General features: G+C 55.3%; 1 protein-coding gene across 8 annotated transcripts; it reads right to left on the minus strand.

Annotated features, from left to right (window-relative positions):
* Positions 1-14,417: 14,417 nt before the first annotated feature.
* On the minus strand, positions 14,418-121,248 carry TNS1 (tensin 1). Of its 8 annotated transcripts, XM_032847446.1 has the most exons (33): positions 121,207-121,248; positions 108,125-108,166; positions 107,061-107,111; positions 101,217-101,266; positions 98,824-98,995; positions 96,659-96,709; positions 95,409-95,531; positions 94,891-94,955; positions 93,828-93,911; positions 90,201-90,313; positions 89,778-89,838; positions 89,468-89,543; positions 88,773-88,902; positions 87,182-87,247; positions 85,712-85,828; positions 54,323-55,906; positions 48,129-48,212; positions 43,561-43,757; positions 42,523-42,598; positions 38,764-38,856; positions 38,123-38,146; positions 37,625-37,663; positions 30,607-30,805; positions 26,640-27,706; positions 23,502-23,588; positions 22,658-22,789; positions 22,198-22,290; positions 21,470-21,547; positions 19,578-19,649; positions 19,168-19,336; positions 17,732-17,800; positions 17,234-17,266; positions 14,418-15,054 (listed from the first exon to the last, which is right to left on the minus strand). In XM_032847446.1, exons 5-33 carry the CDS (start codon positions 98,989-98,991, stop codon positions 14,910-14,912), a joined length of 5,295 nt encoding a protein of 1,764 aa, XP_032703337.1. In that variant the 5' UTR covers positions 98,992-98,995; positions 101,217-101,266; positions 107,061-107,111; positions 108,125-108,166; positions 121,207-121,248; the 3' UTR covers positions 14,418-14,909. The 8 variants fall into 8 exon arrangements, with proteins under 8 accessions (XP_032703337.1, XP_032703341.1, XP_032703338.1 ...); XM_032847450.1 differs by lacking the exon at positions 48,129-48,212; XM_032847447.1 differs by lacking the exon at positions 38,123-38,146.
* Between the last annotated feature and the right edge of the window lie 16,278 nt (positions 121,249-137,526).

Here is a 137,526-nt window from a genome sequence, read left to right on the forward strand (position 1 = left end):
GACATGGCTGCCTGCTGGTCAGCTGGCCTCTCCCTGGGTCCCGCAAGGATGGTAGAGGGCATGGTCCAGGTCCTGCTCATCTCTGGGTCCCCGGTGCCCCGCACAGGGTCTGGCTGCCGCGGAGAGCTCAGTACAGTCCTTCCCACCGCTGCCGCTGTGAGGTGCCTGGAGCCCTTAGAGCCCGACGTTCCTCCAGAGAAAACCACTCACAACAATGAAACCTGAAAGCCGCCACCGTCTCACACGCACCCTGCTCCTGGATATCTCCCACAAAGGGAGCCCCAGGCCCAGGAGGAACTCAAAATGTGTTTCAACTGTGATGACCTGTGGGCTGGCTGGGGGCTGCCCTTACTCGGGTCATCCAGCCTTGTCATTGTAGCACCACGGCATGGCCATAAGGGGGCGACATCCCCTTTCCTAAGCCTCTGCAGCCCCGTTTCCTAAAACTAACATTTTCCCTAGGACTGGGGAGGTTGGAATGAGGCAGCTCGCCCATTTCCCTCTTCTAAAGGAGGAAGGGAATTCTGGGCCAGGTAAATGGCCTCGTGGCCACAGCTGGATGTCCAGTGGACTCGGACTCTAACCATGATGTCCTTGGCCAAGAGCTGCCTCTCTGTGGCTTTTCTTTCCCTCCTCCCCTACATTTCCGAAGGTTCTCTCCCATTAAGCCCTGGAACATCCCAGCCCCACCAGAGGCAGGGGAGGTGACCCCTCTAGTGTGGTCTCGGGGATCTCCCAGCTCTGGCCTCATGTCGACCCTCAGTCTTCTCACCACCACCACCACCACCACCACCAGCACCCTTGTCCACGGTGTCACTGCTGTCCTTTCTGCCACCCATGGTCAGGCCCTGGAGTCTCCCCAGAAGCATCCCACAGACAACATCTGCTTTCCCAGTCTCCTGAGGACAGTCCTAGGTCTTTCAGTCCCTGAACCTTTGGACCAGCCAGGCTCCACGAGGCCAAGTGACCTATGGAAAGTCCCTTCCCCTCTCTGAGCTCAGCTTCCTGCTCACAAAGGACACAGTGATGAGCGGTAACCAAATCTCATGAGCCCCCAGTTCTCCTCTCCCTAAGGCCTGTCCCTGGCTGTCTTCTTCCCTCCCTCCTGTCTGGCTCTTCTCTGGTCTCACAAGGACTTCTGCCTTTTTGGGACCCTGCCCTCAGGAGGCTCCTGCCTCCACTCCACCTGTACTTTCCTAGCTGAGTCTTTGGGAGCAGACAGATGTGAGTTCGAGTCATTAGATGAGCTCTTATGAATTGTTACTTCTCTGAGCCTTGCTTTAGTTCATCTGTGGAATGGGGTGATAATGACCACCTTGTTGAGTTCATGGAACCTGAGATCCTATGTCTCTCACACATCGCAGGCAGTCAGTAGATGTGACGGCCCTCCCAGAATTCCAAGCTGGACACCCTACATGAAGGACTTCCTTTGTCATGACTGCCCTGTGTTACAGACAAGGAAATTGAGGCACAGAGAGGTCAAATGCCTGGCCTGGAATCAGGGACTAGGAAACAGCCGAGCACACTGGAGGGACGGCCCCACCACGCACTTCGTTGCCATGTTCCACATGCAGACCGATGGAAATGGCTCATCTTTGTTTTTCAGCTGGGGCATCAGAACTTCAGTCCTATTTCTACAGAGGTGCCCACTGTCACTCCTTTCAGGGGGGAGAGGGCCTGTTCACTTATTTATTTTCATTTTTTTGTCGCATTCGGCTTCTCTTTCTTAAAGACCTGGGGCCGTCTGGTGAGCTTAGTGGCCTGGGAGTCTTCGAGAGGAACGTGGAAGTTCACGCTCACTCTCACGGGCATCACTGACCTTGAAGAGGAGGGAGGTAAATGACCACATGACCACATCCAGGGAATTCAGATGCTTGCCTTCCTGGTTCCTAGACCCCAGGCCCTGTGAACGGGAAGCTGCTGGAGGGCCGGACCCTGCAGAAATGAGTTCCCATGGGGGCAGAGGCACAGCGGTGAGCAGAACAGAATTTACAGAGCATCTGGTCACCCCAAGGGGCAAGTGGGACCAGCTGCGTTGTGTGCCTTGAGAGACCCTCGCCTGCCCCCCGCGAGGAGGGACAAAAGCAGGCTGGCTGCTGGGGAATGGGCAGATGGGGCTTGTGGAACCGGGGGATTAGAACACGGGGCTGGGTTGTGCAGGGCTGCGAGAAGGCACCCAGACCCATCGACTGGCCCAGAGGCCCAAGTTAGAGACGAGGACACGCAGTTCTGAGAGGGGAATTCTCTTGGCCAGCCCCCGTGTACCCAAATCTCTTGGCTGCTAGTCCAGTGCCCCTCCACGGATCCATCCCCTGGTCAGGGCCTCAGTGGCTCCTGACGCCGCCAGCTGCCTGCAGGGTCTCTGGCCCTGCCCCCAAGCAGGTCATGGAGGGGCTCTGGACCAGCTCCAGTCAGCCAGGAAGGAGGACTGATGATGGAAACAGAGGCCTCCAGGTCTCTGTACCTTCCACTCCCCCAGAGCTTTTAATGACCACCTGCCTCGAAGTGCCCAACGACTGGCTTCCAGCTCTAAGTAAACGGGTCTCTCGGGACCTTGGAAGTTGGCTCTGCCCTGGGTGCACAGACACCTCTTCCAGGAGTGCCTGCAGTTCCCCCTGTTGGCCAGTGGAGGGAGCCTTAGGCCTGGGACGGCACTGGGAAATTGGCCAGCTGTGGTGTGGCCCTAAGGCTGGAGGAGAAAAGCTCAGATATCAGAAGAGCAACCCGGTCTGGATTTCCAAAGTCCTCCCTCAGCACACCCCCAACCCATGCCTAGTTCCCTCCTGTTCCCTGAGGTCCCTGGTCCATCCCATCCTAAAGGACCACAGCCAGGAGCTGCATCTTGTCTACGAGTGACCATAGGGAAGGTGGCCTAGGGGACAGAGATGGAGCAATGAGATGCAAAGTGAGGGGACAGGACCCAGGGAAGAAAACAGGAGAAAAAGCAGCTAGGAAGGGGGAGGGAAGGCGAGAAAGGCAGGAGGGTATGGAGGGCCCCCTCGGGAGGAAACCTTGAGCTGAACGTCTTCCCTGGGCCTCCTCCGTGGGGCTGGCCCTGCAGGGCCCAGACACCCCTCTCTGCGTCTGCCTGGAGCCTGGTCCGCCCTCCTCAACACCAGTCCAGGGCTTGGGTTATCAGCACCCCAGGGAGCAGGACATCCGGGAGGAAGGGCTGGGAGAGGGCTGTAATGTCACACCAGGCGCACACAAAGGCGGCCGGCTGTCACCTGATTTTCACCTCCCTTATCTCCCCCACTTGGGGTAGAGTCTGGCAGTTCCAGTGATCTGAAGGAGCTTCATTCAGAGAAGGCCTCTCCCTCCCAGCTCGCACCTGCTGATACCACAGCAGAGAAGATCGAGGTGAGGCATCAGACGGCTCCTTCAGCAGGGTTAACCCCAGGAGGCTTCCGATTTCCAGGACAAGTCACCCCCTTTCCGGGTCCGGGCCCTGAACGCAGGCTGAGCACCTGAGAGCAGAGAGCAATGCTGGGGAAGAGACGTGAATCGCGGTGGAGAGAGGTCAGGGTTCTTGAAAGAGCTGTCCACACTGGCTGTCTCTCTCCACCTCCTGTTTGCTCACAGAGTCACCGATTCTAGAAATGCCATGAGCCGTTTGAAGCCAGACACTGTGCTAAGTCACCTCCTCAACCCCGAGCCCCACGCTCTGCTGTCTGTCCCCAGAGGAGGAAGCCAGGATGATCTCCTCGTGGTCACTTCAGTGACCTTCTCCCAGGGCTTTTGACGCGATCTTGGGCGGGAGTTGGGGGGCAGCTGGATTGTCTATCAATTGTCCTTTTCTTCCACAAAACTATTACCCCTTGCCTATGGAGACACGAGCTCTTCCTCCCCTTCTAGAGCTCCGGTCTTCTTCACAGGGCCATCTTCCTCTACCTCCTCCCTACACCCTCACGTGCCTTGGTCCTATTCACAACCCTCCCCATCCCTACGATGCCTTTAGATCAGGATGAGTCTCTACCCACAGACGCACAACAATCCTTCCGTGATTCAGCTCATTTTCTCAGTCACCCAGCCAGTTGTGGACAGAAATAGTGAGGAATTTCAGCAGTGGGGGACCTGAGCCTTAGGGAGCATTGCAGCGCCCTCTGGGAGGCGTGGGCCTGGGTAGGCCGCTCTCTGCAGTTTCTGGACCACACCCAAAACACAGGGACCTCTGTCCTGCTGCCCTGGTCCTTGTCCTCTGTACTGAGACCCAGGATCATCCTTCCCCTGTGTCCTGTCACCTCTCAGGAGGTAAAGTTGAGATGCTCCTACAGCCATCCACCACCCCAGAGCCCACCTGGAGTTGGATCCTGGCCCCTGGGCCACCTTGCAGCATCATGGGGAGGAAGAGGTCAAGGTACCCCAATGCACAGACATGGCTGCTGGGGGGAACCCCCAGAGGTCAGGTCCATCCCGTGGAAGAGGGTGACCTCTGACCAGCATGACTATGCCACGTGATATCACTAACTCCAGGATCCTGACCCCTCACTCCTTAGTGCCCAGTGACTGTTTCCACCGGAAGTCCCACGGCGGCTTCCCTCAACACGTACACCTCCAGAGTCTTCAACTTCTGCTCAAACCCATGCCTCCCAACTCAGCGTGCTATCGCCAGGCCCAGTCCTTCTCCACAGGCCTTCTGTCACCTCTGCATTGGGTCAGGGATGAAGCTCTTCCATGTCCGCCTGCTGAGCATGGTCTGAGTGAGGCCACAGAAGGAAGCATGGCGCGGGCACTCCCCTCCTGCCGAGGGAGCCACAGAAGGGCTCTCCCTCCCACAGGTGCAGGTGCATGAGTCAGAAACTAACAGTCACTCCCAACACCCACTCTCCTCCTCTTGCTTTAGTAAGAAGTCCCCAGACGTATGGCCAGGCTCTTGTCTGCACAGCATAAAAATAACATTTCCCAGCAGCTAGTTGAGGCCATGTGGTAGATTGAGCCCTTGCCCTCTGAGAAGAAACAATATATACAATGGAAGCAGTGTATCGTGTCCTTAAAGAGACAGGCATGATCTTTCCTTCCCACCTTTCCTTTCCACCACCTGGAATGCAGTTGCAATGGCTGGAGCGGTATCAGCCTTTCTGGCCACATATTGAGGATGGCCGAGCGACAAAACTGAGTTCCTAAGCAACTTCACAAGCAGAGCTCTGATAGGAGCTACAGCCTTTACTTGAGAGAGAAAGAAACTAGGTACCTATCACATGTACCTCTAGCACTTTCCAACTATGAGATCTCGGGCAAACTACTGAATCTTCCAAGCTTTAGTTTCCCTAGCTGTATTACCTATTTCCTGGGGTCGTTTTATAAATAAATGAGGTAACATCGGACACATCGTCTAACGTATAGCTGGGCTGAGCTGCAAGAGAGGTTGAAACAGAGAGCCCAGGCATCCTGGCCAAATACTAATCTGTCCCCACCACGCCTTTGATTCACACCTTTCAAAAAGTCTTAAGGACTTAATAGTCTGAGGGAAGGGGTCAAATAAGCAGATAATAAACACAGCTCACATTTATCGAGCACTTACTATTTGCCAAGTGCTGCCCAAAATGTTCATACGGGCAGAGACTCTCAATTGCTACAACCTGAGTCAGAGACGACCATTACCATCCTACACTGATAGCAAGGTCGAACAACATGCTCAGGGTCATACAGCTAATAAGAATGGAGCAGCATTTGAACTCAGAGCCCACAGTCTGTGCGTTTAACCACTTTTCTCTCTGGCCCGCAAATGAGTGTGAAATTAACACTATAATACACGCCGCCCAGGGGAGGAACCCAAGGTTCAAGCATGCTATGCCCCTCCTGCCCCTGGACCTCAGCACGTGCTGTTCCCTCCACCTGAAATACCCTTTCTCTCCTTTCTGCCCAATCGACTCCTGTTCCCTCTGTGGACCCTAACATTTGAATAGAGTCACATCCTCGAGGACACCTTCTCTGCTCTCCACAGACCATCAGAATCTGCTTACAAACTCTTTCCACACCGTGCACCTATCCTCCGGGGCACTTATCATACTGTAATTACATACTAGCTGCTTCTTTACGTTGTCCCCATTCCCCCTCCCCGCTATCATGAGACCCAGAATGCTGCAAGAGAAACAAACACACCAGTAGTGCTCAAGGCCCAGTACAATGCCTGCACCTAGTAGGTACTCAGGCCTAGTACAACGTCTGCACCTAGTAGGTACTCAGGCCTAGTACAATGCCTGCACCTAGTAGGTACTTGAGGGCTAGTACAATGCCTGCACCTAGCAAGTACTTAGGCCTAGTATAATGCCTGCACCTAGTAGGTACTCAGGCCTAGTACAATGTCTGCACCTAGTAGGTACTCAGGCCTAGTACAATGCCTGCACCTAGTAGGTACTTGAGGGCTAGTACAATGCCTGCACCTAGCAAGTACTTAGGCCTAGTATAATGCCTGCACCTAGTAGGTACTCAGTACATCTCAGGTGAATTCACGGGCTAATCGATTTATCCCAAGGGAACCCCAAGGTCTCTCCAGCAGCTCTAGGGGGTATCTTTTCTCTGTCTCTCCCTCGGTGGTCTCCTGCCCTCCTCCAGGACCCCTGGCCCACACAGGCTCTGTTCCTGAAGTCCCCAACCAGCCTGAGTCCCATGAGGAAGGGCTGGTGGTTTGGCAGCTCAGGTCCGCTCATGCAGGATAAGAGCCAGGGTAGGGGGACAAAGAGTGTGACCCTGTGTACCATCCTCCACCCCGGTTTCCCAGGACCAACCCAGAAGTCAGGGAATGGGAAGGGGCTGAGAAGAGGGGTCCGGAACCTAGACATCCTGTCTTGATGGCCAGAGATGATCTTTAAACCCCCAGAAAAGCTGGAGCCACAGAGGCGGCAGTACCACCCCCGCCCCGAGCCTGTGGTGGGGAGTCAGGAGCCGGCTAGATCAATATCATTAGGGAGGCGTTCAGCCATGAGTCTGTTCTGCTGCCAAGTCCCCCCAGAGGCCTGAGAGATGGTGGGGAGGAGGCAAGAGGCACAAGAGGAGGAGCGAGGCTGCATATTCCTTAAGGCCCCAGAGCCCAGCAGTAGACGGGGGTCTACCTGCACACCCCGCCTCTGGGGTCGGCATTCTCCCGTTTTACAGATGAGAAAACTAGGGCCCAGAAAGGACAAAGCTCTCCTGAGGCCCTTGCAAAGCCAGAGCCGAATCAGCTGTGCCTGTTTCAGAGGCCAGCTCTCCCAAGGCAGGTCAGAGCGGACGAGGCTCATCTCTGGTCCAAGGGCCTGGCTGCATGTGCACTCCCGGCTCAGGCTGGAAGAGGGGCCTTTCCTAGGCTGTGCCTGCAGCCACACCTGGGATGGACGCAGTCATCACTCCTGCATCTGCAAGGTCAGGGGCTCACTGGTCCCAGGACACACTTTGCAGTAGCTCCCCTCCACTCTGTGCTCTCTGCGGCACTCCCCTAGGAGGTGTGAAGCCCAGAGAGTGTGGGCTCCCTTGTCTGCAAGAGGCCACAGGACGTGGCACAGCCAGCCTCTTGGCCTCCCCACACCTCTGTGTCTTCAAGCTGAGCTGTCCCAGTCCTTAGGCTCCTCATGGCTGCAGCCCACTGGCCCTTTTCCACCGACTCCTGCTTACCCACGTCCTGCGTCCACAGTGCAACAGGCCCCTGGCCTGACCTGCAGAACCCAGGGGCAAGGGGCTGCTGTCTCTCTCCTCTGATTGCGCCGCTCCGCTGATTAGCACAGCCAGAGGTCAGCTCACTGCAGGACTAGCCCTGTCCCATCGCCGGCTTGTAACCCTGGGACTGAGTCTCCACGCCAGACTGCTGGCGGCAAGAAGGTAGCAAAAGAGATGCCTACGTGGGGGCTCAGTACAGCCCAGTGGGCTAGGTCTCGTGTGTGTGTGTGTGTGTGTGTGTGTGTGTGTGTGTGTGTGTCTGCACGCACACAGGTGCATTTGTAGTACTCCTGCTGTCCATTGTTTAGAACCAGCTGTCGCCTTCCCATACTTTGGCTTGCTTAGAAACTGCTGGGACTAATCATTAGTCATCTTCACCAGGGAATGAGGAAAATCCAAGTCTTTGAAAGAGGAAGGCAGAATTTAACCCCCAGGAGGGGGTTAAATCCGGCCCCGCTGGAGCTGGATTTCCCAGACCCTATGCTTCTACTCACATCTCCAGGGCCTGGGCATGGTCCCAGGGGACAAAGACAGCTTCTCCTTCCTCAAAGAGCTCTGGCTCAGGCAGTTTGGGGCTAGGAACCCCTCTAGATGCAGGAGGAGGGACATCGGGCTCAGCCCCTAGAGGGGACAAGGGAGGCACATGGGGAAGGCGGCCATGGGGACACCCGAGCCCATCCAGAGGGGACTTCCTCCCCTGCCCCTCCTCCAGGCTGTGCACCAGCGCGCATGCTTCTGTGTGTGGACACATGCCCCTGCCGTGGAGGATTCCATTTGCACAACGGTCTTCCACACTGGTTCCGGCCACAGAGTCCCCAGCGGAGAGGCAGAAGATTCCAGTGCCCCCGCAGGACTTCAGACTCACTCAGAACCTCAGGGTGTGACCCGCCCAGGCTTCAGCACTTGTCAGCCAAGTTTGAGACCAAGTGAGAGACAACTCGTCTTTGACCCCAACCCCATCCCTCTGCCCCGCCTGCCCTCCTGCTGCTGTCCTGTTCCTCTTCCAAGGGCAGCCTCTCCAAACACTGCCCACACTCCAAACGCCTGCCCACAACCGGAGCGTGCTCCAGCGCCAGGCCCCACCCCCACCTAGCTCCCACCCACCCAGGGCTGCAGACACTCCCGGGTCCCGCCAGCCAGCCTGTAGGGCCTAGGACTCCTGGTGTCCAGTGGAGGCCCAGACAAGAGCCGTCACCGTCCTCATTGATCAGGCGGGGAGGAGACGAGCCCTGAAGGGCATTTGAGTCCCGCCGGGCCGCTCAGGCTTCAGCACACACGCAGGTCTCCTGGGGGTCTCCTGAGGGTCTGGTCTGCAGGCCTCTGCCTTTCCGATAAGCTCTGGGCAATGCCAACGCTGATAGCGCAGGGTCTGCACTCACATAAGAAATGGAGGGTCTTCCGTGTAATAAGGTGTGTCAGACTCAAGTCCCTGCCTCAGAGCCCTCCAGCAGCAGCCCACTCACTCCCTCCTCCTCTTCCCGGCACACTGGGAGCACAAATGCCCCCCCACCGCCGCCTCCCTGTTGGGACACCTCAAAGCCAGGCCTCAGAGGCCAGCCACAGGTCCCAGCCTGCCATCTCCTCAGTCTCTCTCATCCACTGGCCCAGGCTCAGCTCGAGGTAGCCACATCCATCCACACCTGGGTGGCACTGGAGGGTGATCTCCTGCTCACACACCTGGAGTCCCCATCCACTCTGTGGGAAGCTGGCCAGCCTGCCCAGTTCCCAGTTCCCAGGCCCCCCATCTGCCTGCCCCTCACTCATCAGAGTCTGTCCTTCCCTCGTAAACAAAATCCTAAGGGCCAAGGAAGGGGTGTGAGCTAAGAAATGCATGGGCTTTCCTGCTTGGCCAATTACCAGCCTTATGATTTCGAGCAATCTCTCCACATCTTTGAAGCTCTGTTTCTTTCAAAGACAGCCCTCCTCCTCCCAGGAGCGCGTGTGTGACAAAACACAGACACACTCAGCATGGCCTCCAGAACTTAGCGGGATTATTCAATGCCAGCTGTCACCAGTAGTGACAAGTTCCAGTTCCGCCTGTTAGAAGCTAGGTGACTTCTTACAGACTCAGTTTCCTTCTTTGTCACCTCAATGTAATGACACCTGCTTTCGCCGTGGTCTAGAAGGCTCCAGAGGCTGTCCCGAGAACCAGCTCTGCATAGACTGGTTTGTTCCGAGCTGGTCCTACGACCCAAGCAGGGCCCATCAGAGTTAAAGAGCACTTGCCCTAGCATTTAATATATGCTCAAAATACTGGGGAAAAGAGCTCCCTGCGGGTGCTGCCACGCTAGTAGAATACGAACTGGGAGTGCCTCGTGGCCCAGCGTTGGGGCACAGCCTGCCTGAACGTGAACCCATCCCAGAGCTGAGGGATGGAGACCAATTCCAGCTCCGCCGTTGAAGCTGTTGGGTCCCGCTGGGCCTTGAGAGCCAATAAAGTGCTTTTTTTTTTTTTTTTTTTTTTTCACTTAAACCAGTTTGAGTTTCGCTCCTCGCTGGAAGAATCCAGATGAAACTTTCATGGCAATGAGAACCGAGACCTGGACAGTGGGAAAGCCACTGGGAGAATGATGGGGGAGCTGTGTGCAAGAGGCACCCCCTGAAGCCCACTGCACATCCGGAGCCTGGAGGGGGCCCCTTTGTGCTCACCGCAGACCCTGGGCAGACCCCTTCCCAAAGAACACAGCTAGAGAAAGACACAGATTTTTCTTTCGCTTTATCATGAATAAAGCCATACAATGGGCGCAAGGAGACAAAGCAGCTGTACAGGAGCGGGTGGGCAAGGGCTTCGATACATTCATATCCAGGGAAGTAGCGCAGATCGGGGTTTACACAGGTGGCAGAGGCTATAGGCACGATGATACAAAATAGAAAGGATATTTCCATCTATATAAATACACAGCCGGGGGGTGGGGAGGAGGCTGGGTTCTTCCGTCTGTCCTGCAGGGGCCGGGGAGGCCAGGAGGCGGAGGCAAAGAGTCTCTTACATTTGTTCTGGATGGCATGACAGAGGGAGGAGAGAAAATGGGGGAACACGGCGTGTGAACACCGATGTGCTCACTCTCATACACAAACCAAACACGGCCACCCAGGAGAGTCTCAACCTGTTTAACACTGACCAGAAACCAAACTTGGGACATCCGTCGGCAAAGACCCCACTGCCAGGAAGAGGCCAGGTGTGGGACGTACATGGAAGTCCTCCAACGGTCTGGACATCAGAGGACAGAGAAGTCAGGAAGGAGCCCATCTGCCAGAGCCCCACCCAGGGGGGCGAGTTGTCCCCAACAACAACACCGTGCCTCGTCCCATCGAGGGCCCTCCTGATTCCTTTCACGGCTGGGTGATATTGAACTGGATGTCCTATTGCCCACCCACTCCCTTTGACGCTAACCCTACATTTCCTAAAGAGATCAGCAAAATATGCACCGTATACCCCTCACGCACACGCGCACACGCACACGCCTACATCCAGCCTTACATTGGCCAGGAGCCCCAGTCCTGGGGCCTGGACCTGGATGAGGCATGGCTCTTGGACTCTGCCTCCAACTTCTCCAAGGACCCTGAGCATGGGGAGATGTAGGGGCCGGAGGGAGCCCCCGGACAGGGCATGGACCTACTTGACCTTCCCAGGGCCTGAAGTTGAGAAGCTCCAAAGAAGCGCGGTAGACCCGGGAGGGAGGGTTGGTGGACAAATGTCCAGGGCATAGATGTTCTGCTTCTAGACACCTCCACACGCCTTGTGTGGCAGGAGGAACCTGCCCGACCCGGACTGGGGCACATCGGAGTATCCTCCCTCCCCTCCTGAGAGCCCCCTTTATAAGGATCACACTTGTCCAGCTGGCTGTGGCTTCTTCTGGCCACCAGGCCCCACCGTCCCTATCCTGCCACTCTCTGATACACAGAGGGATTTCTCAAAACCCAAGGGAGAAGGGGTCCACCAGTTTTCAGAGCTGCTAGGAGAGACTCCAATGAAGAGGGGGATTAGAAGGCCCATCCCAAACCTCGGACACCGCGTACGTGGCCCTCAAGCCGCTGGCTAGGTAAGGAAGCCAGGACACCAAGACTGCTGGGCAGGGGCATTCCAGGAACCCCTGAGGTGGACCCGACAGCTCCTTTCCTTCCTCTCTCCCCTCTGGGGTCACCTCTCCATTGTTCCCGTGCTCTGCCCTCTCCTCCTGGTCTACCTGCATGGAACCCCCCTGCACCTCGTTGGCCCTCTCTCCCCGAATCAGAAAGATGTCACTTCCCTGCCCTCTTCCCTCCAGACACTACGCAGGCCAGCCCCAGGGAGGCCCCGGGCCAGCCTCAGACGCCTGGCTGGAGCACGGGGGCCATGAGCCTGCCTGGCATTTGCACCCCGCCCTGTAACCTGACCCTGCCTCTCGGGTTCCTCCTTGCCAACCTCCCCCGGACCCTGGCCCTGCCAGCCTGTTTTCAAGACCAGACAGCACTCTCCTGGCTGACAGATTCAACAGTAACAGCAAAAAGGGGTGCGGGGGAGGGAGGAGAGAAAAGGTTAGACATTTACACAATAATAACAATAATGATTAAAAGTGCTTTCTCTTAAAGGAAATCTTTGGCAAGAATATACTGCGGTGCTGTGTGTATGTGTGTGTGTGTGTGTGCCCGCGTGCACGCAGGGGTGCACAGACCTAACCTGTGAGACCTGGGAGGGCCACAGTGTCCTCCCAACCAGTGTCTGACCCAAAGGTGGGGCCACTTGGAGACTGGGGTACCCTTCCCTAGCATTCTTCTGGAAACCCACTCCTTCCAGAGGGATGCGAGGGAGTGAGGAGTGAGCTGCTCAGCTTCCCAGGATGCCCTGGTCCTTCCCAGAGTCACAATGGGCTCAGGCCTGAGTGGGGCAGGCTGGCCATGCCTGGGAGGCGGGGGCTGCCGGTGGACAGGAGGAAAGCGTGTGTGAAGGCCCAGGGCTGGCTGCTGAAGGGTCTGCCGCTGCACCAGGCCCCGAGTGAGGAGAGGCCACCCGGACCAGGAGGGACAAGTGCCCAGGGACACGTCCAGCGGGAGATGGAAGATATTTACACAGGAAGTGGGGAGGAAATATCTCCCATCTGGGGAGAGAGCTGGGGTGGGTGGGAAGGAGGAGGGGAGGATTTCTGGGTATCTGGCTTGAATGCCTCAGAAGGAAGAGCACTTGGGAGGAAACTCGGTCACCAAGTACAAGGTTGCAACCTTTAGGAAGCGGGGGCCTGCTCCCCACCGTCAGACACTCTCCTTTCCAACTCCCTGAAAACAGAACATCCACACAGATACAGCTTCTTGGAGGAGCAAAAATGCAAAAGACACACACGTCCCCCATCCACCACACACACCCTTGTCCCGGCAGTCCCACAGGGAGGAGGGCAGCCCCCCTGCCCTCTCTGGGAGCTGACTGCTGTGCCCCGGGCTTGCCAGAAAATAAGGGGGCCAAGGGAATGGAGCAGGTGCCACCACTGAGCCCCTGCTTCCTCCAAGAATAAAGGGCCCTTACATTTCAGACTTCACTTAGACATGAAAAAGGGATGGGAATAGGTTTATGCCCGGGGAGGCAATAAAGCAATATGGGAAAACAATAAATACTTCTCGTCAATTTACCTATTCTTTTTTTTTAACCTTTTCTTATATTTTATTAGCTTACAGATTCTGTCAGTATGTCTCACATATATATTATATATATTTATATATCAGTACAATGCCTCTCTCTAGGGGACCCCATAGGCTTAAGAAGCCCCCCAAGAATGGAGTCCTGGTGAATTTTCCATTCCAGCTTAGAGTCCTTGGGTGGTGGTCTGAGGGGTCCCCAACTGCCCAGATGGCCTCTTGGCCCTCTGACCTCAATGCATCCCTTGGTCCCTCTGTTCCGTGGGCAGCTTGGCTCTGCCAGGGAAACCAAGGCAGGAGGGGGAACAGCAAGGTTGTGGCATGGTAGGCAGGCCATGTGGGATGCAGAGACAGCAGCAACAAAAAATCTGCTAAGGACATCCCGGGCAGTCCGGTAGAAATCAGACCCCAAAACACTCACAGAGGGAGCCATGAGCCCTTCGGGGGCCTCTCCTGGGGCTTGCTGGGCAGGGCTTCTGAAAGCAGGTTCCCCAGGACAAGCTCCAACGTGGGGACCCTGAAGGACAGGGCAGGGCAGGGCAGGAAGGCTCAATCCCCCACACCCAGAAGGGCAACAAGCAGATAAGCAAGTGAGGAAAGGCTGGTCTGGGGCACAAAACCCAAGAACGGGCTGAGGGCTCGGAGCAGTAGGAGCAACCTGGCCAGGCTGCTGCGGGACCACACACGTCCAATCTGTCCAATCCGCTGAGCTCCCAGGCCAAGGCCACCCCTCCTGGTGGCTCTCTTCCCCAAAACTACGCACATGTGTGTCTGCACCTCCCTCCAAAACCAATACTCTGGCCTCCCCTGCCCCGCCGGGGTCTTTGTTGAGAAGGGGCTGACAAGCCCAGGGCCGCGAGAGCACAGGTGCAGGGACCCACAGTGTGTGACCCAGAATCCTGGGGAATGGGGCTTATGTCCCCTCGGGCTGCCCTGTCACCCCCTGCTGTCACCTTCTCTGGACAGGAGGCATATGTGTGTGCAAACACGCGGGGCACAGACAAGGCTAGGTGATACGACCCTGGCTAAGAGGCACATGGAAGTCAGTGTGTGAGGACAAGGGTGTGGTCCCACGACACACACTCTACACACACCCGCACAGACTGCACGGCAGAGGCACAGTCCTGAGACCCCGGGGTACCCCAGGACTCAGAAATTTTCAAAGGCAAAAGTTCGGCCACTTGATGTCCCATGCTGGCTCTATTTGGTTCACCCATTTACCCCAGAGGCAGCCAGAAAAGGATGCTCTCAATCTGATTTCTCCTTGCCAAGCAGTAGGGTTAGGGAGACAGAGCTTTTCCATATACTCCCAAATGACAGATCCCAAGGAGCTGGTCGGTCTCCTCGGAGGAGCCCCATCCTCTCAGAGGGGTGGGGGGAGTCAGGTGGCCCTGGTGGGCAGTGGAGGCTTTGGGGGCTCCACAGTATTCATCTACCCAGGGGAATCCGAGTTATTCTCCTCCATCTTTTTCTTTCTCTCTCTCTCTCTCTCTTTCTCTCTCTCCCCCTTCCCCTCTGCAATTCACTTCCCCCTCCCCACGTTGCACTTTCTTCTCTCCTTCTCCAAAATTGGCCCAAAGTCCTCCTTCTGGATTCAAGGGTGGTCAGGATTCATGGGTCCCCTCCCCACATGCCCCATCCCCACTGCCCTGGCCCCGGGCGAGGGGTGGCGTTCATCTCTTCTGGCCGGCATTCAGCATGACCTTGGAGACGAAGTTGACGATGGCGGAGGCGGGCTGGTTGGGGTCAAGCTCAGCGAAGAGGTGGCAGGCGTTGTCAGTGGTGCTGCCCTGCTTCCGGGCCACGAAGCCGAAGAGCCTGTGGGGGGTGGCGGGGGCAGGAGAGGGGGTGACAGGCGTGAGGAGAGGGTTGGGGGGTGGGGGACACCTGAGACCTGGGAGAGCTGCTGGTGTGAGCAGGCCCATCCTCAGCTCGAAGCCCCTCCCCGGTCGTCCCACCTCCCCCCCTGCACATGGGACGGGAGAGAATCCTCCCTCTCGTCCAGCTCCAGAAAGCCAGGTCCCAGGGATGAGAGTGTCCCTGGTTTCAGGGTAGGCGGTCATTCCCCTTTGAGGAGCAATGGGGGAGGAGGAGCTGGAAGCAAATGAGGAGACTGGACAGCAAGAGGTGGGGAGACCAAAAATAAAACAGGGACATTCCTAGGCAGGCTTCTCTGGCACTTCCCAGCCCCACCCAGCCCAGCCTGTTCTTGCACACAACACAGAAGCACGTGAAGAAAACACAGACGGCCTGTCAGAGTGCTTGGCCTCCTGAGACACCAGGAGAGGATCAGGGAGACAAAAGGACAAGGGGTTGCCACCCCCCTCACACACACACACACACACACACACGCACACACACTTCTCCTTGGCTCAAGAGAATGGGAGGGGATGGGGGACCCCACACCTGTTCCTCCCCACCCCCACTCCCTGCACCAGAGTGACCTGGCATTCTCTCTGCAAAACAGAGTTAAAAATATGAGCAGAGAACAGAATGTGAGCCCAGGTCCCCTCCCAGTCAGCACATTGCTAATTAGAGCGAGATGGGGAAATCAGACAGCTGGAGATTCCGATGGAAACCCCTCTCCCCAGGACTGGACCACAACAGCTAAAATTAGCAAAGTTGGGTCCTGCTTGCCACCACCCGCATGCATAAACACACACACACACACACACACACACACACACACATGCACACGCACACGGACGTAAGACTTCCTACAGCTTTGCTCTCCCCACCTTTGTTTCAGGAGCCTGAAGCAGCTAGGGCCCGAAGTCCAGGATGATGACCTGCCCAAGTGCAAGGGATGCCTGGGTCCATGGCCCAAGCCCCAGCAGCTCCCTTCCAGGCAGCTCAGGCTCCTCGGTGCCCAGGAGGGCAGTAAGGGCGGAGGGAAGGAGTGGCTCCGAGCCACCGCAGGACCTTGAGCCAAGCCTGGCTGCCTGGTTCTGCCAGGGTGGGGAGCCAGCCAACCTCACCAGCCTATACATGGCCCGCCTGCCCTCCTCCCTGCTGTTTATTTCAGCTCCCCCAGCCAGTTCAGTGACTGCCAGGTCCTTTCTCTGCTGGGGGGAATGGATCCAGGCAGGAAACCTCAGCCCCAGGGCAGGGAGGAGCACTTGCAGGAACCTGAGAACACGCCTCCTTAAATCTGGGGCCTCAGGTGCCTGGCATACCTACCCCCACCCCAACGCTGTCCCCTGATGGAGCCAGGCTCTCCTGGGCCTCTGCCCTGCAGAGCAAGGTCACGTCAGCAGGAAGCTCAGCACAAAACCAGCTCCAGAATGAGGAGAACAACTTCTGGGCTTGGGAGCAGCCCACTTCTGTCCCCCACCCATCATCTCCCCATCACGGGGCCCAGTGGTGACCAAGGATGAACTCCTTCAGACACAGAGCTCGGGCCTGCTTGCTTGGATCAGGGACTCGGAGACCCTAACGGTCCTGGGAACTCAGAGAAGCCTAAAGCAGGTGTGAGGCATGCTCTGAGATGGCTGGACACCTGGGTCCTCCTTTCAGCTGGGCCGCCCATTCTTTACATGACCTCGGGCACGTCGAGGTCCTCTCCATCCCACACAGCCCCTCTGAATGCTCCCAAGGGTGTTCATGGAGCTTTCCACTGCTGAGCAAGATTCCCTCCAGACTACAGGATTCACAGAGGCTCACCCAAAGAGTGAGAATGGAAATCAAGGAAGCCAGAATTTGGGCAGAAAGACCATTCGAACAACCCCCTGCCCCGTGGCCACAGCCTCCAATATGTTTCCAGCTCTCTGTCCACTTCCCCAGCTCCCTGACAGTCTGGTCCTAGGAGAGGCAAGGTGACAAGACTAGCTCCAGCCTCAAGAAAGGAGAAAGCAAAAGTCCTTGCTGCTTGGCCAAGCTTTTCTCCCGAGTGACTGACCCCAGCACAAAGGCCTCTGTCACCCTTCGACTACCCCCGGCCCCAGATTCTAGGCCTCCCCCAGGAGCAGCCCGCTGGGGCAGTGGAGAAGGCACTTACTTAGCGGGGACACCTCCTTCTGTTTTCATCCACCTGTGGAAAGAAACACAGCATCTCATAAAACACTACACCTTTTCACCCCCCAGAACCCGGCCCCTCACATGACGAGGCCTCCCGGGGGAAGGCAAGGGAGACCCCATTCCAGGTGGATGGGGGCCTCCAAAGATCAAGCAGGGGGAGGCACTGAGGGTGAAGAGAACACCGCAGCCTGTCTCCCAAGGAGCTCTCTGGTATGCAGAGGAGAAGCAGATTCAAGGTCAAGGATATGGCAGAGGGCATGGAAGCAATCATCTGAGTCCCTGGGAGGGTCTCCAAATGTGTGGTGGGAAAAACTCAGATAGCTACTCAACACAATTACTCACAGTCTCACAGACACAGGCAGACCTTCAAGCTGAACCAAGAATATTCACCCTCAGCCACACGTGCACACACTTGCACACATGGAGACTCCAGTGTTCTAAAAGTGTGCAGAAGGGAAGGTGTCTGCAGAAGACTTACTTTCTCTCCTGAGGATCCAGGTCACAGAAGGTGACAGTGTTGAGTGGGTAGTGTCGCCTGAAGAAGAGCCTGAGGTACAGATACCAGGTAAACAGAGAATGAGCGTGGAAGTGACCACTCTCTTCCAACCTCCCCCTGCGGGTCAGGCCACCACCTGTGGCTGTCATGGACTGGCCCAGCCTCCACCTTATACGCAAGATGGCCTGGGCCACTCGTAGAAGCGATGCCCAGGGACAAACAGATGCGTCACTGAAACATGTCCCAAACGCTAGTAAGTGGGAAAAGAAGGAAGAAATTGGTATTGAAGAAGGAGAAAATGAGCAGACCCTGGAGGAGGAAGGAAAGAAGTAGGAGGGAGAGTCTGAGAGGAAAGGCTCTGCTCTAGAAAGCAGGCACTTTTGTCAGTTGTATTTATGGCTGTGTGCTCAATCCAGGCACAACTGTAGTAGGAAAGATGGAAGGAAGGAAGGATGGATGGATGGATGGAAGGATGGATGGATGTATGGAAGGGTGGGTGGATGGACGGGTGGATGGAAGGAAGGATGGATGGATGGACGGACAGAAGGAAGAATGGATGGATGGATGGATGGATGGATGGAATGGTGGGTGGGTGGGTGGATGTATGGAAGGGTGGGTGGGTGGATGGGTGGATGGAAGGAAGGATGGATGGATGGATGGATGGATGGACAGAAGGAAGAATGGATGGATGGATGGATGGATGGATGGATGGATGGATGGATGGATGGAATGGTGGGTGGGTGGGTGGGTGGATGGGTGGATAGAAGGAAGGATGGATGGATGGACGGACAGAAGGAAGAATGGATGGATGGATGGATGGATGGATGGATGGATGGATGGATGGAATGGTGGGTGGGTGGGTGGATGGATGGATGGATGGATGGACGGACAGAAGGAAGGATGGATGGATGGATGGATGGATGGATGGATGGAAGGAAGGATGGATGGATGGGTGGGTGGGTGGATGGATGTATGGAAGGGTGGGTGGGTGGATGGGTGGATGGAAGGAAGGATGGATGGATGGATGGATGGATGGATGGATGGATGGAATGGTGGGTGGGTGGGTGGGTGGATGGATGGATGGATGGATGGAAGGAAGGATGGATGCATGGATGGATAGAGATAGAAATGGATGATGGGATCAATGGGTGGGCGAGGATAAATGGAGGATGAATGGATGCAGGAATGAGCGAATCAACTGGTGAGTGGATGAGTAACCGGACAGATGGGTGGGTGGGTGGGTAGAAGAGTGGATAGGTGGCTAGATGAGCTGGCAGGAGGCTGGATGGATGCATGGATGGGCAGGTGGATGGGTGAGCAGCTGAGTACAAGGAACAAATGGTAAGCGTGTGGGTAAGTAGATGGATAGACGGTCACCCGGACAGAGCCCGACATGGAAGCAAGTAGAAGAGGCTTACTTTCTCTGGTTGTCAGTCAATGTGATTCCCTGGGCAGAAACTTTGAAGTGAACGATGGTGGCAGCTGGTGTGGGGTCAGCAGCCAGCGTCTCAGAAGTGGCTTTGGAAATGGCCTGTGGCCCAGTGAGCGACTCCATATCCACGGAGTTGACGAACAGCACGTTGCAGGCTGGAATAAGCCCACCCAGAGAGGAGTTAGTGGGGCCACAATGGGGTGGGGGTGGAGGGATGACACACCACGTCAACTCTTTGGGGAGAAGGAGCGGATGAATTCTAGGCCAGGCCCCCAGCCAGGCATCTGCACAGACATGTGGACTGCCCGGCGATATTCGGGTCTGAGGGAGGGACAGGGCAGGCCAGAGGAGAGGGGAGGAGCCTGCGCGGGGACCCAGGCTGGGGCAGCCACTCACCTGCCCCTTGCTTCAGCAGATCAGTGGTGGAGTTGGCAGGGCCCGAGCTAGCTTTCGACTCATCTGTGGGGTCTGAAACAAAAATTTAATTCAGCCAGTAATTAAAACTCAAGAGCTGGAAAGCAGCACGCGTCTGGTTGAGCCTCAGGCAAGCTCTGCAAATACTTTGTGCAACGGATACCGCTTTTCATAACAGGCCCTGGCAGGTGGCACGTGTGTGTCCAGTCGGAACATTCCAACAGTGATGGCAAGTGTGCCGCATGCAGGGGGAGCGCTCTGGAGTCCAACAGTGTGGGGTTCAGACTCTCGCCCCAGCATCTGCCAAGGAGCTATAACACAGAGATGCGATTATACCCATTTTGCTGGGTTTTTGAGATGTTCCACGCACAGGGGGAGCCTAGTGCTTGGCATAAAGCAGGTCTTTGAGTGGCAATGGATGTTGCTCTTGTCATTGCCCATGGGTATGTCTTTGTGTAGCTCCATGAGGGCCCTAAGCCATCAAGCCCTTACTGCGACACAACTATAATTTCAATATTAATAAGAACTGAGTATTGTCAGTTCTTATTGACACGCCAGACTCTGGTGTGCAGGCTTACGAAAACCCAGATGGCCGAGCCCCACCCCCGAGGAGTTCCTGAGTAGGTGGGGTCTGAGAGTATTTGCATTTTTAACAAGTTCCCAGGACGGCCAACCCCGTGGGTCTGGGTACCATACTTTGCAAAGCGCTGTTTTCTACAATGTAAATATCAAACAGTTTTATAATTGCTCAACTACTTTCATAAATTTCATAGAACTGTAATTTAGTTGGTGTCCAAAATGCAGGGTTAATAATGCTACTTAAGTTGTATTTGAACCTTTAAACCAATAATGTTGGTCAAGTATCATTAATAATTCAATGAATTGAGTTGGAGACATTGAAAATATCAAATAATACTGGGGGTTTTGTGTGTGGGCATAACCGCAGGAACTCTGAGAGAAACTGGAAGAAATTCCCAGAGACACTTCTAAATATCCTAGTTTTGAACAGAGGATGGGGAGAAGGGACTCAGTCTCTAGTTCCTAGACCTCGAGGCCAAGGCCAAGCACAATCCCCCACGCATGGCCCTTGTATGTGGGGCCGGGTGGCAGAACCCCATCCCATGTCTGTCCTGGATGTCTGTCCGCCCTCCTCCAAAGCTGAAACACTTCTCTGACAAGGGCTAAACTCTCCTTTGCTGGGCCCATGGTCCCACTCAGATTCTCACCTATAAATTCCAAGGCTCTCGGGTTCCATTTATACTTCCCACAACCAACAAGCCTTGCTCTTCCCATCAGTTCGGCAACCCCTCAGTCAGAGAACACCCTCACAGCCGAGCAGACTGGAAACTCCAAGGACATCTTGGCCTCGTTTCCTTCGCACGCCAGGCAGAGCCTGGCCACCTCTTCCTCCGACCGCACTCCCTCCTCTTCGCTCATGCCAACCTCCAACCCCCGGGGAACGTCCCCCACCACATAAATCCTCCTTCCCCTCCCCCTCCCCTCAGCCCCGTCCACCAATGCCCATCTCAGCCTCTACACTTTCCTCCCCCTGACTGTTTCCTACTTCTAGTGCCTCCCCTGGGCTTATTCTGAAGATTCGTGAAAGAATTCCTTAAAGCCACCAGAGAATTTTCCAGAACAATCTGGCAAGTCAATTATGTGTGTTCCTGGAGTTAAGTTTTTTAAAGAACTTTTCCTTCTTTTGTATTGGGTGGGGGTGGGGGTAAGGAGAGAAGTTTTGAATTTCCCCAGACTGGCAAAATGACCTATGTCCTCCAACCCTGGCTTGTGTTCTGGAGCAGCTGGCAGAGCGGACACAAGAAGGAGGCCAGCTTGGAGATGTACTTGGAGAGCAAGGAGTCTCACGTTCCTACCTCGGTTTGGAATGACCAGCTTACAGGGCAGAGCCAGTGGGATGATGGAATGCTGGTAGACGAGGGCAGAGAGAGACCCTGTGGGAGGAGATAGCACGTCAGGACCAGTGTCCCTGGGAGCGGGCCAGGGCGCTGGGGAGCCCAGACACCCCACCCCATTATCCACAATCTCTGGCTTCTTTATCACCTCTCCCTCAGTCCAACAATGAAGCTGAAAACCCACCCCCTTCTTGTTAGCAAGATCTAAGGGAGAAGTTTCCAGAGGTTCCCTCTAGCTGCCACAAAGGTCCTTTCCAGAAAATTCCTCCCAACATCTTTCTTCAGTCCTTCCAGCTGCTGGGGCCCCTCTCAGGACAGTGCAGCAGAGGTAGCAGAGAATCATGGGATGAAATCCCGGCTCAGTCACTTATCAGCTCTGTGTTCCTGGCCTCTGTGAACCTCATGTGGGAAATGGGGCCATAACACTTCCCAGGCAGAACTGTGAGGAGACCAGAAGTAATAAAAGGTTCCCAGACGGTGACTTTCACATCGTAGGGGGCCATCTGTGGTTATTCAAATTCCAATGATCAAGCTTTTCAGGCAGTGGGACAAATATGAAAAGGCCTGTGGCTAAGCAAAGCAGCCACGGTACAGAGGACGAGCGCCACTGGTCCCTGCACCCATGACAAGAGGGACCAGGGACCACCTGAGACTCTGCAGGCAGGCTATGGAAGCGGGGGAGAGCTCACCAAAGTTTGGCTCATTGGGGCACCCCTTGAGCTTGACTCCTCTGGGGCCGGTCTCGATCAGGAAATGTCTCACCAGCTCATGGGTCATGTCCCCTGGGATGAAAAGAGAGGAGGATAGAGCACTTTTCGTGGCACCCTCCCTCCACCTGCCAATGGCACTCCATCACTTCTCCCCACTGCGGCTCTGGGAGGGGAGCAAGGCTGGGATGGGTAGTACGGCCGGAACCCCAGAATGGAGAGACCACCACTCAGGCAAATACAACCACAGGGTCCCCATAATCCTGCTCCCCTGTGCTCTGACCCCAGCCATCACCAGACCCAGGATTTGCCCTCCTGAAGAGTCTGACTCAGCAGGGATTGGGCCCCTGCTACTCTTGGGGTCCTCAGGCACCTTAGTCTCCAAGGACACAGGACTGACGACTATGTTGTCCAGAAGCCCTGTTCGAGGAGGGGGAGCTACCTTTTTTATTCTGCTGCATGATGGTCGGAGGGGGAGAAGACACCTTCATGGCCAGCCCGTAGGCCCCTCGGAAGGAGTGGCTGTCGCGGATGATGAAGGCCCCTGGCTCCTGGTCCTTGAGGAGTGCGATGGCTGGGATGGGAAGGAGATGAGGAGAGAAGGGGGAGAGGACAGAGATGGCCGTGATCTTAGTTGTGACTCGAGGCCTATTGAACCTCATTCTTTAGAACTGAAAGTTCAGAAGGGTCCTCCTCTGCTACAGGAGACAAGTGTCTTCTATGAAAAGCCAGGTATAGATATTCCAGGCTTAGCAGGGAGTGCAGCCCCTGCTACAAGCACAGGGCCACCACGGCCACCCGACAGCAGCCACACACAATACGGAAGCCAGCCAACACGGTGCGTTCCCCTAAACTACAGTTAAACGAACAGGCAACAGTCCAGTTCGAACCTGTCGCCAACACCTGCCTGCCTGGGGAGCCTGAAGTGGGCCTAATCCCCAGCCCCACTATCCCAAGTTTGCTCTTTCTGTAAAACATGCACAAATCTTCCACCTTGTGTAGACACGGGGCTGAGATCTGCTATTACGTTAGCTGGCCTTTTACTTTACTTGGAAAACCCAGACTTCGCTGATTTTAAGGACCCTTCATGGGTCTACAAACCCTGCCTCTGCAGTACCCCCACACTTCACCGTGGGGACGTGCCTCTTACTGTCTGGCCTGTGACTGCCACGTGTGACAAAAAGGAGGAAGTCTGCTTGTGTTCCGTGCCCAAGGAAGACACGGTGGGCGGCGGGCAGCAGTGACCTCCAATGGACCACAGGACCCTCGTGCCACCCGGGACTCACCCTGCTCTCTGGAGATCTCAGGCTTGTACCAATACTTGGAAGTGTCCTGAACAAACTTCACTTTAGCCCGTGTCTCAGGGCTGTTGTCTACGAGAGAGGAAGAGAGAGAAACAGCGTTAGGGGTTGAACTGTAGCCCCCAAGAAGGTCTGTTGGAGCTCTAAGTCCGGGTACCTGTGAATATGACCTTATTCGGAAATAGGGTCTCTGCAGATGTCATTCAGGTAAGGTGAGGTCGTGCTGGGTGAAAGGGGCCCCAATGCCGTAAGACTTATGTCCTTATCAGAAGAGGGGAAGACACAGAGACACGTGGGGAGGGTCATGGAGACGGAGGCAAAGACCAAAGGGTGTATCTATAAGCCAAGGGACACCAGGGATTGCCAGCCACCATGAGAAGCTAAGAGGAGTCCTGGAGCAGAATTTCCCTCGAGCCTCCAAAAGGAACCAAACCTTCGAAAACCTTGACTTTGGACTTCTAGCCTCTAGCCTGGGAAGGATTAAATTCTGTCGTCTCAAGTGACCAGGTATCATGGTGGTCACAGAAAACTAGCACAGGAAGGCAGTGTCCTCACTGCTAGAGGGGACCTTGAGCAGCCTGCCCATCCTTCCCCTCTCCTGCCAACTGTCATGCATCATGAAGCTGCTCTCCTGTCCTAGAGCCTGGCACAGCATTCTCCCCGAGCTGAGGAAAGGCCTCCTCCACTCCATCCCATCCTTTCTCCAGAAGATTTGGACTAAACCCTTCCTGCAGCTTCTCTCCCACAGGCTAAGGCATCCCACCTTTTGGCCTCTTTCTCCACAAGATGGACTTCCCAATTGTGTCATAACCACCGCAAAGATGAGAGAAGAAAAAGACATTCCCATCACTTCTTCCCCAGCCTCCCCAACCCCTCATGCCCTATATGGACAGCCCGTGTTCTGCATCACAAACAAATTCAGCCCTGCCCTGGAACAGAGGAGGATCTGCCCTGGAACAGAGGAGGGGGTGGCCTAGAGGTTATCTACTGTGCGTCATATACCTACCCCACTGACCTGGCAAATGGCCCTCACTCAGACCCTCCACAGACTAGAGACGCTTTATGGAGCATTTAGATTCTGAAAGATGCTCAGAGAGCATCGAGTCTGACCACTTAACTTTACAAATGAGGGAAGTGAGGCTCAGAGAGCAAGAGGGACCTGCCCAAATCACACAGCTGGTTCTCAGAAAGGCTCCTGTAAGTCCTTCCCAGGTAAGGAAACACAGCCTCCAATGTGTGGTCCTCACTCTCCAAGCAACTCCTTCATGTTTTGGCACCAAAGAAACAAATGGGGGGCTGGAGGAAGAGGGAGAAAGGAAGATTCCAATTGCATATGTGTTTTTGCTCTCCTTTCTTGGAAGAGAAGCTGGCACAGAGGGAGCCTGTGCTGATGATGCTGGGAAGCTGATGGTGAGGACCGAGCCACGAGTTAGACTGTGTGTCCAACGCTCAGTTCATTTCGACTTGTCAGTTACACTGTGCTCGACCCCTGGGACCGGCCTCCGGAGGACAGCGAGGGGGTAGGCCAGCTCCCTTTCCTGGCAGCTGTGCGTGGAGGGGGGTGCTCGGGGCTAGGCATCTGGGCCACAAGGGCTGCCTGCTGCCTCTCTCTCTCTCTGCTCAGAAGGCCCAGGCCCCCACTGCTGCTGGGGCCTAATGAGCTGTCAGAGGCGGCTGGAGCCCCATGTGCCTTCCTGTGTTGACTCCAATGGCTATTTTAAGCAGGGAAGATGGTGGGAAACAGGAAATGTCCCAACTACTAGAAGTTTTCCATCCTCCAAGAAGAGGGGCTGGGAACCAGATGTCCCTGGTGGGCAGCAGGAAGCAGGGGTGTGCAAGGTCCTTGTAGGTGTCCCGAGTTGGCAGGCTCAGGGCAGGACCCGGGAGAGTCACACTGAGCATCAAGGCAGCTGGGGCCCATCCTGGGCTGCCGGAAACTGTCTAAATCATCCTCGAATGCCCCAGAACCCCGGGGCCACTCTGCAACAGTCATGTTCCAGGACTGGCTGAGAGCTGCAGATCAGCTGAGGCCTACCTTTGTGTTTAATAATGATCCCTCTCTACAGAGGAGAAAAATGCCTAGTTCTGGTGATGAGTGACGAATTCAGTGCGTGAACACACAGGGGCTTCTGCAAAGCCGGGACGGTAGAAACCAGACTCCGGCAAACGTGCCCAACCCCTGGCCTCGGCCCACAGGGCAGCTGGCTGCTTGATCCATTATTAGTAACATGCACACAGGGGGATCAAAAGGTGGGGACAGAGTGCTGTGAGTGACCAAACGTAGGTGGCCCACGTTGGGAAGGCAGATTTTCAAGGGAAGGCTAAACCACAAGTATGGAAACATGATCATTCAACTACAATCACGCTTTAAGGGCACAAACTTTAGGGTATGCGGGCCCAGATCAGAAATCATTTATCAAGTGTGTAACCCTGGATGAATGACTGAGCCTCCCTAAGCCTCGGTTTGCTCCTGCATAAAATGGGGGTTGTAAGGGGGGCACCTGGATGGCTCAGTGGGTTAAGCATCTGCCTTCGGCTCAGGTCATGATCTCAGGGTCATGAGATCGGGACCCACATTGGGATCTGTGATCAGCAGGAAGCCTGCTTCTCCCTCTCCCTCTGTCCCTTCCCCTGCTTGTGTTCTCTCTCTCTTAAACAAATAGTAAAAATCTATAAAATTTAAAAATAAAATAAAATTAAATTAAAAATAAAACAAAACAAAACAAAATAAAATAAGGGCAAGAAATACCTACTGTGCCATGCAGCCGTGAAGACTAAGGAGCCCATGAGTGGCTCAGAGCCTGGCACACAGCACGTGCTCAACAGGTGACAGAAGCCAGGCTGGGGGAGAGGATCATCGTTCACGGTAATGTCACCATTATTACTCTCCTCCTCATCATCATCCTTGTGGGCACCCACGTCCTCATCACACAATCCACACCCAGCACACTTACTCTGAGGACAGCTCAACTCCCATTGTACAGACAAGGAGACTGAGCCCCAGAAGTCAGTGATCTGCTCAAGGTCATGTGCCAAAAAGACGTCAGAACAGAGGCGGAGACAGATACCTGAACCGACAGACAACCCGTCACAGTAGAGGCAGGGGCGGCAGGAGGGGCTCACCTGGCATGGAGTACTTGGAGAAGTCGGGCAGCGTGTGGGAGAAAGAGACAGTGCTGCCCCCGCTGGGACTGGACATGCCGCTGGCCACAGGCGAGGAGGACACCTTCCCGTTGACGGTGGCATAGTTGGGGAGGCTGCCCGCACGGTCTCCCACGGACATCCTCCGCTTTTCCGGCAAGGCTGGTGTGGGGCTCCCTTGACGGAAAGCTGCTGAATCCGGCGACGGGGAGGTGGCAGGGCTGCTCAGGCCCGGGTAGTAGGCAGGGGACACGGGGAAGGAGGGCGTGGAGGGAGCCTGGTAGCCAGAGGCACTGCTCTGCCGGGACAGTGTGGGTCTTGGGTCCTCGGGGGTGGAGTGACCACCGTAGGCCACGTGCCGGTCCAGGCTAGGGCTGCCGGGAACCACAGATCCAGACCCTCCCAGGTGCCGGCCCATGCTGGGGCTTCCCGGGCTGGCTATCGTGTTGCCATGGAGACCAGGAGCCAGGCTGCTTTGGTGGGCCCCGGGGTGCCGGCCCAGACTGGGGCTTCCCGGAGTCGTGGCCATACCACCATGGAGGCCAGGAACCTGGTGGGCCCCGGGATGCCGGCCCAGGCTGGGGCTTCCCGGAGTGGTCGCTGCACTACCCTGGGGGCTGGAGACGGTGCTGCCATGGAAACCAGTTCCTGCTGGACCCATCACCTGGCGGTGGCTCAGACTGGGACTACCAGGGGCTGCCAGGCTGGGGTTGATGGCCCGGCGGCCAAAGCCAGGACTGGGGGGGGTGTTGGTGCCCACTGTCCTGTGGCGTGCCTGAGGGCTCCCAGGCACCGTGTGGACGCCGGCCACAGCGAACTGAGACCGCGCCTGGCCTTCCGGGGAGCCAAACTGCTGAAGGGAGTAGTCGGGGCCGCCGTAGCTGCTGCCCACAGGCGGGAGAGGAGAAGAGCTCTGGTAGTTTCTCTGAGCCGAAGGGCTGGGCTGGCCCAGGCTCCCGGGACGGAAGCCCGAATCCAGCAGAGGCTGGGTGGGTGTCCGGGGGCCCTGGTCACTGCTTTCCCCAGACGGGAAACTCCCCACCGAAGTGCTAGAGAGAGAGGAGGCCAAGTGAGATGTCAAGGTGAAGAACAAGCTCTCCGCAGCCCACCCTCCCACCACCAGCAATGATAAGAGTTCTACTGGCATGTGTGCCAAAACGTCATGACTTTTGCACATCACCCTATGGAAGCAGCAGAAGAAGAGACAGAGGCTCAGAGAGGTGAAGCACTGAGCTCATGACCACACAGTAAAAGACCAGGGTTCCAGCTCAACTGCATCTGATTTCAAAGCCCATGTTTCCCCCACTGCCCCCGTTGACTCCTAAACAGCAAGTCAAAATGAGGGGGTCTCCCTAGGGACACTGAAGATAGCTGTCCTCATGTCAACTCCAATATCACCAAAACTGAACACCAGGGAGGGGTCAACCCACCTTGCTCCTGTTCCTGCTGGGAGCATCCCCACCTGGACTCACTTTTCCCAGAATACTATGATCGTCTTCAGACACAGAGAGTGCTGGAATTGGGCTTTCATTCCTGGTTAGCTCCAGAAGGCAAAGACAACAAGTCTCACAGAAGCAGATTTCAGCCTATTGCAAGGTCTGCTTTCCGGCCATTGGATCTGGCCCCTAATTCAGCAAGCTGCCTTGCATGGTAATGAGACTCCCATGGTTAGCAGTATTTAAGCAGAAGCTGATCGCTTCTTGACCTGAATGTTGCAGGGGTTGGGGGGGGAGATCTTCTCTATTGGGGAGGTTAGATTAGATGAACTCAGAGGTCGCTCCCCATTCGAAGATTCCAATAAAATTCATTTCAGAGGGGGCTGGCCCTGGGGGAATGGCCACAATCATAGATTCTCCTCTGAAGTTTTGTGCAACTATCACTATCTGTACAGCAGGGCAAAGCAACGGCCGCCGGCTGGGAAACCTAGGTTCTGAAAAACCTGGTTAACTTTTCTCACATGGCAAAAAAGGGGGCTGAGTTAGATAACCCTGATTCCTTCCAGACCCAAAGTCCTACCCCTTGATGATATGGTAGGAGAGGCAAAGGTTGACAGGGACCCTGTCTGAGCTATGGGGCTGCAGGGCGGTAGCAGGCGGGGTCTGCAGCAGGAGCCCCTGGACAGGGGCCAGGGGTTGGGGGAGCAGTCCTTACACAAGATGATGGGTCGAAGTCTGGAGCTACAGACTGGAAGGAGTCTCGAGGCCAGGATGGATAAGCTCAGGTCCCCGGGGGGACCTGGGGTGGTGGGTCACGAAAGAGCCAAGGGCAAGAAGCAGGTCACGGGCCAGGCCAAGAAAAAGTCTACCTCGAATCCCAGAAGGAGCTAGAGTGGAATGCCATTCCTGGGACAGAATAACACGGACTCTGAGGAATGGAAGGATGCGTCAAGCTGAGCAGGGCGGGGTGAGGGCCACTGACTAACCCCACAGCAGAACCGCTAGCTTTCTGAGCCCTGAAAAGAGCCAACTCTACAGCAGGAGGAATCTGAGTGAGAATCAGTGAAGACATCCTAATGTCAGGGCACCCTGAACAGGAGCCGTGGTGGCTGGCTAGGTTAGGAAAATCCCCTTTCCTTTAAAGGAAGAATTCACCTTCTGCCCAGAAGCACACTTGCCGAGAAATGGAGCCGTCTGCCCTGTGCAGAGGCTGGAGAGGGGACGAGATGGACCGGGGTGCTTGCTCGGCTTGAGGTTCTCAATTCTCAGAACACAGGAGAACACAGCCTCTGCCCCCCCCGGGCCACCCCACCCTGACCTGGAGGGGCACACTGCACCAGGCCAAGGTAGGGCATAGGGCACACAGCAAACTCAGCACCAGGCCTGGCCTGTGACAACAGGAGAGGGTGGCTGGAGAGCTTCTGGGCCCCATGGAAGGCCAATGCAGGAAAGGGGGTGGACACGCAGAGGGACGCCTAGCAGTCTCCCCTCCTGGAGGAGAGCTCTGGTCGGGGCAGGCGAGCCCAGTCAGCACCCCCAGGCCTGGCACTCTATGGCAGGGCTGATCTTAAGCTCCCTCTCCCATGTCAGATCCCGTTCTCCCTGTCACAAAGCCTACAGCCCACTCCCCCTGCAGTCCACACACGGGGGCCTCCCTCTTCACAGCCCTTCCCAGACTGATTCCAGGCTCTCCTCTCTGTCTGACCCACTGAGAATGCCAGCTGTCCATCCACCTTCCCACCTGCAAGTGCATGCCCTCAGCCCCACGCACCAATACATCCACACCCCAGCCCTCTGCCCTGGCTGTGCTGTTCCTTCTAGAATGCCCGTTCCCTCCTCCTCCTCCACCTTTCCGCAACTGCTCATCCTTCTAGCCTCACCACCGATAACTCCAGCCCCCAGAAACTCTCTCTGCATCCCTAGCCAGAAATAGCGGCCCCTCGCTGGGAGCTCCAAGCCCTTATATGTCTGCTCTGGGCACATCTATCACCCTGGGACAGGCAGGCACAGAGACGCAGGCCCAGGCGAGAAGAGAGACAGGGGCTCTAGAACCAGACGCCTTTGGTCCGAATCCTATTTCTGCTACTGTTTAGCTGCAGGACCTTGAGCAAGCTACGTGGCTTCCCTATGCCTCAGTTTCATCTTCTAAAAAATGGGATCATAAGAGTACTTACTGCTCAGGATTGCTGAGAGGACTAAATAAAATAACCGGATAAAGCATTTTGGCACACCAGAAGTACTCGCTACAGAGTGATTGCTGTTGGCTAAGTTTTGAACTTGGGGGAAGGACTGGTTCCCCACGGTGGCCCTCATTCCTTCCAGCACAGTTCTGGACAGTGGGATCAAATTCAGCCTTGGAATTATAGTTCATCCACGCTCAGGCTCCCCATGGGCTTTGGCACCCAAGGTGTTCTCTCGAGGCACCCCTATTTCCAAGGTACAGCTATCTGGATATGATTTCTGCCCAACCATGCTCTAGGCAGATCCAGGCCTGGGTTCTCTTCCCCGCTTACCTGTCAGCGCTGAGAATGGGGCTGCTGGTGGAGAGGGGGCTGGGGGAGACAAAGGAGCCTCCCAGGGTCCCGTTCCTCAGGGGCGTCTCATGGCCATAGGCCTGGGCAGCTGGGGCGCTAAAGCTCTTGGGCTCGGGGTCCTGAGCTCGGGGTCCAGCCACTGCTGTCCTCACCACCGACTCCACATAGCTCCGGGGCTCTGAAAGGGGCAGAAGAGAGACTGAGATCCACGGGGGCAGAATGCAGACCCCTCCCAACCTGCCAGGGAATTCCCCAGCCTGTGGGGACAGCCCCAAAAAGACAGCCAAGCATGCAAAGGGCACTTCTGGGGTTCCATCAGCCGGCCCATGCCTACCCAACTTCCCAGTATCTTGGAGAAGCTGTGAGAGCCCCCACAGAACCCCACAGAAGCTTCCCAGAAATGGACCCCGGCTTTGCCTCTGAACACAGTTATCATAGAATCTTCCCCCCTATAGTTAAGCACGCCTTTTAGCTGCTTCCTCCCTCCTAGGTGCCCCCTGGCATGGCTAGAGTCTGCTCCGGCCCAGCCTTGCCCATGTTCAGAACAGTGCCAGGCTTCCCGTGGGCTCCACCTACGCCCAGAATCCAGAAACAGGCTTGCTGGCCTAGCAACAGGCCTATGCCCGCGAGACACGCCCAGTCCCTTCCACGCCAAGACACACCCACCCACCGAGCCTGACACACTTAGCATTCCTCTGGAGACTGATATCATTATCCCTCCCTGGTGTTTAGAAGAGCCTAAGAATCTGGGGAGTTGGGGGACAAGGGCCAGAATGGGCATTCTACAGGTGAGGACACTGAGGCCTGGGGCATGTGACATCTGGAAACAGACCGGGAGATCTGATTCCCAGCCAGGATCTGCCTGACCCTTCTCCCAGACCTGTGGGGCCAGGCCTGAAAGACACAGGGAGAAGCAGCAGGACACTCCTGGCTTCTCCTGGGACATGATCAGGGATAGATGATGCTCCCACCACTTCCAAATCCGGCCCCTCCCTGTCTCCCCCAAGTAGGACGTGATCAGAGCACAGCTCATGCACTGAACCCAATGAGGGCATCTGCTGAAACCAGCCTGAGAAAGGGAAGAACCAGAGGGTTTATGCTGCCCTGGGCAGGCCAGGCTCCAGGAACTTTTGCCGGCCAGGGCACGTGGGGGTGGGGTGGGACGTCAGCAAAGGGACAAACAAGCATGGCGTGAGGCAGAGCCAGCCAGCTCCGTGCCGAAGCTGGTGTCCGTATAGGTGGAGCTCAGTGTCGCAAGAGGCCTCCTCCAAAGTCTCCTCAACCAGCCGGGGCCACCCACCCACCTCCCAGAAGCCTCAGGTCCCTTTCCCTCCAAAGGCCTGGATTCTGTGCTGCCCGCATCTGAGGGTTGGAGCCTGGAGACACTGCAGAGACCCTCTGGCCCGGCGCAGGCACACATTTTGTTTTGTAAAAGATTCCACAGTAAATATTTCAGGCCATTTAGGAAATGGTCACTGGTGCAACTAGTCCAGTCTGCTTTTTCAGCAATCACTCATAAACAAAAAAGCAGGGCCGTGTTACAATAAAACTTTCTTTACAAAAACAGGCAGGAAAAAAAAAAAAAAAGGCAGGAGGCCAGAGTTGGCCACAGTTGGCTAACCCCTGACCTCACCCCTCTTCTCGGCCCAGAGAGGTAGAGAGATCTGCCTCAGAACACACAGCCAGTCAGTGGCCACAGTCTCCTGACCCTCAATGCTGGCTCCTGGTGGCCTAGAAAGGGCCCCAGCATCCTGGGGATGCTGAGAACTGGCAGCTACCCAGTCAGCCAGCATGTCGGCCACGACTATTAATAATGATAAAAATAGCAAACAATTACACGAGGAAAGTAGGAGAACGTCAGTAATTGGAGAATGTAAGCAGCTCACCCCATCACACAGCACCAAGGGGCAGAGTTGGCCCAGGAAAGCAGGCAGTCTGGCCTAGAGCCTGCCCCCTCGCCCACGGCACATACGCCAGCCAGCTAAACATCAGGGAGCCAGCTAAACATCAGGGAGCCAGTTTAGTCTTGGGGGACTAGCTGCGTCCTTGCCATGCAACAAGGACCCCATAGAAACATCAGTGGAGACACGATGCCAGGGCTAACTGTCCCCTCCCACCCATCACCATTCTGGGTCACTCCCTGAATACTCCTCCTACCCTTCTAGGCTCTGGGCTTCACCCCCATGCCTGTAACACTCGCCACCCCCCTCCCACAGGGAGACAGTGAGGGCTCCATCTGCTCCCCGGCCACCCCAGGCCATTTGCTGATCTCTATTTGCTGTGCCCCACATACCCCCGGGGCACACAGCGAGGCCCCGACAGGCATCTACCCTACAAGCTAGCAGATGCCTGACTCACCCTCCAGCCCCCCCCCACCCCATGCAGAGATGCATCAGAACTAGGACCTGAGAGGCACACGTTCACTTTTCTCATCCCCTGGAATTCGTGCTGACCCCAGAAGTTCAAGCTACAGCCCCCGTGGGTGATTCCTGAAGTCTGTGGCTTACACCTGTCGATGTCCCCTGTTCCACTGGCCAGCCCGTTCTGCGCCCCTGGAGGCCGTTACCGACCGCATCGCCCAGACCCTCAGGTCCCAGGGCCCCAGAAGGCTTTGGCCTTCAGCCTGTGAAAGAGACTGGCAGGAGATGGGAGAGAGAGTGAGGAGCCAAGGTCAAGGTGCCAACGCCTGCATCCCTCTACTCAAGACCATAGCTCCAGTCAGGGTTCCTCTCCACCAGCTCTCTGCTTTCCCTGAGGTCTGGCGTGGGAATGGCTCCCTCTTCCTGCTCGGGATCACCCAGAGGTGTTCACCATCCATCACTGCTTTACCCAGACCTTTTAAATAGTCCATGAACCTCTCTGTTGTCCCATAGAATAAGCCATCCATTTCCTCCCAGGACCCAGGCCCATACACTGCGTAAATAATACACATTAGCCTACACTCCACCTGTTAAAAAAAAAACAAAAAAACAAAAAAAACTACATGTATCCCTTCCACCAGCAGTAAAACAGATAAAACAGGCCTCACCACCCTGTCCCCTAGTCAGAACAGAGCCACAGCAGGGACCCGTGGACACTGATTCCCAACCCGCCTGCTCGCCGGTACACAAGGCTGTGTCCCCACTCACAGCTCCTGGCCTGAACATGACAGCCTGAGCTCCAGGCCGGGGGCCTGCACATAGTTGGCACAGGGTGGCAGCGGGATGGCAGATCAGAAATTCTGGGCTGTCGGGAAGCCCAGCGTGGTCACATTCGTAAGGCATCAGTGTCATCGGTCCCTTCCCCACGGCCACTGGATTATAAGCCACAGAAGCCAGATGAGAGTTCTGCCTGAACTCAGGGAACAGGACCGCTTCCCCAGGGAGAAGCAGCACCTGCCTTCCTTCCACACGGCAGGAAACAGTCCTCAGGCTCAGAGGCCAACCAGCCTCAGGGCTCTGCTCCCAGGCTTGTAGGATTTCAGTGACCCAGCCCACCCGGCCCTGTCCTCACCTGTTCCCTTCCCTTCCCCAGTCCTGACACACGACCATCCTCGTCTCTGTTCAGCTAGTCCGCTACCATCTGTCTGTCACCCCTTCCTGGCCTGCCAGGCCCACCTGGGGGCAGAGAGGAACAAAGTCCTCTGTTTCTCATGAACCCGGAGCAGGACGGACCTTTGGGAAGTTACTTCCTTTCTGGAGTCCATCTCCAGAACTGTTCAAAACCAATCTTTAGGGCCAAAAACAGTTTCCCCAGTTTCAGACAGTTATATCGAAAACACCTCCTTTTTCTGCTTATTCTTTGGCTTTTTCTCTCTTCCCAACCATAGGACAACATACAACTCGCAGGATCCCCCTTCTTTCAACTCCTGGAGGGGGTGACCTGAGACAGGCTGCTGAAACTTGCTGGGACTCAGCTTCCTCATCTGTACTAGGGGAATGAGAATACTCACCTGCGCAGCCAGGATCCAGTAACAGAGATGGGGAAGCTCCCTCTCATTCTTTCCTGCTCCACCCCACACCAGCATTTCTAAGCAGCCCTCCCGGCGCCTGCCTCTGTCCCGCGGCGCCTGCCTCTGTCCTGGCCACACCCGCTACTGCGTCCCTCAACCCTTCTCTCCCACCCTCTCCTGCTACTTTCCTCCTCTCGTCCAGTCCTGGGGCAGCTGCACCCAAAGGAGTTGGGAAGAGTAGGAGAGGTAGGGCCCGAGGGTGCTTCACATAGAACATTCCAGAACTCAGACTTAACTCTAAGTGGCTGTTGGCTGCTGAGAGTAGAAGGAAGCAGAAGAGTGACTTGGCCCCCCAGACCCAGGGCGCGGTCAGCTCTTCACCCCCACCCTGAGGTGCATTTCCTGCCACTGCACACCCACCCCCAAGGATCTAGTCACCTGGTCATCCGTACAGAATCTAACCTAAAGAAGCTTCCACACCTTCTTTCCCTGTTTCATCTGGGAAGATATTCTTGATGCTGACCTCATGTCTTTACTGCTGCAGGCTTTCTTCCTCTCCTTCCTTCATGGAGGAGAGTGCCCAGTCCCCAGGCCCACTCTTTAGAGGTTGTGCCCAGTGCAGTCACATGGAAAAGGGGGCAGCCTCCACAGATCTGGCATTCGCTCTCAGCCGTGCCCCTGACTGACCATGTTAGGCCTTAGACAAGACATTTAACAGCCCTAAACATCATCTCCTCATTGGTAAAATGGGGTCCCTACCACTTTCTTTTGGATGCATCTGTGATTGCTAAACAAGAAGGTGTGACAATGGTCCTACATAGTCCTACTCCTGCCTGCTGAACCTCATCCGGACCACATTCCCCCTTGCTCCATCCTCTAGCTCCCTCTTACTCTCAGCCTCACTGATTATGCGATTCCTAGGGGGGAAGAAATGCAATCCTCTCCAACCCCAGGGCCTTTGTACATGCTTTTCCTCCAAATGGAATGCTCTTCTCACCTGCCAGTTTCACCAAGTTAATGTCACTCACCCTCACATCTTACTTCTTCAGCCAAAGTCAGGTTCTTGGCTAGAAAGTCTCCTAAACTATATCCCTTCCCTTTGGAGCACTCTCTCAATATGTAATTCCAAGTAATTTAATTCTGGCTTCTGCTCCTACCTATGCTCCATGAGATGAGGAGTCACAGTACTGCTTATCACTACATTCCCAGAGCCTGGCCCAGGGCACAGCACACGGTAGGCACATAAAATACTGAATAAATGAATCAGTGAATAAGACAATGAATGCATGACAAACATTAAGCACAGTGCCTTGACCAGAGCAGGTTCCCTTAAAGTCTGCTCTTCCTCTAGCTGGGTAATCCTGCCTCTGATCATTTTTCCTCACAGGAATCTTTTTCTGAATTTCTCATCAAAGTCTCAGCAGGGAAATCAAGCAACACTTCAGAGGCTCAGCAAAGAATGTGCTTTAGTCTGACCCGGGAGGCGGTACATGAGTCAGGAAAAATGGAACAGGCTGCCCACAGCCTTGCTCCCTGCCACTCTCCTGCCCCACACCCCAGGCCGCAACAGCAATTCCAACCCCACGCTGGAATCCCAGGGCACAGTGCCTAGAGGCAGGAGGAGGGCCTTGAAATAGCCCCTAGATGAGGAGGAGACAGAAGAGTAGGTCCAGTCTGGGTCCTGCTGCCTCCTCACTGTGGCCTTGGGCAGAAGCCCCAGACCCCCAACCCCACAACACAGGCCTCAGCCCCACATCCATGAAAATGATGGGTGTAGCTGAGGAGATCCGCAAGAACCTTCCCCTCCAAACTCTGTGGCTCCAGGACACAGGGAAGAGGGCTGGAGGCCTCGGGGCTGTGAAGGCTGAAAGGCATCTGTGAGGCAAAATGGGCAGGTCTCAGTTCATAACTGCTAATACTCACTTCTCTGAAGCATTGCCCCCAAGCGGGAAACAGAGCATCCAGGGCCTGTCAGCTCCTGGGATAATCTCCCCTCAGACCCTCCCACTAAGAGCATTTGTGGGAAAGAAAGAAAGGAAGGAAGGAAGGAAGGAAGGAAGGAAGGAAGGAAGGAAGGAAGGAAGGAAGGAAGGAAAAAGGAAGGAGGGAGGGAGGGAGGAAGAAAAGCTGATAGAACTTTAAGGAAACCAGGCTGCAGAGAACCAGGACCCAAGTGGGAGGTCAGAACATCTAACACGTCAGAGCTGGAAGGGACCTCAGCCTCCCCCCATCCAAGGCCCCCTGGTGAAGGAGATGGGGACACGGATGCCCAGAGCCACACACAAAAGGCCTAGGCTGGCACCCTCTTCATTTTACCTCATGCTCTGACTTGTCATTTGAATTCTGTCCCTAATAAGTTAAAGGCCTCCAACCCAATCAAGTCCCCTCTCTGCTTTCCTTTCTCTGCTTACATCCCATTCCCTGCTTCACATACAACACAGAGTTCATCTAAATCGAGGGTTAAGCTGAGCCACAAACATGCGAACTCCAGAAAACTATCAAAATTATGTGCATGGGTGTCCCGACTCACTCATGTGGGAGTGGACCCATCACTGTTCTGAGAGCCTCAGAGGAATCCAAGCTCCCAGAAGGACAGACTTCCTACCACCTGTGTTGAGAAGCCCCAAGCACGGGCTTCAAGAAGCCTACTCTTGGCTAAGACTGCTGAGAAGGCCTGCTTTGAGTGACACACATGGAGTGCCCCCAGGCAGCAGAAGAACGTGCGTCCCTTCGCCTGCCGAGGGGGCTGGCAGCACCCCCAGTCAAGCTAGTGGGGGTGCGGCTGTAGGTGGGGGTCGTCACCAGATGGCACCGCCCTGATGCCTGGAGCCGGCTATGCCTGAACCCCAGCCCAGCTTGCCCGTTAGAACTCAGGCAACATCCAGAGTGAGTGACAGCTCATCACGGGGTGGGGGGGGGGGTGGGGAACAGAAGGCTATGTGCCCAGTCATCTGAGACCTGTCAGGAAAGAGAGCTACTCCCGAGCCAGCCCGGGCAAGCTACTCAAGAATGGCCATTCCCAGACCCAGAGAGCAGGAAGCGGCCACACAGCAAAGCCACACTTACCTTTGGGAAGCTCAGTCACCACCTTCCCCTCATCCTCCTCTGAGGGAAGATGAGAGGAGAGGTAGGAGGAAGGAGAGGCAGGAAAGAGAGGCAGGTGAGGAGGAGAGGAAAAGCAGAAAGGAGAGAGAGAGATCGATTAACAGAGATTATTTCCTGAAAGACAATCCGCTGAGAAAAAAGAGGCAAGAAAGCAGGGATGAGACCGGGGCAGAGGAGCCCAGGGTAAGAGGTGAGGTCCACCCTGACACGGCCCTGGGGGCTCGGGACACATAGTCTAAAGAGGGCTTCGGTCTCAGGGACAAGCCCCCCGCCCCCCGCCAGCCCCTACGCCTGGGGTTTGCATCTCAAGCAGAAGTGTGCTGGCTGGTGAGAGGAAGCCCCAGGCCCCTTGTGCTCCCCGGTGACTCAGTGTCCCCGGCCATGCAGACACCTCCAAGGGGGAGGCTGTGCCGGCCGTGTGTCCATGTGGGTCACACATGCGTGTCATTGCCCTCCTACCTGGCTGGATCAGTCTTCTGGCGACTAAGGAAGAAAAGCAAAGTTGGCCCCAAGAGCCCCAGCCCAGCCCTAAAACCAGAGACAACCTTCTGGTCTCAGTCTGCTCAAAATGGCCACTCAGGGACCAGGGCCCTCTACTCTCCCCTTGCCCACAGGGAGGAGGGGAGCTGGGGGATGTGGTGAGGAAGTGGGAGGTGGGAACTGGGGTGTGTGTGTGCACGCACAGGTATATATGTGTGTGTGTGTGTGTGTGTGTGTGTGTGTGTGTGTGTGTGTGTGTACGGGGGGATAGAGCCAGGCTTCTGGCAGGGAGCTAACCAACTCCAAGGAAACTGAGGCCAAGCGTCCAAATCCCCAATTCTGAGCCCCTTTGGAGTGGCACTGACCCTACCTGTCCATGGGCACGAGGTTGCAGAGGGACCCATCCCCCTCAACCCCTGCAGAGAGCCCCCCTCCTCAGGACTGACCGCATTGTGGGCACAAAGCCAGGCTTTCTTGTTTCCAGAGGGTCCTGAGGACCCATCACCTCTGGGCATTTTTTGATGAGATCCCGAGGCTCGGCCCGGGACCACAGGGGTCCTCCAACCCCTACTCCTCCCTCTGGCCTCCCTACCGCCTCCCTTCCAGCTGGAGTCACTCACCACCTGTAGGGTGCAACAGGATGTCCGCTGGATTGTGGGGTTTCAGGCCGAGAGCAGACAGGGGTGTCTTGGCCAGACCTGGAGGGGAGCGCACTGTGCCAAGAAGAAAAGAGGAGACACGGGGAGTGAGCCTGGGGATGAGGGAGGTGTGGGGAGAGGAAAAGGGGGGCAGGAGCGGGGACACCCTTGAGTGAGGACATGTTGGTGAGGGGTGGGCAGCAGGAAGGAGGACAGGGGAGCCGGCCCCAGCCCCAGGGGTTGCTGCCTTGCTCCCACTGCCCTTTCCTGTTTCTGTGTTTCTCCACAGCTCCAAGGGTAGAGTGAAAAAGTCAGCAAATGCCCCTCAAGCCGGCCCTGGCCCTCAACCTAGAGCAAATAACTTCTATCCTGGGGCCCCCAGGGGCATCACTGCAGTCCCCTTACATCGCCATAGCTTACAACATACACACGGCTTTCCTTGGCTATCTCTGACTTCCTCTGGATTATATTCTCTCTTCCCTCATCCTCTTGCTCCCCCAACACACACACAAGTCTTTCTACACCATGCACTTGGGTGGGCTTAGAGAACAAAAGGAAACGGGAAAACAAGAAGGCACATCCTATAAAGGACAGAGGGAATAAGGGATCACAGGGGGAGCCCTGCCAACCCTGAGACCCCTGGGTAGCCCTCAGCTGGAGGTCTTTGACCCCCAGCCAACCATGCCACTTGTAAACCCCAGGAAGAGAGAATTTCTCAGTGTAGGGCTCTCTGTACTCCCAAAATCTCGGTGTTCCTCTGGCAAGAGCACCAACTCCCTGTGCAAACCCCAGGGCCCTTCCAAGCTGCCTGGCTGGGCTAGAGGTGTCATGGAACACGCAAGGTCAGAAAGGGCTGTCCAACCTTGTCCCACCAGCCAAGGACATGGCTGGACTCCGAGCTGAACGGCAGGGTGGTTGGTATGCCCAGTCACACGATTTCTCGGGGGGAACTGCCATGTCTCCTATCACGGCTGCTGGGAGCATGCAGAGGCCACCGGCCCTGAGGACAGGCAGCCACACAGGTCAGCCAGAGCCCAAGCCTGCCTGCCACACACCAAAGGTGCCAACAAATGAGCTGTAGCCCTTGGGTGCCTGGTCCCCACACGGCAGCCCCAGGACCCTCCTGGACTTCTCCTTTCCCCAAAAGACAGAGAGACCCACTGGAAACAAAAACATACAGTCTCTCACTATAAGCAACATACATAGCTTCTCCGTGCACATGTGGGTGTATACACAGTTACACACAGAAATAGTGAGAAATCACAGGGCTCTAGATGGGGCAGACTGCGTCCGAACACCGTCCTCAGATGCCCAGTGGACATAACACAGCAGAGGGGACAAATGTGTACAAATGCACACATCCCAATAACAAGGTAAGGCAAAGCTTGCATGTCTCTATCCCTCCCTCTCCTTACACACACACACACACACACACACACACACCCCACACACAAAGATTCAGTTTCTGCCCCCCTCCCGCACCCCTGCCCATTACTAAAAATGGCGTCTTGCAACAGACCCTTATTGATGTTTGTCAAATGAATGAATCTGAATGTAATTAACCATGGAGGAATGAGCCCAGCCTCAGAGACCACAGTCCCTTGAACACCTGTGGAGCATCTCCAGCCCACAGGCGAGCATGTGTTGGTAAAGGAGGTGCTGCAGAGGCACAGGGCGACCACTGAGACAAGACGAAGAGGACAAGAGGCAGGGGGAGGTTTCTCTCGGTTCCACCTCCAGCTCCTCCAGCTCCCTAGTTGCTCGTGCCCCCGTCCCCCGGCATCAGGCTCTTCTGCTGAAGCAGACGAGTGGGCGGCCCCAAAGCCAGGCAAGGTTTTTGCTTCCCAAGAGAGGAATTCCTTGCATTTCTCCGCCTCTGTCCTCTCTCCCAACCCTGTGCACTGATGAAACCTCTGACTTATTCTCCCTGCTGGGGCAGCAGGGCTGGCCAGGGCAGCGAGTGAAGAACGGGAACAGACACATATGACAAAACCTAAGCCTCACGCCACCCGGATGGCTTCCATCCCACATGGGGTGATGCCCAAGATCCTGGCTGACTGGACCAACAGCGAATAAAAGCATGCAGGAGGGTGGAGGGTTAAGACCACCCTCAGGAAGGAGAGCGATTCTAGGGAGTCACAAAAGGCCACGGAATTGCCTCTTGGGTAGCCTGCCCTGGGCGCGCACTGTCCAGGATGGCAGGCAGGTCGGTGACGGCTGTACAGCCAATCTGAATTGAGATCCGCTCCAGGTGTAACACACACTGGGTCTCAAACACTTGGTAGGAAACACGAATGCGATGTATCTCTTTATATTGATTCCATGTTGAAATTATAATATCATAGATCTTTCGAATTCCTTAAAACCTGTTAAAAGTAATTTCACCAGCCTCTTTTCACATTAAAAGAAAAAAAAAAGATTGAGCACTGGGCGTTAGAGGCGACTGATGAATCATTGAACACGACATCTGAAACTAATGATGAGGTACGATGTGTTGGCTGATTGACTCTCAATAAAAATTTTTTTAACCTGGTGATTCACAGACCTGTACTCCTGGGGATAAAAATATATTATATGTTTATAAAAAATAAAATTTTTAAAAAAAGTCAAAAAAAAATTTTTTTTAAAGTTTGTAAGATACCTCATTAATATTTTTATCTTGATCTATCTATTGAAATGATAATGTTTTAGACAGTTGGGGTTAAACAAAAAAATATTAAAGTTTACTTCTCCAGTTTTCTATGATGTTTTTCAATGCAGACATTAGAAAATGCTCCATCACAAACGTGACTTGGGCTGGATTTCCACTGGGCCACGCTGCCCTAGGGAGGATCATGGCTTCCACTCCCAGCTTTGGCTTCCTGTGTGCCCCAGACAGCAGCCCACACAAGGTCCTCAGCCCAGGGCACACTCTCCCCTCAGGACAGCCAGGCCTCGGGAGAACATACTGCCAGCTCTGGTCTCCGTCCTCAACCTCCAACCCTTCCTGGTCTCTCCTTCCTTGGTTGCCCCAGGCCTGCCACAGGGACCCTGAGTCCTTCTCAGGCATGTTCTATCGCTGTCATTCCACGGCTACCCCACTTCCAGCTCCCCCTGTCTCATCTACCATAAGGTACACGACCCCAGCCCTGCACTCATCCAGATCTTCTCTTTGGATGGAAAGGCCTCTGCCCATCAGGGCTTTGCCTCTCCCGTGAGTGCATCACAGGCTAGAGACTGAATATTCCTGCCCGGACACTGTGGACAGATGAGCTGGGGACTCCTTTCTTCCCCTGATGAAAACTTAGTAGACTGAGTGAAATGGAAGAGGTGCCCGGATATAGATAGAAATGGGGCTCAGGAGCAAGGAGATCAAGGGGTACAGAAGACCAGAGATACACAGCAGGTCACAGAGAGTCACTTTAGGATGGGAGGGTGGAGTTTTGCACACAAGATGCAAAACCTCTCAATGATTAGGAAAATTCTGGACTTTGGGAGGCCAGAGACCCCACAGAAGGTCAGTAGGATCCCGATGTGGAGGGGTGGCTGTTGCACCCCCACATGCGTGCGTGTGGACAATGGAAGGAAGGGGAGTCGGACAGGGATGGTGAAGTGAAACGAGCCATCTGGACCCAGAGTGACAGATCTCAGCCCTGCCCTCTGTCAGCATCTCCCCCCAAACCCGAGGTGCTTACTCAGGCCAGGGCTGAGAGAGAGCCTTGCGGGGACCCAGGGAAGACAGGCTTAGTGAGGAGCTCTTACCCCCACTGGACGGTGGGCTGGTCGGGGAGGTTCCCTCCATCTCCTCAAAGGCCTCCTTGTAGCTGTGCAGATGGGGCTGCGGGAGAAGAAGAGGGGAGGTGGGAGGGGATGCCCACTGGTGGCTGTGACCCTGAAGAGCACAGGTTTCCCAGGTAACAAGCCCACATGTCCCCTTGCCAGCCCTACCACCCACCCGTCCCCGAGGAACCACAAAGTCCAAAGGGAGATCCTGGCCATTCATGGCCCACCCCCCAACCCCAACTCCTTTGTCACTGAGAGAATGAGAAGTTCTATTTGCAAAGCCATGATCCAGCACGGGTGGAAATCAGGAACACTTGCCTTGGAAATATTCCGCAACAGAGACAAAGAGAATGGGGCTGGGGATGGGGGACTCAGGTCCTGCCAGAAGGCAGCAGAGAAAAGATGTCCAAAAACCATTTTTAGCCAGAATGACTCGCTAGCCTGGATTTTCTGGGACATGGGTCACTCATATCAGAATCTTCCAGCATGGATGTTTAAAACGCCTATTCCTAGGCCCTGCCCCAGATCTAATATGCTGGGATCTCTGGAGGTGGACTTGGGAATTAACATTTTTATCAAGCTCCCTGGTGGTTGTTTTGCTCTTTGAAGTGTGAAAGCTACTGCCTCCCATGACAGACAGACATTTTGGCATTGAAATTAGATCTCCCAAGGAAACCCCACACCTAGAAAGAATTCAAAACCACTCTTGTCAGTCTATAGGGTCTGGCTGGGAGCTTAGAGACTGTGGTCATCTGTGTCATACCCTTACCATCCTACTAAACAGCACTCTTTAGGAATCAAGGAGGGAACTTTGATCTCAGTGTTAATCTAAAAAGTGGGAGCATATAAGCTATTTAGGGAGGAAATGCCAGATTCCATGTGCCAGAGAAGAGATACGGGGTGAGGACTGAGTTTCCTGATAGGGCAGGGCCACGCAGGTGACACTGTGACTCCTAGACCATTGAGGCGGGCTCCACTCCTATCTCTCTGGCCACAGGATGCAGCCCAAGGACTCACCTCTTTGGGTCGCCCTCCAGGATTGAGGGCAATGGTGAGAGCCAGCTCAGGGGAGACGCACTGGACAGGGGAACGAACCCCAGGGCTACGGGGGGACGCGGGTTCTGGAGACTGGTTCTCATACTGTCCATCGCTGGCTGCCCGCCTCCGGAGAGGGGCAGGGGGCTCTGCAGGCTGCTTCTCCCGAGCCTGCACCCCTGCAAGGAATGCGGGGCAGAGGGGGGAATGAGGATTGTAGACGAGAAAGGATCGATCAGGCCCAGTTCCCCAGAGAAGGAGGTGTGTCTCAGCCAGGGTCCACGCTGGAGCTGGGCCTGTCTCACCTCCGGACTCCCCACTGCCTCCCTCTGCCCACACCCCAGGCTTCCTCTGCAGGGTGGGGGATCCACTGAGGTGGGGCTGGCCTTCCCCAGGATTCTCCACCCTGCACAGGATTGGGACCCAAAGCACAAAGGGCTGATACAAGAAACAGATGTCAATGCCTTTCAAACCCTGGAGGCCGAGGGCCAGGGTTTCCAGGCAAGTGAGGGAAGGTGGGGAGAGGAGAGACCGTCTCCAAGGTGACTGCATCAACCAACAAGCAACATCAGGCCCGCAGGGAAGAACTTGGGAGAGTGCAAATAATGCATCATCTCGCAGATGGTGCTCCCGAGAAGAAACAAAGAAATGACTAAGCCTTGTCATGAAGTCCCCAGCCCCAGCTGGACCCTAGAATATTGCTGGCCTTCTCTGGGGTTCCCCAGCCTTCCTCCCGTGCACCTCTGAAAAACTTTACCAACCGCCTTTATGTTGGCCTCTCGTCTACCCTCCCCTCGTTGTGCCCCAAAGATGGTCCAGCTTCCCGCCCCGCCGCTCCCCTCCCCTCCCCTCCCCTCCGAGCAGCAGGCCAAGGGCCTGAAGTCATGCGCTCCATCTGCCTTTCTGCATTCCCTTCCATTCCCCAGGCCGTGGCAGGCTGTTAGCCTCACCCGCCTTCCTTCCTACTCTGTCTCCCCGAAGCTGGGCTGAGCCTCACTGAGCCGGCACCAGAATCCTAGAAAACATACTCCCCACGGCCCAGAAGCCAAGACCCAGCCTGAGGACAGGCTTCTTGTCTTCGTGATCTTGCGCGAGGACATCCGCAGCTCTGCCTTCACCACACCCCCCGCAGGGGTAGGTTAAGCGAGGGGAAGTTCTGGGCTGCACCAGAAGACACATGGGACCCTGGCTGCGCCGGCCTTGTGGCCGACACATCGGGGAGCCCTGTCCCGTGGCACTCTGCGCACACACACACACCACTGGTCCCCCCAGGATGTGCCTGTGAGGCCCATTCCAGACTGAATAGCCTGCCCTCCATGGTGGGGTCTGCGTGTCCCCTGCTCCGGCTCCTGGCACAGCCGCTAAGGCTGCCATGAAAATCCCAGGCTGGGAAGCCTTCTGACCTGTCACGAACAGCAGGCTGCCGACGCCAGACGAGGGGTGGACACACACTCGCTCACGCGCACACGCACACACAGTCCCTCGGAGACACGCACTCATCCGATCACATAGCCGGGGGCCCCATCCGGATTGCGGCAGGACTGCTGTAGTATCTACAAGGCAGACGGACCCAGGGGGCTGTGGGAGGAGGTTTCAGGCCTCCTCTCGGGACTCTCTACAACCCAGGGCAGCCTGCCTGCTGTCTCAACCGAGAGAAAAGAGCCCTGAACGGGACAGTGAACCAGTCTCACAAACTGCTTGACTTAAAGCAAATAAGCCCTCCTCTTAGAGTGCCCTGATTTTCCAAATAGGAAAATGGGAGGTCACTGATCCAATAGTTAGGACCAGGATAGGACCATCAAGCCAGATTAAAGACGCAGCAGGCTCTCCCAGGGCTGGCAGCTCCTGGGACCCCAGGCCGCAGCCACCCCAGGCTCCCAGCCATCAGAGAGGGGGCTGCCCTGAGCACCACACCACGTTTGCAGGGGCTTCCTGCCTTCGCCCCACTTTTCCCACCTCCACCGAGTCCCTGCCTCCTGGGCGGCCTGGTCCAGAGCTGCCGTGTGTTTCATTCCTGGCAAAAACATTAGAAAGAAACAGACATAACCATTGATTTTCTAATAATAATTGTGACAAAGGAGGCCCATTTGGGAAAGGCTCTGGGGGTTTGGAGCTAAGTTCAGCTCCAAGGTTAAAAGAAATGCATTAGGGCTGGTTTCAGTTCCGGCTCACCCAGCCCAGCAGCCTCTTTCTGGCAGATCCTTGTGCCTTTGCAAGGGGTGGCCGGGTTCCCTGGTTGGGGATCTGATGTCTGCCCTTGAAAAGTGGGTCTGTTTCCATTCGAGGCCCTAAATCTCCCCGAGGGACAGAGAAAAGGCTCTCTGGTTTGCCCTCCACGGTCAGGAGCTGAGCTGGCTGTAGCCGCCCAGAGAAGGGGCCAGACCACCCGAGAGGGGCTTCTCAACGGCGGAGGAAGTGAGATCCTGGTATAGTCAGCTATCTGAAAATGACCACACCTCCTCAAGTCCCGTGGCAGGGGGAGGGATAGACAGGACGACCCCCAAAAAGCTGGACTCTGCAGAAGGGGAAGACCCCACATTCCACTCCCACGGAGATGGCCCCTCCCCCTGCAGCGTGCCCCATGGCACCAGTGGCCAGTCAGAGCCTCTCACATTCTCTGAACACAGTATCTCACTGTTGTTCCCTTTGGCAGGCCCAGATATGCCCCAGAGTGCTGGAGAGCCATGTCCCCTCTCTCTTGTCCTTCTCTACAGGAGGGGAGACAGGGCATGGCAGAGGGGGGGAAGAGAGCTCTATTGTTCCTCAGCCAAGCTGGGACAGCTGGACACAAGCTAACAGCCAGTGTCACAGAGAGAACACCCCTCCCTCATGTCCCAGAGACTGACCGATGCTAAAAATAGATTTAGTCCCTGCCACACACCTCCACACCACCACCCTCAACCCCAGGACTTTCTCGGTCACTTGGCCTGGTTCCCTGTCTCTGTCGAGGCCTCTGTGTCCACATGCTCCACTCCCTACACGCGTGCACACACACACACACACACACTCTGACCTCTGCAGCCCTAGCACACACCCAAACAACCACTTTGGCAAAGCACAGGTGCCCCGAGTCCTATAGACAAACGCCTGGAGTCAGGTTTCATCACACGCCGCCCCTATCCCCCCCTGGCCCCCGGACTGGCCACGGCCACCCCCGCAGACCCAGCTCTTCTTTCCAGCCTTCCGATTTCCAAAAGCCTGGATTCCTCAGCTCCAGGCGACGGGCCTGGGTGTCCAACAGCATGCCTGGGGCTCCGAAAGCCAGGGTCTCCGGGAGGCCACCTGCTGGGCCAGGGCACCAGAAAGCCACACGGCGATCACACTAGCAGCCCCAGGGCAAGCCATGCCAGCTCCCTTCAGGACGGGCCCACTGTCCCAGATCTGCCCCCAACGCCCAGGTTCAACTCAACACTGCGCTCCCCACCACTAGGCCGAGAAAGGGTGAAGGGAGGGGAGAGGAAGCGGACAGGGGGCATTCTGCTAGAGCCATCTCCCCATTTTCCATGGACTGGGAAGAGGAGGGTCTAGGCAAACACCAGATATTGCCATTAGGAGTCAAAAATCCCCACTACACCTATGCCTTTTCCTGGAAATGCTCAAGGCCATGACCTGGGGGGAACCTGAGCACAGCCTATCTCTCCCCTGGGCCTCCAGGCTTGGAGGGGCAGGGAAAATGATGGGGCAACTCCCTCCCCAGAGCTAACAGCCTATGGGCAGATGCTAGTGGGCATCACCCTCCATGCGGGGTACGCCATATTGGGGCATGTCAAGCCACCATGCAAAATACACATGGTGGGCTATGATGACTCCCTTTTCCCTTTCCCTCTGAGTAACTAAGAGACTTGCCCAGGGTCACAGAGGTAGTCACTGGCAGAGCCCAGACCACGCCCAGGGCTTCTGACTCTTGGACATGGGTCCTGTGGTCAGAGATTCGGGATGAGGGCAGAGGGGGAGCCATGTCCCCAGAGGACCATGCTCAAGAGTAGACAGAACAGCAGGTGCCAGGACGCCACTCTTTGTCGTGAGCCTGGTGACCCATGCAAAGCACAGCCTGGCTCCTGCTGAGACCCTGGCCCAGCAGCCTGGGTGGTCTGGCCAGGGTGGCTGGAGGGCTGGACTGTCCCCACCCTCACTGAGCACGCTTACTGCAAAGGCATGTGTGTCCGTGGGGAGCCTGAAAGCTCATCTAGTCAACCTAGACCCTGTTCCTAGCATGTAAGGCCAAAGCCAAAAGCATCAGGCCTGTGTCCATGCAGAAGTGGGAGCACTCGCTCATGCAGAAAGGAGGGGGAGAGAGTCTTGAGAGAGGCAGGAGGGAGAAGTAGGCTGTGGCCGGGGGGGGTTGTAAGGAAGTGGGGGGGGTGGCAAAGAGTTGGAAAGAAGAGAACAGAAGGAGGAGGAAGAAAGGTAAGGGGGATGGAAAAAAATGAACCAGGATGAGAGCGGGCAAAGGTTAGAAGAAGTAGTCCATGAGAAAGAGGGGAAGAGAAGCTGAGAGCTACAATGAGGGCCAGAGACTGGTAAGGGGGAAGGGGTGGAGGGGAACCAACCGGAGAGGGAGGAAGATCGGAGCCGGTGGAGAGGACGCAGCTGGAAGCCGGTGTGTCCCATGCCCTGCAGCTTGGCGTTGTATGCTGCCCACCCCGACCCCGGGGAGCCGGCAGGGAGGGAGGCAAGCGGGAAGAGAAGGCCGGGGGCAGGGAGGGGATGACACCAGGCAAGGGAGGCACCACGCCCATGGCACAGAGGACAGATGGACACAGGACACACGGAGAACGCAAGGGACAAGGCATTAAACAAGACAAAACAAAACAGAAACAAAGAGAAAATCAAGATTAGTTGGTGTTCTGAGTCTGGGATCTGGCCACACGCTTAGAGGGAGGTGGGAGGGTGTCAGAGAAGAAGAGAGGGTGAATCCAGGGTCTTGCTTCCCCAGTGGGCAGGTGGACCTCCTGCTGTCCCTCAGGATGCCACATCTCTCACTTTTCTAACCCCAGCATGGGGCAAGCAGGTGCTGGCCCAGGACCAGGCGAGCAATCCTATTGCCCCACAACTCACCTGTCCTCACAGTCAGCACGGCCCCATCCCGGGACCTGTGTCCTCTCGTGGTCACCTGCCTCTTCTGGACCCAGCTGTGACCCTACCAGCCTGAGCCCAAGGGCCACAGTCCCTAGCATCCCAGCATCCCCCTGCCCTTCATCCTTCCCTCACCCCCACCTTTGTAACCCTCTTCCCTGGAGTCCCTTCCACTTCTACTCCTGCCCAAGGCTGCTGGGCACCACCAGAAAGTCCTTAAAATGAGCCCATCCTGATGCACTATGAAGACCTGCTACACCCTCCTTTTATCCACATTCACTGACTCCCTGTCCCCACGGGGGCTGCACAGGAAACCCTGCTCCCTCCCCAACGCACTGCCTCACAAGCTAATCCACACCAGCTTCTTGGCCACTTCCCTCTCATGCCTCCAACTGCCAAATGCAGGAGGCTCTGGGACTCAGCCCTGGGACCTCTGCTGCACGTGTGTTCCCTCCAAGTGCACCCACACGTGCCATACTTCACATGACACCATACACTGGCAACCTTACGTCCCGGCATCACGATGCCCACATTTCTAAGTTCCAACCTCTCCCCATGGCAGTTTCAAGGGCATCTCTCAACTATCATAGCCAAAATCACACTGCCAACATTCCCTCCAAGTCTGCTCTTCCCACATCCTTAACCCATCTCAGCAAGGAGCAACTCCATCCTTTAGTTGCTCAGGTCCAAAAACCCTAGACCTGTCCTTGACTTTTCTTGTTCATTTCCCACATCTAGCCTTGATGGCTCCGCCTCCCAGACTGTCTACAGCCTAAGCACTTCTCACCATCTCCACAGCCACCGCTCTGATCAAAGCAGCAGCTGCCTCACTGTCTACCTCCCTTCCATCCTGGCCACACTGATCCTTTTAGAATGAGTCAGATGACATCACTGCTGTGCACACAGCACACAGAGTAAAAACCCAAGTTCTTAGAATCACCTATAAGGCCCCCTGCAAGCTGGCCTCCAGGCCCATTACCTCTTTGACTTCGAGCCCTACTCCACACCTCACATCAGGTACACCCCGACTCAGGGCCTTTGCACTTGCTGTTCCATCTGTACGTCCCCTCACTGCCCAGGGTAGCCTTCCCTGATCCTATGTCAAGTGCAACCACCTACCCACTCTCAACTCCTCACTGACACTTTCCTGCTTCATTTTATCTCTGTGCCACTTACCACCCATCTGACAGATTATATATGTATTCGCTTATGTGTTTATTGTCCATCTCCCCCATGAAGGCAAGGGTTTTTACCTCTTTTGTTTACCACCATTTTTCCAGACCCTAGACTAACACAGATGAGGAATGCATGCTGAATGAATGACTGAATGGACCTGGATGTAATCTCCTCTTTCCATGATGAAATGTAAAAGTTGGGTTCTCAATTTGAGGTCCCAAAGCTTGACACATATATTTCCCTGTATCTGTATTCATCCTTCACTCTTACTCCACAAGGAGGTATCTCACTTCCTCGTTGAGCCTTAATCATCCACCTGGGCTCCTAGGCCTATATCCCCTCGTCCTTCCTTACTGATCTTATTCTGGCAACTTCTTTCTCTTCCATCTTTTTCTTCTTTCTATTCCCTCCATATTCAACTTCTGCTTCTCCTCTAAAATCATTCTCATGGCTTCTATATTTAGAGGGGAAAAAAAAAAAAGGCTCTCCATATCTTCCTGCACTCTTCAGCTACCATTCTCTTTGCTTTTATCATACAACCACTCAAAAGAACAGTGGGCATCCTGGCTGCACTGCCTCTCTGCACTCACCCCTCAATCCTGCCGTCTGCTTTCTGCCACCACTGCTCTACTGAAAATGTCTTTTGAAAATCCCTGGGGCCACCTAACTGGAAAGCTCAGTGAATTTTCCCCAGTCTTCCTCCTCATGATCTCTCCAGTGACATTGTGAACCCCCCACCCCCACTCCTGGAAATCCTTTTCTGTCTTGACTTCTGTGGTGACCCACTGTCCCTGTCTTCTCTCACTGTCCTGAACGTTTCTTCTCAGCCCCCTTCCCCTCCATTCCCCTCATAGCCATTTCATCCTAAGTTCTTTTCTCTCCATGCCCTCTGACATAGAGATCTCATTCATGGCCAGTGCTTTAACCCATGTCTTTGTGAGGATGACTCCAAATTCTATAGTTTTTTCTATTTTTTCAGGCTCCAATTCCAGATGTTTAGCTGCTTACCATACATGTCTATGTACAGGCTCTACCGTCACCTCAAACTCAACATAAGGAACACTGATGTCTTCATCTTATATGAAATCTGCTCCTCCTAACTCCTGGCTTATTAATGGAACTAGCATTCTGTTCCTATTCATGGAGCCTCAGAATCCTCTTTGAGGTCTTCCTCTCCTTCACCCTTACACCCAATCAGTTTGTAAGTACATTGGCTCTACTCTTATAGTATCCTTGGCACCCATCTCTTCTTTTTCATCTCCATGGTCAGCACCCTAATACAATCGCCTGACCCAGTCTACTTAATAAACAATGACATCTCCCAACTCAGAGTCTCTCCTATTTTGCATTCCTCCTGCCCAGATCCACCAGATATGTCTCCCTAAATTACAGCTCTAATCATGGCATACTCCCAACTAAAACATGGCCGCAGCTTCCTACATTGCCACTAGATAAGATTCAAGCTCTTTAGTCTGGTATTTTATGACCACCCAGAGGCAGGTCCCAGGCTACCTTCCTTGACTCTCTCTCACTGCCAATATGCTCTCAATCTACTATATTCGTCAAACACTTATGCTTTCCTGTGTTCTTTAAGAACCCTGTCCCTCCCATGACCCCATCCACTTCCAAACTCCTATTCCTCTCCCAAGGCTCTTATTTAAAACTCACACTCAACATGCTCCTTAATCTCTTCCACTGATACTGATCTTTCCTTTTTCTTTACTCCCACAGAACTTTCTCCATATCTCACTACTGGGAATGACTTCATTTTAAAGTTCAAGTTCTTTCTCCCCTTACTAAACTCTAGACTCCTTAAAGATAAGATGCACATCTGATCGCCAACATGCACAGAAATCTCTACCTCTAGAGACATCTGAGATCAGTCCAGTCACAGACTCAGGATCATAAGATAACATGGACTTAACAACTCTGGCTCCTATTTCTTTTTCTTGTCTTATTGCACTGGGTAAGATAGCAAATACAATGTTAAGTGATAGTGGTGATAACAGGCATACTTATTTTGTCCCTGGTGTACAGGAATGCTTCTAATGTTTCACAAGAAAGTGTGACATATGCTACAGATTCCTGGTACCTACTGTTTATCAAGTTAAGAAAACTACCCCTATATTCCCTGAGATCTAAGCTGAAATAAGAGATAAGGAGTCATTGGATCAAAATGGAATGAACCAGGGATCTAGTATTGAGGTATGGAGGAGGTACTGAGCCAAAGAAGAAAAGGCAGACCTGCAGGAGAAAAGCCAGGAGAAACCAGATCAAGTTCATGGCCATTAAGGGGTTCTCCTTCAGATCTGAGCTTCCTGGGTTACATGCTGAAGCTTATGTTCGAGCTTCTTGCAGAAGAACGTAGAAGCAGCAGGAAGAAGTGGTACTGGCCTGTTGCCTGACTCCCAGGTTGTTGTACACAACGATCCTGCTTTGCACCTCTGCTTACACAAGTACTGCAGACACGCTGCAGGGTTACTGAGGAATTTGTGCAAACAGGATCTGCTGACCTAAGAAATACTTTCATGACAGAGCACGGACCAAAGAGGCCCCTTTATAGTCCTTGGGACCAAATATATCTGTCCCCTCTCTACATCTAATCCTTTCTCCTGACTGATTCACTCACAGTTGGGGGAGAAGATGATAGCAGGGTTGGGGACAGAGACATTGTACCAACATCTCTCCTTCCCTATGGCTCCTTGGCAGCCAAAGCCTAAGCAACTAAGGATATAGAAGCTGATAGTCAAGACTTCAGAAGTTGGTAGGAGAGAAAAGGCTGAGGGGAGATGCACATTAAGATGGGCATCCTTCTGGAGCTATTGAGATATGGCTTCCTTTACAGCCAGCTCCAGGAGAGCAATACAGGAGGATTTTCTGGTAGGGAGAGCAAATTCACTCTGCTTCCCCAGAGAATCTGTCCATCATTAGGTTAGAGTGTTACTATTCCCCAGGCTACCTCAACTCTATAAAGTAGTAAGAGGGCCCCATTCCTCTCCCTTGAATAAAACCTCTGACAAAGAAGCCAAGGGTCCTTCTCTCAGGAGCTCAGAGGTGGGAAAAAGCAGAAAATGGCAGCCCCATGTGGACCACACCACAAAGCCTTTCTCCTCTAGAGTTAGAGAGCTACTCATCCTGGGTTTTGACATTCAGTTAAAAGCAATGATGTGCTTCTGGACCAGCTCTCCAGGCGAGGTGAAACCCTGATGGCCAATTTCCATGCCATAAATACTTTCATCAGAGCCAATCTGAAGTTACTGAGAGTGGAACTAGGGACCGTGCTCTGCTCCGAAGTACAGCAGGACATCCCTGCCCCCACACCAGGTCCTGGACCCAGCCCAACAGCCAGCCAGCCTGCCCTCAGCTGCTTCCCCAAACCCAATGTCCATCCCCAGGGAGGGGTCTCCCTCTCACCCTGCAGCTGGTATAATGACTCAGCTTCCCTACATTTAGGGGGAGGGGTGGAGGGCAGAGTCAGCTGCCCAGGCTCCTCTTCTCCTCCCTGAGCTTCCACCACCCTGTCCACTGAGGGGCTTGGCAAAAAGTCCCCTAGCCCCCATCTCTAGCCCACCTCTGCCTGGCATGACCTCCACAGTTAAACAAACCCACAGGATTTCCCACTGAGTGTGGCTGCCCCCATGGAATGGTCATGGCCTTAGGCCAGCAAGAAAGGAAGAGAGCCCTTCCCGTCCCTCCAAGCATGGCCCTGCAACACTCTGCCATTTCTTATCTAGATCTCCCCAATAAGCTCTCTGGTCGCCCCATCCCCTCTCCTGCCTCCAGAAATGAAGCCCATTCTCCAAAAGGAAATGGAGCTATGTTTCTCAGCACCTGCTGCTCATACACAGCACATCCAAAAGCAAGCACTAACAGGAGATTTGAACAAGAAGGGGAACCTTGGCCTCCCCACCAAAATGAGACATACCTGGAAGGGACCCACCAGGGATGAGCACTCAGAGCCCTGGCCTTAAGGACACTCTCTTTTCTCTGTTATGCCTCTGGGAGGGCCCAAGGGGGAAACTGAGTCTATAGAAGCCTCCCTCCCTCCAGGCTTCTCCATACCTTCCCCCAGGAACTGAAGCCTGAGGACAGCAGGCAGTTGCAGAGAGCTTCTTCTCTTTGCCTAGAAAATCTGCACTCTAGCCCCAAAGTTACCACTTCCAAGAAGCTTTCCCTGATTGCTCCAGGTGGTAAGCCTTGCTTTCCCTCCAGCCCCGGGGGTTTGGTCCCCACCCCTGTCAGAGTACAGCTTACGCTCCTGTGTACCTGTCCCTTTACTGTAAGACACTGATCTTTGAATCTCAATGCCTGCCTTAGAGCCTAATGGACGAGGAACGCAGGCAGGGATGGCGAGCATGTGACAGCCTCTTCCCCAGTCAAAGCAGCACCCGCCATGGGGTGACGGCTACCCTTGTTCCTCCCCCAGCAAGATCATCCAAGACCAAAGAGGGCGGGCATGGATGGAGTAGGAAAGGAGTCCCACGGCTCTTACCTGCTACCCGGTGGGCTACCAGCCCCTCCAGGTTCAGTGGCTCCTCGTCTGGAGTGCGGGATGGGTCTGAAGTTGCCTCCTTTGGTGAGAACTGAGGCTGAGCGGGAAGGCCAGAGAGAGAGACTGGGGGCTGCTGAGGCCCTGGAGGGCTCTGGGTGGTTGGAAGGAAGGCGGACGAGGAGGAGGAGGCTGGGCTTTTTGGACGGAAGCTCTGGCTGGACCCAGCAGGACATGGTTGATAATCATAAGGTGAGTATGGCCTGCCAGAAGGGAAGGACTCCAGGGCCAGGGAGGACCGTGGGGCTGGCTCAGGGGTTCCCAAGGAATGCCCACTGGGGATGTAGCCAGACCTGGACTGGGTCAGGGGATGGGGCTGGCAGGGGGAGCCAGAGAGAGGCTGGGAGGACAGCGGGGAAGCGCCCGGCCAGGCCCCCGGCACGCTCTGGGACTTGTGCAAGGGGGCGGCTGCCGCCGCGGGCTCCAAATCCAGCATCAGCATGTTCAGTGCTTCGATGGACTGCTCGATCTCCTGCTGGGAGGCCGCCCTTGGGAACTCAGGGAGGCCGGGGGTGGGGGTCTCTGCCAGCGGCTGAGGGCTGGGCCTGCTGTGCCCGAGACTCTCCAGGTGGGCTCTCTCCTGCTGGCGAGGAGGGGGACGAGGCTGCTGCTGCTGCTGCTGCTGCTGCTGCCAGGAATTCAGACCCCTCTGCACAGCCTCCCGGCTGCTGCCACTGCGGGCTGGAGCTGGGGGCAGCTGGGGCTCGCTCTCCGGAAAGGACTGGGAGCGGAACATACCACTGGGGTCAAGGCCATAGTGGGAGGTGGGTACTGGCTGTGGCCAGGCTGGGTGGGGCCCCTCCCGCTGGTAGCCGGCTAAACCCTCCTGTGCCGAGTAGGAGGGCCGCACAGGGGCAGGGTGGCCGACATGGGCAGGCGCCGCCCGGCTGGCAGACTCATAGGGGTAGCCCCCGCCATTGACCATCGGTTCTCCTGGGAAAGACTTGTCCAGACCGTTGGTCAGTGAGGACAGGGCCTCTGGGTAGCCCCCCTCACTGGTGTTGGTGACCCCGTCCAGGGAGGAGAGTGTGCCCATGCTGCCCACGCTGTGCCCATCCTGGTTGGGCAACTCATCATCCAGGATGTCTGTCTCCCGCTCGGATGCCAAGGTCCCGCCGTTGACGTGAACCTGGGCTGGGACGACATGGCGGCCAGCGGCGGGTGCAGCTGGGCCCCCTGCGGGGCGGGACCGGAGATGCTGCGTGTGGTACATGGGAGCTGGCTTCTCTCTCTCAACACCGAAGCCACTGAGCAGGCGGTCCAGCTCGCGCTTCTCCTCAGGACTCAGGGCAGCGGGGGCGCTGGAGGGGCCGGGGGCTGGCTCATCGGTCTTGTCTGTCTTGGTGGAGGCTGTGGAGTTGCCTGAGTCGCTGCTCACGGAGAGGGTGTGCTCCACGTGGTTGGGGGTGGCCGACAGGGCAGGGCGCACGGCGTTGACGGCCCCAGTGCTGCCATGCAGGGAGTCCTTCTTCTTCACCTTGGCATACAGGCTCCCATCCAGAGGCCCCTGAGTGTGTCCCACCACTTCTGCAAGACAGCCGGAGGTCAAACGACAGGTGTCAGTGAAAGGCTGGCACACCCTCTCATCTCCCCGAGGGAGGGAGGGAAGAGCTGCCATTCCCCGAGTCCTAAAATCTCCTTGCACCACTCAAGACAGAGCTGAGGTCAGGGATGTGAGGGACAAGGACAAAAGGACCCCTACCCAGGCTGTTGGGCCCTAACACCCAGCTCCAGGGCTGTGAAGCCTAAGTGGGCGGGAAAGGGGAGCCTGGGAGCAAGGGGCCCCAGTCCAAAGCCTGGCCCTGGCATTTCACCAGCCTCCCAAGGACCTGGAAATACTGGGTCAAGATGGGGCTCCGCAAAGCCAGCAGTCCCTGCATCAGAGGTGACATGCCTTCACTCAGAGTGCTGGGCTCCTGGGATTCTGGAAAGAGGATCCAGAGAGCAGGGGGGCAGGGGAAGCATCTTAGGGATCCAGAACACAAAAGGAGATGGTTCTCCTCAAGGAGGGGTGTCCCCTGTGTCATTTTGTCTGGGGACCCCATGAGCAATACTTTCTCTGAAAGGAAATAGTGAGTGCTGGGTGGCTCAGGGCCAGAGGTCTGACTCAGGAACAAAGAACGTCCCCACCCAGAGGGACTCAGTGATTTCACACCCTGTACAGTCAGCAGCCCAGCTTCCAGCCCTGACACACACACACACACACACACACACACACACACACACGCCCCTCCCCTCCCTTTACTCCCAAGGCAGGCCCTCAGTTGGCAAGAAAAGAAAGCACCCCCCCCCAAATACGGCAAAGTCCAGCCAGACACCAAGAGTCACACGCACACACCATCCACACACAGGAAAACCAGACACAAAGACGTCCTGAGACACACACGCCAGCTGGTAATCACCCAAGTCAAACACCCACAATTCACCCAAACTGAACCCTTGGTGCACTCTCGGGGTACGCTAGGTAGGTGCCCCCGAGGCACTTTACACAAACTTCATTTCCAGTCCCACGAGTCAGGGAGTATCATGCCTGTTTCAGGAACAGGAGAAAGTGAGATTCACAGAAGTGAAGCCATTTACCTACAGAAATACGGTATCTGGTAAAGATGAGATTTAAAATCAGAACTAATTTAAGATTTAATTAAAATAAAACTAAATTAAAGGCAAAACTAATTTAAAATCGGAACTTCAAAAACCATCCCATTTTTATTATTTCACACCATCCGTCGTATAACACACACACAGAGTAAATGAAACACGTAAAAGGCAACAATACCCCAAAATAAATACTTAAATCTAAAGCCACAATCATTTCAGAAAATACAAGCGCCTACCATGCCCAAGGATCAGCCCTCAGGCCAGAAGTGGCAGCCTCTAAAAATAAACACTCGTACAGGAGCCCACAGCCAAAAACAAGGGATCAGACAACCACAAAACAGGAACATCGTGATCAACAGACACACACACAAACCACAGGCCGACCAAATGACGTCACCGGCAGCAAGCGCAGCGGTGCCCAACGAGGCACAGCGTCCACACACACCCCCCAGGGGCTGGATGCTCTCTGCCCATTCACCTAACTCTCCAGACCCATCTCTCTGTCCCCTGTTTTCCCCAGGGCTTTGGGACTTGGCCAGCAGCAGGTCCCAAGGGACACTGGGCCAGGGTGTGGCCGCAGCCCCGGACTTCAGGGGCTGGGGCTTGTCGGGATCGGGAATGGGTCTGAATCTGGTCCGTGTGCTGGGGCCCCCAAGGGCTGCTGAGATCAACTGGCCTGTCCTCGCCTCTGAAGGTGTCAAAGCTACTGAAGGAGAGAGGCTGCCTGCATGCCGGGTTCTTCCAAAGAACTGGACTCCTACCACACAAAGAGAGAGACCCCAGCTAACAGCTTCCATGGGGGGAAGCGTCGAAGACAAGAGCTCTGCTCCACTCAGATTTCTGGGCGTGGTTCCCAGGAAGGGGGGCCCCTTAGACCAGTCAGTGGGAGGCCGAAGAGCTGTCCTTCCTTCCCACTGGAAAGTGGCTGGCCCCAGAGAAGGCACGCTCACACTGCAAAGCCAGCAAGCTCCTCCAGCCCCGGCAACCCCTAACCTTCCCAGTTCATGCTCATATGGTCTGGGAAGCGGGGGTAACAACAGCAAAGCAAAGGGTAGAGTGTCCATCTCCCTGTTTACACCTGGGGGCAATGAGAACCACTGGGTACAAACTAGGGTAAACCAAAAACTATTGTTTCCTTCAGGGAGAAAGGAGACCCACTCCCGCATCTCACTTGGGTTCATAAAAGAGCTTTTGGCAAGAGAGCTATGAAAGCATCCCCTGGGGGAGACAGGGAGGAAGAATTCACACTGACTACCAGTACCTGATATCTTGCCCCTTTGGGCCCCTTCACTGATTGCGACAACATCAATATTAAACCTATTCTGCCATGTAATTCACCCCCACACGGACCACTCTTTGCAGCAACATCAGGAACAGTAATTGCCAGGCCACGGAGGCGGAGTTAGAAAATCGAAGAAGTGCAGATTGTTTAACTAAATCTTTTCCGCACGATACAAATGGAAATGTCTACTGCTGTCCTCCAAGAAGGAGCCGGCTGCTCCTGACCACTGAGCGCCTGCCCCACGCTCCAGGCTGTCCTACACCTTCACTGGTCTCCGTCTTCCCATCCAGAGGGGGCTGTGAGGACAGCCAGGCCCGTCCTGGGTCTGTCTAGCCCCCGGGAGGGCTCCGCTGAAAGCCCAGTGTATTGGCATGACCCCAGCATGGCAGGTTGCCCTGTTCCTCCCGTCGAGATGAGCGCCGCGCCCCCCCCCGCCACCCCCCATACCGGTACACACATGCTCGTCCTTCCCTTCTGCCTGCCACTGCGGCCACATTAAGTGCTACTTAGCAGGACCACAAGAAGCCGGAACACATTGTCGGTTTCACTCTGTTAAGGCAGGAAGAGCAAGAGAGAGAGGCAGGCAGAACAAGGAAAGAAAGAGCCAGAGGAGAGGGTGGGGGAAGATGGCTTTGGGGCTCTCAAGCTGGGGGGTCACGAGATCCGACTCAGTCCCAGCAGCCTCCGGGGGCACGGCCAGCTCAGGCAAATCCTCTCGGGTGAGAGGGCACTGGACACCCAATGTGGCAGGGAGCAGGGGACAGAGGAGGAACCTGCCAGACCAGGGCCATCGGTAGCGGCACAGGTCACCATGGAGGAGAAGGACAGACAGCAGGGGTAACACAGGTTGCAGGCAGCCCAGAGTGGGGAGCTCCCAGGCCTGCAGGTCAGCCAGCCGGAACGTCCTGTCTTGTGGGCCATCTCCCTGGCTGCTCCTCTAGGGAAGCCGAGACGCCCACAGTCCCTTCAAGGCCCCATTGGCTTTGTCTGAATATGTCTCCTGGCTCCCCCAGCAGCTGCCCAAGCCCCAGCCCCACCCTCGACATCGAGCTTGATTGCACCAAGAGGCCCTTCTTCCACGGCGGCCATAATCCAGATGTGCGAGTCATACTTTTGGAAAGCTCTGAGGAAAATCCCCAGCTGACTTGGACATGGACCTACTCCTAGGCTCCCTCCAGCAAGCCACAGAGGTGTGTGTGGTGCTAGAAGCCCAGTCCAGGCCAGGAGGCAGGGAAGGAGAGACATGTACTACCTGCACACTGCAAAGAGAACGGAAGGACTATGGGAGGCAAAGGTGACCCGGGTTTAGGACAGTTGTTTTCCAACTTCGAGGTTCATAAGAATCTGCTCCAGAGATTACTAAAAATGGAGATGCTGGGGTCCCGCCCCCAAAGACTCACTTATAGGCCTGGGGCAAGGCCAAAAAGTAGTATTTTAACTCTCCCAAGGCTCTGGGGCTCACACAGGTGGACGATATCTTGCGAAACGTTGACCCCAAAAGTCAGCCCTTTGGACTCTGAAAAGAAGGATCCCCACTTCTCTTACTAACGTCTAGCAGAGAAAGTCTACTTATTTAGTGATCAGGAGAGATGATGGCCCAACCATGGAAAATAAAAGGCTCGAACCTGGTCAGCTCTAAGAAAGAAGTTTCCTCTGGTAGTCAGCAAGCTGCGACCCCACCTCGTCCAACCGGTAGGCTGGTTTTGAACAGTGAGTGACTTACTAAGGTTTTCAGGCTGGGGCCCTTCAGGATAAAAATTCCTTTGGGTCCATGTCCAGCTGAATAGCAATACATTAAAATATACTACCCAGAGCAGAGTGACCAACCAATGAGGAGGAAAATCAAAGCATGCCAGTAGGAAGAGGCAACATGCCCACCCTGGATAGCAGTAGTTTGGAGGTAGACCAGGGCCCGGCACACCCAAAGGGAATCTCAGATCCTTCAACAGGGAGTGGGGCATCAAAGGCCGTGAGCGAGCATCTAGGAAGTAGGTGACCTTTGACAAGGGCTGAGGCTTGGCCAAGAAGCAAGCTCTGGACATGTGAACCGGAAATTTCATCACAGACTCTCCCTCGGCCATGGAGGGAGCCAGGTGGGGCTACTGAGGGACAGCATGTGGGAGCCAGAGGATGGGGCTGGGTACCAGGGAGGCCCCAGGGATGTGGTTCTGGAGAAAAGACAGAGGAGAAGCGCCCCTTCAACTCCACCGTTGTGCCAGATACAACCGTTACTCAGAAGGACGGTCCCCATCTTAATGTCAAGTCACTTGCCTCTGCCACTTAACCACACAGAGCCTGGCTTCCAAGCCTGGGGGTTGAAGATTCAGATGCTTACCTGCAGGTTTGCTGAGTGACAGGACTCAGGGGCTAAGTACCTGAAGCTAGGCATGGCACATCCTGGCATGCTATGTTCTCCTCTTTCCCTCCTGTTTCACATGTTTTAACAGCTCCCAACACCCACCCATTAAAGCCCAAACCCCCCTCCAGTGATGGACAAGCCATACCTTTTATCATCCAGCCCCCATTTGTCTTTTGAAGCCTCACCTTCACTGTCCCCAATACCCCCAACACCCTTCACTCCTCTTACTATGCTTTTCCTACTCTGGGCTTCCCATCTGCTATTCCCTCTCCTGAAAGATCCTTCTTCATGTTTTTTTTCCCCCCACAACTCTCAAGCTCCCTGGAAAACCCCTTTCTCCTCCTTCAGGTTCAGCCTGAACTTCTTTGGGAAGCATCCCTCAACCTAACCCTTTCCACAGCTCTCCAGACTGAGCTTAACCTCTTCTGAGTTTCTGTCGCCCTGGGCAGACAACTCCTGGAAACATACATCACCCGGAGGCTGGTCATGACTGCTATCCGTATTTGTCCTCCCACTAAGTGGGGGCTCCTTGAGAAAGAGCCTTTGTCCCCCCCCCCCCCCCCCCCGCCGGCCAGTGCCTGGTTCCCAGACGGTACCCTTCACAATATGGTCTATGCGAACAGTGCCTCTTGGAGCTTAATGCCTAACCCGCAGGGCTTACAGCACCGCTCTGCAGAACGCAGGGCCTGGCACACATCGCATGTTTCATAAATGCTTCTTGCATCACATTAAATAGTCCAAGAAGTTATATATAGTCCTGTCAGCCCCTGAGGCACTCTTCTTCCACTACCATCCAGAGACGTGACAGATCAGAGGTTCAAGGTGGACCCAAGCTTCTCCCGAAGGAAAGAGAAAAGACAAGCCCCGCAGCCAAAACATCATGAGAGAGAGGCACACACACCATCATGAGAGAGAGGCACACACACCACACAGCTGGTGGCCCAGGTGAGGCACAGCAGAGGTCCTGAGCCAGAGCCCACCCCAGGGAGTCCCTCAGACGACTTCGAGCCATACTCCAGGCCGGCAGACATTAACTTTCATGGCTAAGGACGCTTTGGGATATCTGATGCAAGTCCCAACTAATTGCCCTCGAAATGCATGAACACAAATTGCACACATAATTGCAGGGGTCCTCAAAGACCACCTATGGATCTTCAATGTCGACGTATGAATCTAACAGGTGCTCCCTCTCGGGCTCCCTCTCTGCTGCCTGGGATTCCACGCAGAATGCCAGGCTGCCTCCAAGAGAAAAAGGAGAACACACAAAAAAGGTTGATCTTCCAGCTGGAGGAGCGCAGGTGGGGCCCAGCCCAGAGAAGCCCACTGAGTCGCAGCCCGCCCTAGGGAGGAGAGTGTGAGGCGGGGATGAGGATGGACAGCTCAGACATGACCTGGGTCCTCTTGACACACCATGGCAACAGTGGCGGGGATCTCCTGTGACCCCGCCTGTGACAGTCTTGGCCCCAACCCATGCCAACCTCCCATCCCACAGGCAGCCGGAGACCAAGGCAGCCCTTTGTTCCTCCCAGCTGCAGAGAGATCTGGAACATCTCCAAGTGGGAATGGGCTTCATTGGGGATTCTGAAGGTCAGCAGAATTCGAGGTGAAGGGAAGTCCCCAAGTCTCTGAAGGGAAAGCACACAGAGGGGACACAGCCTCTGGGACGGACAGTAGGCAACAGGTGCAGCCCAGGAGACCTAATAAGGTTCACACTGGGAGGTGCCCACTCATGGGCATGGGGCCTCAGGCCCTGTGGGCAGAGACGGATGAGGCCAGGCATAGCCAACAGACACCTGTCTATCTTCCTGCTTGAGAGCACTCAGAGGGAACCCCCTGCCTTCTCAGAGACTGGATAAAAGAGAAATAAGATTCTTCTCAAGGCTGATGTCAACCTATTCACAGGTGGCTCTGTGCCCATACAAGTGACCACACTAGAGTCCCCCACAAACCTGCCTCTGTCGACTTGGGGGTGGGGCAGGGGGCACAGGAAAGAGAGAAGTGCCAATGGCCAAATGGGGCCCTGGTCTAAATGTCAGCCGGAGGGCCCCAGGATGGAGAAACCCAGCGTGCAAACAGAAATGGGAACTAGAGCCCCTCCCACGGGCTGCTCCTGTCTCCCGCTGCTCCAGGAAGTCAGCCAAGCCAAGACGGCTTTCTAAATCCATGGAGATTTTAGCTGAAGGGTCTCAGGGGATCAGTTAATCCACTGCCCACCCCTCATTTTACAGGAGGACAGTGACACTCAGCAGGCCCAGGGGATCCCCGCACCAAGGTCACCCAGCACGGACAAGTTCAGTGCTTTCTCCTAATGGCCTTCAAGGTGAAGATGGCTGGAGTCTGGGGAGGGCGGGGAGGGAGGGAAGGCCTCCAACCATGGCCATAGAGCAAGAACGGCCCAATATAATCCATGGGGCTTCATCGAGGGCTGATGACGGATGTGTCCCCAGGCCTTCCTCAGGAAGGACCCACAGTGCTTTCACAGATACCATCTGATTTGAATTCCTCCAGAGAGAGGGAGCAGGGACAGAAAACTCGATTCTGACCTTTATTTCAGACCCAAGGGACCAGGGCCTGGAGTGACCTGCCCAGGTCACAGGACAACCCACGCCTGTGGGGCAAATGTGAACTTGCAAGACCAGCCTCCTGACTCCAGCCTGGCCTTCAGCTCCCACGCCAGACACTATAAGCAGGGCCTGGCACTCCCACTCCATGCCCGCAGCCTATCCGGGCACCAGATATCACAGGCGCTCGGGACAGTAAAAATAGCGCCGGAGTCCACAACAACCAAAGTCCTTCTCTGCCAGGCCAGGGTGCCCGCCCGGACACTCAGGGATCCCTGGCCAGGAGGATGGTCGAGCCACTCCAAGCCCTGCCAAAGTTGGGGCAAAGCCAGAAATGGGAGCCCACGGGTGGCCCGCAGAGGAATGGTTAGCACTGGGGGGACCACAAAGCTCAGAACACAGAACGGGAGGGGGGTGTCCTGAACACACATCCCACTAGGGGTGTCTCAGGGGCTCGCCAGGCTGCCACCACATTTCCTTCACCCACCACCCCATCTTCATCCTCTATGAGCCATTACTCCCAAAGACTGGGCCAGCTCAGACACACTGCCTCCCACAGACTCAGCCACCCCCCAAGACCTGAGGTAGCGGCTCTTCCCTGTCCCAGGGCAGTGGGGCCAGGAGGGAGGTGGCCAGGTCCACCCCCACCCACCTCCAAAGGCGCTGGCATGGGCCACGACCCCATGCAACCCCCACACACTTCCCGGGTCCAGGTCCACCGCAGATCCCGGTGCACGAACCCAGCTGCCTTACAGCCCCAGGTCTAGTGGAGAGCCACCCAAGGACCCACACAAATGCCTAGCAGACACTCACCCTCTGGACGGAGAGGCAGAAAGGGGAGAAGGAACTGCTGCTCTGATTTGATCTCTGCTCCTTGTGCCTCAAGTTTCAAATAATTCCTCCATGGCTGCAGCCCCAAGGCTGGCTGTGTCCTGCTCAGGCTCCTGCAGACTGTCAGGGGTGGGAGGAGCCCGTGCCGCCTGCCTGCCTGCCCGCCCGCCCGGTCTGCCTGCACGCACCACCCCTCCCTCTGCTCACTCCCTCGCTCGCTCTCCCCCTCTTGGCCAGCTCAGCCGGCCTCGCTCTGGCTTGTAGGAAGCCAGTGGGATAAAACTCTGTCTGTAATTTCAGCCAGCTGGGTCCCCAGGGTTTCACTTATCATCCTGTAGCTATGCAGCTCTTGAATGACATCACAGTGGCTTCCCAAGCCCTCCACACAGAGTGAGGAGCCCCGGCCAGCCCAGCAACCGCCCCGGCACAGCCTGGCCCAGCCCGCCCCCGTCCCAAACCCATCACAGCCCCGGGTGCCCAGTGCGGTGGGAAGAGAGAAGAAAGGGCCCTGGAGTGGAGCAGTCGGGATGCTCGCAGGAGAGAGGGAAGGGCCAGGGTTCCTACGAGGGTACTGAGATTTATTTCCTCAAATTTTTCCACATTTTTTTTCCATTCTCAGCAAATGAAAGGCAGAACAGATGACAACAATTTTCCAGCTGCTGAACAATAAGGTGGAAATCTTTTTTCCCCTCCCTCTCCCCCTCCTTCCCCCACACCCCCACCACGGGGCAGAGTCTCAGAGCCATGATACTTCCTTGGCTCAAAGAAAGGCAAGAAAAAAGAAAACCCACAAGCCCCTGTACTTCCCAGAGGTGACAAGAGGCCTGAGGAAAGGCCCCGAGCTGTCACCCAGGCAGTTCTGGGGGGGAAGCAGGAGCCTCAAAGTTACATTCTCAGGGCAAAACTTTGGATTCTGGCCCAGCAACCTTGACAATTCTTGAGGCCTGACTCTGGAAAGGCCAAATGGGACTCTGGCCCAGGACATCGATCCACCAGGCCCCCTAAGATGCCTCCAACTGACTAGCTATCGGTACTCAATTTGTTCCAATCTATAAAGACCAGGAATGGCAGAGAGGATAACGTCTCAGAGTATCAGTGACCTCCACCTTCACCCCCAAGCACCCAGAACTGAAGGAGGCGCGTCTGCCAAAGCCATGAGAGCTGCCCCAAGTCCCCACCATGATCGGGCATGCCCTAAGAAGTGCCAGAAGTCTCCGGGAGCAGGACACCAGACTGTAACTCTTATGCGCACGATGTTAGTGCCTTATTTTTACATTGCGTGAATGTCCCACGCCAACTCCCAGAGTGGGTAAGACATGGCCTGGCGTCTGCAGGGCCTGCTGTCTCAGTTAGTTTGCAACCCCAAAGTGCTTCTGCAGCACCCCAACCCCAGTACCCAGCCCTCCACAGCCAGGTCTGGGCACTGCAGGCTCAGCAAGGAGAAGCATGCCAGGTCCAGACCCTCGGTTCCTCCTTCTCCTGAGCTGACACCTCAACCCCGGCCCCCTCCCTGGCACGCACTCTCTCACTGCTCTTTTCTGAGAGTAAAGGAGGAATGTAAGAGGAAGAACAAGTATGGCACTGAATGTCCTGTCTTAACCACATCTTTAGGGACGAGATGGGCGAGCACCCCCCACCCCCACCCAGTATCACAGACTTCACAGGAGCCATTAAGAATGGGGAGGGGAGGGGTGCCTGGATGGCTCAGTGGGTTAAAGCCTCTACCTTCGGCTCAGGTCATGATCCAGGGGTCCTGGGATCGAGTCCCGCATCAGGCTCTCTGCTCAGCAAGGAGCCTGTTTCCCTCTCTCTCTCTGCCTGCCTTTCTGCCTACTTATGATGTCTGTCAAATAAATAAATAAAATCTTAAAAAAAAAAAAAATAGGGAGGGGAGAAGTGGATTTCCAGAACTGGGGACAGGAGGACTTCCAATCTTCCCAGCGCCAGGATGTTGGGAGACCATAATCTAGACAAACTCCTACGGTCCTCCTCCTACCTCTTCAGAGCCTCCTGGAACGAACCCACAAACCCCAAGATCCTGAGGGGTTGAGGTCACACAGTCCACCCAGTTCCCACCGAACCTCTTGTTTATCTGTACCTGTGAATCCCAACAACACTGTTTTTATAAAATTTTGTCATTTAAAAGAAAATTAAAAATACAATAAAATTCCGTGATTTTTAAAATAAACTTCAGTTCAAGTCGTTCTAAGCATCCGTATATCCATATACACAACCAGGGTAAAGTCTATACTTTTTTTTCCTACTATGCATTAAAATAAATGCACCTAAAATCCTTTTACACGTAACTGTCAACGTGACCAACATACTTTGGAAACACCACCACACCGCAGTCCTTGGAAGCAAGGACCCTGTCCTAAGGTGCTCTGGGATTGGCTGCACCAGAAGCCAATTGAGAGACTCTTACAAAACCCCTGACCCCCTGGCCCCACCCAAGACCTTTGGAAGCAGAACTGTGAGAGGTGGAGCCTGGGAAATCTGAATCATAAAACACTCCCCAGCTGAGAACGCAAGGCACCCAGGTTTGGGGGAAACTGACGCTAGATGTGCTTAACTATTTTCAGTTATGGGGAATCTTACTATTGCCCCAAAACACCCACTTCATCTTTCGATGCTGTAACAGGTAGATTTCAGCACCCTATTTTTTTTTTCCACTAACTGGCTGTATGGTGCCCCATGGGATGGCTCAGACAAGCCAAATTTCTGCCACACGAGAGCTCTTTAGATACTAAATGTGGTGTGCACGTCCTCCCAAGTCTCTCCTGGATCCAGCCCAGAGTCCTTGAGCCCACTACACCATACCCTCCCTTTGCTTCTCTTCCTTACCTGAGCCCTTACTTCTAGCAGATTTTATCCCTCTGAAGCAAGGGACCCACAAACAACAAATTTGGCTCTCGGACTGGTAAGAAGCCCCATAAGCCTATCACCTCCCACTTTCTGGACACCATACCTTTAATAATGAGGCCTAATGTTTATACCCATCCCTTCCTGCTCACGTCACTTTAGCACCTGCCAGGGACACAGTGGCTAAGAACACAGGCTTGGGCTGTCAAGCAGACACCGCTTTGAATCCAGATACTACCACTTACTAGCTTAGTGCAACCCTGGGCCAATTCCTTAATTTTTCTGAGCTTTAGTTTCTTTATCTTCAAAATGGGTACATTCATATTTTTATCTCAGACGGTACTGCAAAGACTGATAAAACGCAGACAAAGCATGGAAAGATGCTCTAAATGAGGCGGCCACATATATACAACTATGACCACGACCTCTGCTTCCCCTTCCTTGTTCCCTAGCCCAGCTCCACCCTGAGCTGCACGCTGGCGACCCTGTCACCCCGGGATACAGATGCGCACACCCAATGCTTCAACTTCTGGGCATATCATTCGCCTCGCCCTTTCCCTTTTCGAAAATCACAGCATCAGGTGAAACAGCCCGGACTCTGAGAACATGAAGCTCCTCAGCTAATAAATACCAAGAATGTCCAGCTTAGTCACTGCCAACAGCAGGCCAGATAAATGCCACCGCCTCTCCCACCTCCAGGGATGACTTCCGCCTAGGACCATGGCGGGGGTGAGGGCACGGGGGTCCTGTACACAAGTAGGAAAGTACTGGGCATGGGGTGTGGTAGGTCTGGTTTGAAAAAGGATATATGCAATTTAACCACTTTCTATTTGAGAAGAAGAAAAAAATTTTTTTCTCAAATACCTAAGGCGAAAATCTTTCTGCATGGGAGATGCGTGAGGCTAAGCTTGAGAGGTGAAAATACTGTTCACTCTTCCCAGGTGGCTGGATGGGCCCTGTCCCCTGGGACAGCCCTGGGCAGGACAGTTTCATGAAATGTAAGATCTAGAGCAGGGATATGACCCGGTGACCTTCTGGAGCCCCTCAGAGGTTCAGTAGTACTGGAGACCCAGATTTGCCACACAAGGCCCAGCTGTGGACCGCTGGCCCAGGCTGATCCCTATAGTCTCAGCATGGTCAACCCAGAGGACATCCGGAGTTCATCAAGCCCCCACCACACCCCAATGTGGCCAAGACTCAGGGTGGAGAAGTTTCCAAGCCCTGGATATTGGGTCAGGACTGGAACAGAGACTAACCACCCAGGAGCAAAATGGCGGAGTGTTCTGATTTTCAAGCAGCGGACCCTGGAACAGAAACAGGAAGCGGGATAAGAAAAAAGGGCTTTCTCACCCTACACATGGGAGAGCTAAGAACCCAGAGGCAAAGGGCTGAAGGAACAGGGAGGCCAGCGGTCCTCTCCCAAGGTGATGTGTCCCCCCAGAGAATGTGGAACGATGTCTGGAAATATTTGGGGCTGTCTCATCTAGAAGAAATGCTATTGGCATCTGGTGGATGGAGATGTGGCTAAACATCATACAGCACAAAGGACGGGGCCTGGCAACAAGCAACGACCCAGTCTGAGTTCAAGTGTTCCACCGCTGAGGTGCGGTGAGCCAGCCCGAGGGCAGAGGGAGTCTGGGGTGGGAGAGACAGAGCTCGGCACTGTGACTCAGGAGTCCTGGTTTCCGGTCTCCGCTGCGCCACTAACGAACCACTTGACCTTGGGTAAGTCATTTCTTTTTCCTGGTCCTCGGTCTCCAAAGTGGTAGGGATGGCGAGAGAAGAGCAAGACGAGCTCTGAACTCTAAAACGCCGGAAGAGAAAAGCAGGGGTGTGCCGGGCGTTAAGGTGTTGAGTGAATGTCACGTGGGCGAAGGGGAGCACCTGGAGAGGCCGCTCCCCGGCGGGGTGGGACGCTGTGTGTGGGACCTCCTTGGGACCTCCTCCCGCCTTCCAGCCCACGGAGAGGGGAGGTGGGGCTCACCGGAAGCTTGGGGAGATGAAGAAAGGGCAGGTTCTGGGCACCCCTCCCACGGCCTGGGCCTTCCAGGGTCTCCAATTGTCCCCCGACCCAGGGCCAGGCTCAGAAGAGCATCCTCCAAGACAGGGGCAAGGGCCAGTGTGCCCGAGGATCACTCAGGAAAGGAACTGTCAACTCCCAGGCAAACGTCCGGGTGGGACAAAGGTCGGGGGCATACCCACACACCTCCTCCTGTCTTTCCCCACTCACCACCTCCCAAGGTTCGGCCGCCAACTGGAAAAGGATGGAGGGAAATGGAGGGCGGGCTGCGGAGCTTGACCCAGGAAGGGCCCAGGAAGAATGGGAGTCTGTCCAAGAATGGGGACAGCAGGTTATATACTGTGGGTCTGCCCTTCGATGGATGCTCTCACGTTCGCTTCCACAAGTGCCTTTCAAGGGCAATACCATCGGGCCCATCTTCCTGATAAAGAGACTAAGTCTTGGAAGTTGCAGCTTGCTTCAGATCACATGGCCAGTCTCCCTCTGACATTCAGGATCTTTCTGCTTCCCAGAGAGGAAGAAGGAAGGAGCACGAGGGGCAAAGGGTGGGAGCCGGGGCTGGTGGAATCCACCAGGAAGAAGGAAGTGAAGTGTGGCAACCAACCACAACGCTGGTTCAGAACCTGCCCAAAACAGGTGGTCCCCTGGGGCCACTGTTCCCATCTAGGTGGTCCCCTAGGGCCTTTATGTACAAATCCTAATGATGCTTCCAGGGCTCCAAGCACTTCTGGCAACTTGCAGGGAGCTGCTATAGGGCTGGTTCAAAACTCATGCAAAGGAACCCATCTCTGCACTTAGGGGTCGATCCCATTCCTGACCCCAAACAGGCCCATTAGGTACTACACATAACTACCAGTTATTGGACTGGCCATGCAGTTTTATAATTGGAGCCCCCATCAAACACTGCACACTGTGCGGTGTGCAGGGGGGCAGAGGTCTGTGTGGGTCTATGAATGAGTGGTGGATGTCTGTCGAGTGGGGGATCTTTGGGGTTCTCTGCACAGGTGGTGAGTATAGGCAGAGGGGTCCATGTGGTTCTACACCTGAATGGGTATGGGTATGGGTGGCAAATCTGATTGAGTCTCTGCTTCCTTTCCCAAATGGGTCCATCCATGCGCGTCAGTATACGGAGGCTCACATGGGCATCTCCATGGGAGTCTGCTAGGCAATGCACATGAGCTCACGCACCCGACCCAGCATGGGCCAGAAGCTGGCCATCCCCGCTGCAGAGGGACCAGCTGGAAGTGACCCTCCTGACCCACAGAAGCTACAAAACCAGGGGGTACAGGCCCAGACAGGACCCAGAAGCCAAGGCACTGCCCCCAGGCTTCTTTCTCTCCTTGTGTCACATGAAGAGCGCCTGCCTGGTTCTGGAAGGTTTGCAAGCAATGTTCAGACAGAGGGAGCGGGGGCAGGGAGGCAGGAAGGGAGAAGAAAAGATCTGAGCAGCTTTGAGCTTTCATATCAAAATCTGATCTCACTGCCCCTAGAGAAGGAGGAGGACAAACATCAAAGAACACTTTGCTGCTCGACAATTTTTAAAGCTATCAGAGCAGCCCAAGGCAAAGTCTCTGACAAGCATCAGGGCATTGACAAGCCATAAGGATGTGAAGGCTTGGTTGGTCCAGGATAAGCAAGGAAGTCGGAGCTCCTGGCACCCACCCACTACAGCTCCTGAGCTGCTTCCCAGAAGAGGGAGTCCCACTGTGGCCTGTATAAAGCCCCCCAAGGTCAGACAGGCCCTGGCCCTGGAGGGTAGGGGAGAGACCCCAGCAGGTCTGCCACTGGAGGCAGGAGGACCCACATCCCTGCCAGAGAGTCCTGTGCTTGCAAATAAGGCTTGAGCACAGAAAGGGAGGGGCAGGAGAAAAGGGCGCTTGGGGCAAGACTCCAGAGTCCCCTTTGCACACAGAACCTTGCTGCAGCTTTGTCGGAACGCTCTAGAATTTGCCTTGTACCCCCGCGTTCATGCACCGTGGTCACTCATCCCATTTAGACCGATGTGTGGGGTGGAAGGAGCCTCAAAAATAAAATCCAGTCCTGCCACCAGTTCTTGTTTCTCATGACCCTCCAAAGCAAGACAGTTCTCCCAGATGTCAGATCTCCCTATCCGGCCCGTTGCAGCTAAATCCCACTCTCTCCCACTCAGTCCTCATATCCCTCACTGGCCACCGCACAATGAACAGACCTAGAAAAAGGCTGTCCGGTAGCAACAGCAGTTGCCTGGGAGTCAGGGGGCAGAGTACTAAGGAGTGCTCTTAGATGGGCCTCAGTGTACTCCTCTGTGCAATGGGAGAGCACAACCAGGTGACCCCTGAACTCCTGGTCAACTCCAGATGCTCAAAGATCCACCTCCGAGAAGATGCTCAGCCAGGCACGGAGCCTGGTTCTCCTCTCCTGCTTGCTCCTGCCTGGGGAGCTCCAGGCTCCAGGCTCATCTGAGGCTCTTCCTGTGACAGCCCCAGGGCCCCCCGGGGGCTAGAACAGAAATAGTGCCTTACAGGAAATCTGGAAGTACACGCCAGGCTGCAGAGCTTGTGAGGACCATGCCGGGCAGTAAAGAGGTTGATTTATTTTCATCAGTGAAATGCCGAAACCCAATCCCCGAAGCAAGCTGACCCAGCAGACAGCAGCAGCGGGGAGCGCCCCACCAGGGAGCAGATTTAGCCGGATTGCAGCCTGCCAGGTCTCACCGCAGGGGCTGATGAGGGGAGGGACAGCGGTGGGGGGCGGCCAGCTTAGACCTGTGGCTCCAGGTCCCTCAGGAGGGCCTCCTCTCAGCCTGCTGCTGGCCGGTGGGGGTCTCCGGGATGCAGGTGCAGCAGCCGGCAGAGTTGGGCAGGCAGACTTTCCATTTTAACTCTTGTTTTCAGGAGTCTCAAACCCCAGGCTGCTAGGTCCACATGCCTACTTGTGGGGGGCAGGGGGCAGGGGCCAGAGCTCCTCAGACCCCTGCCCCTGTGAAGCCATGGTGAGAAATGAATGGTGGGCATCAGAATCCCAGCTCTACACCTAACTGGCTGTGCAAACACTTGCAGGTTACTTAACCTCTCTGTGCCTGTTTCCTCGCCTGTGAAATAGGGATAAGACTACTCAGCTCACAGGAGGGTCCTGAGGAGTAAAGGGAATAACGGGCACCTCACAGTGTCCCACATACGGAGGGTACATGTAGAAGACAGAGGTGGCTTTTCCTCCTAGTCCTTAACCAAGTCGCTGGTGGGGAGTGTCAATCACTAGAACCCTTACAAAGGCCACTTTGACACTATCAGAATGATACACACATATATTCTTCACCCCACAATCCCATTTCTACAAATTCCACTTCCACAGATAGAGTTGCACAAACAAAAATGGTGACATACAAGGTTATTCTCTGCAGCATTTTTGAAAACTATGAAAGACTAGAAATAAATGTCCACATTACTTAAATACAGTGAAATAAAATACCAGTTAAATAAAACATAGAACACCTGTGCACTGATGCATCTGAAGGGGGTAAAACGGCTCTTTACAAGCTATCATGGAAGGATACCTATGACGCACCATTAGATGAAAAAGTTCAAGATATGAGCCAAATCCTTGCAATGGCTACCAGACTCCGCAGTGACCTGGTCCCCATTACCTCTGACCTCACTGCTTATAGCCTTCACTGCAGTGACACTGACCCCTCTCGTGCTTTCCAAGCCTATGTTTTGGGAAAGCTGCTGCCTTAGGACCTTTGCACTTGCTGCTCTTCTGCTGGTAATGCTCTTCCTCAGATATTTTCTTGGCTGACTCTCTCACCTCCTTCAAGTCTTTGTTCAGATATCTCCTCCTCAGTGAGGGCTGGGTTGATCAGCTTTTTAAAAAATTTCAACTCACCCTCAACTCCCCCCAATCACATTCCACTCTCTTTTCTCCCAGAATATTCATCATCTTCTGGCAAGCTCTGTCATTTACTCATAATGTCTTTAAAAAAACTTTTTCATTGCCTCTCTTCTCCCACTAGAATAGAATCAGACATGGGATGCCTGGGTGGCTCAGTTGGTTAAGCAGCTGCCTTCGGCTCAGGTCATGATCCCAGCGTCCTGGGATCGAGTCCCCCATCGGGCTCCTTGCTTGGCAGGGAGCCTGCTTCTCCCTCTGCCTCTGCCTGCCATTCTGTCTGCCTCTGCTTGCTCACTTTCTCTCTCTCTCTCTCTCTCTGACAAATAAATAAAATCTTTAAAAAAAAAAAAAAAAGAATAGAATCAGAAGAGGGCAAGATCTTTGTTTGCTCATTGCTGTATCCTCAGTACCTAGAATAGTGACTGACACATTGTAGGCCCTTGATGACTATTTGTTGACCAAGTGAATGTTACTAAGGCTAGTCCACGTACCAAAGAACAAATGTGATTTGGTTTTTTTCTTTTTTCTTTCTTTGTCAGTGGAGTGGATTCAAGGTTACCCTTACTATCATGTTATTCTCACTCTCCTATACTCTGTTTTCTCCAAAAGGAAGAGAAAGAAGAAACATTAGGGCTGTGCCAGCAGTCAGCATAACCCATAGCCTGGACATCGTGGAGGACTGGTGCCAGGGTGGGGGGCAGGACCCATGGAGAGGAAGACCCTGAAAAGACCCTGGGAGCTAGGGCCGGCTCCACCCCCAGCTATCAGTGTGGCCTCCACAAGTCCCCCAACCCCAGAGCAGAGGGAGGAGCTCCCCCATGGGAATGCGGCCGGTGTTTGGAGGGAAAAGTTTCGGACACCTGCTCCATGTGGTAGGAAGAACCCTGGACATGCAGTCAGAGGCCCAGGTTCAAAGTCCAGTTCCATAACCGCGATCATCCAAAAATGAACTGACTTGCACTCTGGGAAGCATTTTATAAAGTAGCCCCCAAGGTCAGGTCACGGTATGAGTAACAACAAACATGAACCGCTGACTTCGTGTGCGTAGACACAGACACAGGCACCCGTAGGTGACCTCATGTAATTCTCAGCCTCCGAACGACAGGTGCCATCCTTGTCCCTACTTACAGGTGAGAACACTGAGGCTCAGAAAGTTCAACAAAAGGCAAGAGGGACTCACCCGCTGCAGGATTCTGTGTTTTTTGTGTGGGTGATTTTGTCCTGTCTTTTCTCTGACTCTCCTGGTTCGCCTTCCCCTCCTGGGCCCCAGTATGAGGCCCCCCCGGGCGCTCCCCTCACCCTCACCTCTACCCCCTCCAGCACTCCCACCTGCACCAGCTCCAGCATCCCACCCACCTACCCCAGGACGACAGAAGTGGTGAGAGTGAGGTCAGTCTGAATCCATTGCTCCTCTTTCCCTCCGCTAGCTAGGCTTGGAGCAAGGTCGTTTTTCCATTTCTAGATTGGAAAACAATTCTGCTCTCCATGCCACACCCCCTCCCAGACTTGGTACAAACGCAGCCCCTCTGCAGAGCCATCCCCTCTGAGTGCCACCATCCCCAGAAGATGCTTCTCTCCTGAGAAGCCGTGACCCCTGGCCGAGATTCCTCTCCACGCAGCCACGGGGCACAGTAGACAGTGCCACAACCCCTCCTGCCCTTATCTGCAGGCACGACTTTCTACAGTGTCTCCAGCACTAGGAGCCAGCGCAGGGCCCACCACCTAGGAGGCGATCGGTAAGGATTTGGGGGAAGAAAGGACACAGCAAAGGAAGGGAGAGAAGGAAGAAGGGAAGGAGGCCAAAAGGGATGATGGGTGAAAAGCAGCCGCCTTTGGGGAGAAAACAAGATCTGATTAGTGGAAGCATCGGTGTCTTTCCTTGCACGTGGTTAGAGTCGGTATCTTGGGGTCTTGTGGGCTCTAGCTACTTTACACTTGTCTACAGGTCCAGAGGGGATGGGGGGGAGTGCCCTCCTCCTGCCCTGCCTAGAGCTCGATATTCGAGCCCAGCAGGAGGGCCGACGTGCAGTCCAGGCCACTGGCCAGGAGCGCTGGTCTGCTCCGAGTGCAGCTCCAGCCTTCCAACCTCCACCTGATGGCAGAGATTACAGAGGACCAAAGGTACATTCACTCCAGAGGGTATTGGTTTACTGAATGTTCCATGGGCAGACGCTACTCTCCCGGCCTGCCAGCTGCCTTGCAGAGAGCCAGCACGGGGTCTGAGGGCATCGGGACAAGCCCCGCCTCACCCCGCTAAGCAGGTGGCTGGCAGATGCTGGGTCAGTGGTGTCATCTTCTCTGCCCACAAGGTCAGGCCGACCTTGCATATGGACTCCCCCCACTTGGGGTATGAGAAGGCACCAGATCCTCCTTAGGAAGCCATTTTCTCCCTGCCTCTGTCACTATGTCTGTGCAGGCCATCCCACACAGAGACCCACCTCCCTTGCTTCTTGGCATCTCTGCCCAAGGATGCCAAGAGGACAAGGACCCAACCTCCCCACCACAGCTGATCCACTATCTCAAAGCCAGGAAGTTCTACCAGGTGGCTAACTCAAACCCTTCCTGCCGCAGACTAAACCCTGGGTCCAAAGGACAAAGCAGAACAGGGACAGATTTCTGCAGCAGCTGTGAATTTCTCCCTCTCTGCCCATCCCTGTCCCCCCAGCCCCTGAAGTCACATGCCAGAAGGGCTGCCCTCTCCAGCTACCAGGTTAGAATTTCCCAACAAGAATCATTCTGGCACCGAACACCAGCTTCTCAGTCAGACGATCACCCCTTAAAGCCCTTTGCTCAGAGGTAGGGGCAGAGGCATCACTCTGGGCCCCCGGGAACCTCCTCGTGAGTTACTTGGGACCACCTGCGATCTTGCATGCCTCTCTTCCTGCTTCCACTCACATCTTACCCGAAAGGTCAGAAGGCAGGAAGGCCAAACCCTATGTAAGTATGTCAGGGGCAAATATGCACCACAGGCCACAAGTGTCCTTCCAGAGTGGACACAGGGAGTGTGTTCCCCCGCTGCCCAGCTGCCTCACTCCCAACACAAAGGGGCCACTTTCTGGAGGAGGCACTACCCTCCCTCCTCCTGCCTGGCCTGAGGGAGATGAAGGCACACGGGGACATGTGGGGGGCTGAGCCCCTGCCATCCAGGGATCCGAGATGTGGCCTCCCTCTCCGTGTCATGGGCAGCTTCTCTAGGCCAGCTGAAGCACCGGCTCTAGGGCTGGAAGGAGATCAGACCCAGCAGCTGAAAGCATTTCGGGCTGTAGATGAATTATCTTTCCGTCTAGATCATTAAACGATAGGAAGCCGAATCAATCCCTGACTCTGGGCCCAGGGCCCCCATGCTGGAATCCTGCCTCCAACATCTACACGGGACACTATCTTGGATAGAGCCCCTCGACCTCTCTCAGCCTCTCTCCTGGCTCAGGCCCGAAGTCTGGAGGATGAGAGGCAGGTGAGGGGACAGACAAAGGGGCTGCCTTGGCCAACTGCATCCCAGGCTTGGCTGCGGCCAAGAGTACGCAGGCTGGCCGGGGGCCCTCTCAGATGCTGTCCGAGAGGGCCACCTGTTGGGCTGAACCGACTTCTCTGTTACTACCTGTTTCATCATCTATAAGGTGGGACCCCGCGTTGCTACCCGATGTTAACCTGGAAGTATCGGGATCTCAGCTGTGACAGAGGCCCCAGGAAGATGAACGCCCCACGACCGGATGGAAGGCAGGCAATCGGCATACCAGCAATGCAGACAAACATCGCCGGCATCACGAGCGGGAAGAGATGACACCCCACCGAACGGGAGGAAACACCCGCAAATCACTTATCTGATGAGGGACCTGTTTTCAGAATAAAGAACTTACAACTCAATAGCAAACAGACAAAAAAAAAGAAAAAAGATTTTTTTTAAGTGTGCAAAGGTTGTGAATAGACATTTCTCTAAAAACGGATCTCTAGTGCTTAGTTACCACATGAAAAGATGCTCAACATCACGAATCCTGAGGGAAATGCAAACCCAGACCACAGTGAGATCCTCACTGCGCCTCATGCCCTCCAGGACGGCTAGGGTCCCGAAGGCAGGAGGCAGGGAGGACATGGAGATACAGGAATCCTCAAGGGATGGGACACGGTGCAGCCGCCTCAGGAAACAGTCCGGCAGGTCCTCAAATGAGTAAACATATCGCGACCCTATGGCCCAGTAATTCCACCCTTAGATTATCTATCCAAGAGAAACCAAAACCCAGAGTCCACGTGAACACCGGTCCACAAACGTCCACCGCAGTTTTCTTTAAAATATCTAAAAAGTTGACACACAAAAAACGTTCGTTGACTGAGGTACATATGCCCAAAATGTGGTGTGGCCGTCAATGTAGTATTATTCAGCAATCTCAAAGCCCAGCACTGACCCATGCTCCAGCAGGGAGGCGCCCTGAAAGGAACATGCCTAGTGACAGAAGCCGCGTGTGGGATAATTCCATTAACAGGAAATCTGCAGGACATTCAAATCTGTCAGGACGGAAGGGAGACGAGGCTGGGGGTGGGGGCAAGAAATGAGCGGGGAGATGGCTGCTGATGGGGAGGGGGAGGGGATGCCAATGGCAGGGGTGGGGGGGCCGGGGGGAGGGGATGCCGATGGCAGGGGGCGGCTGCCGATGGTGCAGGAGCGAAAAGGTTCCACAGTTATAGGTTATGGTGATGGTTGTACAACCCCAAATATAGTAAAACCCACTGAATCGTGCACTTTAAAACAGGTATAGTGCCAGTATTAAGATATATCAATGAATACAATTTTATTATGTGATATTGGGAATATATGGTATCAGCTGTTCTTTTTTTTTTAAGAGAGAGGCCGAAAACTGTTCTGCGGCTCTAAACTACGTCACACACATCCATGTCAAGGAGGAAAAGGATCAGGAGGGGGAGAGGCCAAGAGGAATTTTACAGAGTCTTGTTTTGCCGCTGGAGGCTTTTCCCGTGATCCCAGTGAGTCTTGCGGAGCAGCGGGGAGGCAGAGCCTGGCTCAGGCCCAAAGTCTGGAGGGTGAGAGGCAGGTGAGGGGACAGACAAAAGGGTTGCCTTGGCTAACTGCGTCCCAGGCTTGGCTGAGGCCAAGAGCACGCAGGCCAGCTGGGGGCCCTCTCAGATGCTGTCCGAGAGGGCCACCTGTTGGGCTGAACCGACTTCAGCAGGAGGTGGCTGCAGGGAGCAAGGGACGCGTGGGTCCAGAAGGGTTGTGACAGTCTGCCTGAGTGGCAGTCCCCTGGCAAAGAGCTCAGGAGTGGTCATCCGCATCTGTGTCCACACAGAGTGTGCCCAGTGGGCAGGAATCCCCTCCTGATTCCCACCCTCATTCCCTCAAGTCAGGAAAACCTAGTGAGCTGCCTCCCACACACACATATACACACACCACCAGTGCCCAGCAGGAACTGAAAAAGGGGGAAAAGAATGGGCTGACATGCCAAAGTCCACTGGCACTGGGCGCACCGTCAGTGGACCAGAGGGTGGCCCCAACAGGCACGGGACTTGCCCTGGTAGCAGGCAGGCGCAGGGACAGCAGAGGACAGATCTAAGGTCAGTGGTAGACAGAGAAAGGGTCTAGATAACACCACCCTACAAGTTCCGCCTAGCAGTCACGAGACAGTAGGGCCTCCTGGTGAGGAGTAACCAGGGGAACGTGGAGTTGAGGGTGCTGGGCTCCAGGCAGGGACGAAGGCTCGCGATCATCTAGTCACTGGCACTGGCCTCATTATCATCTTTAGGGCTTTAGCTGAATCCCCCCTTTGGAATCCATCCTCCTCAGTCCGCTGATAGGGAACTGAGAACCAGAGAGGAGAAGTAACTTTTCCAAGGTCACCCAGCAAGGTCATGTCAGAGGCAAGTCTCCTGACTCCCAAGAGTGGTTTCCCGGAAAAGGGGCAGCTATAGATGGTTCCCAGAGAGCAGAGGAGCCAGAGGGATGTGGAATCCTTCTGAAAAAGAAAGGGCTCGTATACATTCAAACCTCTCTCCTTCTCTCCTCCAGCACTTCAGTAATAATGATGATGATGACAATGACAATGACGATGACGGACACAAATTACCATGAACATAGTACATACCGGCACTCTGGATTTCACCTTCCACATGCATTACCTCTTTGAATCTTAACATCAATCCCATGAGGAAAGTACTGCTATTTGTACCCATTTTATAGATAGCACAGTTGGGTCTCAGAGAGGCAAAGTGTCTTGACCAAGGAACATGGTTATCAACAACAGGGCTCGGCACCAGATCTTCTGACTCTGGATCCCACAGACTTCATCCCTGCCATAGATCTTAATCTGTTCCACATTACTTCTGCTTTCTGTCTTCCAGGCACCATCTCTCTGCTCCCCTTTGAAGCGTGACTTGCTTTGGCCAGTGAAATGTCACCAGAAGGAATGTGTGTCACATCCAAGCAGAAACAGTGTGCACATCACAGCGTCTGCTCCCCACAGTGGCGCAGTGGTGGAAACAGCTATGGGTCGAAGCCACCACCAGCCCGTCAGAGTAAATACGATGACTGTAGACCCCTTGCCGACCCCACTGGACAGACAGCATGGGCAAGAAATAAATATATATTTTTGTTTGTTTTTGTTTTTGTTTTTGTTTTTTTGCAGTAAGAATTTGGGGCTGTTTGTTACCCAGCAAACCAAGCCTCTCCTGACGCCTACAACCACCACTGAGCACACTGCACCCCACCGCCGCCCACCGCCGCTCCAAGCTCACAAGATGGGAAGGTCTGAGAGGGAAAATCAGTCGGTCCATCTTAACGCCTCCCAACTCACAGAAAGAAACAATGATTAAGCTCAAAGAAACAGAAAGAACCACTCCCCCAGTCTCCTCATTTTATAGGAAATAAGAGCACTCTAAAGAAAAGGAGTTACCAAGGGCACCCAGAACACAAATCTCCAGGCCAATTTCTGTCTGGGCCTATCTGTCTCTCTCTGCACGTCTCTTGGCTGTTTCTCCTTCTCACTCTCTGACTGTTTTCTGTGTCTCTCCCATTCCCTCTTTCTTCTCTCTCAAAAAAAAATAAAATAAAATAAAAATCAGAGAATTCTTGGACAAGCCCAGCTCATGAGCAGTCACCGCAGACCAGGGGCTCCTGGCTGCCATCACGAAGGCCTTTCCCCCAGCTCAGACAACAGACCTTGAGGAGTCACTGGGTGTCTCACAGAACTAGAAGCTCGCCCCTGAGGAAGGGAAAGCCTCTCCTCACAGATCCTCCAAGGGCTGAGAAGCTTGGGCACAAAACCACACCCCCTTGTCACCAGCCCCTGGCTCTTGGGGGCCTTCCCACAGAGAAACAAAAGAGGGCCTGATGGGCACCACACTTAAGAAACCCAGAAAGGGATGGTTCCTGGCCACCCTTGCCATCCATAGCCAGGCCCTGAGGCTTGTCATGGTCTCCATTCTTTCTTTTTGGCCCTGAGCTGTCCGCTGCTGTGCCCAGCACACACCCCTCTTCCCCAATACCCATTTAAGTTAAGAGAGACTTTGAATAACTCAGTGTCTGAGGAGGTGAGGGGACAGGAGAAGTGAATGGGGACAGTGAGGCAACTCAGGCCTGGCCCAGCCTCTGGGCTGCTCGGAGGTGGAAGGCAGCCCACAGCTCTTGGTATGGAACTCGCTTCCGAGAAGGCTCACCCTGGAACACTCTGGAGGAATTTGGAGGCTGCTCTGTGCAGCATAGGCAAAAAACACAGCCCCGCTCCCACCCACAGGGAGCTGGGATCTGGGCACGGGGCTTCAGAACTCAAGCCAAACAGCTAATGGTGTTCCTGGAGGCTGTGAAATGTGGTGTCAGCCAGAGCGCTGAGCTGGCAGGCTCAGACCAAACCAGAGAAAGACAGAGACAGCCTGCAAGGAGGAGGCTGGTGGGGGGCCAGACTGCTTCCCCCCGCATCCGCCCTGGACCTTCTCTCCCCCCCCAACCCCCCCACTCAGGACCAAGGCTCCAGGCATCCGGCAACCCAGAAAACTCCTTCCTCAGTGTCATGGGCTGACGTGTTCCCCCCCAACCCAAGTTCCCCCCACCAAGAACTCAGAATGGGACTGTATTTAGAAATAGGGCCTCTAAAGAGGTAATTAAGTTAAAACACAGTCACATGAGTGGGCGCTGTCCTTATAAAGAAGGGATCAGGACACAGACACACACACAGGGAGGACCAAGTGAAGACACGGGGAGAAGACCACCATTTACAAGCACCAAAGGGACCACTGCTGCTGACACTTTGCTCCCAGACTTCTGGCCTCCAGAACTGGGGGAAAATACATGCCTGCTGTTGAAGCCCACAGCAGATTTTGTCACAATGGCTCAAGCAGCTCAGACACCAGCCTGCAGGGTTCCCCAGATGGCACTCCTCCCGAAGTAAGGAGTCCTGGAGAGGGCAGGTGCTCCCCTGCTCCCCAGCCACAGGTCCCAAGGATCGGACCCTTCTCTAGTCAGAAGGTTCTTGTTATTGAGTTTCCATCTTTTATCACTTTCCCTTCCTTCTGGCTTGAGTATAGGGAGCTGTACAGGTCCCCGAGCATCCATGGTCCCAGCAGCCTTGGTCCACCACACAGGCAACACTCCCTTTTCCCTCTATTTCTGGTTCAGTTTCTGGACTCGTCCAACATGAAACAGCCTGCCCCATGTGGCGGTGAGCTCTATGCCATCCAAAGGTGTGAGATCTCAGATAAGCATCCACAAGGACCCCCCGAATTAGGGGGTCTGGGGCACTGAATAGCTGAGCTCCAAGAGAGGTGGGGAGAGGCCAGAGTCAGCGCCCTGGATGCAAGAGCAACCCCATGCCCTCTGTCATGACCTCCTCCCCCCAGCACCACCACCCTCTCCACACATTGGTGTGGCCATTGGAACAATGGGTCAGTATAACAAGGAAGGAGCTGAGGTCATGCATAGTGGGGCTCCATGCAGGAGGGTTTCCTCTCCCTCTGGCAGGTCCCTGGACTCTCACTGTGACAGTAGGGCATCAGACAGGCTCTGTGACCAGCCCAGGCCACCCCAGAGAACAGAAGTCCCGTGGACTTTCTTCTTCCCTCACTTCGCTGCTGAGATTGATCAGGGATGTCCTGGGGGAGTGGGAACTTGACCTGGGAATGGGGGCCTGGGGGAGACGGGTGCAGTCATCAAGGAAGGGGTTAAACACACAGTAGCAGAGAGAGTGAAGTCAGGGGTCTCCTGCAGGAGCAGGAGGAACAGGGGGTAGAGGGCTGATGGCGCTCACTGCAAGGAGGGGGCGAGGAGCAGCCCAGGCCAGAGATCATCTCTCTCTGTTCCCCAGTGCCTGGCTCAGTGCCCCCGGCCTTCCCCCTCCGAATCACCAGGCGGCCTCCAGAGGGACTGGCCTGGCCTTTCCCATCCCTTCCCTCACCGGGCCTGAAATAGAGGCGTGCCATTTCCAGAAATGGCCTCACCTCACCTCAGACACCCGCCCTATTTTGAGGCCATCCCCTCACCAGGGCATCGCGGTGTGAGCACCCCCACACCCTCCTGGGGCGGGGGGCCAGGGTGGGGCATGTAAGGACATCAAGGGACGCGCCTCAGCTGTTCCCCGCCCTGAAGCCCAGCTACGCACCTGCCACAGGGCCAGCCTGGTGGTCTCCGGGCTGCTGCGCCCCAGGTACCACGGCGTCCAACCCCTCCCCCACTCTGAGACTTAAGACAGGGCTCCTCCGGTCAGCCCCGTGGTGAGAGGTGGGGACGGAAGGGGCAGATTCATCCAAGATCAGTGGCACCCAGGTGTGTCATGGGAGCTGGTGCCCCGAATATAGGCATCTGCGGTTACCGAAATCGTGTGGGGGTTAGCGCTGGTGTTCCACACCCAGATCTGCTCTTTCCTGGCGAGGCAACCCTGCACAGGTTACTGAACCCCACTGTGCCTCAGTTTCCCTACCCAGGCATGGTAACGGTCCCACCTCACAGGGGAAACAGTGACTCGCAAGGGCTTGGCACTGTGGCTGGCGCGGAGCAAAGCCAGAGCGGCCTCCCAAGGCCAATGGGCCTCCCCCTTAGCTTTCTCTGCAAAGGTCTGAGATGCTGGCCACGGTCACTACCGACGGGTCAGAGACTCCTGAGGAGCCACGACAGCTGCCGCCAGAGCTCCTACCCCCCAGACGGTGTCCAAAATGATCTGTCAACTGAATCCCCCATTCACAGTGGAGCAAACCAAGGCCCTGAGAGGATGGTATCTTGTCAGAGGATCTGAACCCGGGCAGTTTGACTCCAGAGGCCACATTCTGGACCCTGACACTAAACCGCCTTTCATGAAAATTGCTGCATTAAGCCAAGGACACCCCAAGTCTGCAGAAGAGGAAATGAAGACCACAGGAAGGCTAAGTCATGCCTTCAGAGGGCGGGATCCGGGACCTGGATCAGATCCAGGCCAGCACGCCCGCTCTACCACTCCACTACAGCATCTCAGGCTTTGCCTACCTCTGCCCATCTGTGACGTCCTCAGGGAGCAGGACGTCCATCCCCCAGCCCTAGGGCCACTCCAGGGAGCTCCCTGGCACCTTGAGGCTCCAGCTGGAGCCATCTCTCAGGCACCCCAGAGTCTTGGAGGTTAGGTGCCCTTACCCCAACTAGTACCTGGAGAAACAGAGGTACAGGACTTGCCCACAACTAAAGAGACAAGCCCAGACCTCCTATTTCCCTCTCCAGACCAAGAAAATTCGCCAGAAGAAAGCGCTTCTCTCTCTCAGCCCTAGAACCTAGAACCTTCCAGAAGTGCCTCCCCCCAGGACGAAAAGCAGGACTGGAATAATGATCACTGCTCCTGCCCCACAGCTGGCTTTCCCGTCCCTGTGGGGGAATGCAGCCCAACAGCGGACAGACGGGCTCAGTCCTGGGGACCACCCCAACCACGGAGGTCCCAGCCCAGACCAACCACAATCGGGCCAGGCCAGGCCACGGGAAGAGGACAGCAGAACCTCCGTCTGCTTCCCCTGCCTGCCCTTCCCACCCTTCAGGCATGGGGCCAGCTTCTCAGCCTCCAGACAGCAGCCCCTCTGTCCCTGCAGGATGAGCTGACCTTTCACTGGCCAGAAAGTCCCATGGGTTCCATCCCCCTGCCTGAGGGAACGGATGAGGAGAGAGGAGGGAGGCAAGGGGCAGAGAAGAGCCCAGGGCTCACTCAGCCTCTCCTTCCTCCCCCATCCTGCCTGTCATGGCTGAGGTCTCCCTCTGCCCTGCCGTCTGCCCCTTGCCTTCACTCATGGCAATGGGCCTTCCCCAGCCTCTCTTTTCCCCTTAACTATCTTACCTTTTGTTTGCCTGGCACTTCATAGTTTACAGATTGTTTTGACATTTACCATTGCATGGAATCCACCACAGGGAGAGACGATGGGGACACACCGAAAATACCTTGAAATTGCCAAGTGTTCTTGTTAAAAATGCAAACATCCCCAGGATGAAGACCGATTAGGCTGGCAGCCACTGGTGGCTCAGAGCTTATTCATTTCATCCTCTGCCCTCTCCCCAGGCACTCAGCACAGCAGAGGGAGGGCAGGGGTAGCAGGGAGGAGTGCTTGGGGAGGTGCCTCCGCAGAGTGGGGTATCTGAGTCCCTGGGGGAGGAGAGGGAGGAGGATGGGGAGGGCGGGGACTAAGGTAGACTTGAGGACAAGCCATTCACTTTGCAGTGCTGCCTGCCTGTAAACAGCATGCTCTCATCTAGGCCTAAATTCTAGCCCAACCACCGCCCACGTCCCACTCACTCGGAAATCCATCACTCATTCTGGTAGCTTGAAGGTCAGAGAGAGAATCTTTTTTCAAGAAAAGGCCTAGAAGACTTGCAGAGTAGAGTCAACAAACCCAAAACCCTGGAGAAGAAGGTGGAAGGAGGCGGGGGGGTGGTGCAGAAGATCAGGAGCAGGGGGCAGCCAGCAGGCCTGGCTGTCCCTAACCCGGCTCTGCCCCAGGGCCCAGAGTCCCCAGGACGGCACACCCCCACCCACCCTAGGACCAGCTGCAGCCCAGAGCCTGGGAGCTGGAGTCCTTGAAAGGACATATCCTGGGCCGTGGGGTTAAATCAGAAGACCCTTCCTTCAAGGGGGCGTCTCAGTTATCCCCAGCTGAAAACCAGGGGATGGGCCGAGAGTCCCGAGGTTCCTTCCAGCTCCCGCATGCTGCAGTCCCAGGACCAAATCAGAAAAGTGAGTCTACGCCAAACCTCAGCCAGGCGTCTCCAGGGCTCCTGGGCCCCAGGCATGCTCACTTTTGGAGCCCCGCCCCGCCACCCACATTCAAATGAACCACACAAACGTATACAATCCACAGCTAGCCGTCAAAGATTGAACTGAGTCGCTGCTGCCCACTTGACATAATGCTAGGTTTTGTAGCTAAATTAAACACGCATTAATTTTGACTGCGGCTTACTTTTCAGATTTTGGAGCCTATCGGTTTCCAGCTCTCAAACATTTTTGTTGGCTATTGATGAAAGTTTGCAGGCCCTACATGCTGGGTCTAATTCCTAGTGCTCTGACCCAGGGGGAGTCAGGCCGCAAGCCTGGAGACATCTAAGAGCAGGTTACAAAGACATCTAACAAAACGCTGCGTTTGCTGCACGAGAATTCTGTCGAGCTCCACTCAAGGCCACCTCCTCCAAGGAGTCCTCCCAGGCCACTCCAGGGCGACGCCAGCTCTTGAGAATCCCTCCCCTGCCAGTCTCAGAGGCCAGGCCATTTGTTCCTTAGTGGTTGTTCGCCTGCATTCTTTAGCTCTGTCTTCATTGTTTCACACATTCCTGTTTTGTCTTATCTGTTTTGTCGTATTGTCCCCCACCGAACTGGGAGCTCTCGGAGATGCCCTGGACCTCGCCTCTGCCTCCCCTCTGAACCCGGTACAGGGCCACGGCCCACCAGCAGCACCGAGACCGCAGGAGCAGGACAGCGCCGCGGGGAGGGGAGCTGCTGGAAGTCTGGGTGCCACCTACCCTCCATGCCATCCTCTCGATGCCCATCGAAGTTGTCATAGGAATCCCAGCGGATGAGGGGGTCAGAGGTGTTATAGTCCACAGACACACTTGGCCCGTTCTCCAGGTGTTCCATGCCTGAAGGAATGGGGCGGGAGTGCAGTGAAGAGAAAAGAAAAAAAAAAAAAAAAAAGGATCAGCAGCTGGAAAAACAGAGGCAGCCAGCAGCTCCCCCAGGGCTGCTCCCTGAGGGGCTTCCCCTATTCCTGACCACGGTGGGGTGCGGCCAGTGGCACAAAGTGGGCAGAGAACCCAGGAGTCTGGCTCCTTGCATTCTTCTTTTGTTTTATCTTGTTTTAGGATAGAGGGCAGAGCAGAGGGAGAAGGAGAGAGAGACCCCCAAGCAGGCTCCACGCCCAGCGCAGAGCCCAACACGAGGCTCGATCCCACGACCCTGAGATCATAACCTGAGCTAAAATCAAGAGTCAGACACTCAGCTGACTGAGCCACCTAAGCGCCCCTGGTTCCTTGCATTCCTGAAAAGGCTCATACCCGGTTATAGGGGTAAATCAAGACAGGACACTGAGGAATGAAGACCCCACCCCCCAGGAGAAAGCTGGGGGGCCCTCTGGCTAGGTGTCTGCCTCTTCCTTTTCCGTGTCCCAGAGGCCCTTGCGGCAGTGCCAGGAGACCAGAAAGGCTACCCCTGGAGTCAGGGGGAGTATAGAAGAGGTTGGTGATGAGCAGCATGGGGTCAGGACAGCAGGGAAGTCATGGCCATGACACTGAGAGGATACAAGGTCATTTGAGCCATCCCCCTGCCTCCTACTTAAGGTGTTCCCAGCTCCAGGAAGAAATCTGAGGGGAAAAGCAGTCTCTCCTATGCACCCATAGAAAGATGAAGACCACATGAGCCACAAGCCCCACCTCCTGGGGCAAGTCCCTTTCCTGACCTGGCAGGCCTTCCTTGAATCTTCCCAGAGTCCCTCCGCCTGTAGCCTAACTTCATCTCGTCTCATTCTGTTCTCAAATAGGATAGAGAACAACTGGTCTCCACATATAACAAGTTTAAAGGCTTCACGACTATTATTAAACTGGCCTTCTCATCTTCAGGTTGAACCTCCTCAGTTTTCATAAATACTTCTCGTGCAGCTAGTACCCCTGAATGTGCCTTCAGCCCCTCCTTCCATCTGCCACAGCCCTCAGTCTCGGAATATAATGGGATGGTGACCTAATGGGACCAGAACAGTATACCCAGCCCAGCACCTCTTGGTCGGCTCTTTTATTTTTATTATCCATAGATTAAGTCACTGGTTCATGTTTAGCTGGGGGTCCACTGTGATACCCAGATCCCTTACTGCTGGACTGCCTCCCATTCACAGGCAACTTGATAATTGTAGAGTACATGAGTGGGAGAACTGTGGAAGTAGGGAGAGGACAGGTTAGGATGGAGGCAACGGGGTAGAAAAATGAACTCTAACAAGCTTATACCTTGAATTTTCTCTGGTCCATAAGAAAATACAAATTCTACTTTGCCATATTCTGGAAATCGATCATCTGAAAAGGGAGAATGAGCAATTAATTCCCAAAAAGGACTCCAACTTTAATCTTTCTAGAGAAGATTAAAATAATATGCACATATATGGTTGATAATACTATAATACTATATACATATATACATGGATATATCTATATCTATATATATATAATGAAATAGGCCTCTTGCCCACTTTTGGCCCCAGTCCTACTTGCCTGAGATAACCATTCCCATTTCTATTTCTTATTCTACAAGCTGTTACCTTAAGACTCTAAATAGCCACTATTTTTATGCCACCATTTCCTGATACACCAATTTCAAGTAATCTCCCTTGATTTACCACTAGGAAGATAACGAATTTGGCCCACTAATATCACTCCCATCTCCCTTATTAATTCTAATAGTAGTAGGAGTAGTATTTATTCTGATTGCCTTTGAAACTTTAAATACTACAGCTAAGCCTCTATTTCTTGAGCTATTGTCGATGGTGTCCGCTGGCTCCCTCGTGTAAGAGGAGAAAGTTTGTGACCCCACTTTCCCTGCCTCTACGGACTCCACCTTGATGTTGTCTGCTGTCCCTTTATGTTTCCCTGTTAAGACTGATAACGCTAACATTCCGCTCTGTAATTATGATGGCATCTTCTGTTTCTGCCCTCCCGGCTCCTGTACAGAGGAAACTCATCACAGAAACATTCTTCTACTGCAAGAACCAGACTACATTGTGTGTGTGTGCGGGGGCGGGGCGGGGGGTCAGGCTCCTCTCAGCTCCCTTCCCCCACCCTCCAAGCCCCAGCTCTATTCTATGCTCTTGGCCTAAGTGCAGTCTGGACAAAGATTATACCATCCACCACTTGTGGGAAGAGAAATTACAGTAGGGATGGTGACTGCCTGTCATCCCTGTGCATGTCTCTATCACTGTATGCGCCACTTCATAGTACCCCACTTGTGTGTCTCTTTCTCCCATGGAACTGCGAGCTCCCTGAGGGTAGGGTCTGACTTCTTTCTCTTTGTAACCCCAGGGTCTAGCACATGCCTGGCACATATAGACCCCCCAAGTATTTCTTGGAGGATGGATGGATGGATTTGGATGGATAGGTGGATTGATGAGTGGGTGGGCCAATGGACAGATTTAGATGGGTAGGTGGATAGATGGATAGATGAATGGATGAACGGATGGATTTAGAAGAGTGGATGGATGGATTTGGAGTGGATGGGTGGATGGATTCGGATGAGTGGATGGATGGATGGGTGAGTGGATGGATGGTTGGATGGATGGATGTGGATGAGCAAGTAGGTGGATGGAAGGATGGGTGTGTGGATGAGTTAATGGGTGAATGGATGTGGATATTGTCCCAAGTTTCAATGTGATACAGACAAAACCTTAAATAGATAAAGAAACAAAGGAAGACACCTCCCTAACCACTTCTCCCTCCCTCCCTCAGAAAATGGTTCCCCCTTCACTGCTGCCATAGTTCCTCCATTATCACTCTTCTACCTTATGGTATTATTCCCTGCAGGGTCTATGTCTCTATTCAGTGAGCTCACCTTTGAAGGCATCATCAAGGTCTTCCTTCCCAAAGACAACCCCCAGGTCATGGATGGCACAGGTGTGGAACTGCACACGGAAGATGACATCTCGGGCTGGGCTCCGGAACTTCTTGTGGTAGCACTTCAGCTGGTGGGAAGGAGAGCAGAGCCCATCAGGGGCCCAAGGAGGGGAAATCAGATCTCAGGGAGCTCCTTATTAGCTCCATGACTAAGACCCCAGGGCTCCCCCAAGCCTAATGAGAGAGAGGTCACCAATACCATATAGAATCTTAAAGCTATCTGGGGAAACTTCCAGAAAACAGAATGTTGGAGGCCAATCTTGTCCTTTGGGGACAACACTTTCCTTCCAAAAAGTTCCTGCACACAGAATGGAAAAAGAAGGAGTGAATTTAAATTACAGAAGGAAAGACTAAAGTTAGAGTTGAGGAAGTCCTGTCACCACAGGAAGCAAGAAGGTAACAGCTCACACGGAGAGATATTTCCCTGGAGATATTCTGAACAAGAAATAAGCACAGGAGAAGGGATGTCCAGCTCTGAGGCAGGGGAAGGCCTTGCAGGAGCCCTGAGGGCCTATGGCCCCACTGCTGGTGTGACAAGAGTGACAATCCTGTTAGGAGGGGAGCAGGAAGAGGGAAGAAAGGAGAAACAATAAACAGGGAGGAGGGCGCTCGAGACAGAGGGGCAGCACTCACCAAGATGTCTCCCTTCAAGAGCAGCCCAGGCTCGATGGTGATGCAGATGCTGGTCTGGCTGTCTCCTTGGACATTACTGGGGGAGAGGGGAGCGGAGAGAAAGAGAGATGCTGAGGGGGGCAGGCCTTGCACGTACTCCCTGCTCCCCCTGCCAGAGGGCTCCTGGGAAGGCTTGCTGCCTCTGTCTCTCAGCCCTCTGCCAGATGAGATCCTCCCAGAAGTCCTGGCCCCATCCCCCTACACTCTTGTCCCTGGGCCTGGGCCTCAGGCCTCGGGCATCCCCGGCCTCTCATTCCGGAGGAATACCTACTAGATGCCAGATGTGTAGACAGGCTGCATGGCCTGGTAGATCCGGAGAAAGGGCCGACACCCTGTAAGGGAGGGTGGTGTTAGCGGGCATGGTGTGGGGGCAGGGGGAATGGGGGAAGGAAGGAAAGGCTGGGGAGAGCAGAAGTAGGAAGGAAAAATGAAAAGAGAAAGGAGGAAGAAATACTAGCTTTTCATCTGGGAGGCATTTCTGAGTTTAGAAAAACCATGGCCGCATCCAACTTCCCGCGCCAGCAGGCACCGCCAGAGTCAGTCCCATGAAGCGACCCGGAACTCGGAGAAGGCTCAGGAGGTGGTGCGGTCCAGACTCCCACCCAAGCCCACGTTTTTATGCCCTAAGGCTGCCTCTTGAGAAAAGAAGGTGGGAGCCAGGAGGGGAGGAAAGCCAGAGGGCTCGGGCAGGTACCTCCTTTAGACTCAAAGTTGGGGATGCCGTGCATGATCACGTGGTGCAGAAACAAGGGCTTGTTGTTCATTTTGATGGAGCCAGAGAGCAGGCCACTGAAGTAGTGCACGTACCTGGGGGCAGGGAGAAAGAGGCAGCGTCTGCCTGGAGACTTGTCCTAGAGCAGGGCCATCCCCGTCTCTCTTCTGGCCCCACCCAGCCCACCCACCCCCCAACTCTCCTAGGTCTCCTGGAAGCTGGAGTCTGTGCCCCAGCACAGTCCTTCCTAGCTGCCTGGAGTCCTAGGTAGGGAGGACAGGCAGGAACTGCTCAACTAGTAGCTGTGTCAAACCCTTAGGACTGGTGGGGCAGCGGGGTGGGGGTGGGGGGTTCTCTGGCGCCCCCTCGTGGTCACCATGAGCATCTCGTTCCAGCTTCACTCCCAGCCCAAAAACCTCCTGCTGGACCAAAATTCCTCCCACGCATCCCTGACATCCCTCACATCATTAAGCTGCGCGCTACTGCACACGGTGGGCTGATCAACCATCAGACATCTCTAATACTTTCACACAAAGCTTAAACCAAGCTTACATTTACACCCAATGCCCCAGTTATGCCCTGACAGACCCACCAGCCACATGACAGTCCAGCAAACAGTAAGAGCTTAATAATTATGGTCCTTATTTTACATCACACTGAAGTGTATGAAATCTCCCTCTATATATGGTATTGAAAGACATTTAACTTCCACTAAGCATTCCTATCCCTAGGGTCAAGACTCCCCAATACTTTCTGGATCTTATTGGAAGAATGCAAGAATTAATGCATCTCTATTCCTTCTAGAAGAGAGGGCATATGGGGTCCAGAAAGAGTTGCTGACCCATAGCAAGAACACACAAAACTGGAGTGGGCAGGGAGAGAGGAAAAACTGTCTGAATTTCAGTGCACCTGCCAGAAAGAGAGGTCCGTCCTTCTGCTGGGGATTGGTTGAGGCGTCCTCCTTGTCTGAATGGCCAGAGGACATGAGCTGGGTCAGCCGGACCAATCAGAACTAATCCTAAGACTCCTTGAGGGGCAAGGGGGCTCTCTGAGGCTGGCAGACACAATCCACATGACCATGACAACGGTCCCCTCCTGTCTCTTGGCTCCTTGACCCACCAGGCCTGCAGGCCTCTGTCCCTGGGCCTGGGCGGGGCCGCCTCGCACTCCCCAAGCCAGATAATCTGATGGGCACCACCAGTTCCTATTCAGCCCCTGCCCAGCCCCCAGCCCCGTTACTCAAACCGGAAATCTGGAATGGCAGTTGCTATCAGATCTCTGGCCGGTGCCAACAGGATGTGTCTGTGTGCTGGGGACAATGAGTCTGGGGGTGGGGTGACAATGAATGGAGGAGTTGCAGGCAAAGCCCCTACCCCCCCACCCTCCTCTCCTCCAACTGATCCATTCCCTACAAATGACACTGCCCAGAAGGCGGAAAAGTGGCAACAAATACGCACTGAAGCCAACAGCCGCACTTTCACACGGGCCCGGACAGAACTGCCCGCCCGTAAGCAGATACACTTGCAGATACAAGCTGCCAGGCAGACAGATACTGTAAATGCCCCTGCCCCCGGCCACAGACGGTGTGAGCGAACACGGCACACCGTAGACTCGCCAGACACTCCTACTGCTGAGAGGGGACACGGAGCCCGATCCCCAGGCTTTCAGCTACAGGGACGTGGCTGCTCCACCCACTTCCTCCAAGCCACATGGTGCCGTCGCTCCTTCACAGCAAGACTCGTGACCAAGGCCACCAGTCTTATGTGGCAAGTGGGTACTTGAACGACAGCATCTTTCCTCCCTGGGAAAGACTCTCTTCGATCTACAGCTGCTACATCTGGCAGCCCAGCCAGAATTTTTTGCATGTGGACATCCGGTTTCTGATGGCTGATCTGGAGACCAGGTCCCAGCTGTCCTGCGGCCACCGGGGGTTCTGGGGACTCACTTCTGCTTGGACTCCCCGCTACAATGGCAGACACAGTCACTGGCAGAGCCAGCAGCCTTCTAACAAGGCAAGCAAGGTGGGATGATGGGGGATAAGATGGGGAACCCCAGCAGGGAGAGGCCAGGAGCTCCTGCTGGCCCTGTCAGCGTTCAGAGGGGCTAGAAAAGCCAGGGGGATGCTTTGGCCCCAGGCCAGCCTGCTTGCTCTTCCCTCTTGCATGGTTACCGTAGACCTGCCTCCGGATGCTTCCTTCCTCCCCTCAGAACTTGCGGGCCCCACGCCTCACCTTCTCCCCAAGTTCACCCCCCCCCCCCCCCCCCACATCCCTCTCAAAGCCATCATGTTCTGTTTGGGTTTTCCCCCCCTTCCAAGTACTTCTCATGACCTGAAAGTATATTGATGGCTCATGTCCTGCTGAAACGGCCAGCACAGCCACAGTGCATGGAGCAGTGTGGCCCATCATGGACACGGACATGTCAGTGGCGGACCCCCTCTCTGGCTACACGGTAGCTGGACCCCATTCCCCATCTCCAGTTCTCCCCTCTGGGCCTGGGATTCTGCCTTGCCCTCACCGGCGGCCTCCCCACAGCCCACCAGCCCTGACTCTACCTGTGCTCACCTGTGGACCAACCACCATCATTACACAGCGCGTTATCCACAGAGCAGAATCCAGCCCTCAGGACTGGGGGTGGCATGAGCCCGGGGGAACCTGGCCTGGCCTGACTGACAGGCCCCTGAGTACCTTCTTGCTCTGCTCCTACTCGCTACGGATCCTGGCCATGTTGAGTCCCCCCCCTAGGCTCAGGCTTCTCATCTATAAAATAGGGATATGCCTTGGATGGTCATACGGTAGCTCATCATTATTACTCAGGTTTGGCCTCAAAGCCACCAGCTCTGACAGGTGTTCCTTGATCCCCTTCACTAAATAGCCCAACCTCCTCCATCAGGTCTAACCCACTCCATCCTCTTCCTCTCCTAGCACCAGCCATTACTGAAATGGTCCTGTCGGTCTACCTTCAGTGCGAGGTCCATCCTTCCCAATGGGATATCAGTTCACTGATGGCAAAGCACTGTGTCCTGTTCAACTGGGTGTCTCCAGCACTTGGAAGGAAGCAGAGCACCTGAACCTTGTCCAGTGGATGAATGAACCATCTCTGCCTTACTTTCTGCCTAGGCTGCCACGGACTCCAAAGAGACCACGTGCTTGAGAGCCCTTGGGTAAATTTTTAAAGCTCTTCCAGCAGAAGATGACCCTTATGGTAAGAATCTTGACCTCTCCAGGGCAGGTGGCTAGGACGTCTGCCTCCTGTAGGCTCATCCAAGCACGGAAGCAAGAGTAGCACCGCCTTCTTATACAAGCTGCCTTCTGGCACCCAGACCAATGTGTCCCCCACCAATGGCCCCATTGCTCTCCAGCGCTGGCCTCAGGAGCCAATGGCCATGCCTACCTGTGGGTGCACACAGCTGCCCCTGGGCTCACCGTGTCCCTGAGCTCACACCACTCTAGGATAGCACCTGAATATGCACGTTCGGTACACAACCCCCCGAGGCATGGCTGTTCCAACCCCAGCCTGGATAGCAAGCTCTCTCTCTCTCTCTCTCACACACACACACACACACACACACACACACGTAGGCACTGGCTGTGAGCCCTGGAGACCCACCTTCTCTGGGATGGCTGGCCAATGGGCACAATCTTATCCTCATAGAACCGCTTCATGGCAAACCGGTCCAGGGCCTGATCAGCGCTGCGGGGAGAGACAGGTGCTCAGAGGAGCCAACTCCTATGGCCGACAGCCCCTTGCCTCCCCAACCCTGCTCTCCCAGACCTATAGAGCCCTCCAGCCACCCTATGCTGAGCAGCTTTCAGGAAAAGGGTGCCCCAGCATCTCTCCATCCTGTATGCTGCAGGCCTCAGCATGGGGGCTTTGGAGCCAGACAGACTGGGTTCCCATAGCAAGTCTGCCACTTACTCCTCAGCCCTGTGTCCTGAATCAGGTTATTTAATCTTTCTGAACCTGACTGCCCTTCCTGTCAAATGGGAGTGACCAGTGTCTTCTTGAAGCTTGTTATGGCAATTAAGTGAAATAACATCTACAAAGAACTCGATACACAGGGGCCCACAGTGGGTACATAGGAAACGTTCACCATGAAGGGAACATTAGGCTGGGTTGAGTTTCTTAAAGTCACAAAACTACCATCTAAGCCTCCATAGAACATTTTATCTTATCTATCTGCAAAGAGATCATTAAAAAAAAAAAAAAAAAGACAGATGATGTAGCCCCTCTGTTCTTAACTCTCCAATGACATCCCATCCTAAACCCCAAAGTCCTTATTGAGGCCCACAAGGATAAGATCACTTCCAGATGGTTCTGCCAGACCCAGATCTGAGCCAGCATTTCTTTCTGACTCCCTCACCAGCTCACTTGGGAAAACAGAAGGCCTTTTGCCAAGGAAAAGTGGCCCCGAGATGGTGGTGGGTTGGGGTGTCCATAGATGGGCCTGCCTCCCAAGGCTGCTCCCACCAGTGCTCCCAGTAGAGGGAGGGACTTTCCTTTCTCCCGCCCCCCACCACACACAGCCACCTGCCTCAGAGCTGTAGACTCCTTTCTGTGGGCTCCTCCACCCTATCCCCAGCACCTGTGAACCCCAAGGAAGGGAGAGGCCGAGGAGGGATGGGCAGAGGGGGGTCCCACTGACAATATGCAAAGAACGGGGGGCTCTTACCTGGCAGAAATGTTGCTGTAGTGCATGTAAGCCGCAATGACAACGCCTATCCTGCCTCGGTTTCCCTAAAAGAACCCCAAACACAAAGTCTTTATTTGTAAGGCCAGCCCTACTGCCCCAGAGCCCATCCGGAAGCCTGGAGAAAAAGAGGGCAGTGGCTGGAGAGAGGGGTGTGGTTCTAAGGGAGAACTGGATGGAGGAGGGAAATGCAAGGGAGGGAAGCAGGTCAAGCTGAGTCTCAAAGAGAAGAAATACAGCCAATCATCTACTACCCTTGAGGGCCCCACAAGCTCATTTCTTGGAGGTGCCCCCTGGGACAGAAGCTACTATCTCCTAGAAAGGAGAAAACACACAGACTTGCACGCTCACACGGTCCGATGACACAGTCAGGCACACACACTCATCCAAGGCCACATCCATGCCTGTGTGCATGTATGACCACATAGGCACGTGTGTACACATGCACACACATGCACACACACAGGTGCACACGCACACCCACGTACCCCCCCTCTGACCTTATTGTGTAGAACGACGACGTTGTGAGGGTCTGCGTTGAGCCAAGTGTCCATGGCCTTGCAGACACTGCAGATCTTCTCCAGGGCGGGGGTGTGAAGGTCAGGCCAGCCAAATTCCAGTACCTACAGTCCAAGCCGTGAGTGAGAAGGGACGGAAGCCCCAGAGAGTGGACCAGAGCTACGGGGAGGGGGCACAAACCCCACACCCAGGTGCCACAACAGCAGCCACCCACCCACCCACCTTGCTTCCTGCCCTGCCCATCAGCCCAGAGGGGAGGTGAAGGTGTAGATGCAGAGGACACCCACCCAGCACCAGAGACCCAGGGCCCGAGTCTCAGCTCTCACATTGCCTCACACTAGGGCCTCTGGCAAATCATCGCCTCTGTCCTGGCCTCAGTTTCCCCATATGTGTGTAAAGCCGATGACTGCAAGATCCCTTCCACATGATTCTGACTCCAAAATGTGCTGGGGCCCCCCCAGTACTTCCCCCAAGCTCTCCTCCCACAGACAACCCCAAGGCCTGGCTCAGGGACAAAGAGGGGAAGTCAAGGGCCCCCAGCCATTGACACCTCTTTTCCAGGCCTGGACACACAAACCATGGGCTTTCCAGGCCAGCCAAGAGAAACCTGAAGGGGACAGAGGGCAGAACTGAACAGCAGCCTTCAGGCTCCTCGAAACTTTTAACTCACAGATCATTAAACGGAGAAAGAATTCTTGCTCAGAAGAGCCAAGCGAGCACATCTCATCTAGCCCATCCACTATCAGAGGTGCAAACTGAGGCCCAGAGAACTGTCACCTGCCCAGGGTCACAAAGTAAATGGGCCCCAGAATCCGGGAGCCCAAGCAGACATCCGTGCAAAGTCCTGCACTCAGCCCGCTGAGCCCGTAAGTGAAAAGGGGCCGTAGGCAATTCCCAGCCAGTTTAAATGCAAAATGCATTTCAATATGGCTAGAAATCTCATAGCTCCAGCCTCACCCCAGAAATACTCTGTGCACCCCAGGGGAGCAGAGCTGGGTAGGAAATTGCTGCATCCAGCCTGGCTCTCAGCAGTTTGTATTACAAACACAACAAACACAGTCTTTTCCTTGTTCCAAAGAGAAGATGACACAGACTAGGAGTAGGGTTGGCAGCAGGGTCTCAGCACTTCCCCCCAGATTCTAAAGCGGGAACCAAAGGGAGACAGAGCCCGTCTACTCTCCTTCTCTTCCAGGCAACGGGAAGCCCCCACCCCGGATCGGTATCGGCTCACCTTGGCGTGGAGCTTTGTGATGTCCGGCCTCCGCTCAGAAAGGTTGAAAAGCTGGGAGGAAGAGGAAGAGATTGTGAGATAGTGTCTGCCGTCTTCTGTCTCTCTGTCTCTTTCTCTCCTCCCCCTGCTCGCCACCCTCGGTGAAAATCCTACCCATGCAAGAGCTTGCAATGGCGTCCCATCAGACACACACACACACGCTGATCGACAAGAGCTCAACAGGTTCTCAAGGTAAAGAGGGGGAGAGGGAAGTACATAGGCACAGCCACTCCCCTCAGGGAGTGGACAGACACCCAGAACTGAAGACAAGAAGGGGAGAGACGCAGCCTATCTCAGGTCCCACGTGCCCCCTGCAAGGTGAGCGTCTTCATACCCTGAATGGGAGTCCGGGAGTGTTAACTGACAAGTATTTGGCCATCTCTGGTTTCCACTTCCCACATCGATGTCAGAACCTCATCACCCGAAAATGCAACAGCTGTGCAGCGGGACACCCTCCCTCAGAGGGGGAAAATCGCCCCGAGTGGGCCCTCTCAGACCCTCGACACCCCTCTCCCCACAGATGCCCTCTGACACCTCACCGTGTCCCACAGGATTCCCCCCGGTCCCTGGAATTCCCTTCTCCACCTCCAAAGGAGGGGCACAGAATTGCCGTCTTCCTGGGGAGAAAAGAGGGCCCACAGCCTGCTGTGGGTAAGACAGAGGGAGGGCAGCACAGCACAGAGACCCATAGGATCCTGGACTCCTGACTGGGAACCATCTCAGAGGGCTACCAGGCCATTCTTGGACCCCACAAGGGCTCACGCTTTAGCACATCAACAACAGGTCCCATGCGAGTATCCCCAGTCTGCCAGCCCACACTGAGGCCTTTACATCTAGCAGAGGGCTTAATCCTCTCAACCACCACAAGAGGTAGGTGGTGTAATTAGACCAATTTCACAGATGCACAAACTAAGGTTTTGTGAGGTAAAGTGGGTTAGAGCAGAGCCTACATTCAAGCCCAGGACTCTTCCAATGTCTGAATCAAAGTCCTCAACAATGGCCACCACGGCTGATAGACAGACCTCTGCGGTGGGTTCAGCCGCATCCCACAAAGATTCATATCCACCTGGAACTTCACAATGTGACCTTATTAGGAAACAGAGACTTTGCTGATGTAAGTACTTAAGGATCTCAAGATGAGGTCATCCTGGATTTAGGGCAGGCCCGGGATCCGATGCCTGGTGTCCTTATAAGATGAGATGAGGAGGCACAGAGAGACCCAGGAAAGAAGGCAGGCCATGTGGGGACAGAGGCAGAGTGATGGGAGTGATAGAGCCACCAGCCAAGGTCACCGAGGATTGCTGGGAAGCACCAGACCCCAGGAAGGGGTATGGCCCTGCCAACATATTGGTCTAGACTTCTAGCTTCCAGAACTGTGAAAAAATTAATTATATCATTTATAGACCAGCCAGCTGTGGTCATGTGTTATGTGTCAGCCCTAGGAACCAAATATGGCCTCCCACTGCCTGCCTCGGCTCACATCGCATTGAGCCTGCCCCATCCCGTCTGTGGGTCCAGCCCAACCCCACAGGTGCTTCCCTCTAAAGTGGAACCGAGCCCTCCTCTGGGCCCGATCCCGCAAGCCAGCCCTCTGACATCAGAGAAAACCACTGGCCCCCTCATCCACGTCCGTGACGTGCTCCTCCTGGGCCAGGCCCTGCCCCAGTGCCAGCCACACAAGGTCCCACAAGATGCCCGTGCCACAACTCTGTCCTCAGACCTCAGCTCTGCCACTTCCCAATGCTGTCACCTGAGGCAGACCCCCCCACCCCCACTGCGCTCCAGCAAAACCTGATTTCTAGAGCTAGCTCGAGGCTAAATATGTGGATAGCAGTTAGAACGGGGCCCGCCTCAGAGGGAGCGCTCAATAACGTGAACTCAGTGCATACACACACGCACACAGACACACACACAGGCATGCGTGCATGCACACAGGACTCGGGTCCAGGTGCCGCATTCCAGCTGTGACACACTCCTCCCAGCAAAGTGGGGCCGGAGAGTGAGTGGGGATTCGGTACACGAGCAAGGCACCTAAATCACGGGAAGGAGGGGGAGTTGGCCCTGGGGGACACCTGAAGCAAGGGGATGGCGAGCAGAAAGGACGGGGGCACCGGGCCCCTCCTCACCAGGTAGCTGCCGCCATGCTTGGACTTGAGCATCTGGGCCACCTCTCGGAGGTTGCTCCGGAAGTTTTCCTCGTTGGCCGTGCTGGGGAAGGAGACGGCGATGATCCTCTCAGTGACGTACACTAGGTCCAGCTCACAGCTGTCCTCCATGGCCCGGCTCACACTCATGTTTCTGGAGAGAGGGGGCAGAAGGGGGTCCAGGTCGGGACCCAGCTCCTCAGGGCAAGGTTCAGGTAGCTGTAGCCCCGCATACCACATGGGGTCCCCAATTCCATCCCAGGAGACTTTGATCTCCCCTGACCCAGAGCCAAGCCTGGGGCCTCCCCTGGCCAGGTCCATGCAGTCAGCAAGGCGAGCCTGGGCGCACCCGGCCAGGGGCTGGCAGGATCTCGGGCCATTTCTGTCATGACAATAGTCCTAAGTGCCCATCCACCCTGTCGGCGCTGCCTTCAACCTGTGAACCCAGAGGTCAGGGCCAGGACAGGAGGTAGCCAAGAGTCCAGCTCAGCCTCCCGACACACCGTGGCCACCTGGTCTGGCAGCCATCTCTAGAAGGGTCCCGGGACAGATTTTGAAGAGGAAGGAGAGCCTGAGCTAGGTGCTCTCTAGCATCCCAGGGCTGAGCAGCAGGCTGCCCTCCCCCTCGCTCCTGAGCTGTACAGAGGGTGGGGGAGTCTTCTCGGGGGAAAGAGCAGCTCAGGTGACATTCTCACCTGGGCTCCAAGTAAGCCAGACCACAGTGCCCATTCCAGCCCTCCCCAGAGGCAGGCCAGCTACCGCCCTTTGTTCCTTGGCTGTCCCTCATGTCTGGCAGCTCCTACCACCTTGCCTAGGCTATTTCTTGGCAGTGGCCTCTGTGATCTTGAAGGGCCCAGGGAGCAGAGGGCACTGAGTCTTTGCTGCTGCCATGGCAGGTGGTCCCCAGAGACCCCAGCACCATCTGAGCTCTTCAAAGAAGTGGGAAGCCCCGCGCTGGGCTCTGGGTGAGGGGAGGTAGGGCTTCATGCCTTCACAGCTCACGGAGCTTCCTTTCCAGTACGAGGGCCCAGGAAGGGGCAATGGGTCTCGGGACACTGAAATTCCATCCCGAGGCATACCTGAGGCTTTTAGGGGCACCTCGCACCTTCCTACCCCCACACCTTCTTACCCTATCACCAACCCCCTACTGTCTCACTTGCCCTCTCTATCCAATGTGGGCCACACTCATATTTCCTTTTAGCAATCTTCCACTATGGTAGTGCAAAGGAAAGACTGGGGGAGCATCGAAGAAATGCCAGCAGGATATTTCAAGGGACAGGACAGCACTGGCAGAATCCAGATGTCCATCAGGATCAACTCTGAGTCCAAGCGTGTGTATAGGGCTTGGAGCTAGGGGAACCAAGGGTGATGTATGACTTCTCCATGGTAGCAAGGAGAGGAGCCAAGTGGCAGAGGTGCCAGTGGGATGTGGCAAGGAGCCCAGTTTGAATTTGACCTCTGAGCCCCCACCATCCCTTGTCCCTAAGATAAGGTTCTCACTGCAGCCTTGGTGGGAGGGAGGGGAGAGTCCAAGGCAGAACAGCACCACCGCCTGGACAACTCCAGCATCGCACCCTGCACCCACTCACCCCAAGGTGGTTCTTGGCGCAAGGGAAGAAGGGGATCCTCTAAAAGGCCCCCCTGTCTGTGGGCCGCCGGGCCACAACCCGCTGAGGGCTTTAGCTACACATCAGCCCTCTCTGGCTGGGGCTCCATTTCTCCAGGGCCAGATTCTCACTCATCTCGGGAGCCTCAGGAGCAGAGGGGAGGCAGAGAGGGAAGAGCCCAAGCCAGAAAACCACAGAACCCGGACACAGGGAAAAGAGATTCTGGATCAGCAAGACCCCGAGTCTTCACGTATCCCCTCCCCCAGGCCCTGCCAGCCAGCCAGCCAGCCAGAGAACTTTCCTTTTAGAAATAGCCCTCCAACACCAAAAACCGCTGCCCACAAAAAGGACCTGGACCTAGCACAGGCCTTGACGCCTGCCAGTCCCAAAGGCACACCCAGGTCTTGCCTCTTGGTGGCTGCGTGACCTTTAATAAGTCACCTCACCTCCCTGAGACTCAGTTTCTTCATCTGCCGAACGGAAACAAAACACTTACCTTGCAAGATTGTTGCAAGGACTAGATGAGATCGTGCAGGGACCATAAAGAATCCAGCTCAAGGCCTGGCTTCAAGCTAAAACTCAAAACATGAGCATTTCCAAACGGGCAGCTACTGGCATCCTCTCCCTGTGGCTGGCATGTCTCTCACACCCCCTACCTGTGGCTTTATGACTTCGGTCTCAGAAACCCAAAGGCATGACTTGCTGGAAACACCCACAGTGACCTCACTGCGGCACCCCCGCCCCTGGCCCCCCACAGGCCAGGCATACCTGATAGGCTGAGGATGGGGCTGGACGCTCAGGGTGACTCTGGCAGAGCCCTGGGACAGAGAAAAGAGAAGCGGCATTACAGAGGGGCCCGGCAGAGGGCTGGCCACGGGAGCAGTCAGTGCTGTGGACAAACACAGATTCCCTTCTCCTCTCTCTGCCAACATTCCAGCCCAGGCACCCTAACACCCAGGCAACACGGCGACCTAGAGCCAAAAGCCATCAGCGCCGTTTCCTCGGGGGTGTGCACGCAAGCCCTCTGAGGGCTCAGCTTCCCCCTCCCTGGGGAAGGAAGAAATCCCAAACACTGAGCACGGTCTGGGCTGGTGCCGTCCACACGGAGTCCACACTCACAATGAAAGAGTCACTAAGCAGATGGAAACACGGTTCGTCTTGAGTCCCTGGACAGCGTCACAGCAAGTCCGGGGGGAAAAGATGGACCACAAACCTCAAAGAAGGAACGTCTGGTCCAGCAGCCCTCCACCTGGCTCTGAGCCTTTGTCGGCCGACCGCCATCCCCCCACATTCCTCCCCTCGAGGCACCGCTGGCTGAGCCATTCAACTAAGAGGTGTGGGTCCAGAGCAGCTGGAGGAGTTGTGTATCAGCCGAGGCCAGTGTGAGGCAGCAAATCGCACTTTTAGGACCCGCTGCCCATAGTCTGTCACCTCCTCAGGTGCTCCCATCCCCAAGGTGGTTCGCTGGCACAAAATTAGGCAAACAGACCCACACTGGGGTCCCAAACAACCCAGGACAACCCAATGGTGCAGGGAGGAAAGCTCAGGGCTGGGGCTCCTCAGCACCCCGCCAGGCCATCTTGTGCTGCTTGACGCTCTAAGCTTCCATAATGTCTCACAGAAAATGAGGCAGTCCTTACCAAGTGGCTTGACGATGAAAAGGAAGTAGGAATATGGGTCACTTATACAGTGTTACTGTTCTTACATCTCACCCGATTAAAAGGGTAGAGATACAACCATTATCCACCTCTACAGAAAATCAAGGCCTGCGTCGCCTCTGCCACAAACTGCCGCCCACCCCATCAACTACCTCACCTGATACCCAAAGGCCCAGATTCTAGTTCCCAGGCCCTGCCAGAGCCCTCAGAGCCCACTGGCATCTTCCAAACCTCCCCGTGCCTCCCAGCCTCTCCCAACCTCCAAGCTGCAACCACCTCTTGAAGGACACAGGACCACAGTCTGCCGGGAAGAGGAGAAACTGAGGCAGCGACTCACCGCCCCCCCCCCAAGTCCCGGGGAAGTCGACAACTGGCAGGATTCGCCCTCAGTCTCTGGGTTTGACCGCGGGGGCCCGGAGCAGAGGAGCGCCTTCCAGCCTCTGCCAGGGCCCTGCGGCACCTACTAGGCAGGGGTGCATGGTAGGCTCGAAGGCCTGGCCCCCGGCTGGGCCCGAAGTCAGGGCAGCTCCACAAACGGGAGGGCTCTCCATCCAGTCCCTAGAGAAGGCTGCAGCCAGAGCCCCCTCTGTGTGGGCTACAGCTGGCCCACCACCGCTCAGCCTCTGTGACAGCAGCGGGAGGAACAGAGAGCCAAGTGGGACTGTCGGTGTGGGAAGTTTCTGTCTCCACCACCCCCTGGCCCTGACGACTTGGGTTTACATAAGTCAGGCGTGGGGGTGCGAGTAGAGGGTGGTAAGGAGGGATCGTGTTTGGTTTTCAAGCCCTAAGCCAGGCTGTTCCAAGACGACCCACCCAGAGGAACACAAGAGACCCAACACTCCATCTGTTTTTATCTCACTGGTCCCTGATGAGGAGTCGCTGAACCTCCCCAGGCCCCAGGCCCTGCTCCAGGCCCCAGGGATCCTTGCTATAAATAGCCCCTCACTTCTCATCTGTTGCCGACCCACAGCCACGTTTGGGGGACTCAAACACCGGAAGCCACAGCAGCAGCTGAGGCTCAAGGCGTGGCTCGGGCCACAGGTCCCAACCCACGGAGCTGTGGGGAGACAATGCGATATTGAGATTGGCTTGGCGAGGGGACTGGGGAGCCAAGGGGTGTCAGGAGCCTCCCGGGGCCCAGGGGTGAAAAGGAAGAATGGGGCAGGAGAGCTGGATCCCGTTTCTCCACCCCCCCTTCCCAACGTTACAACACTGCACATTCCTCAGCCTCCCCACCCCAAAAGTCAGGAAAGATAAATAAAAACTTGGCCCCAACAGAGTCTGGCCATGCCGCCTCCAGAGGTGATAAGACAAAGTCCAAGCCGCTGTGCTCCCCCAGGCTGGCCAGGGCAGGGGAGGCAAGGGGAGGGATCTGCTGTGGGCCATGACCCCACCAGATGACAGGGATGGGAACAGCTGGATGGTCATCCCCTGTTGAATCACTGGGCTGTCCTCTCGCTGACGGGGCTTCCTGTTTTCCGCAGAGTTTGGGGACATGTGACGCTTGCTGGCAGAAAGCAGAGACGGGTGACAAGTCTGAGTCCAGTGGACGTGGAGACTCACACGCCGTTGCAGGGCTAGGGGGTGCGAGCCAGCATGGCCTAATGCTCCAAAATGCACAGGTGACCTCACACAGGTAGCCAGAGACGGGCCCCCCACTGCTGCACGCCTCCCCATGCAGGCTCTTTCTGAGAGGCTGGGAGTGAGTGGACACACGGGTCATCTCTGCTGCCCATCATAGTGCTTGAGCCCTCCTCCTGAAAGCCCTCACTGGGTGCCACCCGCTGTGTGCCTGGCAACATAAAAGGCACATACGGGGACCAGGTGAAGTCCCTGACCTCAGAGAACTTATATTCCATGAAGGAAGACACTCTTAGGAACCAACCCATCTGTAAAATGGGTACAGCCCAGCGCTCATGGGATTTCATGAGATCTACCTATTCCACCTAAAGCTTCCAAGGAAAACTACCAGAGGGCTTTACAAAGAGTCCTACAAAGATTTTATTTTAAAAAGAAAACTAAATTCTCTGTCCTCGGATAATCTCATTCTTCTCCTCTCTGGGGCTGTCCGAACCCTTTGGCCCCCAGGCGTCCACTTCCTCCCGGCCCCTCCCAAGACTGAGATCAGTAAGACAACTTCAATTCAACTCCCTAGGCACCAAGAACTCTCTCCCTGTAAAGACCCAGATCATGGTCTCTGTCTCACGGAGAGAACAGCATGAAAGGAAACTCCACCCCCCACTCCCGCACCGCTCCACCCCTGCCAAAATAGTGGTCAAGCTTGCTTCTCTTACTCTCGGAAAGTTCCTCCTGGTGTCTCACCCCCACTCCTCCTCCTGCAGATCCAACCAACTCTTTTTGCCTTGGTCCTCCCTGCCGACCACCACTCAGACACTCCTGAGTGGCTCAAGGTCTACGGCCCTAGGCTCTAATCTTGCCTTCTCCACCGTACAGCAAGGAGCGAGAACCTCAGGACTTGGGTGGGGTCGGTTTAGAGCAAAATCGACTGTGTGGGAAGAGTCCTGCCTGCCTTTGAGGTCCACAGACCAAACACAACAGCTTGGGACCAAAAGAAAAGGCGTTTCCTGAGCCCCAGTCCCTAGGGGGCCCAGTTGGGAGGAGGGTCTTTATGAAACACCAGGGGCCATGTCAGGCAGCCAGAAACTGGTGCCCAATCTATGTCAGGGGCCCATCCCCATTCCTACCTTTCCTCTGGGGGCTGTGGCCACCCCCTCCACCCCCCCGCCAGCCCCTCCAGCCACACCCCTTCCTCTCTCCTTCCTGCCCACCAGCCTGGATTTTTCCAAAACAAAGTGCGACACAGCACACTGTCCACAAACCTCTCTAACACACCAGCCCTGCTAGAGGAAAACAGCCATTCCCGCCTGTGAGTCCTGGGCCATGGGCCAGAGCCAGGAAAACAGCTCAACAAACAGGCACACAAGCATGCCAGGAGGCCCAGGGTTGCAACGGCTCAGCCTCTGAAACTGGTCTCCTCACACGGGCCAGACTGCAGGGGGGCCCCAGGCTAGGCAGGTGTGGACTAATGACCCCAGGAGCACCCAACCTGGGACAGGTGTCTGGGAACTTCAAAAGTGATGTCTTGCCTCCTTTGCAGTACACAGGCCATTCTAGAATCTGCTCCCTTCACTAGACTGACTAAACCAAGATTCATGTTGTCCCCCGCCCCACATCCAGACAGGACACAATCCTTACCCAGCGTGGCACGCCCAGACACACACACATCCTCATCCCAAATCAACAAAATTTTCTTCTAAAATAACCTCCTGTCTCAAATAAAGGGCCACTTCTTTCTTCCCCAGGACCAAGGTCATACCCACCACGGCGTCAAAAAGTCCTTCATGATGTCTAACTTCCCTCTCTCTTGCTGTAGCTTTCCCTGACCAGCTACATCTAGCCCAGGCTGGAGTGGGAAACAGCAGCATCAGGACTTGGCTTTTAAAATGTGCTCAGACCACTGTAAAAGGTTTGGTTCACACAGCATCCCCTGGTCAAGGGTTGGGAGAGCCGGTAACACCAGATCCAAGCAGCAGACCCAGAAAGGGAAGCAGAAGGCCCTCACCAAGTCACTGAGCCCTTTCAAGTCTCTGTTTTCCCATCTAACAAATAAGACCAGAACATGTGCCATTGTGGGGGAGGGGGCGGGAGGGATAAATAAATATATAAATAAAAACCCAGTCCACTTCCTGGCCCTTAGTCAAAAGAATAGTAATAAGAATGGCTGATATTTATTGAGCACATATTATATGTTCTGTGTGCATTAAGTTCGTTCATCCTCAGTAGCAGGTACACACAAAAATTAATTTCTGACCCACACCCCGGCCCCAGAAATATCACAGACTTGGACCAGAGTCCCTCCTGACACTTGCACTCTGAGCCCAGGGGACCCATGCATACCTTGAACAGGGCCTTCCCCACTAATTTAGGAGGCATGCTCCGGCTCCGGACAGGCTGGGGAACGCCTTGGCCTCCCAGAGTGGGCCCCAGGGCAATGCGACAGTGGCAGGATCCCCACAGAAGTGTGGTTGCCTACGGGAGCTGTCTCCTGCGGCCCCAGCACCTCCCTCTGGGGCCCTCCCCACCATGGGTCAGGCAGCTGTCAGATGATAGGGCCTCATGCCATCAACAGCTCCCCCCGTGCCAACCGCCAAAACCACTCCCTGTTCCTCTGCAGAGCAGGGCGGGCAAGGATGGAAAGGCCAACAGAGGGGCAAACTGTCAGAGGAGGGTGGGGAAGAAAGAGGAAGGCCCAGCACTGGGGGGTGTCTCCCCCAGGGATGTGAGGACAAGCCCAGACACAAGCATTGCTCAAAGCAGGGTCCTGGGAGAGCCCCTTCTGCCCTTCCCTGGGGTCTTTACATTGCAGGAATTTGCCCCTTGACCTCCACCAAAAATGCATGGCAAGAGGAGCCCAGAGGGCTCAGCTGGCTTGGCCCACCTTCCAGGCTGCTCCTGAATCAATGGCATTGAAATCACACAGAAGACTCTGACATTTTCAAAGGCTCCGTTCTCCCAAGAAGCCAAGCCTGCAATTCCCCAAGGTCTGACGACCCTGAGAGCCCACAAGTCCTTCTGCACCTCGGCCCTTAGTCCTTTTGCCCATTTCCCTTGGTCTTACCTTGGTGACTGCTCACCACCACGCCAGGCCTCCAAGAGCCCTCCCTTTCTGCCTTCCCCGCCACCCACCCTGCAGCACAGAGGTCTGGCAAAGCGGTGGGCAAATGAGCTCCGGAGCCAGCAGAGCTGGAGGCCAAAGCCAGACGGAGGCCCAGTGCAGAAGTGCACGGGGCCTGTTCATCACCCCAGCCCCTCCTCCCCTGCTTGGCCACAGAGCTGAGTGACTCCCGCCCGCCCTTCTGGAAAGGAGGCAAAGGATGTTCCACCAAATGGGACAGGTACGGGACATTCTCCCCTTCCCCATCCCCACACTTACGTCTTCCTCAAGGCTTTTCCGTGTGTTTCCACCCCGGAAAGCTCCTTCTCCCTGGAGACAGAGAAAAGGCGATCAGAGCAAGGAGTCAAGGAAAGTATTCAAAAGGCACCCTGGTTTCTCACCTCCTGGGTATGGCAGGGGTGGGAAGGTGAGGGGGCTGGCAGAAGGACCTCGGAGGAACTTAGCTGTTTCTTTAGCATTTTTTAAAAAGATTTTATTTATTTGACAGAGAGAGACACAGCAAGAGAGGGAACTCAAGCAGGGGGAGTGGGAGAGGGAGAAGCAGGCTTCCTACTGAGCAGGGAGCCTGATGTGGGGCTCGATCCCAGGACCCTGGGATCATGACCTAAGCGGAAAGCAGACACTTAAGGACTGAGTCACCCAGGTGCCCCTGTTTAGCATTTCTTTGTCCACTAAAAGCCCCTCAGAGCTAACCAATCCTCTCGCCTGGGTCTCCCGACCACTTTTCCAGGAGATCTTCCTGTTCCCATTCTGCACGTGAGAACACTGAGGCACACACAAGCCCATGACTTGCCAACAGTCACACGATTAGAAGCTTGGCAGAGGCAGGATCTGAATGCAAGCCCTCTGACCGGAAGCCCACTACTGGGCACAGGCCACGGCCAGGAGATGTCCCTTGGCTGCCAACCTCAGCTTCTCCACTGCAGGACCCGCCCACTCTCTTCCCTTCCTCCTCCACGCAGCCTCCAGGAAACGGGGAAACTGCCTGTCTTTCTGCTAAGTCAGAAAGATCTGTTTGGAAACATCTGCCCGGCTTTCTCGCACTCTGCATATTTAATAAAGAAACCCACATTAAACCACGGGCCTCTCCCACCTGCCTACTTCCCTAGCAATCCATTTCTGAACACACAAGTGAGGTCACGTGCCTGGCTCACAACGTGACCCACATCCCCATCACTCTCCCCAAGTTCCTCAAATCGACTCCAAAAGGATATCCCCAGACATCTGTGTTCACTTTCCCCCCATATCGCCCTTCTGCCTTTGGGCCTCCCCACGTTGGCCCAGGGTGTTCCCCACCACCCACCCCACCGGCTGTCACTCACCGTGTCGGCTACATTCTTCAGGGCGCTCTCAGTGTTGATGGGCTGTGAACACAGGGAGAAACCAGCGTGAGGCCTCAGGGCAAAGAGCCACGGATTGGCTCTCTCCCCAGGGCTGGTAGCCGCATGGGCGGAATGACTCCTGAAGCCGGCCCCATGGCATCAGCCCAAGGCTCAGACTTAACCTGGCTAACCCCAAGCTTGGGAGGCAGTTGGGAAAATGAAAAACAATCTTACTGGTACTAGAACCACCCAGCTCGGCAAACCTCACCAAGGCCTCTGACTCAGTGCTGACCCCTCAAAAAGGAACCCAGAGCAGGTAAAAGTCACACTTGTACCTCTGGGCCAGACACCTCCACCCACCCCGGCTCATTTATTCACGACAAGAACCCAGGGGGGTAGGTCCCATGAGCTCCCCTGAGTCCCACTTCACAGAAGAGGTTAAAGGAGTAGTAAAGTCATCGACTACTCCCTGTGACAATAGGATTTATACCCCATCCTGGGACTCCAGGCTCTTGGTGTGAAATCACCACAGCCCAGGACAGGGCCTGCCAGAGTCTTAACTTCTGTGGGCTTCCAAGGCCCTCCACCATAAGCCCTGCCCACTCGTAGACCCCAGTGCCCCAGAGCTTGGCCCCATCCAGACCTGTCCCCTAGCTCCCCATACTTATTCGCCATCTGGCCCTTGGCTTGTGGGAAGGCTCCCCTGCCCACGCTCTTTTCCGACAAGCTGTCCTCTCCCTGACAAGGCCATTCCTGGACACCCAGCAAGAAAGACTTCCTCTCATCTTGGGACTCCAGTAAGCCTGCCCTCTGGGCTACGTATCTGGTCCTTAGGGTACAAATAATCTCATCACGGCAATATGTCTCATTCCCCAATACAGTTTGGTGAGTCTTATCCCACCTGACTGAACAGATTCAAAGCAGCACTGTAGGAAGTTCCACAGTCATGTCCCTCATGCCAGGGACTGGGATGGATATGTAGAGGGCCACGAATAACCCCTGTGGACTGAGCCTGTCCCACGCGCCAGTGCCACCCCTTCCCAGCCAGGACCAACAGACGTGCTTTCTACTAATGGCATCCTGAGAAGCAGGCTCCTTGGACTCTCCCGTAACGGGAGAGAAACTTCCCACTCCAGGTCCACTTCATGCCTCCAGTCTCTGGAGCTCCATTACCAACCCAGTGAAGTGGTTCCAGGGTCCCCTGAGTCACACAGAAGGACAAGAGCTTGACCGTGAAGGTGAGGAAGCAAAGCCTTTGCCAAGATGAGCAGGGACCATCTCAGGGGCCGGTGACTCAGAATAGGAAATGCCCACCCTAACCCCATTCCTGGTGAGACCCTCAGCCCTGAAGAAGACAGGGGAATGGACAGAAGGGCCTCTGAAAGGCTTTGCCATCAGGGAGGACGGCAGGGCCAAGATGGGCATGGAGGAAAAGAGCCAATGGAGGTCAAGGTAGCAGTACTCTTTCAGGAAGTAGCCTGGACTCCTTTCCCCCTAAAGCCTGGCGGATGGAGAGCTGAGGTCAAAACTTCTTTCCAAGGCAGCTTAGATAGTGGAGGGAAGACAAGACCCGAGAACAGAGCAGGAGGTGGGAAGGCAAGTCAGTGGGGCCCTCCCAACCCCCAGGTCAGCCCACCTGAAGCCTGAGGATGGCTCTGGAGAGGGAAAGATGCCACGTTCCACCCCCTTCCAGCCCAACCCTGGTCCTCCCCCAAACCCTCCTAGCCCCCACTCCCGAGCCACAGGCCACCAGGCAGAGACCTCTGACCCAGGCTCGGCTCTAGGAGCTGCCTGCTAATGGGGCCAGTTTCTCCCCTCAGCCTCCAAAAACCACCAGCGCCAACCAGGGGCGTCCACAGCAGGGCCGCTAGCCCCCCCGTCCCAGAACCCCCACCTCTCCCTTCTGGTTCAAGGCTCTACAGCGCTCCAGCAAAGACCTCGACGAGGCAGGAAGGCCCAAATGCATCTTCTCTGGGCAGCTCTGGCCTCCAGGTGAGGAGGAGAACCAGGAGAGCAGATCCCAGGGGCCTTCTACATGCAGATTCTACACCAGAGGACTGCGATTTGAATCCAGATCTCTCAACCCCAAACCCCTCACTCTTCACCAGCCTGCCTAGATGGGGGCAGTCAGAAAGGACAGAAATGGGGTGGGAGGGAAAAGGCGGAGACAAAGCACTGCCCCAGGCCCACAACAGGCCCTGAAGAGCCCCTCATCCTGCTCTGGGTGAAGCCTCCCAAGAGGCCCGGACTCTGGGCAGAACAGAATGTGAGCCAGCAGCCCCGAAGAGCCCTCAGAATCACCTGGAGGGCTGTGGACACACAGGGGATGGGCCCTGCCAGGAGGGTCTAACCTAGTGGGACCCAAGAATATGCCTTTCTCAAAGGTTTCCAGACCTGGGAATGACACTTAGAAAACCACGGGTCTAAGCGAACAGCGTTAGCCATAACGGCCAGGGCCGAGTCCTGACTCGCTCTGATTCCTGTCCCGTGTGACCTCAGGCAGGTCACTTTGTCCTCGGGGCCCTTCACCAGGCCTGCAGAGTGCTGTTTTGTGAGGACCAAATGGGACAGAACACATGAAGCGCTTAGAGTGGGGCCTGTCCTTAGGAAGCTCTCATTAAAGTCAGCTGTCATTTCTCACCCTCACCCTGCTGCACGCTCCGGAGGCCCAGGCCACCCCACCTTGACCCTCCTGCTCTGTCCACCCCTCCCCAGTCTGGCACGATGCAATCTGGGGAGACGGGAGCCAATATTAGAAACCACAGGCCTCAGCCTCGCTGGAGAAACTTCCCTCCCGGCCAGCAGCCTTTGAGCAGCAGCCCCCCTGCCCTTACCCCTTCCCCAGGCCAGCCCACAGATGCTGCAACTTACTGGTCAAGGTGCTCCCTGGGAAGGCAAACATTTCCAAAAGCCCCTCCAGAGTGACACGACCCATGTTTTCCCCACAGCGTTTGTAGACATGGCCCAGCGTGCAGGCCAAGCTCCCCACCCCTCTCCTCCAGCCCAGTCCTCTCAGGATGGAAGCCCTCCCTGCTTCCCTGCTTCCTAGGCGCCGCCAACTCTGGGGCTACTGGGAGTGAAAAGGGCAAGAGGCAGGTTGCACGAGGGCAGGCTCTCCCTCAACGCTGCCCCCACCCTGCCCCAGGCCCCCAGCGATGCTGTAGGGAAGCTTCCAGAACACCCGAGCTGTGGGTCCAAAGCCAGAGCCAACGGTGAGAGAGCCCCACTCGGCGTGGGCTGTTACCCACCTTGGACACACCCACGCAAACACGTCCTTTGTCCCCGTGGCGTGGTTTATTTTTCTCCTTAGAACTCCCTACTCTCCGGCACACGATGTATTTTGCTTCCTGATCTCACTTAGGGTCTTCCTTCCCTGCTAGCACGTAAGTGCCCACAGCCCCCAGAGCCTAGGACTCGGCCTGGCACACTGTAGGCCCTCAGCAAATACCAGCTGAGTGAGCCGACCAGGAGAGCCCCTCACTCTCTTCCCCGACCCCCTGACCGTGCTCACCACTGACGACGCAGCACCCCCGGCCCTTCTGGAGCCGAGGTCTCTAAGTTCCATCTTTGCTTGGATCTGGGCCAGGACACAGCCCATCCTTGCATACCACCCCTCAGAACACCGGCTCTGGGAAGAGCCATCTCCTCCCTCCCTGTTTCACAGATGTGGAAACTGAGGTACAAAGAGTCACGACGCCCCACCTCTCATAGTGGGGTCTGTGGCCAGACTGGGGTTGGCACCCAGGTAAAGGAGAGCCCCCTGCTGAGCTCACCTTCCTGCCCCTCACCTCCGTGCCTAGTTTGCTGGCCCAGTTAGCAGAATGCCTCCCTGCGGGCTCTCCTCTTCCTTCCCCCTTAGGCTTGGCTACAGAGGATATGGTGCATGGAGCCCAGATAGAGACAGCACCCCCACATCTAGCCACACCCCCACCTAAGCCCAGGACAAAGCCTTTGGCTTTTTTTTTTTTTTAAGATTTTATGTATTTATTTGTGAGGCAGCAAGAGGGAGAGAGCCAAGGAGAAGGCAGAGAGAGAGGGAGAAGCAGACTCCCTACAGAGCAGGGAGCCGGATACGAGGCTCTATCCCAGGACCCTGAGACCATGACCTGAGCTGAAGGCAGACTCTTACTCAACTGAGCCACCCAGGTATCCCGACAAAACCTCATTCTTCAGGACCCCAGGCCTTCCAAAACTGAGGGCAGCCAACGCACAGCCCCACCAGGGGTCTTCCAGAATACTCCTTGGCCCCAGGCAGGACAACTCCAAGCAGGAGGCAGGGTTGGGACCTGGTGTCCCTTGATGGCCACACCTTGTGCTTCCCAGTTCACTCTGCTCTAGGGTCTCAAAACCAGGGACTGGGGTTAGGAGCTTCAGGCAGGAAAGTTCAGGAGGCATTCACTCTCAGCTTGCTGGACATGCACCCACACAACGCTGACAGCCAGGCCGCCTCAAGTGTCCCACCCTGCATGCCTCCCCTGCCTGGCCTCTTCCTGCCCAGCTTTGGGGGTGAGGGGGGATACCTTTTCATAACAGCAGTGTGCTAACAATCACTATTCCCAAAGTGCTAATGATCTGGGTACAATACCAAGTTCTTTACTTCGACGATCATAGGTCCTCGGAACTGCCCCAGGGAGGTAAGCACGACCCCACTTTGCAGTTGAGATGGAAGGCCCAAGAGGTTCAGTAACTTGCCCAACATTGCACAGCTGGTCTTTGACCTGGCCTCCCTCCATCCTGGGTTCGTTCTCCTCTCCCTGACGAAGACCCTCACTCACTAAAAGTTCATCTCGGTCAACGGCCCTCCCATCGGGAGCAAGCTCTCTGTGACTTAGAGTGGAACCTTCTCGGGTCCTCGGGAGGAAGAGACTCCTTCAGTCCACTGCCATAGGAAGAAGAGGAAATGGACGGCAGTAGGAGACACTGAGATCAGACATCAGCGAGAACTTCCTGAATGTGGGGGTTGTGAACCACAGGGCGGATAAGGGAAACTGCACATCCTTTGCTTAAGTTTTTTGGTTTTTTTTTTTTTTTTCCAAAAAAAGACATGCACGCCCCCTCCTTGCATGCATACCCACCCCTAACCGTGTGGGCTCGAGGGGCTGGGTGGCTGGGAGGATGCCCAGAGGTTCGTGCATATGACACGTTGGTGGCCTTCAGGGAGGGTGGGCTGGGAAAAAATGTATCTGTGGGCTGCTGCTGTGGAGGACGGAAAAGGCAAGGGCCATGGCGGGGGGGAGGGGTAGATGCCCAAGCCCAGGCTGGGGGGAGGGGTCTGGCGCAGAATGCGGACTCAGCCTCCGGAGGAACATTCTGTCCAGAAATTCCTCACACCCTCCTCCCTTCCACCCCTCCAGCCCTCCCCAATCTTGCCCCCTGGGAGGCCTGGAATCCAGGCAGTTTTTCAGGCCAAAAAAGACCCCATGACATCACATCTCCTGCCAAGGCAACCCACTGTGAGCTCACAGGTGGCGCTGCCCGTCAGGATGGGAAGGGAGCCAGTGGGAGCCAGCAGGTAGGGCTGCGGGGGGCTGGAGCGTCCTCAGCCTGGGGACCCACAGCAGGTTATCCAGGGCTCACCTGCTCCACAAATAGAACCCTAAGCAGATGAAGGGAGGGGCTGGAAGCAAAAGGGAAGAGCAGGGACGCACCATTTACTGGGCATTTAGAGGGGGCATGGCCAGGCTGGCACCTGACAGACCCCCCCAGTCCGCCCAGCGGGAGTGGGACCACAAGGATAAAACATCCCAACATCCCACAGCAGCTGGGGCCTCTCAGGGAGCTCTTTGAACCCCTTTGAGCAGATGCAGAAACCAAGTGTCCAGGTCTGCACCTCTAAGTCTGTGTCTGCCCCCTGCTTACCACCCACCCCCTGCCCCGTATTAATTACTACCATCCTGGGAAAGGCGGGAACCCCTGGGGGTGGGCATCGGCACTGAGGGCAGGGGGCTGGAGAGAGGGTGTGGAACTGGTAGGGCTAGGCCCTGCCAAGCTGGGAAGGAGACCGGTGGCCTTGTTCCCCATGAAGTCCCTTCAGGGGCTCCATCGTCTCCTGGGCAGGCCTATGCCACCAGAGAAAAAGAACAGATGGGGTGTGATGGAATGAAATGTGATGCCTGATTTTCCCTGGCCCCCTCTCAGGGAGGGGCCTGGGCAAGCCCACTCCTGTCCTCAGGCCGGCCCCAGCTCACCCCGAGGGACCCAGCCCAGGGTTCCTGGCGGAGAGAGGGCAACGGCAGGGGTGGCATGCACTCACTCAGCCAGGTCACGGTGGAGTACTCCTCGACCCCTCCTTCCCCGCATCGGATGCTGTTTTCCCCTCAGCCAGGGCACTGGGGGTCCAGGCGTCCCCAGGCCCTTCCTCTGTGCCCCTCTGGCCACCGTTGGCCATGTTCTCTCTCTACTCCAGCTGAGCACCCGTGCCCAGCACACCTCCCACAGCCCCTCACCACCGAGCCACACCCCACAGCTGGCAGCAGACTCTCAGATCCCGCTCTGGGTCGCTTCCCCACTCAAGGACCCATCCTGGCTCTACTGCTTGGCTCATCAAGTTCAAGTTCCCCTGCCTGGCTTGCGGACTCCTCCCTTATCTGGCCCTCCCCACACATGCCATGTTTGCTGTTTCCATTCCTGCACTCATCATTCCACCAGCACACCCAGCCAGGGCCACCAACCAAAGTGACACAGAACTCCCTGGCCCCCACTAGCCCCCCAGCAAGGGCAGACTGGCCAAAAATATTTACCCTGGATTTGCCCCGGCTCCCAACAGCCTCGGTAACTCATACCAGGGCCCTGCCCCCTCTCTGTTTCAGCTCTCCCTCCTCCTCCCCTCCTCTCTTCCATTTGCTCAAATCTTAAACTAGACCTGGAACAAGAGACAGACTTCCTCAACTACCACAGCACAGACTGATTGCTTCCTTCCCGGGCCCCCAAGGCTACCTCTGGTCAGAAGCCCCCAGACGGGCACTAATTGTTTCCCATCTCACACTCCTCTCTTTCTCCCCCACTGAACAAGGCTCTCAAAGGCTTCCTTCACCTGACTTGGGTCTCTCCTAATGGAGGTCCCTGGGATGGTGGTCAGCACATTCATGGATGCCTTGACCTCCAGGAACCATGTCCCTTCCCAGCCCAGTCTACGGGCGGGACTTCCACCAGTCCCCCCACAGAGAAGGAACTCGCCAGGAACACTCACCTTACACCGAGTACATGTTGGTGAGTATGGGTTCCAGCAACAGACAGTGACTCCCCGCCCCAAGACAGGAGAAAGCTCTTCTTTACACCTAAGTCTCTTCTTCTTTGTAAGAACCTCCACCTACCAGGTTCTACTCCAGGGAGCAACAGCAAACCTCCCCTTGCCCACTTTCTCACTTCCATTCTGCATCTGCTCCCTATTTCCCCTCTCCAAACCGCACAGCCCTGTTGCACAAATGCAGATCTTCAGCTTCCCTCGCCACTCTGAGAATCTTCTTTGGAACGTAATGCCCAGTTTTCTCTCTCCTTTGAAAACCAAGACACTATCGGGCTCATCTCTCTTAACATTGCTCCGCTTTCTAGAATCCTCCAAGATGGCCACTCATGACATTTGTGGCGAGAAGATGAAATTTCATCAGAGCCTAGAGTTCAAACTGAAGCGACTGCTAGTCATTCTCCTTAATGGAGGGCAAGATGGCATCGTCGGGGCTGAGGGCTCTGCCCACTTGTCCAGAACATCACATCCTCCTCCTCATCCGTGAGGCACTGTGGTGCCTTCTTGCCTCACATCTGGCACTTGGGCACCTTGGGAAAGTCATCTCAAAATCTTGAGGACCACCACCTTATGCCCAGGAGGATGGCTGCTCGCAAGGAAACAGCATTATTCACAACACCTAAAACCCAGAAGTAGCTCAAATGTCCACTCACAGATGAACGGGTAAGTAAATTGTGACACAGACAGACAACGGAATATTATTCAGCCTTGGAAAGGAAGGACATTCTGATCCCATCACAACACAGGGAGGCTTGAGGACATACATCAGTGCTAAGTGAAATAAGCCCGTCACAAAAGGACACATATGAGTTCACTCACTTGAGGTACTTAAGTGGCCAAATTCAGAGAAATACAGAGAGAAAGGTGGTAAGCAGGGACTGGGGAAGGGGAGGGCAGAGTTCTTGCTAAATGGGTAGACTTTTGTTGAACAGGATGACAAGAGTTCTGGAGATGAATGGGTGACATTTGCACAAGGGCAGGAACGAACTTAATACCGTGACTGTACACTTGAAAACAGTTAAGGTAATTAATCCTATGTTCTAGTATTTACCACAATAAAAAAAAATTGAAGTCAAAAGAATTTTTCAGCGCCTCCTTTTCACCTGAAACAGAGCAGGACTAGAGCAAATGGTGTGTAAAGTCCTCTCATTCCTATGGCTCTATGCCAACCCCAACCCCACCCACCTTCTAGAAGCTGCACTGTGGCAGAAAGGAACTTTGTAGCCCCAGCATTGAAACAGCAGTGGCCACAAGGCAGCTGCTCAGGAAATGTTTGTGGGCAGGACAGACAGACAGAAAGATGAAGAGACAGATGTTCCTCTAAATCCCAGGCCCTGAGCTAGCTAGGTGCACTTGTGGTTGGCGCTGTTACAAAATCCCAATCCGTGAAACTGATATGACATTGTGTGTCAACTCTACTTTAAATAAATGGAGGGAGAGAGGGAGGGAGAAAGGAAAGGAAAGGAAAAGAAATCCCAGAAAAGTCCACCTGGCTGTCATCAGTATTTACATCAGCAGCAAGCATCTAGGAGGTTCTGGGGAGAAAGCAGAACCAGGAATCTAAAAGCCTCTTCCTGACCCAGCACCCCACTACCCACCCCTCCCAACTCCCGTGGGACCATGAACAGGTCACCTCGCCTTTCTGAGCCCCACATTGTTCCTTGGCCTACCCAGGTGGCTCTGACAACACACCCTGACTTCCACAAAATCCACTGTGGGGTCCCCATGGCCTGATGTCCCAGGAAGGGCTTTGAGAACCACAGGTGTCGTGCAAGTGAATGATGTCTGCCATGATTGATGGTCAAGCGGGTGGACGGCAGTGCTGGACTACTGAGTCAAAATCCCACACCCCCTTCGAATAGCTCTGTGGCCCCCTCAGTTCCTCATCTGTAACACTGGGATAATCCCACAGCATCTCTCTTGCTGTGTTGTCATGAAGAATAAATGAGTTTATTTTTGCAAAGCTTTCAGAACAATGTCCGGCAGAAAGTTCCATACAGGGTGACCATCTCCCCATTGCTCTGATGGCCATTACGGGGGAATCCGGCCTGGCATTCCCACTGTCCCATTCATCTCTTCCCTCCTGTCCCAACAGACTCCCCACCCAACCTTCAGTTCATTCTGAGCACCTGCTAAGGGGCTGCTCTGGGTGAGGAGAGGCATTGCACTCCCGTCTGTCCCCAGCGCACGTGTCCTGGGTGCCAGGTTGTGTGTGCAGGAGGGCCCACCATCCGGCTGACCTTGGCGGCCACTCCACTTGGCTATCACCCTCGGGAAATTCCTTTTGACTCTTTATTTTTCAGAAGTGGAGAAAAGCTGCTTCAGCAATTTCTAAGGATCAGGAGTGTGGCAAACAAGCCCTCTCCCCTCTCCATCCTGCCCCCACGAGGGGACCCCACAGGAGGGAGGTGACCCTAGGACCCTCTACCCAAGGCCTTGGGCAACATCTGTTGAGTAAGATGAAAACACGGGTTGAAGATTAAGCCACTTTGCCCTGGCTGGTCTGGCACAGGCTGGAGAATGTATCCAGCAGGCCCACAGTGGGCAGAAATCCTGTGCCCAGGACAGGGGCTCCCGATCCCAGGGGGGTAAGATCGAAGCGAGACAGGTGAGATGGCCAGAGGGAGAGCTGTGCCCTCTCTGAGAACTGGAGAAACCACAGCAGACACACATGCTGCGAGGCACGAGGGAAGGGGGCAGGGAGACCAGAGACCAGCTATGCCAGGGCTGAAGGGGAGGCAGCAAATGGAAAAGGAAGGAAAAATACAACCCGCCCTTTCCTCCCTCTTGTGAACCTGCTCAAAGCACTTGCCTAGCCTGCCTTGAGGAAACAGGTGCTGAGTGCTCTCTGGGAGAAGCCAAACTTTCTCCTGGTTGCCCCGGGGCCACTTTCCCACTCCCTGGGATGACAGCAGAGCGTCCTTCTGGAGCCCAGCACCCTCCCCCAGGAACAGAGAGACCCCTGCCCACAGGCAAGCCAGGGAACAGCAGCCCTACTTGCTGAGCCCCTAACCCGCACAGGGAGTCCGGCTAAAGCCTTTCCTCCAGCCACTCGGTGAATGTGCGCTGAGTCAGTGAACACCTACTGCGTTGCGGGTGGTGGGGATACAGCAGTGAACACGATAGATACAAATCCCTTGTCCACACAGGCTGCTGTGCTGGGAGGAGGGGAGCCCTGGAAGAGACGCACCATGTCCCCAGTGGTGAGACCGTGGAGGGACGAGGAAAGCAGAGATGGGAGACGGAGTTGCTGGGGGAAGGGAAATCTCCCACGTGCGTGAACACCTGAGGGAGGGAAAGAGCCTCAGGGGGAACCCGGGGGTAGAGTCTCCCGGCCAGAAGGCACAGGAGGGACAACAGTCCAGGAGCAGGATCGTGCCTGCTGTGTTCAGGAGCAAGAAAACCAGGTATCTAATGCAGAGTGAATGAAGGAGAGAGTTTCTGGAAGGAGATGTCAGAGAGGAAAGCTGTCCTGCAGGGTTGTACATGCCAATGCAAGATGCTGGACTTTTATCCCAAATCAGGTGGGCAGCCCCTCGAGGGCCCTGAATACAGATTAATCAAATACACTCACGGGGCTCCTGGGCAGCTCAGTAGGGTAAGCGTCTGCCTTCGGCTCAGATCATGATCCCGGAGTCCTGGGATTGAGTCCCACGTTAGGCTCCCTGCCCGGCGGGAGCCCTTTTTCTCCCTCTCCAGAGCCGCCTCCTCCCTACTTGTTGTGTGCTTTCCTGTGCACACCCTCTCTCTCAAATAAATAAAATCCTAAAAAAAAATTCACTCATTTGCTCCTTTTATTCTCCCTAAAAACCTTACAGGGCAGCGGCTATTATCAAGTCCCAATCTGTAGAGGGGAAACTGAGGTCCAGAGAGGTTAAGTATTGTGTCCAAGGTCACAGAGCAGAGACTGAGAAGCCAGGATCCAAAGGGAAGGAGTCTAACCCCCTCACTCTTGACCATGCCGGGGCGGGGCGGGGGGGGGGTGGTTGGATTAGATGGGGAGCCTCAGGGAGCACAGTCTGGTACGTCAACCACTCCATCACCACATGGCCGACCCATCCTCCTGGAAGGTCAGAGCCCCCCTCCTCACAGCTGGGACAGGACACAGGGACAGGAAGATCTCTCTGGTATCTATCTGCAATCCTTCTGGCCCGAATGCCAACCTCTTCCCTTTTGTTCCAACCCCTGACCCTTCCTCACATAAACAAGCTCCCCAGACTCTGAGTGGCCAGGAATCTGGCTTCTGCCTACAGATCCCTAAGCCCCAGACCCCCCAGCTACCCTTGGACAAGCCAAGGACATTCTGTTCTCAGGGGCGAGGTGGCAGTTGAGTTGAAATGATGAGACTTATGCTCCCTGCTTCCTCCACCCCCTCCGCATCCACCCGCTGCAGTGACCCTCTGCAACCCCAGAGCAACTTCTTGCTGGTGGTTGCAAACCAGGCCTTGCACCGGCCTCCCCCTACCCCCCCTACCCCCTACTGTTGTCAGATGACCTGTAACCAGGCTCTGTGAGAAGAACACTCCACATCTGGAGAGGCATTGCTGGGCAGAGCTGAGGCCCAGAAGGGTCTGAGCCCCATGAGACCAGGGAGGCGGGGCCTCCAAGAGGAAGGGAAATAGCTTGGCGCGGGCCAGCCAGCTGCAGAGGACAGGCACCCAGCCATGGGCCCAAGGCGGCCAGGGCTGCAGAGGACACGGACGCGGCCGTGGGCCCAAAGTGTCTGAGCGTCTGAGCCCCGAGCGTAGAGTCCCCTACAAACCTTATTTCATCCCATCCATGACCCTCCATGGAGGGGACACTTCCAGCACCGAGAAGGCGTTGGGAGCATCGGGAGCAAGCACTCCCCTTGACAGGAAGGGAAGCTGGGGTCCAGAAAGAGGATGGGCTTGACCACTGTCACTGAGTAAGTGGGTGTCCGAGGGAAAGGAGAGACCAGGTGGCCTGACAGTATCCAGGCTGAGTGGATGCACAGACACCTGAAAGTGCCAGGACACCCTGGCCCCCTCCCCAACTCCCACCCACACTGGTGTCACCAGAGGCTCCTCTGTATCAATAAACAGGATTGTGTCCATAGGGGCCCTCCATCCTGTGTGCCCCACACACACATGCAAACACACATACATGCACCTGGAGTCACGCAGAGCCCTCTGCTCCAGGCTTCAGGGCCCTGCCCACCTCCAGCACTGGGCTGGGGAGAAGGGGCGCCTGAAAGCTCTGGGAGGAGAAGCTCTCAGTGTTCCAGATCAGCCTAGCTGGGATCTGTCTGGAAGGGGCCCCTCGCCCCACAGCCCACAACTCATAGGAGACCTGCCCCCGGCCACACTCTTCTGGAAGACTGACAGGGGAGGCTGGGCTGGGAGACACGGAGACAGAACAGAAAAGCAGAGTCAGCCAAGGAGCTTGGAGGTGGATCGGGCCACCTGAATGCGAGCCACTGCCCAGGCGGGGGAACTCTGTGGGTCAGGCCATCCACTCCCCTCCCTCCAGCTGAAGGGCACCTGACCCAAGACCCGGCAGGTAGAAGAAGGTGCCGTCCCCTGGTCCCAGAAACTCCAGAACAACAGGCACCTGGCTGGGCCCAGAGGCATGCGAGATGCCCTTTTATGGGTTTTTCCAAGGACTTTGGTCTCAAATTGAACTAGGAGGGCCTGCATCTCGTCAGAAGGGACCTCATGACTCATTTCCTCCCAGTCCAGCTTCGGTCTCGGGAAGTGTCCCCCTCCTCCTCCTTACCTAATGGCCCAGAACCCTGTAGCTGTTACCCTTCAGCTGTAACAGAGGAGCTGAAGAAAGAGGGGAGAGAGCCCAGCAGGGTAGGGAAGGGACTGTCACTCACCACCAGTTCATGGCTGGATGGAGGGATGCAGGGGGCAGCCACCTGTGGGAGGAACACAGAAAGGGCAAGGTTAGCATCTTTCATCCACACAGCAAACCAGGGCCTCCTGAGGCCATTCCATGGCCCTACCTCCATGCCAGACACCCCTTCCCTCAGCTCAACACACTGACCATCTCCAGCTTGAGAGGTCACTAGGAGATGCTGCAGCCACGTGGTAGATCCCTCAGGCAATCACACTGGGGAGAGAGGGAGTGGCAGAAGGCAAAAATGAAATGTACATCGTGATTTTTTTTTCCAAGATTTTATTTATTTATTTCAGCGAGAGCGAGCGTGCATACGCACGCTCATGGTGGGGAAGGGCAGGAGAGGGAGAGATTCTCAAGCAGACTCCACGCTAAGTGCAGAGCCCGATGCGGGACTCGATCTCACGACCTGAGATCATGACCTGTGCTGAAACCAAAAGTCGGAAGCTTAAAATGACAGAGCCATCCAGACGCCCCGGATATCACACAATTTTTAAATTCTGTAGAAAAATAGGCAGAACACTGGAGGTCAGTGCACCAGGATTTTTAGTAGCAGTGGGTTCAGGTCATAAGAAGAAGGTTTTTTTTTTCTTTGCTCTATGTTCTAAATGTTCTACAATATGCTAAGGTTTGTTTTACATTTTTTTAAAAACATGTTTAAGAGCTCTAAGAAAGGAGGTTCTCCCCAATGCCAAGGCATCTCACCCAAAGCTGCAGAGTCCGGGGTCCCCACAGCTTGAGGGAAGCAGGTTGGTGAAAGGCCCTGCCAGTTCTTCCAAAGAAAGCCTTGAGGGGTGAGAGCACCCTTTATGAGCGAGATTTTATTCTTAATACCACCCTCATCTTCCTCTCGGATGGAGGGTGGGGACCGGCACGTGGGCCTCCAGACAGAGGGAGGGGAGAGGGAGGGCTGCATTGCTGCCCCCTCCCCTGAGATAACACCCCCCATCCAGGCCAGGCAGCCAAACCACTACCCTGACAATTAGCAGGGCCCTTTATCAGAAACTCAGTGTGTTCTTTTTTTCTAGCTGGGACACGTTTTTCTTGGAGCTCATACCTTAATCTTGGCTCCAATTCCCAACCCAAGGGGCCCACAGAGGGGACTGGGGGGAGGCTCTCCCGCAAGCATAACTGGGTCTGGGCACAAGCCCCTGATCGCCGAAGACGGGGCTGCTGCCTCTTCAAACAGTGGGCAACCCCAGCTCCGGCCACCAGCCCAGCGGAGCGGCGATGGTGACAGCCTTCAGACTCGGCTAGAGCTGGCTCCCCACAAGAAGGCACCCCCAGCCGGGCCCCCCTCCGCCTGACCCCCGTCCTCCATCCAGCCCGAGGGGTCCCCAGGCTTGACACACCAGCCTAGAAGGGGCAAGGCTCACGTGATGGTGTGCCCTGAGCTCTGGAAGAGGTGGAGAAGCTGGGAGTTCAGCATCCCTGGGTTCTCGACCCAGTCCAGCTACAGGCTTCCTGCCCAACTCATTCTCCAACAAAGAAGCCTGAGCTGAGTCTCCGTGTCTATCGCCCTGTGCTCACCGTTACCCCGAGACTGAGAGACTCACATGTGGGGCCAAAGGAAAGGAACAATAGCTAATGCTCATTAGATACAGACTGTAGGAGCGACAGGCATTATTACCAATGCTTGACCCATATTAACTCATTTGATCTTTTCAAACATCCAATAAGGTAGGTACTAGTCCATCTTTGGCTAAGGTGCAGGGGATCACAGAGAGGTTACACAACTCACCCAAGGTCACAGAGCTGATAAGCGATGAAGATTTATTCTGAGTCCCAAAATGAAATATGAAGGGAAACTCTTCCCCTGTGTTCAAGAGAAAGAGGAAACAGGGGGCCAAGTGCTCTCCCAAGTTCAGGGTTCTTGATACACACAAGCATGGAGCCATCAGTGAGTGTTTTAGAAGTTTCTGGGGGAGACAGAGTCCAGGGCGGGGTGGAGGATCCCAGGAGAACAGAGGAGGGTCTTCTGTGTCTCAACCCCAGGTCCCTTTCCTGGGAAGGAAGGAAAGGTCCCAGAGGTGGCTATGGCTGGCAGGCCAGACAAGGTCTCAGCCATGGGGGACACAACTGCCCCCCCAGGCACCTGAGGGGCAGGAGTTCTGCATCCAACAGTGGCCTCTTCCCGTGCCCTACTGCCCCTAACCCCATTCACAGGTTGTAGGTTTCAACCTCATGGGGCCAGGTTCCCAATGTCCCCTCTCCCACCACTCTATCATGTAGGGGTCCCTTGGGCCCTGGGTGGGAGCCAGTGCAGAGTGCTCTGCTCTGCTCCTTCCTTCGGAGCTGGAGCTGGCGCTGGCGCTGGGACTCGGGAGGGGCTGGGAACCTGCAGGAGGAGGGACGCTGCGGGCTCCGGCCTCAGCCTCCAGACCTGGGCAAGTCCAGTCCATAGCCACTGTCTCCCATGCCGTTACATGAGGGGTTTCTAGTCTCCCTTCTGGGTCTGGGGACTTAGGGAGTCGGGGGGAGGTTACAGATCCATTTAAAGTGGGGGCGGAACGGACAGTGTCCTCTGAAACAGGGGGAGGGCCTCTCTCCCAGAACCACCTTTAGGCAGTGGTGGAAAGGAGGGTCCAGGTGTCTCAACCCCAGGTCCCTTTCCTGTTTCCCCTGAGGCAGCACCACCCCTAAGGACTGAGCTCTGCAGCAGAGCGGTGGATCCCCAGCTGGAGGGCCTGACGTCCCGGTGCCCCTCGTGGTCTGCTGCCCCCCAGCATCTCCTCCACCCGCCACCCACAGCTGTGCATTCCAGGCCAGCCGGCCAGCCAGCCCACTAACTTTGTTGTGTGTTTCAGTGTTTCTTGTCTCTTTCTCTCTCTCTCTCTCTTTTTTTTTTTTTTTAGTTTTGTAAGCAGAGAAATGTTTCCTTAAAAGGCTCTCTCCTTCCCTCCGGCACCCTGGCCCCTGGCCACCCTCTCAGGAGCCTGGAATGTGCCAGGGAGAGCCAGGGCCCCCTGCCACTCTGTGGCCTGTGCCCTCTGGCCCCACACTCCTGGTGTCAGCGGTAACCACACCCTCTGCCCTTTAGGGACCTGAGCAAGGAACCCTCTCTCTGCAGAGGGGGCAGACTCTGGGACATCCACAGGGGCTCGGGGTTCCAGCCATGTCATAGTCTCGCTTCCCAGCCACTGGCAGGGACTCCAGGGCTTTGGCCCAGGAGGTCAGCCTTAGGTAAGCCTCCTCCCCCAGTATAGCTCCAAAAACCCGGCTACACACTAGAAGCTAAGCGGGCCTGATGCTCAGTCTGTCCACTCAGAAAAACGTACTAATAAAACTAGCAACAGCCGTAGATACGCACGTCACACTTACTATAGGCCCGTCTGCATGAACTACCTCATTTTGCTCCTACAACAACCTTCAACATCCCATTTTACGGACCAGAAGGCTGAGGCGTGGGCAGGTCAAGAAGCTAGCCCGATAGGGAAGACGGGCTGTGAACCCAGCAGGGGGGCTCCAGGCAGAGATGCGCTCCTGCACTCTGGGGCATGTGGTGCTTCCGTACACACTAATGTCCGGACAGCTGTGTCCAACAACAGCAACAGCCCCTGGAACGCGGCTTTCTGTCCACTCCTAGCCTAAGCTCTCAAAATGTTTGGGGTAGAGACTCCTTCTCCCCGTTTCACAGATGAAGAAAGTAAGGCACAGAAAAGGTAACGATTCGTCCGTCCAAGGCCACCGCAGAGGCGCAGTCTGGCTTGGAGCCTGCAAGGTAGAGAGCCGGGGGCACTGCCAGGTGTGACTTGCCAGGCCCAGACCAGGGCCAATGCCTGGCATTCTTCAGTCCCCTACCCACTAATACCTTCTGAATTCTGAAGGTCCCTGGATGTGATTCCAACAACAGGACACACCCTTGGAGACTCCCCCCGGGTCAAATGCACCAGACAGCAGCCCTCCAGGCCAGGGCTCCCTGCGTGATCTGGGCTCTGCCCTCCTCTCCACCAGCACTCCGTGTCCATCCCCCTTGCCGAGGACCTAAAGCCACACATCGGAGTGACTCTTTTCAGTCCCGAGCACACCTAGCTGTGGGCCTCCTCAGGACCTCTGCATATGCTGTTGCCTCCACCTGGAACACTCTCAGCCCAGCTGTCTGCATTAGCTGTGTCCTTCCCAGACTTCTGGCTTTGGGTTCAATGCCGCCACTGCCAAGAGGTCCTCCCTGATTCCCTTAAGTCACACGCATGCACGCACCCACGCACAGACACTGTTTCTCCAGCCCTCTTATCTCTATCTTCACAGACCTAATTGCAATTTGCAATTAAACAGGTGTCAGTTTCCTTGTCTGTAACCTGGTTCCCCTGTGAGAGAACAAGTGTCCTGAGGGCAGAGAATACATCTCGTTCATTGCACTGGACCCAACACATAGTAGCTGCACACAAAGCACTTGCAGAAGGATGTAGGACACTCAGGCCCCAGGAAGTAAGACACTTTGGCCACCAGTGGCCAAAGTCACCACCATCACTGAGCACGTCCTCTGCGCCAAGTGCTGGGGCCAGTCCTGCCACATGCTTGTCCCTCTGCGCCCTTCCAATACTGCAGAGTCAGCAACATTGTTCCCATTCTACAGATGAGAAAAATAGAGGCTTGACGAGATCATGCCACTCGTCCCAGGTCAGTCAGCTGGGAAAGGGCTCACTGCAGGTGAAATCTTGGTCTGGGGGCTCCAGGACTGTTCTTGGCAGAGCAAGAGAAAACCCAGGCATACACCTGGCACAGCCCTCCTGTCACCTCACCAGCGCGCAACCGGCAGGACCTGGTCCCCAACTAGGTGACACTGCATCCCTGGGGACTCAAGCTTTCGGCCCTGGTTACATAAAACCCCGGGCTTCTAAACTCGCCTAGCCCTCCTGAGAAGCTCCCCACGTCCGCCTGGCCCTGGGGCCGGACAGGATCGCCTTGCCCCAGACAAAACTGAGAACCACTCAAGCCTCTGACTCTAGCTTCATACGATCGGAGCAGAAGGTTCTTTTTTTTTTTTCCTATCTCTAGCTAGTCCTCTCTATTCTCATTGTAGTAAAATTCACACAACATAAAATTTACCATTTTACCTATTTCTAAGAGAACGTTTCAACAGCAGGTAAGTGCATATTCACGCTGCTGTACAAGCATCACTCCTCCCCACTTCCAGAACCTCATCACCTTCCCAAACAAGAAATCCCACATCCTTTAAATAAGAGCCCCATCCCCCTTCCTTCCCAGGGGATCTCTTAGCTCCTGTGTCCCTGAATTTATGTGTTCTAGGCGCCTCACATAAGAGGAATCACACAGCAGTTTGAATCTGGCTGATCTCACTTCATGTCCTGGGCTGAGTTCCATCCCCCCAAATTCACACGTTGCAGTCCTAATTCCCAGGACCTCGGTATGTGACTGTGTTGAGCGAAAGAGGTGATGAAGCTACAATGAGGCCATCAGCGGGACCTAATCCAACCTGACCCAGTGTCATTATCGGAAGAGATTAGGTCCCACAGAGAGTCACCAGGGGAACGTGCAAAAGGCAAGGACCATGAGTGGACCCAAGGATAGGCCTCAGAGGGAATCAAAAGTGCCCACACCTGGACCTCAGAGCTCCCGCCTCCAGAACTGGCTGAGGAGGAGTTCGCTGTGCAAGCCACCTAGTGTCCAACGTGTTGTTAAAGCAGCCCCAGCAATTGTCACACCCAGCGTCCCGTCCTCATGATTCATTCAGGTCACTGCAGGCATCAGAGGTGCCCTCCTTTTCAGGGCTGCATACTAGTCCACTGGGCAAGCCCCGCACACTGTATTTACACACCTGTCCTCGACGGACATGCAGGCTGTTCCCGCAGACACCGCCTCCATGCCCTTGCCCCCAAAACTCCAGGCCCCCATCTCAGCTGATACACAAAGGTACACAGGAGGGAAGGAAAGTAGGGTTTGCAGAGCACCTATGTGCGTCACTGACCTGGGTGCTTTACATACATTTTATTTAGTCTTCATGACAGGTCTTTGTGGTACGTGGGTTCAGAGAAGTCAAGTAATGGTCCAAAGTCAAACAGCTCATAGTAGGAGGAATGGCAGATGCAGAAGAAGGCAGAAAAAGATGCTCACTCTGTACCAGGCACTCTGTGTTATCCCTTCTACTGCCTGGGACCTTTTGGAGGAGAGACGAGTGCCCTCATCTCACAGGATCTCAAGCCGTCTTCTCAGCAATCCAGTGAGATCCAAGATAGCATGGCCACTAATTGACACACACCAGGGTCTGCCTGGTTCCAATGCCACCTGGCCCCATGCGCCACGCTCTCTCCACAGCCAGATGGGGGTGCCCGGGGCTGTGAGAGCAGAGGGCACTCGGGGGTCCCGGGTGGGGACCACAGAGGAGGGGACACTTGCGCCAGGCCTCCAGGACATATTGCTTTTGTCTACTGGGCGTCTCACCTAGGACCATTCCAAGAGCCCCGAGGGTGGTAAGGCCTGATCCGGAGCCCAGGGCTCACCTGGCATGTGGATGGGGTTTTAAAAGGTAAAGATGAGGAAAGGGCATTTTGGGTGGAAATGGTCACATGAACAAGGCAGGGAGGAAAAACCACTACAAGTCCCCTTTGGTGGGACATGGGATGGGGGAAGGGGAAGAGGAAGGACACTAAAGGACACACTGAAGAAGACAAAGGGAAGGAGGACTGGCTGCAAACTCTCTTTCCAGGCTGGACCACAGGCAACTCGGAGGGCCCAGCCAAGAAGTTGACTTTCAGATGCTGGTACTGGGGAGCCACCGAAGGTGTCTGAGGAGGATAGGGAGCAGAGAGAAGTAAAGAGTGAAGCTTAAGGCAGGCAGAAGATGTGTAATAATGATACTAATAATAATGGGGAGGGGGAGAAAAGAAGGAGAGCCCAAAGCCCACAGATAAGGGGCCGCTGGGCACCCTAAAACCCAGAGGTCATCATCTCCACCCTAACAAAACACACATTTGGACAGACCCCGACCTCCAGCCTTGCCCTCTCTTCCCCCAGCCACAGCACAGGAGGACAGCACTGCCCCGACTTCTTCCCTCCCTGCCCTGTGAGGAGGAGTAAGTGGACCTGCCCCACGGGGCTTCTGCTTACCCTCTGGGCCCCACCTGGGAAACCCGTGACCAGCATGTTGCCACCTCTGAGCCCTCATCGCTGAGGCGATACCACAGGGGTCAAGAAAAATAGAGATCACAATCCCCAGAGGATCTAGACTCCATGCCACATCACTGAGGAAAGAACCAGAAGACCCCATGGCCAGTGGACAGCCCGACATCTCAGGCTTCATGGGACGAGTCTGCCAGGCTCCAGCAGGAAGACCATAGCTGGGCCCCGTGAGCCGGGCCAGGCAGGCGGGCAGGCCCACCAAGTGGACGGAAGGATGGCTTGGAAGCCCGGTGGGATACCAGTGTGCCCTGAGTGTCCACAGCAGGCAGGCAGCTACAGAATGCCTCAGCCGGGGTCAGGGGAGCAAGGACAAGGCCAGGGCTGAGAAAGGCAGAGTCCCAACCTGGTTCAGGGCCTCAAGACACCGGCCTCCCTTTCCAAGGCCCAGGCCCTGGGCCGGGGGCTACTAAGGAGAAGATGGCTACCACCCTGGTTCCATTTTCTCCCAGGCCTATGCCCCCCCTCAAGGACGCCTGTCCTCACCAGAGCGTGCTCCCAGCCTGCCCGGCTCTTTCCTTCCCTTATATAGAGTTCTGCTCACGATCAGGAAAGGAAGCGCATCCAGTTCCTGGAGGCAAGAAGGGGCCTGTTCCTAGGGACACCTCGAGCTGAGGGGGGCAGGGCATGTTCCAGCCGAGAGTCCCCTCCAGAGCCAGGGGCCAGGCCTTTCCCCAAACCCAGCACAGGCTCCAACTCCAACAAGAAACAGAGGAGAGTCCCAGAGAGGCAACTCTGGGCAATGCCCCCGGGACTCCTGCCCACACTGTCTGCATAAACCCTCCTGGGCCACAGGCCTCTTGAACCGATGGCCCAGTCAACCTGTTCTCCAAGCTCCAGCAGCAGCCCCTTCTCCCTGATCCTCCCTCTCGTCTCAGGACCTTCTCCTCAGGCCCCACGCACCGGCCACCCAGCCCGCTGCCAGCCTCTAGGTCTGGTAACACGTTCAAGAAAGGGACCTCCAGAGAGAGACGTTTCTCTGCAGCCAAACTCCAGCCACACTCGCACGCAGCAGCCAAACCTGCACGGCCCAACCCTCCACAAGGCGGGGAGCCGGGGGGTGCCCCTCCTGTGCCTGGCCAAGAGGAGCACCCCCACGAAAGGGGGATGCAGTGGACCTAGTGGGACACAGGCTCTGGTCCCCCCCTCTCAAAGGATGGCATGAGTTGGCCCAGGCTGGAGGCCCAGCTGGTGGCAGGGCATTTTCTCTGTTAAGGGGAAGCTGTGCCTCCCCTTAAACCCAAGCCGGGACACCAGCTCAGGGACCACACTTCCCCACACTCACAGGAGTGACTGTGGGAGGCCTGACTGTAGTGACTCCAGGAGGCCTGAGCTTGCAACCAGGCCAGCCTTCTTCTGATGAAACCCCCACAATCAGGAGAAACAGAGAAATTGAGGTCAGGCAAACCTCTACTGTTTGCCAGGCCCTGGGAGCACAAGAGAGGAAGCCAGGGGTCCCATAGGGGCTGGTCAATGGCCCACAGGTGAGGTGGGTCACGTGGGGCCGCAGGAAAGCACCAGCAGGGGTAAGAAGGCACAGCTGGGCCCTGGGCTTAACACTGGTCAGCATCCTGGGCTCACAGCCCTACTGCCCCACCAACCACCAAATGCCTCCGCCTCACTCCCCCACCGCTGGCCACCCAAGGTTCTGAAGCCAGAAACCTGATCGCCTGCCTTGACTCCTCCTTCAACTCCCTCCCAGGTGGGAGGACAATTCTTCTGCCCAAATACCTCTCCTGCTGCCCCGCCTCTCCACAGTGAGATGACTATAAGAACCTACAAGAACCTCCTAACTCAGGTCTCTGCCTCAGGTCCTACCCCTCTAACCTATCCTCCACTCAGCAGCCAGGGAACTATTTCTAAAATGCACATCTAGTCCTGTCATTCCCCTGCCGAAAGTCCTTCCCAGCTCCACGGGATGGAATCCAAATGCCCTAATATGGTCCTTGCGGCCCTGCGGGACCTGGCCGGGTCTCCCTGTTTCAGGCCCCATTCCCCACCTCTCCGCCTCAAAGCCCTTGCTCCAGCCAGAGACACCTCCTTTCAGGTCCAATTCCATTCCATGTACTGCACTCTGAGCCCATTTCCCAGATGAGGCTCAGAGAGATCACACACTTGGCCCAAGGTCGCAAGCCTCAGCCGTGCTCAGCTCCATGCCACCCAGACCTTTCAGAGGCCCAGCAAGGCTTTCCCGGAGGGCATGGCTTCTGAGGCGGGTGGGGCAGGAGAACAGAGAGGAGACCTGCCAGCGAGGCCCAAGGCCCACAGGGCAAGATGGAGGAAGAGGGTCAAAGGGGGCGCTTTGTGCAAGGCCTGGAAGGCTGAACTGACACCCATGGCCAGCAGCTCGGGACTAGCCCAACGCCTGCAGAGCCAGTAAGAGAGGGCACAGGCGAGGCACGGGGTTGGAAGCCAAACATCCAGCCCAAAACAGTCAGCGGCTGCCGAAGTGAGACCAGCATGGAGCCAGGACCGGGTGCAGAAAAGAGAGGCTAGTGGGAGATCTAAGAAGCTGGGGAAGCCGGACACCACCAAGGGGCCAGCCTGGAGGCCTCGGAGCAAGCAGGGCCCGTGCTATACAAGTGAAAGTGTCCACATGCAGTTGGAAATGGAGATTTCAGAACTGCCTTCTCCTGAGACCCAAACCCCGGGGAAAACCCCAGCCCTTCTTCCCCGCCTGGAGAGGGGCCATTTGTTCCAAAGCAGGGGGTGGTGTGACAGGGCCTGCAGCACAGAAAACACAGCTTCTAGGAAGTTCCTCGAAGAATCTGGTCAAGGAAAGGGCTGTGGTCTGTGGTCAAGGTTTCAGTGGAACTGGGGGACTTGGGGGGGGGACAGTGGGGGAGAGGCATGGGAAGCAAGACCCTGCATTCACCCAACAGCACTAAATTAGTCCCCTCCCTCTGTGCCAGGTTCCCAGCAAGGGAGACAGAGATGAATAAGAATGGCCTGGCCTGGGAGGGGAACTTGGGGCCCACATGTAAACAGGGAATTATAAAAGAACCCAGTAACTGCTATAATGAAGGTATGAAGAGGGCTATTATCTCACTGGGATTCAAATCCATCTGTTTTTCCAGAAATTACGCCCAGAGGGAGACTGCCTACCCAACCCCCCTCTCTCCCCACTGAGGGTTTCTGTCCCTAGAGGAGAACTTGAAGGGACAAAGTCTTTGACCCAAAACTGTGCCATTAGAGTAAGGCAGGAAGGACGCATGGGAAAAAGAGCTAAGAGCAAAGGGGAAGCCCAAGGAGTCAAGAGGTCTCAGAATTGCGGCAAGGCGCACCAGCAGCCCTGCAACGTGGCAAAGGAGGTTGAGGGAAGGGCTGGGGTGGGGAGACGCTGGGGCTCAGCCAGGCCACCAAATGGAGAATTCTGAGGCTGGGGGCCACCCTCAAACCCACGCCAACACAAGAGGGTCCCCCTGCCTTCTTAAACCAGACCACAGTCGGCTCACGGGCTAGGTCCAGGGCCTTCCGGCCTCTCTCCCTTCCACCTCTTCAAACAGCAGGGCTTTCCACCCTGTTTCCTAACCTTAAAGGTACTACAGGTTGCTAAGGGCACCACCCACTGGGTAACAGCTTTTGAGTGGGAAAAATGATACCAAAACAGGCATTTCAATTGCAAGATGCATGCTAATTTCAGCAATACTAAAATGTAAAAAAAAAAAAAAAAAAAAAGCGTCCTTCAGGCTCCCCAAACTGCCCTATGCTGCTGACAATCAGGAAGTCTCTCCCAGCATCTACCTACTTCCTTTTTTAAAAATTGAAGGACGCCCAAAGAAAGAACAAAGTGAAAGGGAAACCCAAGCCCATGCTACCAGGAGAAAATTCTGTATATTCTCAAAGGCCATCTGTGGACCCCTGGACCCCTGCAGGTCATTCTGTCCCATCGCCTGACAGCAGACAGCTTTGACTCTAAGCCAAAACCAGGAGCTGGGAGCAGTTCTTTTCTGAAAAATCACACCTAACTCCTTCTCTCTGTGGATCCCTCCGTCCAAATTCCTCAACACATCAAGAGGCTGTGAATTTCCAACCAAAGGGCAAGAGCTGGGACCGAAGCAGCAATGGGCTGGGAGCCAGGTGTGGCTTCCAAGTTCACGTTGCCACAGACCGCCACTTTCCGCTACTCCCCGAGACAGTCTCCTTGTCTGGAAAATGGAGAGAAGGAGACCTATGTTGTAGGGTGCAACTAAATAAAGTTGACTGAATTGACACAATTAAAAACTCTCAGAACCCAGCCCATGCTTAGTACACGGGAGGCCCCTCCATTTGGCGGCCGCCAACATGGCACCCCCCATGTCTTCATGTCCAGGGTCATAAGCTGCACAGCGTGGGCCATGCGAGGGGGCCCGTTCTAAAGGCTGCATGTATCTCAGCTCATCAAATCATCATATCTGGGGCACCTGGGTGGCTCAGTCATTTGGGCATCCGACTCTTGGTTTGGGCTCAGGTCATGATCCTGGGATCGAGCCCTGTGTTGGGCTCTGCACTCAAAGTCTGCTGGAGAATCTCTCCCTCTGCTTTTCCCCCTGCTCGTGTTTGCTCTTTCTCTCTCAAATAAAAATCCTTAAAAAAGAAAATGTTAAAAGAAAAAAGTCATCACTTCAGCCCTGGGAGGTAGGCTCTGTTCTTAAGCCCACTTGACGGAAGAAGAACGGAGGAACTATAACAGGTGAGAAGAGATAGTTGATTGACAAGGTCCCATCCACTGAGACGTCAGAACTTGGGACCCTATAATACAATGGAAAAGATTCCCATTAAAAAAAAAAAAAAAAAAAAAAAAAAAAATCCTCCTCTTTTCCCTGAGCCCTTGACTCTGGCCTCAGCTTCAGTGATCTGAAAAGGCACTCACGCAGGAAAGTCCTGGGCCCCAGACGGCAGCGCCAGGAGGAGTTAGCAGGTCGGTTCTGCACAATTAGCCCAGAGCAGGGGTTGGTGTTCTGGAACCCCATCTGCTCTGATGGGCCGCACCAGGAGCCCCGGAAGCCGGAGTCCCAAGGGCAGGGCGGCCCAGCCCCATATTGCTCCTTTAAATCCATCTGCGGTGAGGCACAGGAAGCCCCCCTCTCTCTCCCAATTAGCCGGCAGCAGAGACTTGAAGCGAAGCCAGCACTGAAGGCCAGGGGAGGCCTGGCTGTCACCGGCATTGTTTGGCTCCATCTGACGCATATCCACCTCCCCGCAATGTTTCCTTGTTCTCCGGGGAAACCTCGGAGATGCACGCCTCTGAAACCAGGTCTGCAGGGAAGGGGTTGCTGAGGGGAGGGGCAGTGGAAGACCTAGCTCTAGCTAGCTCAGAAAGCATAGGCAGATTTTAAACAGATGGGGGAAAGGGCTCACATGGGCCACAGACCCGGGGACCCAGAGACACCGCTGAGGTGCAGACGCACAGTTCACACACCCCAAGGCACACACACAGCGCAGACACAGCCCACAGAACCCCTGCCAGCTCCAGATGCAAAGTCACTCCCCAGGGCTGCCAGCCCCACCCTGAGCAGAGCCCGCACTGACTGCTGCCCAGAAGCCTTGCCAGCACACCCAGGGGAGGGGGGACGTGGGGGACATGGTCCCGGAGCACAGCTGATCTCAGGAAGCTACAGCAGGGAATGATCCATGGGTGCAGACTGGAGGAGGGGAGAGCGGGAACCAGCAGAGGCAGGGGGGGCGGGGGGGGCGGGGGGTCAAGTGTGAATGCTCACCCAGATCTCAAGGTGTAGCCAGGAGCCAGCCTATATCCATCTAACAGGGCCAGCAGCAAATTCCCCTTGCTCTCTGCCCCCTCCTCGCATCCCGCCCATCCTTCTGGAAAAGCAGGTGAGGGCCAAGGCACACTGATGGAAGCTGGGGAAGAGGTGTCAGAAAGAGGAGGGCTAGTGTACCAGCCGTGAGGCAGAGCTGATAGGAGAACAACTATCCTGGAAAACGTGGAATTCAGGCTTGGGAGCAGAAGTTTTAGGGGTGGAGGTGGGGAGGAGTAGCAAAACAGAGTTTAGGGCTTGATGTACCACCGAATTCTCAGAAGCCCTTGAATGTACTGGGTACAAGAGACTGAGTCCTTTCTACGGCATGTACAACAGCCAAATCTCCCTCCTCCATGTGGGTCAAGAAGCTCGGGGAGAGGAAGTTAAGTTGCCCAAGGTCACACAGCAATGAGCAACAGAGACAGGACTCAAACCCGGGACAGCCAGATCGCAAAATCTATACCCCTGCAGGCAAACCAAGTCACCAGCGAGCTTCGCCGACAAGATGGGGCAGCTGCGTGGCCTAGAGGGCGTGGCGGGATGGCAGGGAGGAGGGGCTAAGGCAGAGGGGCACGGAGAGGCGAAGGGGGCAGGTGGGTGAGCATGCTGGCCTGGACCCCCAGCTCCTACGGCACTCAGGCTGTCGTGACTCAGTGGCTGGGCCTCCAGGGAGCATTTCCGGAGCCCCAGACAGCTGGGCAGCCTCGGAGCCCCTGCCCAGCGCAGACACTGGGCCGTTACTCACAAGTGCTGGTTACTCACTCTTCTCGGCACCCTGCCCCCCAGCACATCACTCACTCCCACTCTGCTCCCTGAGAGTGGCCAAGAGGAGCCAGCAGATCAGGCTGATTCCCACCCTCACTCCGCTAGCCTCGATCCTGCCAGCACAGCCCCACCTGAGTCACTGGGACCGAACCCCGCAGACTCTGGCCCACTCACCCCGGACAGCTGTTTCCCTCTGCTCTGTTCCAGGAAACGGAGCTGCCCAGAGGACTGGTCACTGGGCAAAGAACCTTCCAATCCCAGGGTTGGAAGGGACCTTCCCAGCATCTCAGCTGGCTTCCCAGCCGATGCCTCAAGACCTTCCAGGACCCCCACATCCATGCTACATGGCTCCTCCATCAGCCCCAAGAACAAGAGCCTCTCTGTTCAGAAAGAGCCGCAGCCTTGCAGAATTTCAGCACTGGTTAGAGAAACGGAGGGCCCTCCTAAGGCCAACCTCTCATCTTACAAATGAAGAAACCGAATCCCAGAGAGGGGACGTGATTTGCCCAAGGTCGCACAGTGCCAAAGAGGGACTGGAAGCTGGCCGTTTGGCCCCCCTGCCACCAGTCCCTCCACTCACAGCAAGTCCTTTCAGCCCACAGGGAATCGGTTGGGCCGGCCCCTGCAGCCTACCCCTGCAGCCCACCCTCACACCCTCCTGTTGCAAAGCAGCTGCACCTAGGGGAGCTGAATTTGGACTGGGGAGAGCTGGACCACTGGACTCAGGAGAGCTGAAGCCCAGATGAGAGAAGGAAGGAGCTGCCATAAAACTGTGCTTCATGGGGAGCAATCACTTTCAAACAGTGACGGAGCATCAGGAACAGTCTACCCAGCAGACGGGAGATGGACCACAGGCCTTAGGGAGGCCATGGAGCTAGAAGGCCAGGCGCTCTGGCAGGACATGATGGGAGGAATTCCTGGGGTCCCAGCTGGGGACTTGGGAGAGTCCTGGCCTCCTCTCTGCTCACCTCTCCTCCCCCTGCCCCTTGCCTCGGCTCACCCCTGCTCTCCCAGAGCTCCGGCCTGGAATCCAAGCTGGCCGAGGCCTCGGCTCCCACGCCCGGCTCAGCCCAGCTGGCCACATCAGACACAACCCCATGTGTGGGGTTGGAGGCAGCTCACGAGGGGTGAGGAGCCTTCGAAGCCTCCCAAGGAGTCCCGTCTCTCCTGTGCTTTCCCACCCACTCGGGGCACTCATCCCTGAGAGGCCCCTGCCTGCCTCCCTCCCTCTGCACCACAAACAACAACAGTAGTAAGAGTAACCAAGGGTCACAGAGCATGGCCCTGTGTGCTGGCCATGGCTCTATTTATTTCCCACTTTCGACAGATGAGTAAACTCAAATACCGACAGGTTGGGGTCAAGTTCGAAACCCAGACGGCGTGGCCACGGCATCTGATCTTGACAACCCCCCCGCCCTGGCCTCCGGCCCCATCGTGCCCCATAAGAGGACCTCGATCTAAGTTCAAGCTCCCAAAACCCCTGCTTCCTCATCCACGTACCACCACAGACCTCCTGCAGCCACGTCGGCCTCAGTGACACTCAGCAGTCCTCAGGCTCTGGACAGGCAGCCCCTGTGCAGACACGTACCAGGCCACTTACGGTCAGGCCAGGAACCCTCAGCCTCCGAGCGGGCAGGCTCCTCCACCCTGACTTGGGGACACTCCTGTCTGTTTGTTCATTTGTTCATTCAACAAAGAGTGAGGGCCCGCCGTGCACCAGGCAGATGGCAGAAGATGCCCCCAAAAGGAGCCTCCTAATTCCTTAAAGACATGAGCTGTCCTGCGGTCTACCCTCACTCCTGCCCACTGAGATCCATCCATGCCAGTCTTGTGTGGGAAGCCTTGCCAGCAATGGCTCTCTTTTAGCCTGAAAGATCTCCCAGGAAGGAGATCTCAGGGCCTCCTCAGCCTCCTGATCCAGGAGAGGAGGGCAGCCCGTGGGAAGGACCCGGGAGAGATGAAGCAAAGTGGGAGAGGATTTCCCAACTTGGGGCTGAGAAATTCACACAGCAGACTCCGAGGGCTCTGGCTCATGGGCTGTGCCCAGATCTCCCTGGCCACTACAGCCTTCACAGCAGCCGGAATCATCATCCTAAATAACAGTCTCATCACATTTTCCCCACATGAAAGCCCTCTGCTGCTCCCTCATTCACCTGACCCAGAAACCCCTCCATGGCTGGGCCCCAAGGCAACACCGGCAGGCTCGCCCAAAGCCAGCCTTTCTCACACACACACTTCCGGTGGGCCTAGTCCGTGCCAGGCCCTGAGTGGGGCACTTCACAGAGACGATCTCATTTCCTCCCAGTCACAGCTCTATGAGGCTGGATATCAGCCCCATTTGACAGATGCAGACATTGAGGTTCGGCCCAAGGCCACCCAGCTAGCAAGCAGCAGAGCCAGGAGGGACAGCACGTTCTGTCTGACTCTAACACAGGGCTGTGGCCATTATTTCATCCATCATGACATGTGTGCCACTGTGCCTTCAGGCATGCCGTCCCCCTGTGCCTGAAGAAGTCTTTGTCCCTTTTGCTCCCCGTAGAACTCCTCCTCAACCTTCAAAACCCACCTCCAGGGGTGCTTCTTCTCCAAAGTTCTGTTAACCCCACCAGCTCGTGTACACTACTTCCTTCTTCACATTCCCTCTGCATTTGGTA

Source organism: Lontra canadensis, unplaced genomic scaffold, assembly GCF_010015895.1.
Source record: "Lontra canadensis isolate GAN:19392208 unplaced genomic scaffold, GSC_riverotter_1.0 scaffold188, whole genome shotgun sequence".
NCBI classification, from domain to species: Eukaryota; Metazoa; Chordata; class Mammalia; order Carnivora; family Mustelidae; genus Lontra; species Lontra canadensis.

Coding starts and splice junctions, on each gene's coding strand:
- TNS1 (XM_032847446.1), bottom strand. CDS start 98,991: ATGAGTGTGAGCCGGGCCATGGAGGACAGCTGTGAGCTGGACCTAGTG. Junction 85,829..87,181: donor TGGACCAGAGAAAATTCAAG/GTATAAGCTTGT, acceptor CCATTCCTTCAG/GCATGGAACACCTGGAGAAC. Junction 17,801..19,167: donor TTGACTGACAACCAGAGAAA/GTAAGCCTCTTC, acceptor TCTGTACCTCAG/GCTCTTCTTCAGGCGACACT.